The sequence below is a fragment of the Phocoena phocoena genome, chromosome 12 (assembly GCF_963924675.1).
Source record: "Phocoena phocoena chromosome 12, mPhoPho1.1, whole genome shotgun sequence".
Lineage (NCBI taxonomy): Eukaryota > Metazoa > Chordata > Mammalia > Artiodactyla > Phocoenidae > Phocoena > Phocoena phocoena.
The window spans coordinates 74,064,204-74,187,747 of NC_089230.1; the positions used below are offsets into that span (position 1 = coordinate 74,064,204).

General features: G+C 37.1%; 1 protein-coding gene and 1 non-coding gene across 2 annotated transcripts; one reads left to right on the forward strand and one right to left on the reverse strand.

Moving 5' to 3' along the window:
* Positions 1–52: 52 nt before the first annotated feature.
* TRNAE-CUC (transfer RNA glutamic acid (anticodon CUC)) lies at positions 53–125 on the reverse strand. Its single transcript has one exon. It is a non-coding gene; the product is annotated as a tRNA-Glu (tRNA).
* Positions 126–23,710: 23,585 nt separating this feature from the next.
* IBTK (inhibitor of Bruton tyrosine kinase) lies at positions 23,711–115,072 on the forward strand. Its single transcript, XM_065888677.1, is given in 29 exon segments — positions 23,711–23,870; positions 32,788–33,474; positions 38,256–38,352; positions 39,470–39,594; positions 43,206–43,316; positions 44,668–44,838; positions 46,589–46,706; positions 46,796–46,976; positions 49,169–49,292; positions 51,624–51,801; positions 54,592–54,766; positions 55,972–56,571; positions 57,514–57,600; positions 58,434–58,516; positions 58,596–58,633; positions 59,059–59,155; positions 67,271–67,372; positions 69,503–69,620; positions 72,793–72,853; positions 79,916–80,037; positions 82,331–82,443; positions 86,182–86,330; positions 87,724–87,887; positions 88,972–89,064; positions 89,616–89,759; positions 102,677–102,826; positions 113,535–113,630; positions 114,027–114,159; positions 114,941–115,072. Coding segments are annotated over 28 exon segments (4,083 nt in total). The 5' UTR covers positions 23,711–23,870; positions 32,788–33,153.
* Positions 115,073–123,544: the final 8,472 nt, after the last annotated feature.

The following is a 123,544-nucleotide window of genomic DNA, read 5'->3' on the forward strand; positions in this document are numbered from 1 at the left end:
TTAAAAAAAATTTTTTTTTATTTGGCCACGCCGTGCGGCTCGTGGGCTCTTACTTCCCAACCAGGGATTAAACCTGGGCCCTCTGCGATGAGAGCACAGTGTCCTAACCACTGGACCACCAAGGAATTCCCAAACTTTCCATTCTTTTATTTTCCTTCATTTATTTATTTCTTTAATTGAAGTACAGTTGATTTACAATGTGTTAATTTCTGCTTTACAGCAAAGTGACTAAGTTATACACATATATACATTATTTTTTATATTCTTTTCCATTATGTTTTGTCCCAGGATATCAAATATAGTTCCCTGTGCTATACAGTAGGACCTTGTTGTTTATCCATTCTCTATATAATAGTTTGCATCTAGTAACCCCAAACTCCCAATCCATCCCTCCCCTATTCCCCTCCCCCTTGGTAACCACAAGTCTGTTCTCTGTGTCTGAGTCTGTTTCTGTTTTGTAGATAAGTTCATTTGTGCCATATTTTAGATTCCACGTGTAAGTGATATCATATGGTATTTGTCTTTCTTTTTCTGACTTACTTCACTTAGTATGATAATCTCTAGTTGCATCCATGTTGCTGCACATGGCATTATTTCATTCATTTTTGTGGCTGAGTAGTATTCCATTGTATATATGTACCACATCTTCTCTATCCATTCATCTGTGGATAGACATTTAGGTTGTTTCCGTGTCTTGGCTGTTGTGAATAGTGCTGCTATGAACATTGGGATGCAGGTATCTTTTTGAATTACAGTTTTGTCTGGATATATGCCCAGGAATTGGGATTGCTGGATGATATGGTAATTCTATTTTTAGCTTTCTGAAGACCCTCCATACTGTTTTCCACAGTGGCTGCACCAACTTACATTCCCACCAACAGTGTAGGAGGGTTTGCTTTTCTCCACACCCTCTCCAGCATTTGTTACTTGTAGACTTTTTAATGATGCCCATTCTGACCGGTGTGAAGTGGTGCCTCATTGTATAAATTTTCCTTCTTTTTTTTCTTTTTTTAAATTTTTTTCTGGCCATGCTGTGCAACATGTGGGATTATAGTTCCCTGACCAGGGATTGAACCCACGCCACCTGCAGTGGAAGCTTGGCGTCTTAACCACTGGACCGCCAGGGAAGTCCCAAACTTTCTTTTCTTTCAAAGGTCCTTCTTTTCATAAGTGGAATTTCTCCAGGGTTTTGCATTCCAGGTGTGATCTAGACTGGATTTTTTTTCTCCCAAGTCCCTAAAGATCGTATAATCATATTCACTCATATCTATGTCACTAATAGACATAAAAACAAAATCAGGCACAGGTCTGGATACTTGCTTGTCCTCCCTGCAAATCTTGAAATCTAGAGTATTTGAGGAAGTGAGAGCTTTGAGTAAGTCATGTCTAATATCTCATCCAAAGGGAGCTTTGGGGGGTGGTTGGTTCCACAAACTCTTTTAATCACAATGTATACCCTTCTCAGTATGTCCTGTCCACCCCCTCCTCCATCTTTAATATACACTGGGAGCCAGTTTTTCAAACACATGCTTTCTTCAGATGTGGCACTATTACTGTCCACATCAAAAACCTCTATTCCTACATAAAAGGAGGTCAGATGGGGGCTTCCCTGGTGGCGCAGTGGTCGAGAGTCCGCCTGCCGATGCAGGGGACACGGGTTCATACCCCGGTCCGGGAGGATCCCACATGCCGCGGAGCTGCTGGGCCCGTGAGCCATGGCCGCTGAGCCTGCGCGTCCGGAGCCTGTGCTCCGCAACGGGAGAGGCCACAACAGCGAGAGGCCTGCATACCGCAAAAAAAAAAAAAAAAAAAATAGAAAACCCTTGAGTTGCACAAAAGAGGAAAGAGCGGGCAGCTCATGGTGGCTCCTCGGGCCTCTTCCTTATGAAGAGAGATCTCTGGGCTACAGAGATCTGTAAACCCTGCCTTCTTCTGATGGCCCTATTTCTCCGAAAACCCTCTGTAATAGGATTGAAACACAGAAAGGATAGTTTCTCCCCTTCGTGGGGAAAGAAGGAAAATTGTTGTCGTTCCCCCCATATACTTCTCCATTCTTTTGTGCACGCAACAAACATTTGTGGGTATCAATTAAGTACCAGGCACTGTGCTAGATGCTAGGGATACAGAGAGACAAGAAACTTAGTCTAGTGAGAGAGACAAATGAGAGAATCAAAATGACAGTCCGTTTATAAGAGCTCTAACAGGAAGTTTACTCAGGGGGACGAGGGGAGCAGTGATAGAGTGACCAAGTATCCCAGTTTACCTGCTACTGTCCCCGTATTGGCAATGGAAGTCCCACATCCTAAGAAACCACTCAGTCCTGCATGAACTGGGACAACTGGTCAAGCTCCTGGCCACGGAGTAAGCCCCCTAGTGCAGCCTGAGGTAGGGCTGGGATCATAGTCGTGTTAGAATTGATGTCCGGCATAAACTCAATGAAATACTTGGATGAAGACACCGGGAACATTTGTGAAGTGAATGACTAGCACGTGGGAACTAGACGACACTGAATGCTTAGGAAAATCCCAGCAACGTGCCCACGGTTCACGTGGAACTATCCCCAGCCTGTTCATTAACCACACAGGTTATTATTTAAGCTGAATCTGAGTAAATCGACAGCAAAATCCAAGGTTCCTGATTTCTTTTTCCCAGTTGCTGGTGCTCTGAACTCCTTAAATTCAAACCCACTGTTTGTTTATCCTTGTTCCTCTCTCCGCGCCCCTCCTCCAGTTTTTGCTCCCATAAAAAGCAGTGTTCACATCTCATTTCTCAGCAAAATTATGAGACGTGTTGAGTGAATTCACATTAATAATATTTTAGCTAGCAACACGTCGAAGAGTCTACAGACCATTTACCAAGGAAACTAAATTATTTTGAATACTTGTGTCACAATGAATGAACCACGGCTTTTCTGATATAGTAGCCTAATGTTTTATTGTGGGTATAAACACAACTCCCCAGTCTCCAAAATTCAGCAATCCTTATTAGGTTCTTTCTTCATTAGTGAGAGTAAAGAATGTCTTCTTATTGATTTTTCCATAACTTTTTAGTGGTGGAATAGGGCCTCTCTTCCCTAAAATAATTTAAACTAATATGAAACTCTTTTCTAATATAAAAGTGTTTTTAGAATACCTTAGAATTATTGCAAACGATAAGCAGAATTTATTAAGGTTATGAATCAAAGAGAAATTTTGTGTGTTCTCGTTGTCATAAAACATTTTTTTTAGAGGTTAATCTTTTCCCCGTATCTTGGCTTAGCGATGAGTTTGGGGTTTTTTCTCTCCTAATAGGTTCTCTTTGGTTCCAAGGTTTTCCCAGCTGCTGAGAGTCACAAATTCTGCCTGAATAGCAGGGTGACCTTTTCAGAGAGGAGCCAGTGTTTGTAAGCTGAAGTATACAAAGGAAGAAAACCAAGTTTACGGGCTCTGTGCTAGAGGAAGAAAACTCATCAAAGCAGCCCTCCACCACCCTCACTCCCATCCCCACCCAAGTCTTCCAGCTCCTTCATCTCCATCCTCCCCTTACTGGACCAGTAGAACTGACAGCTACAGGGATACGGTTGTCCATTCAGGCTCTTTGATGTCTTTAAAATTCTCCCTCAGCGTCCACTTGACTTTTTCGGGGAAAGAAGCAGCATCTGGCACCTCCGCTCTGTGGAACGTGGCTGACTGCTCCTGGGAAGGAGAATCAAGAAGCAGCCGACCTGGGTTAGGAGGGCAGGTGACCTGGGTTATGCCCACCCACTGCCAGTCACGTAGATTACATTTGGTCTGGATATGACCAGATGTCCTCGATTCCCCGGGCCTGAATACACTTAACCTTGCTTTGCCAAACTGCTTTGCATTCCTTACCCACCCCTGCATCCCCTCCATTCTCAGTTCTTAAAAAAAAAAAAAAAAATCACAGACACTGCAGTTATCACACATCTTCTGACTGTTCATCACAGCTTTGCATACTCCTTTCAAATCATCTCTTCCTTTCGTCCCCTTCTTTTTAACCTCCCAATTTTGCTTTTTGGCAACCAACCAAAGATTTCTCTGTGTGACTTAAAAGAAATATTACAAGACAAACCCTCTCCTGGTACAAGAGCTGCGGGATGATTTGCATATATAATCTCCTCCTGTGCCTCCTGCTAGCACGGGCCTTTTCCTCTCCAATCCCCACGGTGTAACAAAAGAATAAATTATGGTACTACTGATAGAACATTACACTGACAATCTTCTGAGGCACTGGAAGTTTTAATGGAAACCAAAGAAAATTCAACATCAGACATTTTCTTATAAATGTATTTCTTTTTCCTGTCTGCCCTCTCGCATATTATCAATTTTCTTGCCTTCTTATTCACTTTCCTGTCTGCCAAATAACAAATCTAAAGTGGCCTTTGAGCCAATCTCTCATCAATGGAACTGTACCTGCTGATAGAGAATTAAGGTATTGGCAAATCGGTTACACGGTGTCTAGGCTTGTAATTTAAAGATTTAGTTAAATTAATAAACGATAGCAATTTCAAGGACTGAATGGATTCCCTTACCTAATGTTTTGCCGCCTTCCTATTTCTTTGGGAAGATGGGAAAAGTGAAAATAAAAGTGCTTATATGGTGCCATCTAGTGGCACAGATGTTTAAAAGCTCTGTTTCAATCTAGGGATTGTTTAAATGAACCTGGAAAACAACTGCTACTCTTAGGGTCTGGTTTGGAATCTCCAGGCTTAATTCTATTTTTGTTGTACCTCCTATGAGGATATCCAATCCTGGGGGCCCTTTTTGGTGTCACTGAGAACTTTAAGTTTTAATCTGCTTTGTGGAGAGCCAAAAAACATAACTGAAAATCCAGAGTAATTGATGCTGCAATTTTGCTATTTTAACTTCAGGCTTTCTTGCCACTCCTCTTCTAACTAAAATAAAACACTGATTCTGCTCAGAAGAGAAAAATGTTAATAATCTGAGAAAACTGCAGTAATCATGCCACTTAAAATACAAAGGCGCTCTCCTCTTCCAACTCTTCTCACTGAAATCTACTGTATTAAATGTTAAATATATGAATATGTACAAAGTTCCATCCATTATATTTATTAAAGAGATATACTTCTATGTGGACAACACCAGAGTTTTAGAAGTTGGCCCCATGCTAGCAAAGTTCAAAATCAATAAACACTTGCCCCCCACACACATATAGAAAGAAAGCAACAATTAGAAAAATGATAGCCAAATCAGAAACTCTGGTCTAATCTATTTGTTATTTCCCAGGATCAGCGTGCCCTTTCAAAGACTGATCTCTCACTTGGAACTGAGGCTGGCTTGGCTTTGTGAGATACTTCCAGGACCAGGAATCCATCTCGATCTGTAGGTATAAGCTGCTGTTTCGCAAGTACTTCTGCCTTTCATAGCTGGGTTCTTCTCTGGTAGCAGCACTGAGAAGCTGATCAAATCTGCATGTGTCAATCATTACCTGCTTCCTGACTGGTGACAGAGGTGAGTCCTTAACCATGCTTACCTCAGAGACCTCGAATGCCTTTCTCAGGACCTCTTCCAGTTGTGCGTTCTTTCATTCTGTCATGATCTTGTGGATAAACTGATAGACACGAAAGTGAATTGAAATATAAAACATGCTGGGCAAGTCTAAAATACTTCAAATAATAGGAGCTACTTGAATAGATGACTCTTAGACCTCATAGAGTGTCTGCTGAGATACGTATCTGTGGAGTCAGAGGGTGAAATCCCAAATTTCCCAATACAACCCATCGTCTGGAAATTTGTCCTTAAATAAATTTGGTCTTCCTCTCATGGTTCCCTGGTGCTTACAAAAGGATTTCTTTGGTCTTAATCTTTTCTTCTTAAGATATTCATAACTGTGAAAATGAATATGATGAAAATGAATGTTTCAGGAGAGCGGATTTTGGGGCCCAGTACTATCCTTTTACTGTGTTAATTACAATGAGTAACTGAATGAGGTACACCTGTCTAAAGCAGTTTCAATTAAAAAGGGCTCAAAACCTCTGTTCTTAATTTCGGCTAAACTATAGAATTTTCCTTTTCAGAAACAGGATAGTGGTCTCTTGATCTCTATGGTTTTCGAATCCCCCTACTCCCCCAATTCAAAGCCTCCCGTTTGGCTGATGGCATTAGCAGCAATGTCATAATTGGTAGTTAGAATTGACTTGCGGTGAAACAGGCCGGTGAATGATATTGATGATTGTTGTATTATTCTCTATCCTTTCTTAATGCTTGAAAATGGTTATAACTTTGGCTTAAATTCTTCATTATGAAAATAAAAATAATGTCAACAACCTTCATGAAAAATATAAAAGAATTGACATGCGGTGAAGTTGAAGTAGTTGTTGTTAAAGATCTTTAAATTCAATACCAGTTTGGTCTTTTTTTTTTTTGCGGTACGCGGGCCTCTCACTGTCGTGGCCTCTCCTGCTGCGGAGCACAGGCTCCGGACGCGCAGGCTCAGCGGCCATGGCTCACGGGCCCAGCCGCTCCGCGGCATGTGGGATCTTTCCGGACCGGGGCACGAACCCGTGTCCCCTGCATCGGCAGGCGGACTCTCAACCACTGCGCCACCAGGGAAGCCCTCTGGTGTTCTTTGGAAGGGCCACCCTTCCACAGCAGGAATTTTAGTGGAAGGATGCCAAGCCGTGCTCACTTTTTGTCTCACTTCCAACCCTCTGCAGTGGTGCCAAGTTTATTATGGGTTAGGAACTGAGCAGGGTCAAGCGGTTCATTTCTCAAATGTAGTCATTTAATGTTTATATAATTTTATGAGGGCAGTTCAATTATTTCATAATTACATAACCAGAACATGGCATGATGCAAGGTTGTGATGAATGCGCTGTATTGCAACCCTAAATATGCCTCGCCATCCCCCAACCCCCCACCCCTGCTTCAAAAGTCTTAATCAAATCACATACAGAGATTCAATTAAAGTAATACATAGCCTGTGTTGGCATCTCTTTCTCTTCTCTCTGGGTGGGCATTAACTCAGAGTTTTCCTGGGCATACGGTATGAAAAGCCTGCCTTCTGTGTCATTCTGGTTTCTCTTAGTGCTTGAACTTTCTGGTAACCTATTAGACACTATTTTATGCTGCTCTGAAGAGTAGAATCACGAGACTCAATAGTTAAGACCCTCCTCTCAAAATCTCTCTCTTTCTGCTCCACCCTTGTCAATGATGTATGAATAGAGGAGGCATGGATGCTGGGCCGTGGGCTTTGTGCCCTCACTACAAAATAACTTTTTCGGATCCCACTCCTGATGGAAAGCTGTTTGCAGCACAGTACTGGGACACTGGTCAGTTTCTGGTATATAATTCTATTAATGAACAAAATAGCACCTAAAACAAATTCTTGCCTGCAGCAGTAGAAGACATCCACTGAAGAGAGTGGACTGACAGGTTGCTGACTTTAACCAGGAACTAGGGCCATTTTTATCATAATGGACTCAGGACTGGCAGCAACTATAAGGCTGTTCCATTTTTATAAAACTGGAAACAGTGTAGTAATGGTTAATTATTTTTTAAAGCATGTCTGTGATTCCAAAAAGTATTTCTAACATATCTAGGTTTCTTATTAAAATTTCCTGGGTTTCATGGACATAATTAGGAAGCAAAAGAACATTTCATCTTCTGAGACAACTTCCTACTCCGAGAACTTGAAGGTATCAATGACCCCTGTGTAAGAGTTCTCATCCTCAGAGGGAATTTTATGCTTCAGGTACTAAAAGAAGGTGACGGATAGGGATGAACATAAAGAGATATTTGTATCTTCGTGGTCTAGAATCCAGTGTCTGTGGTTGTATCTTCTTAAAGAGACAATTTAACTTGTATATTCCATAAAGGGACAGGGTGATTCCTGTGTGTTAGGGACACAGGAGTGAGAGGTTGGTGTGTGGGCAGGAACTTGGAAGGACAGATATTATGTGTTCCACAGGAAAAGCCATCCAAGCCTGCTTGGACGTCAAGTTCTGCAACAAGAGACCTCAGTGAGAGGCAGTAGAGGTGCTTCTGACAACCTGGGCACTAGGACTCGGGCACCAGGAGTCTACTTGAGGTGTGTGCACTGAATGTATGTAGTGGAGAGGCACCAGGCTGCCCACAGACAGATTGTCTTGTCTGTGAACAGGAGTTATCTGCATTGCTATCACCTATGCACAAACAATAGAGTTGTAAAATAGCTCACAGACAATGGAAGGCCCAGTAACCCAATATTATGAGCCAGTTCACCTAGTTTTTCCATTGAAGTCAGCCAGATCTTTTGGGTACATTTCAAAGTCTTTCACAATTTTCCGCTATGTTGGCAATCATGGAAATAAGAGTTTGCTTTCAGATGCTCCCCCAAATCCTGTCGTCCCTAAATTCCTTTACAAATCACTCCGTTTAGAAGTTTACTCTGATCCTCTCAACTGATTGTGATCTCTCGCTTATAGCCCCACAGTTCCCTTGTCTCTCTTCTATGGCAGTATTTCATTTTACCACCAGTAAATGAAAAAATTGAACATTTAAAGCACGGGGTCTACAATTATTTAAATGAACAGAAGTCCTTCCTGGTCACTCTTATGAGAAGACTTTGCTGTGATTTTCTCCAGTTTAATAAGAAGTTTAGAAAAGTATTCCCATGAAAAGTGTGAACAGAAAATTTTTTTAAGATTTAAAAAACAGAAAGATTTTTAAGGATGCCTTTTATTTTTTGAGGTACAGGTTAGATCATGAACATCAGCTAATATTTTATGGATTGGTATTACATTGAAATCTTTTTTGTCATTGAGTATGTGAATAAATTGAGGGACTTTAAAATACTGCCTTCAAAACTAGAAATAATTGCACTGGGACCCAGAAACAGTTGGCATCCTTGCATAAAAGACTCTTGGTACCAATTATTTATGCACTAAATGGGTCTAGAATCCCAGGTTAAACTATCCACAGTTTTGATTCAATTAGCTTTTGATTCAGTGCCTATGTCTTTAATGACAAAGTTATTCCAGAAAAAGTTTTACCCAGCTGAGATTCCCCTCAAGGGAGGATGTGAGTCACACAGTACTTACATTGGTAATAAAACCACAACGCATGTCTGCTCCCTGGGGATTTTAGTTTGTAGCAACAATAAGCTGCAAGTAATGGGTCTGAGGTTAAATGGTTGGATATAAAGTTTAAATCAGAATTAAGATGTCTTGTCTTGAAAAAGGTGAGGTAAATGTCAGAGGCGAAATAAATGATCCCTCCCCCACCAAGATAGACTGGTTTTATCTCCCCCGACAGATATCTTCATATGAATCTATTCGCTTTAATTAGTTCTTTCAATTCATTTTGCATCTTGCCCTCACAATCCCAGGGGGAAAGAGACAGCAAATATGACCAGGGGAAAATTTTAAGTTGTCAAAGCATGAATTTGCCAATCGATACCTCCCCTTGGGGTACACTTGCATCTCCAAATACAGTGCCCCCTACTTTTCTCCCTCTTCATTTATTCATTAATTTATTCTTTCATTTTTACGTTACTTTACTTATTCGTTCATGTTTATTTAGTCATTCCTTCAACAAACAAATACCTATTGAGAACCTAGGGTGTTGCTTCCTTTTTTTAAAAACATTTTATTGGAGTATAGTTGCCTTACAATGTTGTATTAGTTTCTGCTGTACAGCAGAGTGAATCAGCTGTATGTACACATATATCCCCTCTTTTTTGGATTTCCTTCCCATTTAGGTCACCGCAGAGCATTGAGTAGAGTTCCCTGTGCTATAATGGAGATGCTATTGGCATTTTGGGGGAGATAATTCTTTGTGCCAGATTGTCCCGTAAACTGCAAAACGTTTATCATCTCTGAGCCCCATCCACAAAGCTGTTCTCAATCCCTGAGCACCCTACCCCCATTCCCCACTTTCATTTTCAAACATTGCGGAAGAACCCTGGGTATGATCCCCTGTGGGAGGGTATCAGGAGGAATAAGACAAGGGATGGGCCTTGGGAAGTTGGCAGCCTCATAGAGAAAACAGATGAGTAATTACAGTACATTCTATGAGAGAAATACACACAAACCAATGACTCCCAGAGGTATCTAAGAAGGCTTCTCAGGACAAAATGCTTGAGCCACGTCCTTTTTTTAAAAATAAATTTACTATATTATTTATTTATTTATTTATGGCTGTGTTGGGTCTTCGTTGCTGTGCATGGGCTTTCTCTAGTTGTGGTGAGCAGGGGCTGCTCTTCGTTGCGGTGCGCGGGCTTCTCATTGCGGTGACTTCACTTGTTACAGACCATGGGCTCTAGGCGTGTGGGCTTCAGTAGTTGTGGCGCACGGGCTTAGTTACGCCACAGCATGTGGCATCTTCCCAGACCAGGGCTCAAACCCGTGTCCCCTGCATCGGCAGGCGGATTTTTAACCACTGCGCCACCAAAGCAGTCCTTGAGCCACGTCTTTAAGAAGTAAAAATTAAGCGAAAACTAGCTAGATTCTCTAGGCATCAGAAGAGGTCCAGAGGCCATGCCAGAGTTCAGAAAAATGCTTTGGAAGAGCTGTGAGCAAATTCGTCATGGCTGGTGCGTGGAATTGGAGTTGGGGAGGTGGTGACTAATACGACAGGAGCTGTGACTGTAAGGAGGGTGTCACAGGCTAAGCTAAAATATTTAGACTTCATCCTTCATGGAGGTGACATGATTAGATCTGAGTTTCCGAATAGATTAAATACGACAGAACAGGGAAAACCATTTTTTGAGGATGTTGCAGTAATTCAGAAGAGAACTGAAGGGTACTTAATGGATTTCAGTGACATCAATGGATACAGTAAGGGCTGCCAACACCCTCCAGCCAAAGACCACCAGGTACATACCTTTATTTAAACAAGTTGGTTTTATTACTCACTGCAAGAGGAATGAACGCTCACCATGAGGAACCAAGGGGTGTTTCTATAAGGGGGCCTTAGAAAGAATCTACTTGTTGGATTTGAGCTTTACTGGATTAGTTGGGTAATTTGGGAGAGAGTATAAGGAAATAGGGGTTTACTGACTACCAAAAAGTGAGAGCAATTCTATGATTGGATATCTCAATAAATCTTATCTGCAGGGAGGGCAGACTAGACTGGAAGATTGGTAAAGAAGTAGTAATCACTCCTGGTAGCTGGGAAAGTGTGATGATTGATATCTTATGGGTAGCAGGGATCTTGCTTTTATCTCACTTTATTATGATTTCCACTGTGTGAAGACTTCAAGTGCTTGGCTGCCAGGGGAGATAAACAAGGTAATAGTTAAGTGGCACTGGTTCGAGTTAAGCTTTGTTTGTTTTTGTGAAGAGAGACACTTGATCACTAAGCCAAGGAAGAGCACTTAGTAGAGAGCCAACTATGAAGGAGGGAGAACGATCAATGTAACAAGAATCCTGCAGACATTAGAGATCACAAATTTTCATTTGTGAATTACACAGTTGTTGGATTTCTTCTAGTAACACCCATCAGTTAAGATAAAGGAAAGTGGAGAACGTGTTAGTTATTTCTTTAGTATCTATTTCTCCCTTTCCAGTAGCTACTGATTTCTTTTTGGGATCCATGGGATTCTAGGGAAATTGATTCCCTTTCTAGCTCCAATGTGGAAACACAGAAGAGAGCTTAAAATGATCAGTTTATCTGAATTACCTGCCCAGAGTGACTGGTTCAGTGGTGGGCACTCGACCTAGGACTTTTGCTGTGAATACTGGGACACATATTTGTTTTTCCCTGCTGGATATGAGGAAGAAAGATTATTTCGAAATTTTAGAACCCTAAGGCTTCCAACAGGGAAAAATAGGTCACATACCAAGGGCCAGGAACAAGAATGGCATCAGAATTCTCAGTAGCACTGCTGTACACTAGAAGGCAATGGAGCAATGCCTGGCCTGAGAATAGAGCCAACCCTGAGGAGAGCAGAGTGAAAAGACAAAGAGAAGCTTGGTGTTGCTCCCATCATTTGAGCTGTAAGATCAAGCCGCATTTGAAGGCAGTTTTACCTTCAAGCTTTTCAGTCCAAATACCTTTCATTATTTAAGCAAGTGTGTGTTCGTCTTTCTGTTGCTTGTTATCTTGTTTCTAGGCTAGCCAAGGTAAGGGGTGAAGAAGACTGATGGGTACGTGTAGGTCGATCCAGTGTTTTGATTGAATTGAGGTGGGCGTGTGCACTAAGAAGGTCAGGGAATTAAGCATCTTAGCAAAAGGATGATTTAAATGGTGGTAATAGATTCCATAGGCACAAAAGTACCTGGTATACCTTTATTAAAATTTTCCTTTTCTCTATTTTATCTTCTCAGGGCCAAAGTCTGTATTTTCCATGCTATTTTCTAATTTAGTTAAATTCAAATAAAAATTATTTATAAGCATTGCACTGTGCTAAATTTTGTGAGAATACAGAAGTCTAGGTTCCTGTTTCTAATACTTGTACTATATAATGAGGGGGTTAAAGCATACGCGTACACCACTCACCCATTCACTGATTCAACTCGTAAAAGGAAGACAAGGCAAAGTGTGAGGAAGAGCTCAGGTGAATTTTACAGATGGTAAATGCAATGGGATTTGAGAAGAAGTAGAAGGTAATCTGTGCTATTCAGCTAATGTGGGGTGATTAGAGGAAATTCCCCAGGGCTCTTTTCTCTCATTTAATCAGTTAGCATGAGAGAGGGCAGCAGGCTTACTCTGCTTCCGATCGGAGTGATGAGGAATCGTTTTACTAGCTCTGTGACCTTGAGAAAGTTACTTAACCCCTTTGGGCGTCACCTTTTTAAAATTTTAAACCTTTTGATTATCATGTAAGCCCCTACTTCTTTCTCAAGATTGTTGCTAAGAAGAAAAATCATAATCGGAAACAAAGGATGTTAAAGTAACTTCCAAACTGGAAAGCACCGACGAAAAGTAGGCAATGATACTGATAATTAATGGGGGACCTTGGCCAACCCAAAGCTACCCCCAACTTCCCTGTTTTTTGTTTTGTTTTGGTTTTGGTTTTTGTCAAAAATGTAAATATCTAATGGTGGAAGTTTTAGCAGATATAGAAGGAACAAAGCTGTGAAGAAGAAACTGCTATACACATCACAATGCGTACCTCTGTTGATCCTCGCTTGTCACCTCCATTTGGGGGCAGGTCTGTTGGGCAATTAAGTAAATTTTTAGAAAGTGCGTATTCAGCTACAGTTTACCCCCAAACCTAAAACTGGGATCAAGAAACAAATGTATAATAAAAATGGCCTTTTCTGTTTTGGGACCAAAGAAAACTTCCATTCAAATGCAGTTGTCCATTGGTTCTGCTCTTGTAAACTTTGTAAATTTATTTCTTCACATTAAAAGCTGTACCTGGGCTTCCCTGGTGGCGCAGTGGTTGAGAGTCCGTCTGCCGATGCAGGGGACGCGGGTTCGTGCCCCAGTCCGGGAAGATCCCACATGCCGCGGAGCGGCTGGGCCCGTGAGCCATGGCCGCTGAGCCTGTGCGTCCGGAGCCTGTGCTCCGCAGCGGGAGAGGCCACAACAGTGAGAGGCCCGCATACAGCAAAAAAAAAAAAGCTGTACCTAATTTGTAAATTAGGTGAAACGACCAACACCAGCAAGGATCCAAAACCACATACACATCGAATACAAAGCAGTCATAAAGGTAACAGGGGAAATAATGAGGTCCTTAAAGATGCTGGCTCTCTTCTTCCTGCTTTGACTTAGGCTGAGATAATTTCTCTAAGTCTTATTCCTTTCTTCTGAACTACATGTTTCAGTCTGTTCTCTTGCTTCTGTGGGCCTTTGCCCGTCCTCTTTTCCACTCCCGATCTGCTTACTGTATAGGGCAATGGTACAGCTCTGTTCAGCATCCCCCTTTCAGAGCCCTCACTTACGCTCTCCTTAAAAGCAGGAAGGTTTCCCAGGCATAGTCTTCCTTCCATCTGAAAACCAGGATGAGCCACTCAGGGGGTTTAGGGAGGGCAGTGCTGCGTATCATGAGTAAGCTACAGAAGAAAAATCTATTTTCTGGACACAGAAGTACAGGCTTCTTAGGGATTTCAGAATAACAAAAAACCTCAGAAAGGGAGGGCCACCAATCATTGCAGGGCAGCCTAAGCTCCAGTTCTCTCTGCTTCTAGAGGTAACCAAGCAGCTCTAATCAGGGTCAAAACAAAGAAATTCTTGAGGAATATTGCATATCCTTATTACTTTCTAGCATGATATCAATTTCTCAGTGGCTTCAGTGTGTAGAGATACACTTTAGCTTTGTTTATCACCCCTTCAAATCCCTCAGAAAATTAAGATACGCAGTTGAAACCATCAGAATAAAAACCAGCCAGCATTCAAAGCTGCAAAAAACAGAGCCCGCATTGTCTAGTTAAGCAGAAAAGGAATGTATTAAGATGTTGGGCACCTTACAGTTTCTGAGAGGGCCTTATAATCAGGTTTACACGCTACGGGGCCTGTACTAACTAGCCTACTGGGTTTTCCAGTGAAGACTGTATCCCTTCTGCTTCTGGATAGAGGAATGGAAGCTTGTTCTTTTGCACTGTCAACACTGGATATGGAACTCAAGTGCTAGGGCCTTCACCCTAACTACCTGTGAAATCTGGATGCCCTTTTTTTAAAACTTTATTTACACTTCTTTACTTTTTTAGAAAACCTTTTTTATCTTGCAATAATTATGGATTCCCAGGAAGCTGCAAAAGTAGTTCAGAGAGGTCCGTTATACACTTCACCCAGTTTCCCCCAATAGTTACATTTTATATAACTACAACACAAGCAAAACAAGGAGATTGACGTTGGTACCATCCATAAACCTTATTCAGATTTTGTCCCTTTTACATGAATTCATTTATGTGTATGAGTGAGTTTGAGTGTACAAATCTACGCAGATATATAGATTCCCACTACCAAAAACAAGATACAAAACTGGTCCATCACTGTAAAAATCTCGTTTGTGCTACCCTACCTACTGCGTATTGTCCTTAACTCCTGCAACCATTCATCTGTCTCTGTCTCTATGCTTCTGTCATTTCAAGAATGTTATGTAAATGCAGTCATATATGATCTTGTAAGATTGGCTCTTTTTCTCTCAGCATATTACCCTCCAGATCCTAACTCTTCAGATCTAACTATTCAGATCTTCAGATGTAACTACTGTGTTAGTTAACAATGAAAAGTTAGTTACTTTTCATTGTCAAGTAGTGTTACAAGGTACAGATACCCCATAGCTTGTTTCAGTGTTCACCCACTGAAAGGCATTCTGGTTGTTTCTAGTTTGGAAGTATTACAAATAAATTTGCTGTGAATATTCATATGCACGTTCTCTGATCAACTTTTAAACCAATGTCTTTCTCAGGTGGGTCTGCTTGATAGAGCCCAGGCCAGAGTTTGTGCCCAAGGTTCTTAACAGACCTCCCTTTATCATCATTAGCCCCTGCTGGTCATTTAGTACGATTTCTAACATATACAAAGTAGACAGAAATGTATAGTGAACACCCCTGTCCATCACTGAGCTTCAACAGTATCATGATTCTGCCATTTCTTTCATCCATAACTCCACCTGCTCTCCCTACAAACACTTGATTTTGAAACAGATCCCCCAAATATAATTTTATCTGTGAATATTTCAATATATATCTCCAAAAATGAAGAATTAAAAAAAAAATACTTAAAATGCCATTATCCCAATGTCAGACTTTGGGTGCCTCCAGAAACTAATAACAAAACAAAGACTTGAATGCAAATAGTCTATTTGAGAGGGGGACCCAAGAGGGAAAAGGGGGAAGTGAGACAAAGGGAAGGTTGTAAGTTAGACATCGGCAGAAAGCTGCTCTGGCAAGCATTAACTCCTCAGCATTTACAGACATCCAAGGGCAGGCAAAGGTTTCAGCAGGCAGAGAAAGCCCTCGGCAAAGAGATGCAGTTGCTGACAGCTGAATTCTGGGTAGCATGCTCTTAAGTAGTAAGGGTGTGTGACCATGGGACCTGGGAACTGACAGCATCTCCTACACAGGCATAAAAACAATTAACAAGTAACCAGCCAGCATTCACATTTCCCCTAGTGTCTCATCATTCTTTTTAACAGCTTATGTGTCCAAATTATGATCCAAATAAAGTCCATACATTGTAATTGATTTATATAATTTTTAAGTCTGTTTTCCTCCAACTTTTTATTTTGAAAATTTTAAACATACCACAAATTTGGAAGAATTTCATTGTGAACGACTATATATATCCACCAAGATTATACAGTAAACATTTTTAATATACTTGTTTTATCACATATCTACCATCTATTCATCTTTTTATACAAATTGTATTTCTTGATGCATTACGTAGTAAATTGCAGGTGTCAATTTACACCTAAATGTTTCAGCATAAAAATCATTGCTAAAGTTCATATTGTTTACTGTTTTTTGCAGTCAAATTTAAACAATGAAATGCACAAATTTGAAGTGTATATTTGTTGAGTTTTGACAATGCATACACCTTTGTAACCCACACCCCTGTCAAGATACAAAGGGTTTCTACCACCTCAGAACGTTTTCTCATACCCTATCCCCAACTCCTCAAAGGCAAACCACTCTTCTGATTTTTTAACATAATGTTGTTTCTAATGTCTCTTATTTTTCCTTCTAACATCTGTAGGATCTGTAGTGATGACTGCTCTTTCATTCCTGAACTGGTAATTGGGATTCTTATTGAGAGACTGTTACCCATGGGTTTCTGTTACCTGAAAACTAGGTTTGCCTCTTGGTGACTATTGAGTCAAAAGACACAACCAAGCCAAAGAACGGGAGAAAGAAGGATTTATTGCTTGCAGCAAGTAGGGAGAATACCAGGGATCTTTCCCAAAGCACTGTCTCCCTAAACAGCAGAATTGCTAAGGGTACATGCATATTCAATGAAGGGGGTGGGGCAGTGTATTCATATTCATGAAGGGGCTTGAGCAGAGGAGAATTCAACATAGAATTGGGGCAAATGTTAACAGAGTCCAAGCTTTAGTTGATTGAAGTCACAGGGATCAGAAAACGTCAACATCAACCTCTTCATTCCTTTAGTTCCAGTTGACCTGGTGGTTGAGCGTGGGGGTGGGGGTGGGGGGAGTTTGAATTCTGCAAAAGAGCTCAAGAATGTGCCTCAGGCTGACCTTTATCACTGTAACAGAACTGGGAGTCTTTACAGCTGATTTATTATCTTTGTTATTTTCACTTGTCTTGCCTGATAACAGTTGTTTGTTCCTGCATTCTTTTGTCCCCTTAAAATCTCAATTACTGAGATCTGTTAGGGATAAGCACTGTGCAGGCTTAGATCACAAAATGGCTTAGGTCCAGAATGGCTTCTCTGTGTCAAGAAAGCCATGCCCGGTTCTCTTTCTCCAGGGAACCCCCCCACCCCCAACCCTCTCTGCTTACATGTCTTCATGTTTCTGCACATCTTGTGAGGAGAGCACTTACCTTCTCAAGGATATTGTTGGTATAGCAAATAGCCTTGGTAAATAGTGATAGTGGCTTCCTCCAGACTAGAGGACAGGTTTATTTACTGTCCAGTATAATAAAGATAATTTCTACTTCAGGGGCAAAAAACAGGCAGGTTTGCTTGCAGTATATTTTAAAATATTAAGTTTCCCTAAGCTTGGAATTCCTCAGCTGGCATGCCAACTCACTACATTTGCAACGTCTACTTGGGCAACATCTATATTATTCTTGAGGGATTTGGGGGCCTAAAGGAAGTGATGCAAACATAAAGCTCATTCTGCTTGCTGTGCCGTGAGCAATAAAGTCCTGTCTCTGGCCCAGGAATCTCATTTAGTCCGCCAGCAGCCATGAAACTGTGGCAGGCTAACCTGGTTAGTTTTCCAAGTAGGGTACGATCTCAAACCCTTGAAATTCTTGACAGTTCTCAATTTTTATTTCTTCTTAACAACTGACAAGGAGCTTATCAATTTTGTTGATCTTTTCAAAGAACAACTTCCAGTTTTGCTAATTTTCTCTATTTTTTTCTCTTCGATTTAATTGAATTCTGCTCTTATTGTTATTTTCTTCCTTCTGCCCACTTTGAATTCACTTTGCTTTTCTTTTTCTAGCTTCTTAATGTGGAACCTTAGGTGACTGATTTTTGATCGCTCTTCTTTACTAACATAATATTGAAAGCTATACATTTCTGTATGTGCGTACTACTTTAGCTGCATCATACAAATGTTATGTTGTATTTTTTTTTATTCAGTATGAAATACTATTCAACTTCCTTTCGATTCCAAGTGTTTTAACTCTATTAAGGCTTATTTTAAGATCTAGTATATGGTCTATTTTGCTGAATGGACCATGTTCACTTGAAAAGAATACGTATTCTGCAGTCATTGAATGTGAGAACAGCTAAACATCAAGGAAGTTGTATTAGTCAGTGTTCTCTAGAGAAACAGAACCAACAGAACAGATTATGTATATGGAATTGGGTCAAGTGATCATTGAAGCTGACAAGTCACAACATCTGCAATTGGCAGGCAAGCTGGAGACCAAGGAGAGCCAATGGTGTAGTTCCAGTCCCAGTCTGAAGGCCAGAGATACAGGAAGAGCTGATGTTTCAGTTCAAATCCGAAGGAAGGGAAAAACGGATATCCCAGCTCTAAGGCAGCCAGGAAGGAGGAGCTCCATCTTTATTCACCCTTTTTCTTCTATTCAGGCCTTTAAAGGTTCGGACGAGGCCCACCCACATTAAGGAGGGCAACCAGCTTTACTCAGTTTACCACTTCAAATGTTATTCTCATCCAGAAACACCTTCACAGACACAGCTACAATAATACTTGACCAAATATCTTTGGGCACCTCATGGCCCAGTCAAGCTGACACATAAAATTAACCATCATAGAGGTCACAACCATTACAGAGCTTGACAATCTTGTTCAAATTACCTATGGATTTCCTAATTTTTTTGTTCAATTGTTGTCTTTATCGCTGAGATTATAATTATGGAACTATTTCTTCTTTTAGTTCTGTCAGTTTTTGCTTCATATATTTTGAAGTTCTGTTACCAGGCACATCCATATTCATGGTTAGGTACATACACATTATTTCTTCCAGAGAAATTGATCCTCTGATCATTATTAAATATCCCTCTTTATCTCTGGTAATACTTTTTGTCTCAAAGTCTATTTTTCTGCTATTATAATAGCCATCCATAAGACATGCTATGGTATCTTACGGGTTACTACTTTCTACTGTCCAATCCAGCCTCCTATCCATCTTTCAGTGAATCTTCCTAAGTTCTGGACCATCAATAGCTAAACTTTTGTTTTCCAATGCACTTATTTATGAATTTTAAAATTCAGTTGTAAAGATGTCTTTTCCGCCAGGTCTAGGGATTTGTGGCATGTAGTGTGTGGCTATAGTATGTGTCCAGTCTGCCATTTTAAATCAAACTTGCTTTTCTTCTTAAATCTTTAAATCAAACTCCCTCTTCTTCTTCTTAAGGAAGCAGTGGTGACAACGACCTGATTTAATCATGTAGTTAGATAAAGAAGGAACACGATCAATTCTAAGTAAGATGGGCTGGGGAAAGAGCCCTACGAATTCTCATAGTAAAGGGGAGATAGAGTTTGTTCTGATTATAAAAAGTGTGCTAAGCTTGCCAGATTTATTGGTTTGATTTCTCACAATTTTTGCTTGTCTCATGTAGACTTTGAATTTGTCTTGAATTTCTCCAGTATTTGCCTAGAATTTTTAGATTTATTGGTGGATTCTGCTTTCAAGCTTATATAGTTCTAAAGTTATATTCAAACACTGCCATCTTGTGGGTCATTCCTTGGGTCTCCCAATCCCACCCTTCCAAACTCTCTCATGCAAATATATTCATCCAGAAGAGTTCAGGGATGTCAACTTTTATTAGGTGCTAACAGCTGTAGTAAGAGCTCTACATATATCACATCATTAAACTTCATAAGGCCTTTGTGAAGGAAGTACCGTTAATCCCGTGTTAGAGGTGAGGACGCTGAAGCCTAGATGGGTTATATAACGTGCCTTAGGTCTCACAGCTAGTAAGAATAGGAGTAAACTTTTATATTCAGGCAGTTTGCCTTCAGAACCTTTGCTTTTACTGCACCCACATGTGAAACGAATAAATCTAAAAACAACACAGCGTGACACAGTAATATGAATAAGCTATAGAACTAGCAGAGAAGACGGGATAACTGTTGGGAAAGGGTATCCGGGAAGGCGTCACAGATTTGTGAGGCGGTGGCCTCCTCTACGTGAGAATTGGAAGGATAATCATTACATAGGAAGAACGCAGCTGGGACCATAGCCCCTGGAGCTAATAGCACAGAAACACCCTTTAGCTGTCTCTTTTTCATCTGCTGCGTACCCTGTCTTCTTTTGGGAAACTACTTGTCACTATGCTTCAACCACAGGACTCTAATGAGGGTTGTCAATCATGATACCCTTGAGTCCTCACCTAATCTGAGCCAATATCAGGGTACATCGGGGCACCTGGGAATTTTGTGCTTGAGGCAGAGGGCTCAGTGCTATCTTCCCTAATGGTCACGCTGAGGTGTGTGTCAGAAAGCTGCTTCCAGCCAAGTGTTCTCATGTGGAAGACAGTTTGAAGGAAAAGATAATTAGGCCAAACAATAAGGTTCTAGTCATCTGTAGGCTAGCTGCACTGCTGATCTTCCTGTATTGGTATCCATTCTTGCAGAACCTGAACAGGTCTGGGCTTTGGCCCATTGCAAACATGCAAGTTCTGATATTCTTTCTTCTGTGGCCAGCTGAAGCAGGCACAGCACTGGCATTCCTTATCTCTAAACAACTTCAGTGGTAGCACAATACATTTTCATTATGAAGGACAGCACGATTAATTTATTTGGGAAAACATGGCATTTGGGGAGTGTATTGGAAATGGTGTGGCTTAAACACTTCTGCAGTGCTCTATCTTGGCCTCATCTCAAACTCCATTCCTGATGCCTGGCCTATTCCCCTACTTCTTCTCCTCTAAATCACTGCAGTCTTCTAAAACCGTCCTTAGATTTATTTCTTGATTTAAGCCTACTTTAGAAACTCCAGTCAGTTATTTTTTCTTAACTTTGATTTTTTTAATTAATCAAGTAAGAAAAGTGCAAATAAAAATGACAAATTCAAAATGATAGAAATTAAGAATCACCCATAACGCACTACACAGAGATAATCATTGTTATTGGTATATTTCTATCTCTTCTTTCTTCTATGTGTAAACACAAACAATTATTTTTTAAATGGCTAATTTTGGGGCTTCCCTGGTGGTGCAGTGGTTGAGAGTCTGCCTGCCGATGCAGGGGACATGGGTTCATGCCCCGGTCTGGGAGGATCCCACATGCTGCGGAGCGGCTGGGCCCGTGAGCCATGGCCGCTGAGCCTGCGTGTCCAGAGCCTGTGCTCCGCAATGGGAGAGGCTACAACAGTGAGGGGCCCGCGTACCACACACACAAAAAATAATAAAATAAATAAAAAATAAAATAAATAAATGGCTAATTTTGATCTCTTCCTTCACCAAACACATCTACAATGCATCAAATGAAATTGAATTGTACTTCATTTGTACTATTTCCTAATCATTTCAATATTCTGTCCTGCAAATTACCAGTGTCTTTGAAGGCACCTAATTTTCCAGGAAAATGGGGAGCAATTCCACATCCCTTGGCTTGCGATGTTCTTTCTTTCCCACTTCATCTGGTTATCTCCTACTCATTCTTCCAGTCTTAGTTCAACTTCTTTGGGAAGTTACATTAAATTTATCATAGTATTATTTGCAGTTCTTGTAAAAGTTGCAAATTCTTTTTTATAGATTTATTTATTTTTATTTATCTTTGGCTGCGTTGGGTCTTCGTTGCTGCATGCAGGCTTTCTCTAGTTGCGGCAAGCAGGGGCTACTCTTCGTTGTGGTACGGGGGCTTTTCATTGCGGTGGCTTCTCTTGTTGCGGAGCACGGGCTCTAGGTGCGCGGGCTCAGTACTTATGGCTCGCGGTCTCTAGGCGCGTGGGCTTCAGTAGTTGTGGCGCCTGGGCTTAGTTGCTCCGCGGCATGTGGGATCCTCCCAGGCTAGGGCTCGAACCCTTGTTCCCTGCATTGGCAGGCGGATTCTTAACCACTGCGCCACTAGGGAAATCCCGAAAATTATTATGTGGGGGATTATCTGGGTGTATAAGTGTTTTGTTCACTATTGGATCCCTATGGCTTACCACAAGTGCCTGACACTGGCTATTGTTAAAATGAATGGAATAATTGAAGTGGAATTGGAATAATTCTGCTGCTAAGGAAATACTTATAAAAAGTAACATCTACCATTTAGGAAGTGTTACTATGTGCTAGGCACTCTAAGTGCGATATATCTCTATATAATTACATTTTCACAACCATAAAATGCATTATTGCTCCTGTTTTACAAATGAGGAAACTGAGGCTTCAAAAAAGCAAATTAACTTGTCCAGAGACTGATAAAAAGATTTGACCTTAGGTCAATGCATCCATTTACATTATTGACTTTGCCATTGCTAGCTTCTTTGTGCACGAATATAAAAGTCATCGTACACAGCTTATTTTCAAAATCACTCAATTTTAACATTACAAAATAGTTTTTGTTACACGTCAAAGAAGGAAGTAGGGCACTTAGAATAAGGGCCAAAGAGACAGAACACTGTACTGGGAGGGGCAGCAGCAGAGCTAGTCTCCTTTCCCCTTCACTAACGAGCTGTGTGGCTTTGGGCTTCCGCAAGGCAGGCTCCAGAAAGAGTGAAGCTGAATGGGCAGCCCTTAAGACGACATCTTAGTGCAACTCCGTCGTTCTATAGGTGGAGACTAAGTGACTTGCATAATTGACCACGTGGCAGAGCTGCACAGACACCTCCTGACTCCTAGTGTTGTTTGTTCTGAATTACAGTAACCCTCCCTGAACAAACATTTACTGGGAGCCTACTGTTTCAGGCATTACCAGGCAGGATGTTTCCTTTTCGCTATCCTAGTATCGATTATTGGCTACTTGCTGTCCTCCCTCATTTTTTTCACTCGACCATTTTTAAAACGGCCCTTGGAGGCAGAGTTAAGGGGTAAAAAGCGTAGTACGAGCCTGGCATCAGGCACTGAGTAGCGTGACCTGGTGAGTGGCTTGGCCCGGGTCGGCGGCTGGCCCCCGCACAGTGATCTAAGAAGGCAGTGACGCCTTCTGACCCAGGGAATGACCCCGGAAAAACCGGGGGTGGGAGCGGCCGGGGAGAGGCGAGGCTGAGTCTCTTTGAGACGACGCCCTGGACTTTCCTTTGACCCCACTGGTAGGGCGACGGGAGGAAACTCTCTTAGGTGCAAGATGCCTACGCCTGTGGTTTCTGCTGCGTGGTGACCAAGGCATCCGTCCAGGTCCCCAGAACTCAGTCTCTCCACCAGGGTTTATCCAGGATTCCAAGTCTCTAGTTGCGGGGAGAGGGAGGTTTCTCCTTGGGCGACTGCTGACCCCGTGGTGGAGGGACATTTCCACCACCCCCCGTTGGCCTAGAGTCCTCGGCCGCGGCCTTTCCCTGCCCCCGGCTACTGCTGGCTGCCCCAAGGCCGGAGGAGTCAAGTTCCCTTAGGGTGCCAAGGAAAGACCACAATTTAGGCGCTGCCACGCGAGGCCTTCTGGGCAGACACCAGCCAATCCTCCACAGGCATACACGAACCGCAGCCAATCAGCGCCCGCCTTATTCCTGGGTCCCGCCCGTGCCGGCCCTTCCTCCCTGCCCCTTCTCTAGACGTCTGTAGACGCGGCGGCTGTTGCTGCAGCCGCTTCCGGAGCTGACCCGGGCCTGGGGACCGGCCTCCACTGGCGCCCTTCGTTTTCTTCTGCTGCCTTCACTGAGGATGAGTCCCTGCGCGACCGTGTGCCGACCCCGCGGAGACCACCGGAGCATTTTCATCTAGCGACTGGTGAGGAAGGGCTCGGCGCGGCCCGACCGTGCGGAACGGGCAGAGGCAACGGCGTCCCTTGAGTCGTGGGGCGACGGGACAGTGTTATCTTTCCGGAGGGTGCGGGTGACAGCGGGCGCCGGTGTCCCGGGTGGGCCGCGGGGAGGGGACTCAGCGGCGCCGAGGCTGCCGGGCTCAGCGAGAGGCGGCGCGGGGCCGGCCGCGTGGCCCAGGTTCCGGCGGCCGCCTCCCCGCTGCCGCCCGGAGCTAATGAATGGTCTGTGCGGGCGCCGCCCTACCTTGCGGTCTTGCCTGCCAAGCCCTGCAGCGACGTTGCGCTGCTAGTTTCTGGTAGTCGTCTAGTGTCACTTCCCCTGGAGCCTTGAATTTGAAGCCGTTCCTCGAGGCGCCCACGTCTGTTACCCCATTAGTGGCGTCACAGAAGTTTTAGTTCAGTCTGGGGAGGCTAACGATGAAGTTAAGTGTGAATCTACCTGTTATGTGAAAAGGGACCCGTTCTTTCTTGGGGGGATGGGGGACACAGGATAGAGGCTTTTTGTTCTTGTATCATGTTGCCGATTTCTAAAAAGTTTTAGTTCATCAGCGAAACAAGTAACCCAGGTATCCGTGACTCTGGATTTCCAACGTAGGTAGTAAAACTTAAAGGGTGTTAGCCGGACAGGGTATTTTTCAGGAAGCAGAGGTTGATGTAGCATCTTTTTTTTTTTTTCTTCTCATGCCTGGAAGTAGGGTGTTTGAAAGTCGAGATTTATCATAAGTACTAAAAGAATGCGACTTTTATGAGTGGTAGTGTTTCTCTGCCCATGTTGTGCGAATTCACGTCCTTCCATAGCTCCTTGATCTTTTCACTGCCCTTTTTATTTTAAATTTCTTGATTTTTTTTTATAGGTTTTAGAAACTGATATAGGGCAGATAAGGGCAGAAAGAGATGTTTTCTAAAAAGAATTAGAGTATAGATATTTGCTGAAAGTACAGATATTTAGTCAAAGCGGTTTACTTCAAGGAATTTAAAAAATGGTTTTCCATTTAAAAATTAAAAAAACACTTGTGTCCAGGCAGACATAGAGAATGGACTTGAGGACACGGGGAGGGGGAAAGGTAAGCTGGGACGAAGTGAGAGAGTGACATGGACATATATACACTACCAAATGTAAAATAGATAGCTAGTGGGAAGCAGCCACATAGCACAGTACTTTGCGACCACCTAGAGGGATGGGATAAGGAGGGTGGGAGGGAGAGGCAAGAGGGAGGGCATATGGGGATATACGTATGCACATACGTATGCATATAGCTGATTCACTTTGTTATAGAGCAAAAACTAACACAACATTGTAACGCAATTATAGTCCAACAAAGATGTTTAAAAAAACACAACTTTTGTCCAGGGCTTTCAGTGTGCTAAATTCTACATTATGCTTCGGAACCATAAAGTTCAATAGACCATATTGCATAAGGAACTCAGTGTTACTTGGTTAATTATTATAAATGATGTCAAAGTTAGTTTATTATCTTCTTTCTTTCTTTCTTTCTTTTTTTATCATCTTTTGGCCGTGCCATGTGGCATGCGGTATCTTAGTTCCCCTACCAGGGATCGAACCCATCACCCCTTGCCGTGGAAGTGCAGAGTCTTAACCACTGGACTGCCAGGGAAGTCCCTTTATTATCATTAATAGGGCAGTAATTCTTTGCCACCTCCAGAGATGTGCTTGCCCCCTAGAATTTGGGGAATTATTCAGTTGTGAAGCTGGGTTTTGCACTAATAAAATATTGAAGTTTCTATCCTTTGTACCTAGAGAATAATTGAGAAAACAGAATAAAATAAAATACAGTATCAATAAAGCTAAATTATTTCCTAAAGTAGTAAGTCTTGATGTTTTAAAATTATGTGAACTATTTTTAGGGCTTACAGAAGGAATTTAAAAATTTTTAAATTCATCAATTATGAGTCGCTATAATTTGTAGTTTTGTGACAGTTAATATAGATACAAGTTTTTAAGGAAGGTATTTTGATTTTAGAGAGCTCTTTAAAAATTTAAGCCTACTTGTTGAATACATATTATATTTAGTGACAAATGTGAGTAAGTATGGCATTCTCTTCCCTGCCTTAAGGAGCTTTATGTGTAGTCAAGGTCCACACTTTTACAAGGCATGTTGTTATCACTTTGCAGATGAAGAAATTGAGGATTAGGAAGATTAAGCTACTTGACCAAGGTTTTAGATAATAGGAACCCAATTCCTAGTTAATACATACAGGGCAATACAGGCTGGAAAGAGGATTAAATTAGTTCATTTATGTAAAGCACTACGCTTGTCCATGTGAAAGTTCAAAATATAGTAGATGTAATGTTTGTAAGCCATGGACAAGTTGGCAGCCCTGTAAAGGTTTGGGTAAAAACATTCCAAACAGAAAGGGCTTTGATATCATTATTCTGTTTTTTTGATCAATATATCACTATGTTCCTTTTTCCTTCGTAACATTTCTTGGGTGCTTACGTGTGCATGAATTGTCTCATTTATTTTTCAGAACAATTCAGGAGATAAATAGTTTTTATTCCCTTTTTACAAGTGAGAGAATTGAAGCTTAGGCAGCTGTTATGTGCCCAGGGTCATTTAGTTAGTGGTTACTAGCTCAGTGTTCTGAATTCAGTCTGAACTTTGTGTGCTACGTGGTTGCCAAGTCTAACTGGCATCCTCTTCCTGAGGTCACAAGGCTATTAACACATGAAATATAGATATTGGTTCATTTTGGTCTTGGATATGTGAGAGAATAGCATGATCAGATTTGTGTTTTAGGAAGATAACTGAACTCTTCACCAAGGTTAAATAGGATTGTGAGCCATTGTTGAGTGCTCAACCTCTACTGGCTGGCACCTTTGTGGTGGACCAGTCTGCAAGGTTAACAATCACTGTGTAGCTAGCTACACTCTTCCACCTCAATTTCTCATCAACACTTTGTATTCATCACATATAAAGCAAACATTTTCTCCTTTAATTTCTATTTGTTCCTTTTGTTTTCAGTTTATTTTTCAATTTACGAAGTATTTACCCTTTACTCTTCTTCTTGGCTGCTCTGTCTGTAGTCAAGCCAGAAACCTAGGAGTTGACCACATCTTGTCAACTCAAGGCCCTAAATATGTTTCAGAATTGCTCACTTTCATTATCCCTGAAGAAAGGCACATAAGGCTGCCTATAATCTAGTTCATCCCTGTGTATATATTAGGCTATATGCATTTCTGTCTTCTGAATTACTTAGATTTCAGAATGGACCAAGGTGATTTTAGTGCTTTTATATTTACTGTTACTTCTGCCTCACGTGCCCACTGGCCCTGAATTTACAGGCAAACACATACACCTCATCTCCTTTGAGGAATCTTCCTTTATCCCTCTTGTTGACTCCCCATTCCTGTGAGTCACTTATTATATCTTTATCATAGGTTTTAATCATGATATATTTTTAGTACTTGCTTAAATAAAAATCATTCTCCTCTACCAAACTGTGCCCCACTGATGGTAGAGACTGCGTAATAGATAATAAATCCCGTTCAGCCAATACAGTTGTTAAATGAGCTATATTTTCACTTAAATATTGTCCATGAGTCTGTACTAGAATATCTGGAATATTGAAGTCCTATGTATTTTTGTTTTCGCAGTACCTTGTGACCTGCAGATGCACTGAAGAGGCAGCATAGTGGTGTAGAAATAGCTTGGACTTTACTGTGAGATAGATCTGTGTTTGAATTCTAACTCCTCTTTTACTGATAGTGTGATTTGGGTGGCTTACTTAACCTCTTTGATGTAAAATATCACATCATGTAAAATATCCCATGCTTAAAAGTATTTGCTTTCTTTGGCTTCAATAAGCATTTGTTGAAAGCATGAATAAGATTAATAACGCTAGGCATTGGGCCAGGAATTTAGGAAAGATGTGAGGGCAGGAGACAGATTTGAGGATTATGAGCACAGGTTAAAGTTAACATGAAGAGATTGAAATTACGCAGGGTGAGCAGGAATTAGAGAGGAAAAGAAGACTGAAGGTGGAACATTGAGAGAAGCCTAATTTTTGGAGGTCAGGGGAAGGGAAAATGCCCTTGGAAGAAGTGGTAGGAGAGAGATCCCATGCATAAATGCTTCAGTGGTTCCCTGTGCTTTCAGTACTCCTTTCTAGATTCCTTACGAGAATGTCGTGGTCATGACTCGAAAGCAGAGAAGTCAAGTTAACATTACCAAAAGTATTTGGCAATTTGGAGGTCATTGGTAACCTTAGTATGTGTGGTTTCATAGGAGAAGAATGCTTGGAAACTAGTAGCAGAGACATTGAAGCCCAAACATGAACTTTGGAATAAAAATTTCTTATCTTTCTGTTACTAAAGAAATGATAGTAATAAAAGCTGCTATTTTTTTTTTTTTTTGCGGTACGCGGGCCTCTCACTGTTGTGGCCTCTCCCATTGCGGAGCACAGGCTCCGGACGCGCAGGCTCAACGGCCATGGCTCACGGGCCCAGCCGCTCCGCGGCATGTGGGATCCTCCCGGACCGGGGCATGAACCCGCGTCCCCCACCTTGGCAGGCGGACTCTCAACCACTGCGCCACCAGGGAAGCCCCAAAACTGCTATTTGTTGAATGTACATTTGGTAGCAGGTACCGTGATAAGCAGCTTTATTTATCATTACGGTAACCCTTTGAGGTTGGTGGCATTGTCTCCATTTTCAGAAGAAGAAATGAAGGCTTGGAGAGATTAGGTAATTTGTAGAGTTATGTAATTGGTAACAGCTGGTATTGCTATATTTGAATCCAAGTATGTAGGATTCTAAGAAATGTTAGCTCTTAGTCACTTAGTCCCTTCCTAATTTATGTTCATAGTACTCTGTGCCTCTCTCATTATATATTATAGTATAGTATCACTTTTGTTTATATTTAATATTCTTTTTTCCCTTTTAAGTGTTTAAATTATGTATAGTAACAAATTAGGGAATTCTTTTCTCTTGTATCTTAATTATTTCCTGTCGGGTTTGAGTTATTCACATAAGTAGTTCCTTTCAGGTATTAGGAAGACACTGAAAACACAAAGATGGCAAAAGTTTAGAGCCTCAAAGGGATGAAATTAACTACATGTGACTATTTTGCCATCTGTCATGTTTTCCAGTTTAAACATTTTAAACTACTTGAGGCTTTGGTACTTTTCTCATGTCAACTAACTACCAGACACTTTGCTTATTTATATATAGTCTAGTAGAAACAGAACTGGAGCTAGAAAGGGCTAGGAGTTATCCGCGTCTGTGCTATCATTTCCAGATGGGGAAATCAGAATAGTTAAGAACTAGTTAGGTTTAGGATTTCTGACTTAGTGTGGTTTGAAATGGGAGTGGAAAAAAAGATTTGGAATGTTTATGGCTGGTGCACAGAAATTTTTCCTATACATATATGTAAACTCACTTGTGTCCCTCTAAATAGTTTTATAACCGTTTTTCCTCTGTCATTCAGATAAATACAGTAGTCTCTTGGTATCACCGGGGCATTGGCTCTAGGACCCCAACGGATACCAAAATCTACAGATGCTCAAGTCCCTTATATAAAATGGCATAGTATTTGTATATAACCTACATATATTCTCCAGTATACTTTAAATCATCTCTAGATTACTTAGAATATCTAAATACAGTGTCAGTGCTATGTAAATATGGTTGAACCTTGAACAGCATGGGTCCACTTATACTCGGATTTTCGTCAGTAAATGTGTACTGCAGTACTACAGGATCTGCCTTTGGTTGAGTTGCCCACGTTGAACCGCGAATACCAGGAACCTAGTATAGGGAAAGCCAGCTGTAAGAGGGTCATTGTGTTGTTCAGGGGTCAACTATAGTTGAAAATGCTATGTAAATCGTTGGCCAGCGTGAGGCAAATTCAAGCTTTTCTTTTTGGAACTTTCTGGAATTTTAAAATATTTTCAGTGGAAGCTTGGTTCAGTTCATTGTTGTGGAACATGCAGACATGGAGGACCAACTGTAGTTTTTTAATAAAATGAAAAGTATTTTGTGGAACTTAATTTGACCTTGGAGAAGAGAATTTATGTAGAATTTCTACTATGAAAGCTTTAAAATCTAGGCATTATAGATGGGTTGACTACTAATTTAAAATCCAAAGCACAAAAATATTGAAAGAAGATAATTAGGAGATTATAAATAAAAAGATGATGGAGAAATGCTTAGAGTAAAGTAGTCCACTCTAGATATAAAATTTCCAATATTTTATATTGGTGGTTAGTTTTCTAACAGGAGGTGAAGAAACTGAAGGCTAGTAGCTTTTCAAGTAGTTGACAATGATATTTCATTTCTCCAGATCTGAATGGGCAAAGCAGACATGGTAGCATATTGGAAAAAAGCTAGAGGCTCATGTATGATGGTTGAGTTTTCTGGACTTTCCTGTGTCCTCTCTAATCAATATATTAGCATTTATTTATATTTTTAAGATGTTTATTTTAAAATAGGTATACATATACATATACATGGTAAAGCATTCAGAAGACGTTAGTAGTAGTAAAAAGTAAGCCTGCCTTCCATATCTGTCTCCAACCATTGGTGGTCTTCCTTAGAGCAACCACTATTAACCATTTTCTTGTGTATTCTTCTAAACATCTTTCATGCATATTCAAGCATAAACATATATTTATATGTACATTTTCTCATACGTGGCATTACAGATACATCTAGTTTTAAGAGACATTTCACAATATATCTTGCAGATTATTTCATGTTAGAAAATATATAGCTACTTTATTCTTTTTGATACATGAATAATCTTCTGTTGAATGGACCTGCCACAACTATCTTTTAACTATTTAGGTTTTTTCCATGCAGTGATGCAATGAATGTTCTTGTACTTATGCCATTTCACACATGGATATAGTTTTACGGGATAAATTCTTAGGAGTAAAACTGAGTCAGAAGGAATGTGCATTTTACATTTTAGTAAATATTACTAAATTGCTGTCCATAAAGACTGTACTGATTTATACTCACCAACAATGGAGTAGAGTTTCTATTTCTTCACAACCTTGTCAATACATAGTAATATCAACCTTTTTGATCTTTGTCATTCTGATAGATAAAAATGGAGTCTCATTATAGTTTTAATTTACATTTCTTTTGAATGATGTCTCTTTCTTTTTAAAAATCCATTTAAATCCACCACCACCCCTTTTTTTTGAGAAATGTGGTCATATTCTTTGACTTTTATTCTGTTGGTCTCTTAATGATTTGTAGAGGTGATATATTAAGGAAAAATTTTCTCCTTTTTTGTCTTTAAAATTTTTTATGTATGTTTTAAATACTTGGAGTGTTTGAATACATGTAGTCAAGCATACATCTTGGTAAGAGATTACTGCTAATCACAAAGAACAGATATCTCATGTTAATGATTTTCGTGTTTTCCTGTGTATGGGAAGGTGCAAGAATCTGGTCTTCTTACCTACCTAGGAGCCGGTAGATCCAAAGCATAGAATGCTTCATCCTGTTTTTCCCATCCTGAATTTCCCTCAGGATGTACTGTCAGTGGGCTTCTGCAGTGGGTTGCAACTTAACCTTTTGTGTTACTGGATGATGAGCTACACTCTTCTTTAATGGTTAAAGCAGATGTACAATGTGTGTTTGACAGGCCATAAGACAGGCTGTTTTAGTTAGCATAAAGTTCAAGCCAAATCATGTATAAGCCAGAATGACTTCCCCATATCTCAGTATGTGAAAATTTTTCCTATCGGTGGAAAGTTTGTTTTTAACATGGTTAGTTAAATTTATTGATATTAGCAACAATAACAGCAGATAATGCAAAACTGCGGCCATCTGAAAAACAATATCAGGGTGGCTTTGAAGTGCATTTCTTTTAAAAGTTACCTTTGAAATGGACAGGTGACTACAATTCCAGGGCTTGAAAAGCACTTCAAACACAGGAACAAAGTAATCTCTCTCTCCTTTCCTCCCTTCCCCCACTCCTCCCTCTCTCTCTCCTGTCAAATTAAAACAATTTAGTAACGACTTGGATGTCCTTTGTTCAAGGGGAAACAGCGCATGGATTGTGGGGGGGGGTGGGGGTGGAATCAGTGCTCACTGGCGGTGAAGCAATCTTCCAAGGGATTTTGGGCAAGAGAGACTTACAGAATGTTAGAAGAGGCAACTCTGAAGCAGGGTGCGCTTGGCCAGGAGGTTGGGGATTTCCTAATAAGGCGTGCAGGTCCTGTTTTCTAGAGTGAGGTGAACTCGCTAAAGTGGAGTTGGAGGATTCATTGTTGTTAGGTTTCCTTGACAGGTGTGTCCTGTAGGTGCAGACTGACAGGTTTAGATTTATGCTGTGGGTGAGGCCACTGGGGTGGCCTCCATTTTGGGGGTCCTGATTAAATGCATTAACTTCATCACTCCACATGAACATGTCTACTCGTAATGTCTGGATTCTGAAATAAAGAGTGAGTGAAGTCAAATAACTTAGACATACCTCGGATGTGAGAGTTCTTTGACCCTTCCAGTTATCTGTATGGTAACATTTGTAGAATCCGGGCAGACAGGCCGGAGGGTTGCTGCCAAGTGGATCCACTTCCCTTTCTTCCTCAACTTACTCGGGTGGAGGTGGATGGAGCCACCTTTCAATCAGGCTTGTGGCCTAGTAGAACTAACCTCCCTTATCAGAACTGGGAGAGGAGGTCGAGCTTTTGTCAGTGAAGCTCTAACCTTGCCACACATTCCATAGGGAGAAAATATCACAGGAAGGAGGAGTGACTGTCCTGTCCGTGAGAAGTTGGTAGGCTCATTTGTTTGCTTGTTTGTTTTTGAAATAGGAATTAGGGGCACTTAAATATGGAGGTAATTGTACTGTAAAATACTTGAGCAAGAGGTAGATTGTGTAGTTTTTACTCTTTCTCCTTCTCTTCTAGGTCCCACTTGCAATCATGGATATTTGAAAGGAGTGGACAGTGTGGAGGGGGAGCTCCCCTCCTCCTCCCCGTGGTGCTTGACTCCAGGAATAATTTATAAACTGTGGAAAGCTTTTTTTTAAATAAAGAACTTGTGTTTGATATAAACTTGATAGGGCTATTTATAATTTTTGGATTTAAGTGCCAAAATAAATTGTACAAATCTATATAGTTTTATACTGTTGCCATGAGGATTTAAATTATAATCCTAAACAGGCCATTTATTCTCTATAAATCTTTCTGAATAGCACCTTTGTGTCCTGGCTTTTTCATTTTTTAAAATTATCTGACTGTTCAGAAGAAGTAAGCTGCATTAAAACAATTAGGATGAATTCTTCCATCCCTGACTGCACATCAAAATGTCGATCCCTGAAGCATGCTTTGGATGTCCTTTCTGTGGTAACAAAGGGAAGTGAAAACCAGATTAAGGCCTTTCTCTCCAGTCATTGTTACAATGCTGCAACTATCAAGGATGCGTTTGGCAGAAATGCCCTCCACCTTGTTTCCTCCTGTGGAAAGAAAGGAGTGTTAGATTGGCTTATTGAGAAAGGAGTGGATCCATTGGTGAAAGACAAGGAGTCAGGATGGACAGCTTTGCATAGAAGCGTTTTTTATGGACATATTGATTGTGTTTGGTCTCTGTTGAAGGTAAGTGTCATTTGTTTATTTAAAACTATTTGGTCTGGCATGTGTTTTTCTTAATCTTTTTCCACTTACTTTCCAAAAGAGATTTGAGTTCTTATCAGTTGTTTGATATCTTTTACTATTATAACTCATCTTTAGAATTCAAATCTCATATATCCTTTTAATTTAAACCTTTTATGATGTAAAATTTTAAACATATACCAAAGTTTACAATGTATCATGAACTGTTGGCCAATTTTGTGTTATGTATGTCTCCACTGACTTTCTCCACCCCATATTATTTTGAAGTGAATCCCACTTTGTCATTTACTCAGTACTATATATCTTTTAGTATTTTTAAGAAATACAATTTCCTTTTGTATAACTATGTTATTATCTACTTTAAAAGGGCACTGGTTATTGAAATCACTTAGGGACTATGTTTTGAGTAGTGTGTTTATTTCTTGTTTGGCTAGGATAAAGTTTTTATAGTTCGTTAAAAAAATAATTAGAATCAGGACTTCCCCGGTGGCACAGTGGTTAAGAATCTGCCTGCCAATGCAGGGGACACACGTTCAATCCCTGGTCTGGGAAGATCCCACGTGCCGCGGAGCAGCTAGGCCCATGTGCCACAACTACTGAAGCCCGCGCGCCTAGAGCCCACGTGCCACAACTACTGAAGCCCGCACACCTAGAGCCCGGGCTCCGCAACAGGAGAAGCCACCACAATGAGAAGCCAGCGCACCGCAACGAAGAGTAGCCCCCGCTCGCCGCAACTAGAGAATGCCCACGCGCAGCAACGAAGACCCAATGCAGCCAAAAATAAAATAAATAAAATAACTTTATTAAAAAAAAATCTACCTCTAAAAAAAATAATTAGAATCAGTTTATTTTAAATTTCCCATCAGGTAGATTAAGATTAAATCTAGGTTTGTTGTACTGTTTAGCCAAATAATATGAAGTGTTTTGGTATATACCCCGATGGATGTCATTTCACTAATGAATGCAAATTAAAAACTGTTAGAAGTCATGAGTTTTAAATTGAACAATTAGCTTGTGTATAGGCATTTAGTCATGTTTGTGGAGGACCAGAGAAGAACAAAGCAGTTCCTGTCCTCAAGGCACTTGTGGTCACATTAGGGCATTCGGGTGCTTATCTTCAGTGTCTTTATCTTTGGTGTCTGTTTTTTGTTTTAAATTTTATTTATTGGTTGATTGATTGGCTGCCTTGGGTGTGCGGGCTTTCTCTAGTTGCCGTGAGCGGGGGCTACTCTTCATTGCGGTGCACGGGCTTCTCATTGTGGTGGCTTCTTGTTGTGGATCACAGGCTCTAGGTGTGTGGGCTTCAGTAGTTGTGGCACGTGGGCTCAGTAGTTGTGGCTCACAGGCTCTAGAGTGCAGGCTCAGTAGCTGTGGTGCATGGGCCTAGTTCCTCCGTGGCGTGTGGGATCTTCCCGGACCAGGAGCGCAGGCTCAGTAACTGGCGCACAGACCTAGTTACTCCGTGGCATGTGGGATCTTCCTGGGCCAGGGCTCGAACCCGTGCCCCCTGCATTGGCAGGCAGATTCTTAACCACTGTGCCGCCAGGGAAGTCCTCGTGTCTGTTTTTGACTTCAGAAAAATTGTTTACATAGTGGTCTTTAGGTGGTAACATTTACTGATCAAAATAATTTTCAGTATGTGTTAATAGCAAAATATCCTTTTTTGGAGCTAAACTATCTAGGTTTACTACTTACCGAGTCCTCTTGGATGAGTTACTAAATCTTGAACCTCAGTTTCATCTATAAAAAGAGGATAATAGTGGTACCTTCCTTATTTTTTTCCCCCCGGGGAGTTTTAGTGAAGAAAATCTTTTCTTAAGTTTATTAATAGTACTGTTAATTCCTCTTGTATCTAAAACCTTTGGGTATCAGTTTAATTCCCCTATTGTAATCTCTTTTATAGGAAAAGCTAGGTTAGTAAGAGTTAAAGCATCTATCAGCTCTACTTCTACCCTTTCCCACCAGTTTCTGCTGGAAAATTGGATGACTGCCAATCCTTTCAAGCTTGAGAGTGTCCTTGGATTTTCTGCCGTCCTAGGGGTTGCCATTCCGGTGTTAGGATTTGAAATAGGTTCTGGTCTGAATTTTGGACCTTCCCTCCCTTTGGGTTTCATTTCCCTTTAGAAATCCTCAATCATCCTCGCCACCTTGGCTAGGAGAAGCCAGGAAATGGTGCCTTGGGCCACCTTGCTCTTGGCTCGACTGTCATCATCATCAGAGTCCTTCTGATCCGTGATAGACACTTAGCGGGGATGCTTCCCGCTGATAAAAATATTCCCACAGAAACCTCTTTCATCCATTTAGTATTCGAATGTTGCTGTAAGCCATCTGCATTTTTGTAGCACAGACTTCTTTCCCCTTTTAACGCTCCTTTAATTGGAAGGGCTGCAATGATGGGGTGTTCATGTCAGTTCCACTTCTGGTGATAGCGCTATAGCATTTAAGGTGTTACAGACTAGCAAGAAGAGACTATACAGAAAAAAACACATTTTAAATGAATTACATTTGATAAAAACTTTATAGGTATGAAATTTTAAAATTAAGTGCTAAAATTGTACAATAAATAAACACCCATGCTATCAGTTACTGATTACCAATGAAAAACCTCAGCAGAAACTTCTTGTCTGCCAAAAGCCAGAGTAGAAACAGCATTATCTTACACAGCTTTTCATTACCTTCTTGATTCCGTGACAGGAGGCATGTCTGTGTTTGTAGGGTCCTGCTGTGTCTGTTACCTCTATACCGTTTTTCTTTAATTTTGGTGGTTTACTTATATTACTAACCTGGAAGAACTTGCTTTAATTTTTCCCATTTGTAAATGGAAGAACTCACTGAATCATGAGATTGTGTGGATTAAGTGATAATACTGTTTGTAAAGTATTTGGAATACATTTTTTTTTTTAGTGCCTAATGTGTATTAGGCAACGATCTAAGTGCTAGGAATATTGTAATGGGAAAAAAAAGAATCCTTTGCTTGTTTGTTGGTTTGTTTTTTGGTTATACTTAGATGCTATTTAATAAGGTAATGAATTTACCTACTATTTGGGGGATATGTAAAGAGTTGGTCTTTTAATAAATGGGATAGACTAGACTACACACGGATGCTCCTACCTTTAGAGCTTAAGGTGAGCATATTAGAAAGTGTCAGAGACCACCATATGTAGGGAGCTGTAAAGGCAAAAAAGTGTGGCTAGTCCTTCATGCAGTTGGGGCTGCTTAGGATGATGCAACTGTATGTAGCCTTATTAGGGTCCAGTTGGTATATATATAATAAAGTTTAGGACAGATTTATAAAACTGATAAAGTAAACTCTCCAGGGATCCTATTTGTTAGATCCGTAGCTTGGAACACTCTGCCCTGGAATCTACCCTTCTTACCCTTACGAAGGCCAAGCTCAGGTCTTCCCACATGGATTTATTATATCTAACTTTGAAAGTAGCAGGCAACATACACTTTTAAATTTGTTGAGATCTTAGATCACTTCTGGATTTTGTTGTATTTGTTAGCTCACTAACGAGTATTTTTGTTCATTGACAACTCTTGTGAAATCAAGTGTTATAACCATCTGGAACCATCTTGATTTTAATTTATTAAAATCCATTGTTACGAGGTAAAAGGAGATGCTCTTTCTTAAGTAACCCAAAAAGAGTATTGCAACATGTTGTGGTTAGAGTTTAAAAACTTCATGGTTCATCTCAACCTGTAACTGCCCAGGTAAACTGTGGGTGTAGATGGATAGGCAGTGATCACTCACACGAGTTAAAATTATTGTTGAATGCCTTATTAAACTATCAGCAAATATTAAAAGTTATTTATGAAAAGGAGTACATTTTGTGTTTAAAAAACTGTATGTAGTAATAATATGAATTGAACATTGCTCTATTTCTCCCCTCCTCCAGTTATATTTTAAAAACAGTAAATAATGGTGCTAGGGATAGGGTGTGCTAACTGCCTTAAATAAATGGGACAGAAAATGTTCTGTTTCATGTTTGAATTCTGGAGATATAAAACTACAGGTTACTTTAAATTCATTCTTAAAACACACACGTGCATTCTCAGGGTTTTTTTTTTCGATACAATCTAACTATAAGTGGTAAGAGACAATGCTCTGAAAATTTAAGTAGAAAATTTTAAGTGGAAAAATATAAAAATATATATCACACAAGTAGAAATAAAAGAATATAATTGTCTTCATGTCAGTAATAGACGTAAATGGAATTCAAGGCAAAAAGGTGGAGCATAGGTGATCACATTATATGCAGTAAATCCTAAAAAACATATATATATAAAGTAAGACGTATTCTTTGCCATTGTGTAGAAATCTTTACAACCCTTAGCTGGATGTGGAGTTTGGCTCTTTAAATACGAAAAAAAAAAGGCATGTGTGTGTACATACACACATAGACCCCGACCAAAAGTTAGGGCCTTCTCAGTAACTGACCTGACTTACCACGGAAAACTTTCATATCTATTTCATTTTGATTTGTTTTTCATTTTGATTTTAAATGTTATTTTATTTGTTCACATTTTCTGGTTCTTCTTTATTTACCCAAGAATTGGATATTCGATTTCTCTTAGTTTTCTTTTATGTGAGAAATAAATGTGTATGAGCATAGGAGATAATTGTTATTAAATGTTTATTTTTAATGTATTTATGGGTTTGATCATCTGACTTTGATAAATAAATTACTGATTATAGGTAAATGATTAAAAATACATATATATCTGTATATACACACACATATTTTTTCTTTTTTTTTTAGCATGGTGTTAGTCTGTATATTCAAGATAAAGAAGGCTTGTCAGCTTTGGATCTTGTAATGAAGGATAGACCAGCTCATGTAGTATTCAGAAATACCGGTAAGAAAATTCCACAAATATATTCCATTAAGGTACAGCTTAGAAAATTTTATTGAAATTTTATTGTTATAGAAATACCTGAGGAAATTTGTGTGGATATGTGCAAAGAACTTTTACTCTGGTATATGTTGGTTGATAACCTTGGTTTTCTTTCAGAGCACTTTGGTTTACTTTACATTTTTCAGATTCAATGTTCACTTCTGTGTATAAGAGTAAAAAATACAGCCTAAAAAGGGAAGGCAGCTAGAATTGTAACTACTGTAAAGCCATTGATGTGCATTCAGAAAGTAACAGCATTTGAGCTAGAGGGGGAAAGGAAGTGATTCTTCTACCCACATGTTCCTTCTTCTCATTGCACTTATCTCCAATTTTTTTGCCCTGTGAGCTTTGGTAATGGAAATTGAAAAGGAGGAGAGGTTTAAATGGGGGCACTAGTTAATTTGCATTTTATCTAGTGAGCAAGCTAAGTAAGGACATGGTCTTCATTTTTATTTCTCTCTTGGACACTATATTGCAAGTTACAGTTATAATTCCATTCAAGAACTTTATAAGCCTTCCAAAATAAAAACGAAGATTTATATCATAATTAGCTGTGATTAGGTTTTATCCCAGTTTAATGGATATTGGCCCAACCGCTCGTGTGATTTTGCATCTATCAAGAGCAAACTATTGGAAGATGATGTTTCTCTAGAAATAGGAACTAATATCATGTTTGCTTCATTTAGAACCTTTATATATTAAATGTTTTAATGACATTTTACATTTAAATAATTATATGTATTATTTTCATGGAAACTAGGTGGATATGGCGGGTGGTATTTTAATCATTTGGCAGTTTAACTTCTCAAGAAACAAGGAAAGTGTTAGATTGCTTACATTGGGACAGGCCTGTGCTGAATTGGATTTTCTGATTTCTGTTCTTAGAGTTATGTAGTAAATTATTAGATTCATAATTTAAAAGAGAGGGTTGGTAGTATCTTTCTAAATATGGTAATTCAATTAGTTTTTGTGAAGAATCATGTTTGAGGTAAACTGATTAGTGGAGTGTATCTATAATTAAACTACACTGATACTTGTTTAAAATGTAAAAGAGTATAAAAACTAATTTTCATTTTAGATCCTACAGATGTCTACACTTGGGGAGATAATACAAATTTCACCCTGGGTCATGGAAGCCAGAATAGCAAACATCATCCCGAGTTGGTGGATCTGTTCTCTAGGAGTGGGGTTTATATCAAGCAGGTATATTGAAATACAATCTGAGTACTTTTAGAGATTAAAAAGAACTTTTGTATTTGATAGCTTATCTTTTCATTTGGATTATGTTAACTCTGGTGAAGGTGCAGTAACATATTTGGATGAAGAAACTGATCAACAGAACTTTACTAATTCTTTTTAGATTTTGTTAGTCTTAATCATATTTAGACTATGTAAAATATCATAAAACTGTGAGATGTTTGTGTAAGGCATGTTAGAAGTTAGAAGGCATTATACAGATATTAATTTTAAAAAGGTAGATCTTGTGTTGATTTTCTAGTTTTTCTTTCTACTTAATTAGAGTTCTTCAAATTGTTTCTCAAGTGAATTTGTTGTTGATACTCAAATGAAGTTTGTCATTAGTTTTAGGTAGGTGAACCTGAGTTCTTAAATATAAGTAATTGTAAAATTTTAATTGATAATTGTAAAGGTTTGGTCTTTGGCCTTATTATTCTGGATGATTCCACTTCAGTGGATTTTGCTACTGTTGGCATACTCAGCTTTCTCTGTAACTCTGTGTGTGTGTGTGTGTGTGTGTGTGTGTGTGTGTGTGTGTGTGTGTGTGTAATTTATATCTGTAGCCTCAGCTTTTCTTCCTCTTGAGTTTCATTTCAGTTGTACACCAGACATTCTTTCAAAGTTTTTAAATTTAACTGTCTGAACTGCTAATTTTGCCATTCCTAAACTTTCTCTACTTAATTTTTAAGGCTATAAATCTCAGTTTCTGAATCCTGAAAATTACACCTCAGAATATGTCTTTTGAGTTCATCTCTGCGTGGTTTTTTTTTCCTGATGTAATAGTTAATGTCATTCGCCTTTTATTCCCCCAAATATTTGGATTATATATTATATGGCCACCATATTTAGGGTTCTGTAGAACACTTTTTCACACCAAAAGTCATTAATTAATGTATCACAATTAGCAGTTTAAAAAAAATGAAATAGAAGAGTTAAACTCAAAAGAATATTAAAATTTGAGAGGCCAAGAACAGGAGCCCACATGGGAATGAAGAGTGACTAGAGAAGTAGAGAGTAGAGTGGTGTCCTGAAAGCTAGGATTCTGACTGGCCATCTGCATAGACCTTGAGGGAACTTAGGATATTGAAAGGACTTGGGATGGACCAGAGTCATAAGCCTGGGGTCAGAGTTTCTAGTGAGGGTGAGGAACGCTGTTAGAGCAGGGCTGGCTGCTCTTCCTCACCTAGTTCAGAGCCTTAGGTAGACGTCGCTAATCAGTCACAGCATACTCTTGTTCTCCCTTCGTCCCTCCCTCCCTCCCTCCCTCCCTCCCTTCCTCCCTCCCTCCCTCCCTCCCTTCCTCTGTCTTCTCTCCCCCTCTCTGTTTTAAACTGAACTTGAACAGGTCCTCAGAATTCACCCATCAACAGCCACTAATGATTGATCAGAGTTGAGGCACTTAGAAAGATACCTGTTTTCCTTTTCTGACTTAGTACATGATATAGTCAGATTTCATGAGGTGAGATTTTTCAGGAGCAGAGATTTTTACACAAAAGTGAAGAAATAATAAAGATGTTAAAAAAAAAGTGAAGAAATAATGGTGACATAAGCAAACGGGCTGATTGTACCTTCTGATCCTAAGATATATGTGCTGTAGGAGAATTGAGCATATTCCACTTGGTAGGGTTAAGGATGAAACAGTGTACCCAAAGAGAAAACTACATTTCAGTTAAGGCAAGGATATGAGAGTATTTTGTGAAGAAATTAAGGATGTAAGGGATTTTTTTTTTTTTTTAACTACGAAAAGGAGGATTGAAACACAAGCACAGTGGATAGGTTTGAGAGGAAGGAAAGCAGTGTAAATTTCAGTAAGAAAAATGGAAGCAAGTTAATGGGAATATTTACTGAGCACCATTGAGAGCCCTTTTACTCACTGAAAAAGGGCTGATTCTGTAGTATAGTACCAGATGAATTAACTGCCATGGGACAGAGATGATTATTAGCATAATATATTCCTCAGAATTAAGATGAAAATGCATGTCAGTTACCTCCTTAAAAAATTCAGAGGTTTTAAAGTTGGAGGTCTTACACTCTGGTATCGGTTGTTTTGTAGAAGTCAGAGATTATAGAATGGCATCCTAATACTGAATATAGAATTGAACAAAATGTATTACTTCTGGTTTCATGAAATAATTTTTCCCTTACAGATTGTAACTTTGTATTACACATTTGAGTACAATTTTGGGTTTTATTTTTAGACTTTTCAGGCATTTGTGGTACAGCTAATAAATAAGATAGTGATTTTTGCATTATCATAGGCACATGTATTTACAGAACTCGCCAAGTGGTTTAGGGATATGTGTAAACAGAGCTTGCAATTCAGTTTGTAACTTTTTTTTTTTGGCTGCTTTAGGTCTTTGTTGCTGCGCATGGGCTTTCTCTAGTTACTGTGAACAGGGGCTACTCTTCACTGCGGTGCTTGGGATTCTCATTGCGGTGGCTTCTCTTGTTGCGGAGCACAGGCTCTAGGCGTGCGGGCTTCAGTAGTTGTGGTGTGCAGGCTCAGTAGTTGTGGTGCACGGGCTTAGTTGCTCTGTGGCATGTGGGATCTTCCTGGACCAGAGCTTGAACCCGTGTCCCTTGCATTGGCAGGCAGATTCTTAACCTGCACCACCAGGGAAGTCCATGATTTTCTTATTTTTCCAAAGGACCCTGACTTTCTGGAAAATAATTCTAGGATATTTTATTTCTTAATCCTTTTTTTAATATCCTAAGTTAGAAATATTTATGGGTGGCATAAGAGATGTACATGCAGATTATTTTTAAAGGTAAAAAAGGATTTTTAGATAGTATTAAGGTAAAATAAGTATACTGATGCATTGAAAAATAGCAAAGTGTGGCCTGCAGGTTACGTATGTAAGTGCATGCATATTTAAAACTGCTGTTGGTTTCCTATTGCCTTCTGCTGATGCAGTTCAACCCTTTTAGTAACCTTGTTTTCTGGTAAGAATGTATGAAAATGGAACTGTTTGTCAGAGGGCAAGGAGGGTTCTGGGAAGGAAGTGGGGAAAAGAGAAGAGCTTGAAAATTAGTGTAAAATTATTTAAAGCCATGTAATTATATTAAAGATACATTAGACAAAATCAGAGGTATAAAAAGCATGTACTGTTTACCCCCCCCCCCACTCCCTGTTTATAAGGTGATGTTGAAAAAATACTCTTAAGGCACTTTTATTATTTTCTTTAGTAATAGTCACTATTGGTAATCTTCATGCTTCATATTTTACTCTGTTCAATTCTTGCTATTTGAGATTTTATGAAATTGGAAAACAACTGACTACTACTTTTTGTAGTTGAATACTTAAGATTTGCATTTTCCTTTGTTTAGTCTCTTGTGGAGACTAAGCATTAATCATGTGTTTTTAGACGTAGTTTTAAAAAAGACCACCGTATATTATAAATTATAAATTTTTATTACAGAAAACTTTAAACATGTACAGAGTAGAGAGAACAGTATAATGAATCCTAATGTACCCATTATCTTGCTTAAACAATTAGTAATATTCTGTTATTTCTTTTTTATAAAATAAAGGATGTTTTATTCACAGAAGTTTAATAAATTCTCTTGTTTTCCTGTAGGTGGTGCTTTGTAAATTTCACTCAGTGTTTCTGTCTCAGAAAGGGCAAGTTTATACCTGTGGTCATGGTCCTGGAGGACGATTAGGCCATGGAGATGAACAGACATGCTTGGTAATTGAAATGTCATTATACAGTTTAGGTAACTTTGGTAAAATTGTATAAACTGGAAACTTCAGTTAACTAAAAAATTTTTTTAACCAACTATAAGGAGAAAATAATACACCGACTGATAATAGAGTTAACAAGATCAGTTACTTTCCTGGTGTATTGTGTTCAAAATAAGGATTTAGATATGATGCAAAATTCTAAAGCATCAAAGAAAAATTATATTGTATAGCAAACATTGAGTCAGGAGAGTACATAAATAAGCTTTAAAATATTTCCATAGTTGAAATTTAAAAAATCAGACTAATTGTAAAACTCTTTTCCTGTAGTCCAGGGTCCAAGTTTTTATTCATTTTTAACTTCTCATTAAGGTATTTGTGGTCTGAAAATTGGGCCAATATATTCATTGTATAATCACAAAATTGACTCTTATGCTACTGAAACTTAGTGCTAATTGGAAGAAACCTAATAATCATTACATTCAGGAAAGTTATTTCCTCACTAGGTTACTTTTAAGGTAAGTTTTTTTTGAGGGGACTGCTGGCATGTTCATCAGTTAAGAGGTCTTTAAAAATGAGAGAGAGCTATGGTAGTCTCTTCCATTTTTTCAAGAGAATATTATGTTCTAGGCATTGTTCATGCTTTCCATGCAATATCATTGCCTTGATTTAAGCCTAACAACAGCGCTGTGAGGTTATAGGCCTTATTATCCTCATTTTATACACAATGACAATAATAATAGCATTCATTTATCAGTTGTTTACTCCGAGCCAGAGAGTGTTGTGTTTTATACTTACTAACTCATTTACTCCTTATGCTGATTTTTTATCATCCAAAATACTATTATTGTTTTGTGTTCAGATGAAGAAAATGAGAGAGGATAAGAGGTTTGTTTGAGATCAAATAGCTGGTAAATGACAGAATTAAGATTTGAACCCAGAACAGATGACTTTAAAGGAATATGGTATCGTATGTTTGGTTATGCATTGAAGGGCTGCATTGATTCCTGTATTCTTATTTATTTCTTCACTACACCAATGAATACTTTGGCTGAAGAGCTCCCTTTATTCAAACCAGACACATTTGCACTTGGTGTATGATAAATGATAAGGGCTCAAAAATCATTTATTGAATCAAATTGTTCTATTGAAATGTCTCACTGGGATTTTGTATTTTACTTATAAAGCAATGTCCATTAAACTTATCTCCCCCTTGCTGAATTGTACAGTTTGCCTATGATAGATACAGCCGTATAGCAGTCGTATCATTTGGGATGTGGTATCATAAGATTCTATTTGTATTTTGTACTTTATATAAATGGTTATTGTAATACACTGAAGTTAGGTTTATTTTGTAGGTCCCTAGGCTTGTGGAAGGACTGAGTGGTCATAATTGTTCTCAAGTGGCAGCTGCTAAGGATCATACTGTTGTATTAACTGAAGATGGATGTGTTTATACGTTTGGTCTAAATATTTTTCATCAATTAGGAATCATTCCTCCACCTTCCAGTTGTAATGTACCTAGACAGGTAAACTTTTTTATTTTTATTTTATTTATTTTATTTTTTATTTTTTTGCGGTACGCGGGCCTCTCACTGTTGTGGCCTCTCCCATTGCGGAGCACAGGCTCTGGACGCGCAGGCTCAGCAGCCATGGCTCACGGGCCCAGCCGCTCTGCGGCATGTGGGATCTTCCTGGACCGGGGCACAAACCTGTGTCCCCTGCATCGGCAGGCGGACTCTCAACCACTGCACCACCAGGGAAGCGCAAACTTCTCTTTTTTAAATAATAAGGTGACCATTGGTGTAAAACCTATATGGACAAAAAAATGGAAGGCATTGACAGAGCAACTTATTTTACTTGTATTCAACTGTGTTTCTTCAGTGGTATATATTTTATTTTTCACAGGAGAAATTAAGCATAGTAATGTACAGATTAACATTTGTTTGGAGTGAGAGAGCACTTGGGACATTAGGCAGCAAACTGCCTTAGATTCAACTTGTAAGTGTTCATAAGCATCAGGTAATCCAGATATTTTGGGTTTGAAACTTAAATAATTTTGAGGCCCTCCTTAAGAAAAAAATAGAAATTTTATAAGTAAAAAGTGGGCCATGTAAATGAGGCATCCAGAAACTTAAGCTTATTGGCTTCATGGTAGATCTATCTCTGCGCAGAAATCATACCTGGCAAGTTTACGTGAGGGAACATAGGTCTAAAAGCAACTGTTTTTGTTCTGTTTTCCCCTTCGCATTTGTACAACCACCACCAGAGGGTGGCCTTTCCTCAACTTCAGGGACCTAGTATGCAGGACAGGACTGGTGCTTTAAATTAATATGTTACTAGAATCATCACATATAGCAAATGTGTTTTCAACTCATAAGATTTTGCATTTAGGGTGTTAGACTTCTTCACTGGTTTAATCTTCTGGATTTAAAATGATTGTTAGATATACATTTTTAGTAATAAGCTTTAAAATCCAATGCTTTTCCATCCTGGATGGCTAATGAATCAACAGGAATTACTCCAAAATAATTAGAGGTAGTTTGCAATCTGTGGTACTTCTTAGGCCCATTTTCCCCAACCAACTGTGGAATTTGTAGGTATTTAATCATTTTGCAGACTTTAGAAATGGTAGATTTTACTCCCATTTTTATTCTCATTGTGTGGCTACCGTGGAACTCTGGGTTGATATGGACATAGCCAGTATTAAGTGCGGACAGTTTTGTACCCCAGGAGCCATTTGGCAATGTCTAGAAACATTTTTAGTTGTCACAGCTGGGTGTAGGGGTGGGAGTAGTGCTACCGACATCTAGTGGGCAGAGTCCAGGGATGCTGCTAAACCTCCTACGATGCACAACACAATCCCCGCAACGAAGAATGATCTGGTTCAAACTGTCAGTAGTGTCACTGTTGAGATACGCTGGATATGTCAAATTTAAAAGTATCATAGTTTTTAATAAGAATGAGAATGCCTGTTTTGCATATTGTTTGTTAACAAAAGTTTAATGATTTGGTTTTTATACTGTGACTTTTTTTTTTACATGTTTAAACTGCTGACTTAAGGTGGCTGCATCAAGCTGTCTTGTATTCTGAGAAGAGTTGGGGTGTCAGTATTAGTGCTGAGATCTAATAGTGATCTAATAGTGCCATTAGCACTTGAGGGGGGTACTGGCAGCAAATATGCCATATATTTGCTACCCTGGTCTACTGGATCTTGTGCAAAATTCTGTTAGTTCATAGGTACGTAATAAACTGAAGTCTTGTTTGTTTTTTGAATAGATGCAAGCAAAATATCTGAAAGGGAGGACAGTCACCGGAGTAGCGGCAGGCAGGTTTCATACAGTGCTATGGACCAGAGAAGCGGTTTACACCATGGGACTAAATGGTGGGCAGCTGGGTAAGAAATCCATGATGACAATATCTGAAAAACAAATTGTATTCTTAAAACGGATATTTTGTGATTTGTTTATTTGTATAATTTTTTAGGTTATTTACTAGATCCCAATGGAGAAAAGTGTGTAACTGCCCCTCGTCAAGTCTCTGCCCTTCACCATAAGGACATCACTGTGTCTTTGGTTGCTGCTAGTGATGGGGCAACTGTCTGTGTTACCACAAAGGGAGATATTTACTTACTTGCAGACTATCAGTGCAAGAAGATGGCTTCTAAGTATGTGTATTTTTGTGAAAGAAACATACTTTAATAATAATTCAGCTCTTCCAGCAAATATCTGAGTATCAGCTTTATGCATTCTCTGAAATGTCAAATGGAGAAAATTGAACGGTGGGAAAGTCAGGAGTTTTTGCCTTTGATAATCTTAGTCTTTTGGCAAACATCCAGTAAATATATATAAAAGTTCTTTGTAGGTTGTAAAATAGTATTTCCGAATTATGATAACATATGGTTAAATATGACCTATAAGTTTCCCTTTTTTTATGCTTCAGGTGCACAGAACTAGATGAATCATAATTCTTGGTTTGTGACACTATCATTGGTTCACGTGTAGCCTTTTATATATTATACACTTATTTATTTAAAAAAAAGTCATATTCTGTGGACCCTCAGTCCTTGTATTTATACCTAAGTGGTATATTTTCTTATCTTTGTATCTGTATAGCCAGTTGTTATCTGTTTTAGTAACATGCAGTAAACAAGCAGTTGGCTGTCTAATCAAAAAGTCAGTTTAAGCAGGGAATTATAAAACTAAGATGGGTCTACCAACTGGAGTTCTCTTTTTGTGCATAAACCATACTTAATAATACTTATAATGTGTTACCTGTTACTTCATTTTGAATGATTAAGGAGCAAGTGCTTAAAAACAAGTGTGAAGTAAGTTAAGGGCAGAATCCTATATTTTTTATACATTTTCAGTATTTTATATAGTTGGTTAATCCATATCTGATTTGACAGCCGTTTTTTTTTTTTCTTGCGGTACGCGGGCCTCTCACTGTTGTGGCCTCTCCCGTCGCGGAGCACAGGCTCCGGACACGCAGGCTCAGCGGCCATGGCTCACGGGCCCAGTCGCTGCACGGCATGTGGGATCTTCCCGGACTGGGGCACGAACCCGTGTCCCCTGCATCGGCAGGTGGACTCTCAACCACTACGCCACCAGGGGAGCCCGACAGCCGTTTTTTGCTTGTCATATTTATTGTGTTGTTTTAAAGTATTCAGCTTTTATAGAAAGTGTTCTTTTCAGACTAATATTTCATTGGTTTACATAATGTTTCATTATATTATAACTGTAGTAATAAATGCAAGTAGAGAAATAGATCTTTGAGCAGATAAAATAGCTCAGTTAGTAGAAGCAGGAGTGTGTAGGAATTCTAGAGAGTAGCTATCCAACTTTTAAAGTAATCAGGGATTTGAACTGAAATGCAACAGAATGTGCTTTTGCTAATGTCAATGAGATGGTAACTTCATGAACAGATACCAACTATGAGGTTAGCTCATGAGCAGATGTCAACCATCAATATATACAACTTACCTTTTGTGTGTAACAACTGGAAGGTTATCAATTGTAGGTCATATTTCAGTTATAAAAACATGAAAATGTGAACACACATGTTTCTTAGAACTGACTATGTAGGTTTCTTTCTGAGCATGAGATGCTTTGTGAAATGTTAGGTTTTGTTTTTACTTTACATTTATAAAATCTGCCCTGATAACATTAAATTACATAAATATAAGTCACATCCAAGTTTTCCCTAAGAAAATTCTTCTGTTACAGCTGGTTACAACATAGTAATTTTGAGAAGAAAAACATTAAACAAAAAAAAAGAAAGAAAAACATTTTAAAACGTGGGTAAAATATCTGAAAGGGAGGATAATCATTGGAGTAATAGCAGGCAGGTTTCACACGATGCTATAGGCACATCACGTGTGTAGATCTAATGAAATGTATAATGAATTGGCTAGTGGATGAGTTATTAAATTAGCAATACTAATGATTTTTATGATAGGTATATCTATTTAAAGTTGTCCATATTTGAAATTAAGGATTTCTGATTTGATTTGAGGTTTAAATTTTTTCTGTTAAAATGCAGGTATATATAGGAGCTTTTAGCCTTATCAGTTATTTAATCTAGAGAGAATGTGTGTACATGAGCAAGTGAGGTTTTAGATATTTAATGTGTGTATCTGGGTAGGTAGAGACCTTTGGGGAGGGAAGGACTTGACATAGAAAGAAATGGTCATTGTATAGGGGAAACTCATAAAAGGAGGAACTAAGGATACCAAAGGTCAAATCATCTTACTCCACCTTTCACAATAATCACCCTAAATTAGTGTTTGAATAGTAATTTCTTTAAAATTGATTGTATGTTTTAGAGAACATGTTAATCTAGAATTTTTTTTTCACTCAGACAACTAAATGTGAAAAAGGTTCTTGTATCTGGGGGGCATATGGAATACAAAGTTGATCCTGAACATTTGAAAGAAAATGGGGGTGAAAAAATTTGCATTCTTGCAATGGATGGAGCTGGAAGGGTGAGTATATATTTATAAAAAAGCATTGTAATCTTGTTCTTAGTTGACAGCTGTAGGAGACCTGATAATGTAAAACTGTATTGCTGTTGTTTCCCTACTTATTGTTTTTTTTTTTTTTTTTTTGCGGTACGTGGGCCTCTCACCTTTGTGGCCTCTCCCTTTGCAGAGCACAGGCTCCGGACGTGCAGGCTCAGCGGCCATGGCTCACGGGCCTAGCCGCTCCGCAGCATGTGGGATCTTCCCGGACCGGGGCACGAACCTGTGTCCCCTGCATCGGCAGGCGGACTCTCAACCACTGCACCACCAGGGAAGCCCTCCCTACTTGTTTTTGATGTCCAGTGCTAATTATTGAGAGTTGGGAGCTGGTATTTCAAAGAAAGTATGATGACATTTAACTGATGTTGCATAGTACTGCCTTGTTAAACCGTAGTTTAAAGTTTCACTTATTGTGCTTAAAATGGAAGTAAGAGGTTTTGATAGCTTATTTGATATATACACTGAGTACTGAAAAATGGTTTTGAATTGCATAGATATGAGATATATAACTATTCTTAAAAAATAAAAAGCTAAGCTGGCAATATTAAAAATACATAATTGGAAATTTTCTCTCAAATTTGGTTTTAAACAAATGTACACATAATATATATGCAGAGATCATAACTATCATATAGAAAATGTAATGTATTCCTAGATCACTATATAAAGAATCTCTGGGACGTCCCTGGCGGTCCAGGGGTTAAGACTCCACACTCCCAGTGCAGGGGGCACGGGTTCAATCCCTGGTCAGGAAACTAAGATTCCGCATGCCGCACAGTGCAGCCAAACAAAAAAGACTCTCTTACCTCTTTTCATTTAAGTAGATAGAGTTCTAATTTTTATTCCTCTGATAAAATTGTCAAGTAAAAAATATGTATTATACATTAGAAACACTGAAAAAATTTTACACTGTGACTGGAAAAACACAGATTGCTTTCTGCTTTTTGTTTATAAAATAACATGCAAGTGTTTTCTGAGGTTTTATAAAGTGCTATACAAATTGACATTTTAGAAATTGAAGAATTAATCATAAAGCTCCACCTGCTGGTACATTACAGGCATAAATCTACTGTGGTTGATGATTTTATTTGAGGGAACTATATTTAAGAATTAGAGATCTAATTTGTGTTAAAAGCAGGAAGCAGAGGCATGGAATTGCATTTAAAAGGTTGAATATAAAAACACTTGACTTTGGGGGCTTCCCTGGTGGCGCAGTGGTTGAGAGTCTGCTTGCCGATGCAGGGCACAGGGGTTCGTGCCCCGGTCCGGGAAGATCCCACATGCCGCGCAGCGGCTGGGCCCATGAGCCATGGCCGCTGAGCCTGCGCGTCCAGAGCCTGTGCTCCGCAACGGGAGAGGCCTCAACAGTGAGAGGCCCTCGTACTGCAAAACAAACAAACAAACAAAAAAACATTTGACTTTGCGATTTATTTCATTTACATTAATAGGGATCTAGCTTGTTTATACACGTGGATATTTAATTCCTGTAAAATTAATTACTTTGCTGTAAAAATGACAACCAAGTTCTGACGGAATCAGTTAATCAATATAGTCAACTTTTTGTGTACGTAACTTTTGAGTGACCTTGGCAGATAACCATTCTGTGCTTCAGGTGTCTTAATTATGAGGGGATTGAGCTTTTAAAGATCAGCAGTATTACTTGCTCAAATGAAATCATACTTGGAATACCAATCTGTGAAGCACATAAAAGGGTTGCTGCTCTGGATAGAGCTGGATTGGGAAGCTCAGCACCCTGCCTCTCATCGTTCTCCATCCCTGAGCAGCAGCCCCTGAGCCATTTCTCAGGAACACTAAGGTTTGCAGAACCACGTGGAAGCCATTGAATTCTATGATTTTTTTTGTCTGTAAGACTTTGTTTTACCTGAGTTATGCAGACATCTCTTTTTTTTCCCCCTTGAGAGTAAAGTTTGGATTTTCATAGGGTGGTTTACATTCTTGTAAATACTACACCAAGTCTGACATTCCAAGTTTTAGCGTTAAGATTCTTGTTTTTCTTTCCGTTGTATCTGTTTGCCCCAAACAAGTAACAGTGAAAATTACTTCATAAGAGGAGTGTCTTTAAAGCATTTTTAATGCTTCATGTTAGCTTGATGTATTTTCTGAAAGACACACCATCTTGACTTTTATAGTGTTTATCTTTTACTATGAAAGAATGAACATTGAAACATACTCATCAGAGCTTTTATTTTTAGAGATAATATCTCTTGATTTCATTTTTTGGTTGTTCAGATGCTATATTGCTTTCTATTCCACTGAAATTTGGTTTTATCTTAGGTATTTTGCTGGAGATCAGTCAACAGTTCTCTGAAGCAGTGTCGATGGGCCTATCCACGCCAAGTCTTCATTTCTGATATTGCTTTAAGTAGAAATGAAATTCTTTTTGTCACAAGAGATGGAGAGGGATTTAGAGGGAAATGGTTTGAAGAAAAAAGGAAGAGTTCTGAAAAGAAAGGTTAGTTCATATATGTGAATGGCATACTTTTAGCTAACGTTTAATTTTATAAGTATTTATCATTAGGTTTAACTGACAAGTGTTATTAGGTTTTATCCCTATATCGCTTCTTTTGATTTTGGTTGTGTGTATGCAGGTAAACAAAGAGAATTCAGTCCACTTAAATCTGGAGTTTTCAACCTTTTAGTATGCCCTGAGGTCATGGTACATTCCCATCAGTAACAGGGGCACATTAGTCTCTAGCCTTGGTTCTAGGGGCGGGGATATATAAAGTTTAAAAAAAAAAAAACTTCCCAGATGGATTTGAACCATCTTCCAAGCTCCTTTTTTTTCTCTCCCCAAACTGAGAATTGAGTGGCTTATGCTATGGGTTTTTTTGTTTTTGTTTTTTTACATGTTTGAATATATAAAATTAAACTTTTATAAAGTATCTTAGGACTTAGAGGAAAATTATAGGAAGAATAAGGTTTTTATGTTGATTGAGAATTTTTAAAAGTACAGGTGGTTTTAGTAAACAGTTGCTGAATAATTGGAGATAAGTTTTATTCATTCCTTGATGAATATAAAGGAGAGCTTTAATTAAGATGCTACCATTGAAAATAGAAGTCATTCATTACATTATGTAGTTCATTCTTAATTATCTGATTATAAATTTACAAACCTGTGGGTTATTTAACATTGGTTTTTAAGTTAGGTTAGCAGCTTTTTTCTTTCATCCGTAATTAGTAATCTGTTGACTTTTTTTTTTCCTTCCAGAAAAATTTGAATTCATTTACCTCTTTACATCTCATTGCTCCCACTCTAGCCCAAGTCATCACATGATCGACTGCAAAAAATAAGTTTTCTTATTTCCACTCTTGCTTCTTTTTATTCTCTTACCAGAGTGAGCTTTTAAGCTCTGATCCTAATATTCCTGTGTTTAAAAACTGATAGTTTCCTCACTTCCTGAACATGGCCTACAAGGCTCCTGCTCTGACTCTTGTCTGCATCTCTGAACTCCTCTTGAATTCTCTCCCTCTCACTTACCACTCTTCAGACACACTGACCTTCAGGTATTCAGTCTTGTCCAGCTATGATTAGTCCCAGGGCCTTTCCTAATTTTTCACATCTCAGCTTAATTTTTACTTCATCAGAGATGTTTTCACTGATTCCTTAATCTAAACTTAGTAACCCTGTTTTACTTTTAATACTCTCTTTGTATTTTCATCATATAACTTATTTTTACTTGCTTTTATGTATTTATCTTTGTGATTAATTTTTCTAATGCTGGTCTCCTATCAGATTATAAGATGGCAAGGACCATGATATAAGGTCTGTATATCCTTATAGAGGAATCAAAGGTTCCTCTATATTACTTAGCATTCAGCATATTTCCTGACACATAATAGTCCCTCATTAAGTCATCTGTTGAATAAATAAATCAAATTATTATATGCTAAAAGATATATAAAGAACATTTATAATTACTCAGGAAGTTATAAACATATTCTTCAAAATTATAAAGCCACAAAGGAATGATTTTTGGATAGGTTATTGAGTTGTCATATTTTATTTCTTTATAGATTACACAAGTCTGTAAACATTTAAGGTATATTTACTATGTGCCAGATATAGGGCTAGGTTTTAATGATACAAAAATATATGACAGGCCCCTGTTCTCAGACACTTAGAGTTTGTAGGGGCAATAGACATGTATATAAATATTTGCAGTTCATGGAGACAAATACTAATGTGCACATAATAAGTTTTTTGACAGCATAGAAATTAGAATAACTGAGTGTCAGGGGAAGATTAGGAAAGCCCTGTGAGGCTGAAATAGAGTGAATTTTTGAGGCTGAAATAGAGTGAATTTTTGAGAGAGTAACTAGAATGCACATTTGACTTGTAAGTGTTGGAAGTCCTCAGAATTGTGTCTTAGTCATATTTAGTGGTCTAAAACTGAATTCTGATCTCATGCTCATGCATCTGCTTTTCATTGTTTCTAAGTAAATGGGTATCTTTCACAGCCCATATTCACTCACCCTCTACATCCCATTGGTCACCAAGTTTTGTCACTTCCATTTTAAATATTTTTGAAATCTTCACTTTCTCTAGTTTCATTGCTACAACCTCAGTCTATAGTGTTCATTCTTTTTCTGGACTCTTAGTTTCCTAAATGATCTTTTTGTCTTTATTTTTGTTTACTTTAAACATTTTTCATACTACAGTCAGAATCATTTCTTTGCATGCACATTTCATATTTTTTTTAAATAGCCTTGATCTGACTTTTAATGAAAAAATCATTTGTTTAATGTCTGCCTTCTCTGCTACATTGTGTACTTCAGGATGGTAGGGACATGGCTATCTTATAGGTTCACTACTGTATTACTAGGAATACACTGAAAAGCACTTTACCACAGTAGCACAGTGTGGTCACTCAGATATTTGCTGAATAAATGGAAGGAAGGGGGAGAAGAAGGGAGGGAGCAAATAAAATTTTTAATGGAAGCTGAGGAATTTTAAAAGGTAGTATAACATTGTATTTGCCTTTTAGATAGCTTTGGTTGCAATGTGGAGGATAATATCATGAATAATTGAGAATTGACCCACCAAAATTTCCTTTATAAGCCAACCAATATATAGGGTGTAAATTATGTTGAAGAGAGAGATGTAGTTCTTCAGAACGACTTAATACAGACAAAAGATATTTCCATATTCTCCTAATTGTTTTTCTATTCTGTTTACTCCTAAATCATTTTAAGTTTCAACAGAGCCTTGATTAATGGAAGTTTATTTTTTTCTTTTTAGCAGAGATTTTATCAAACCTTCATAATTCCTCACCAGATGTGTCTTGTGTCTCTGATATAAATAGTGCATATGAAAGAATTCGACTTGAGAAACTTACTTTTGCCCATAGAGCTGTTAGTGTCAGCACAGATCCAAGTGGATGCAACTTTGCAATCTTGCAGTCAGATCCTAAAACAAGGTAGGTACTCTTGTATGTATTAAATTTCATTTTTAGAAGGAACAATCACTGGGTTTTTTGTTTTCGATAGCTCTTGGAACAAATTTAATTGAAGAGCTGTTGTCAAGTCTTGTAGAGACTTCAGACATATTGATACAGTCATGTTACCAGGTTAACGCAGGGGTGGAATTTGTTACGTTGGAAATGTTGAATGTTCCTTTTAGTTTGTAAACTGATAATTATTGAAAATATTGAAGATAATGTGTACATATACACACAAAATTTATTCATATCTTTAGTACTTTGTGATGTACTGTAGGTTCTCAGATTCTGAGAAATAGATTATAAATATTATGTAGTTTATAAAAATTTCTGACCCTTGAATACAATGAGAAATGACAAAGGAAGAGGTAGTATAGAGTCATCTGGAGGGCATTGTGAATCTCAGTGCAAATCTTCTGTCACATTAGTACAGAGATGACAGGTTAAGATAAATATCAAGGGTCTTATTGAAGAGAGAAAAAGTCCTAGAGACAGGGTTATCATTCCTGTTGCTTTGCCCAGGTCAGTCCCATATTTAGCACTGAAAGTCTATCTCCTGGGAAACCCCCTCAGTCCCAGGCTGACCAGGGGGGTTGGTCACCCTACCTAGAAGGGCAAAATGGAGATTGGAAAGGTATGATTTCATGTTTACAGTACTGAAAGAACCAGTGTTGTGGACTGATGTATGTCTGTGTGTGTATTTATCTTTACTTCCTTAAGTTTCTAACCTATTCTGGGATCTGGGACCTGAAGGGTTTACTCGTTTTTCTGTATATGTTTTTCTCCACTTGTGAAATAAAAGGATATAAAAGAGGAAAAAGTTGAAAACTGTACTCTTTTTGAATGTTTTTAGTGATACTTTTAATCATTTAAAAGACTTCTGTGAAACAGTCGTTCAAATTTATATTCTAGTGTTTCCTCGTAGAAAGAAAACAATGCTTTCAAAAGAACACCTAATTCTTGTCATTTTAGTTTAGGGGAAAAAATACGTAAAGGAATAGAAAATATTTAAAGGGTGATACAGTATCAAAGACTGTGAGCAATATTCTTATGTTATTGGAAATGCTAAATTTAAAATTTTCTAAGTTTAATAAATAAAAAATTACACTTTAAAAGGAGAGTTGGCTAGGGATGCTTTCTTTTTTTCATTTTCTGGAAAGTAAAAATTTTTGTTTCATTTCTAGCCTTTATGAAATTCCAGCTGTGTCCTCATCATCCTTTTTTGAAGAGTTTGGCAAACTGTTGAGGGAGACGGATGAAATGGACAACATCCATGATGTGACATTTCAAGTTGGCAGTAGAATCTTCCCTGCACATAAATATATTTTGGCAGTGCGTTCTGACTTTTTCCAGAAATTGTTTCTTTCAGATGGTACTACTTTAGACTTTATAGATGTTTACCGGAAAGATGAAGATTCTGCAGGGTGCCATCTCTTTGTGGTAGAGAAGGTTCATCCTGACTTGTTTGAATACCTTTTACAATTTATATACACAGATACTTGTGACTTTTTAACTCATGGCTTCAAACCAAGAATAAATTTAAACAAAAAACCAGAAGAATATCAGAGCACTCCGAATTGTCATTTGAATAAAATGAATTCCCATGAAGATAATCAGAAGTCACCATTTGAAGTTTACAAAAGTAATCAAGCTCATACAATTAGTGAAAAGCAGAAAAGCAAAAACAAATCTTTCAAAAAAGTAAAAAGTGTTGGGGAAGATGATCCTGTAAAAATGTTGCAAAATGTTGCAAAGAAATTTGGTTTCAGTAATTTGAGTAGTAGGTATGACTCCTCCTTAATATCTGTTCATGTACCTCGTATGTCCTCCTTTTAGAAATTGTTGTTTTTTTTTTTGTTTTTTTGCTTTGATTTACTGCTGCTGCTGCTCTTGCTTCTGTTCTTGGACCTGCATCTCCTCCTCCCCTCCCTTCCCCCCATTCCCTCCTCATCTTCCTTCTCTTATTTTCTCTTTCCCTCAGTCTCCGTCTCCATCTCCTTTTCTCTCCACCTCCCCTTTATTTTTTGGATTTGTATCTTTCTTTTCATGGACCTCTTTCTCCATTTTCTGCGAAAGCTATCTCTGGGATTCCCTGGATTAAAGCATTAAAGGATAGGAAGGCTGTTAGTCGGTTTGAACTCTCAATGGTGTTTGTATAACAGGGATCTGGAGTGGCAGACAGTGTGGTATTCTGGAAAGAGTACTGTCTTTGGAGTTATAAAGAACTATACATGCCTCTTAGCTCTACTGTGACTAGCTAGGGCAAATTTCTTATTTCCTTGAACCTCAGTTTCTCAGTATATAAAAGGGGACGGATAATATTGACCTAATATTGTTGGTGTAGTTGGTCATATAGCATGTATAAAGTGCCTAATACAGTATTTGTCGTCTTATATTATATACCAGATTTTTTGGAATTCTCTGTTTTTAAGGTATTTATATTGCCTGTGGCAGTATAGCCTTAATTGTGGGTCAGGAGCAAGGGAGGGTAGTATATCATGTTTTCTAATTGCAAACAGTGAAGGGCTTTATGCATAATGATGTTTAATATATTTTTAATATTAAGTATGATATTTCTTTATCACAGAATGGGGGTTAGTTGAGATACTCTTCCAGGTGATACAGATTATATAATTATGTTCAGATGTGGGCCAACTGGTTGGATTTTTGTTGTTCGTTTTGGTAGGGGAATATATTCACCAGTTGTTAATTTTTATCCTTGATAGGTTAGATGGAGTCCGATTTGAGAATGAAGAAATTAATGTCATTGCCAAGAAAATTGGTAATAAACCAAAGCTAAGTCAGAGAAAATGGTAAGTTAGGAAATGAAGATAAACTTTTCATCCCTAGATTTTGAGACCTAAGTGTGGAAGTAGAGCTCTTTTTACTCATATGTGAGGCAAAATGTGTATGTGAATACCTCTTACCTTTATTAGTCTTCTTTATTTCTGGAAATGTTGGAGAGCTGTTGAGGCAAATGGATGAAAGTATTAACTGCTCAATAAGACGTTGATACAGTTCATTTTTTTCTGATTACTTTCTAATGAAGAAAGAAATTTAAAAAAATTTTTGGCCTGAATTTTGTATTGTTTTATAAGTAGGTAATGATGTTAACCCAAAAACCAATATAATTATGACTCGTCAGCATTATGAAGATTATTTCCTTTACTATAATCTTTTTCCGCAATAGATATGCTATTCTAAATATGTTTATTATTAAAAGTTTTTGTTTTTAGGTATGTGTACTTGGTAGGTGAAAAGTCTTGGAGAAAAAAAACTGTGGCGGTGTCTAGACTGTGCTTAGTACAGAATGGGTTGTACAAATAAGTGAATTAAAGACCCTTGACTGTGATGTTACTTATTACACCGGGCCTGTACTGAAAAAGGAAAATAAAAAGCAAGACTTCTTTCAATATTTACCTGTATTCAGTTCCCTTTACAAATATTATCTTTATTGTAAGGCCTTATTATCTTCCCTAAAGTGGAAGGAAATGAAGTACTTTATATGTATACCCTCAAGTTGTATATTCTCTGCCACCTTTAATTAGGAGAAAATCAAATGTTAAATCCTATAATGGATTTTCTTATTTCTTATTTGCTGAATATTAAAGAAATTGCTCTTCAATTAAACTTTTTCTTTTTCCAGTTCTTATTTATGTGATGTGACCATGAAATCAGTGGATGGAAAGGAATTTCCTTGTCATAAATGCGTTCTTTGTGCTAGACTTGGTAGGTACACTTTTGTTAGTTGCTAATTTATTTGTTTTGGTATTGTTTCACTATTCTTACTCAATTTTTTTTCTTTCAGAATATTTTCATAGTATGCTGAGTAGCTCATGGATTGAGGTAAGATTTAAATAGAACACATAGACTGGTAGTTATACTTTTGGGAAATTATATGCTAAAGAAATTAAAAAATATTTTAACTCAGTTTTTGCTTTGTATTCGACTTTATTTATGCATAAGTCTGCTGGAAAATAGCAACATTCCAAAATGAAAATTGTTGCAAAAAAGTTACTTAAATAAATTCTCCACTATTATTTGGACTTGTATTTGGAATACCAGTTTGTTTCTTTTTTTCTCAATTTTTCTTGATTCTTTTTCATGTTACAAGGCATTTAAAAATTAAACGTATCTCATTCTAGGTTTGCGTTTTATAGATGTTATGTTGTTTTGCATTTGATGTGATTCCTGTTAAAAGTTTTTCATACCAGTAACCTTAGATTGTAGTAGTATTTTGTAGTTTAATTATTTTATTTTATTTTGTTTAGGCTTCCAGTTGTGCAGCTCTGGAAATGCCAATACATTCTGACATACTGAAAGTTATTTTGGACTACCTCTATACTGATGAAGCTGTGGTGATAAAAGGTATTAATAAGAGCTAAGACATTTCAGATATTTAAGATATAGTTAAAAATTATAAAGTCACATGAATCTTAATTTCTACTCTAATTGAAATAAGCCATCAACAGAGGCTTAAATTTAAAATAAGCAAATAGGGATGATTACTAATAGTAAAGGAATGGAAAAGAAAATTTTCATTACCTATGTGGATATATAAGACTTATTAATATTGGTTGAGATTAGATTTAACATTTCCATACCCAGCTACTTATATGATTAAGATGAGGACTTGACAGCAGGGAGTATAGTTTTGACAGTCTACAAAAGTTCTTTCTTGCCTGTTTTTCCCCTGTGTGAACATACCTGAAGTAAAATAAATAGACTAATAATTGAACCGAAATTTATAAAGACAGTTCATTTGTATACTTTGTCAGGCAACACACCCATGTTTTATTTACCAGGTGTCTTTAGTCATAGAGTGGTATGCTTTTGTGTTCTGTGTATGTCGATACCACATTTTCTTTATCCATTTGTCGATGGACATTTAGGCTGTTTCTATATTTTAACTATTGTGAATGATGCTGCAGTGAACTTGGAAATGCATGTATATCTTCAAAATCCTGATTTCAGTTCCTTTGGCTAAATACTCAGAAGTGGGATTGCTGTATCATATGGTAGTCCTATTTTTAATTTTTTGAGGAGCCTCCATACTGTTCTCCATAGCGGCTACACCAATTTACACTCCCACCAACACTGCACAAGGGTTCCCTTTTCTCCCCATCTTCATCAACACCTGTTATCTTGGTTTTTTTTGATAATAGCCTTCCGAACAGGTATAAGGTGACATCTCACTGTGGTTTTGATTTTCATTTCCCTGATAAATAGTGACATTGAGCACCTTCTCATTTACCTGTTGGCCATTTGTATGTCTTATTTGGGCAAATGTCTATTAAGGTCTTTTGCCCATTAAAAAAATTTTTTTTATGTTTCTTTTTTAAAAATTTTTGTTTCAGGTGTACAGCAAAGTGAATCAGTTATACATATACATGTATCTATTCTTTTTCAAATTCTTTTCCCATTTAGGTTATTACAGAATATTGAGCAGAGTTCCCTGTGCTATATGTAGGTCCTTGTTTGTTATCTATTTTAAATATAGTAGTGTGTATATGTTAATCCTAAACTCCCAGTTTATCCCTCCACACACCTTTCCCCTTTGGTAACCATAAGTTTGTTTTCTAAGTCTGTAATTTTTTTTTTTTTTTTGCTATTGTATTTTTAGGAGTTCCTTATATATTCTGGATGTTAATCTCTTATCAGTTATGGTTTGCAAATATTTTCTCCCATTCCAAATTTGCCTTTTTATTTTGTTGACTGCTTTGCTGTGCTTTTGGTTTCATGTAATACCACTTGTTTATTTTTGCTTTTGTTTCATGTGGTTTGGTGTCACATCTAAAAAATCATTGCTAAGACCAATGTTTGGGAGCTTTTCCCCTTTTTTCTTCTAGGAGTTTTATAGTTTCAGGTCTTAGATTCAAATCTTTAATCCACTTTGAGTTGATTTTTGTGTTATGGTGTAAGATGTGGGTCCAGTTTCATTGTTTTGCATGTGGATATTAAGTTTTTCTAATACCCTTTATTGAAGTGACTGTCCTTTCCCCATTTTGTATTCTTGACACCCTTGTCAAAGATTAATTGGCTATATATATGAGGGTTTATTTCTGGGCTCTGTATTCTGTCTCATTGGTCTACATGTCTATTTTTATGGCAGTACGTTACACTGTTGATTACTGTAGCTTTGTAATAGGATTTGGAAATCAGGAAATGTGATGCCCCCAGCTTTGTTGTACTTTTTCAATAGTGCTTTGGCTATTTACGGTCTTTTATGGTTCCGTATGAATTTTAGGATTACTTTTGCTACTTCTGTGAAAGATGCCATTGGAATTTTTACAGGATTTCATTGAATATGTAGATTGCTTTGGGTAGAATGGGCATTTTAACAATATCAATTCTTCCAGTCCATGAACATGGGATATCTTTTCATTTATTTGTACCTTCTTTAATTTCTTGTCTCAGTGTTTCATAGCTTTTGGTGTGTAGATCTTTCACCTCCTTGGTTCAGTTTATTCCTGAGTCTTTTATTCTTTGTGATGGGATTGTGCATGGGATTGTTTCCTTAATTTCTCTTTCTGTTAGCTCATTGTTAGCATATAGAAATGCAACAGGTTTTTGTGTATTGATTTTGTACCCTGCAACTTTATTCTTTCTTTATTTTAAAGAGTATTTTGGTGGCGTCTTCAGGGTTTTCTATGTATACTGTCATGTCATCTGCAAACAATGACAGTTTACTTCTTCTTATTCAATTTGGGTTCCTTCTATTTCTTGTCTCATTGCTGTGGCTAGGACTTCCAGTACTGTGTTGAATAAACATGGCGAGGGTGTGCATCCTTGTCTTCTTCCTGATCTTAGGTGAAAGCTTTCAGGTTTTTACTGTTGAATATGATGTTAGCTTTCGGCTTGTCATATATGGCCTTTATTGTGTTGAGGTACATTCCTTATATACCTAATTTCTTAAGAGTTTTTATTATGAATGTATGTTGAATTTTGTCATATTCATTTTTTGCAGCTATTGAGATGATCATATGATTTTTAGCCTATGTTCTGTTAACGTGGTGTATCGTGTTTATTGATTTGTACATGTTGAACTATCCTTGCATCACAGGTGTAAATCCCACTCGATCATTGTGTATGATCCTTTTAATATGTTATTTAATTTGGTTTACTGGTATTTTATTGAGGATATTTATATGTATGTTAATCAGGGATATTCTGTAATTTTCTTTTATTGTAGCGAACTTGTCTGCCTTTGGTATCAGGATAATGCTGGCCTCATAAAATGAGTTTGGAAGTTTTCCCTCCTATTCAATTTTTGGGATGAGTTTAAGAAGGATTGAGGTTAATGTTTCTTTAAATATTTGGTAGAATTCACCTGTGAAGCTTTCTAGTTTTGGGCTTTACTTATTTTGGAGACTTCTAATTATTGATTCAATCTGCTTACTGTGTTATTGGTCTATTCACATTTTCTATCTCTTCATGATTCAGTTTTGGTATGTTTCTAGGAACTGACCCATTTCTTCTAGATTATCCAGTTCATTAGCATATAGTTCATAGTAGTCTCTTATGATCGTTTGTATTTCTGCGATATCACTGGTAATGTTTCCTCTTTCATTTACAATTATTTATTTGAGTCTTCTTTTTCCTTAGTCTACTTAAGGGTGTGTTAATTTTGTTTATCTTTTCAAGTAACCAACTCTTAGTTTAATTGGTCCTTTCTATTGTTTTACTAGTGTCTGGTTCATTGATTCCTGCTCTATATTATTTCCTTTCTTCTCCTAACTTTGGGCTCTGTTTTTCTTTTTATAGTTCTTTGTTGTGTAAAAACCTTAAGGTTGTTCTTTTGCGATCTTTCTTTTTAAGGCATTTATCAGTATAAACGTGTTTCTTAGAACTTCTTTTGTTTAATCCTATAAGTTTTGATACGTTGTGTTTCCCATTTTCCTTTGTCTCAAGATATTTTTTTGCTTTCTCTTTGATTTCTTCTTTGACATATTGGTTGTTCAGGACTGTATTGTTTAATTTCTACATATTTGTGAATTTTCCAGTTTTCCTCCTGTTTTTCTGATTTTATACCATTGTGGTTGGTAGAGAAGATACTTGGTGTGATTTCAGTCTTCTTAAATTGTTAAAGACTTGTTTTGTGGCCTCACATATCGTCTGTTTTGTAGAATGTTTTACGTACACTTGAGAAGAATGTGTATTTTGCTGTTGTTGGATGGAATGTTCTCTATATGCCTGTTAGGGCCATTTGGCGTATATTGTTGGACAGGTCTGCTGTTTCCTTATTGATTTTCTGTGTGGATTATCTATTCCTATTGAATATGGAGTATTGAAGTCCTCTATTGTTTTACTGATGTCTATTTCTGCCTTCAGCTCTTTTACTGTTTGCTTTATATATTTAGGTGCTTCAACTGTATGCCTGTAACAATTGTTATATCTTATTGATGTATTGACCCCTTTGTCATTATATACTGACCTCTTTGTCTCATGTGACTGTTTTTGACTTAAAGCCTATTTTGTGTGATACAAGTATGCCCCCCCCCCCCGTTACCATTTGCATTGAGTATATGTTTTCATCCTGTCACTTTCAGCCTATGTGTGTCCTTAAAGGTAAAATAATTTTCTCATAGGCAGCATATAGTTGTACCTTGTTTTTTAATCTATTCAACTACTTTGCTTTTGATTGGAGAATTTAATCCATTTACATTTAAAGTAATTATTGGTAGGTAAGGATGTACTTCTGGAATTTTGTCAGTTGTCTTCTGACTGTTTTGCAGTTTCTTTGTTCCCTTTTTCCTCCTGTGTGTGCTGTCTTCCTTTGTAATTTAATGATTTTTTGGTAGCAGTATGCTTTGGTTCCTTTCTCATTTTTGTGTTTCTACTGTAGGTTTTTGCTTTGTGATTACCATGAGGCTTACATGTAATAATATTTTATAATTACAACAGTCTGTTTTAAACTAACCACAACTTTTTTTCTTTTTCTTTAAATTGATGTTTGGTTGATTTACAATATTAGTTTCAGATGTATAGCATAGTGACTGAATATTTTTATTGATTATACTCCACTTAAAGTTGTTACAAAATAATGTCTGTATTTCTGTGTGCTGTACACTACATATATCCTTGTTGCTTATTTATTTTATAAATAGTAGTTTCTAACTCTTAATCCCATAAACCTATCTTGCCCCTTCCCCCTCCCCTCTCTCCACTGGTAACAACTGCTTTTGCTCTCTGTATCTGTGCATCTGTTTTTGTTTTGTTATATACATCTGTGTTATTTTTTTTTAGATTCCAGGATTCCACATATAATTAATAACATGAAGTATTTATCTCTCTCTGACTTATTTTATTAAGCACAATACTCTCTAGGTCCATTGATGCAAATGGCAGAATTTCATTCATTTTTTGTGGCTGAGTAATATTCCACTGTATGTGAGATACACACACACACACACACCACACATCTTTATCCATTTGTGTATTGATGGATACTGGGGTTGCTCCCTATCTTGGTTGTTATTCACAGCTGAACTTTGATTCCATACAAATCCTCTTCACTTTTAGTTTTCTTCTCCTGTGCATTATTTCTTCAGATATTCTTTATGTCTGTTCTTTTTTCCTTCTGGGACTCCCATAAGTATCTATCTAGGCTGGATAGTGTTCCATAGGTCTCTTATACTCAGTGTATTTTTTATTCATTCTTGTTTTTCTTTCTGTTCCTCTGATTGGATAATCTCAATTGATGTACAGTTTCTGTCCTCGTTGATAGTCTTAATTTCATGAGATATTATTCTTATACTTTTTTAGATTTTTAGGCATGATTTTCTTAGTTCTTTGAGCATAATCAAAATAATTGATTTAAAGTCTGTAATATGTAATAGCTCAGCATCTTAGCATTCTCAGGGACAGATTCTCTTGGCCGCTTTTTTTCTGTATATAGACCATATATTTACATCCCTCTTTTCATTTTTTATAATTTTCTGTTGAGAACTGGACATATCTAAATAATATCATGTAGCAACTCTTGAACTCAGATTTCCCTCCTTCCCCAGGGATTGTTGTGTTTGCTGTTTGTTTAGTGACTTATTGGAACTAATTCTGTAAAATTGGTATTCTTTGTCATATATGACCATTGAGGTCTCTGCTTGGTCAGCTTAGTGGTCAGCTACTAATCAGACAATTTTCCTTAAATGCCTAAGCCAGTAAATCTCCCAGCCTGTGCCTAGGGGCTCTTTGTGTGTATGGCGGCCTGGCTTCAATTCTTAGCTGGGCAGTTTAGAACTGTGCCTTAGATTCATTTCCTGCTTTTGCAGTCTCAAGGTCAGCCAGAAGTAAGAGTTTTGGGCCTTCTTAAATTTTTTCTGGGCATGTGCACAGCCCTCGACATATGTATGACCTTCTAGATTCATAGGAATATGTTAAAACTTTTCAAAACCCCTTATGGACACAGCTCACACTGCCATAACAGAATAACAGAGACTGAAATTTATTGTTCACAGTTCTGGAGGCTAACGTCTCAGGTCAAGGTCCAGCAGGGTTGGTTTCTGGTGAGGATTCTCTTCCTGGCTTGTACATGGCTGCCTTCTTGTTATGTCCTTACTTGACCTTTCCTCAGTGCTTGTGTGTGAGTGTGAGTGGAGAAAGAGAGTGAGAGAGTATACACACACACACACACACACACACACACACACACACACACACACACACACATACACATATGAAGGGGATTAGTGGGGGGAGATGATGGGTCTGTGATGTCTCTTCTTAGAAAGACACTAATCCTGTCAGATCAGGGCCCTACCTTATGACTGCATTTAACCTTAATTAGTTCCTTAGAGGCCCTGTCTCCAGATACAACCACACTGGAAATTATACCTTCAACATGCGAATTTTCAGGGGACATAATCATTCAGTCACAACAATATCTCTTTCCCTAGCTATTCTTTTTAAGTTTTTTTAACCTGCTTCTTGTTTGCTCTATCCCTTATTTATTGTCTTGGGCAGCTTCAATGTTAAGTAATTGCTACTTGTTTTGAATAAATGCCCTCTTCTGAGGCTGTTCACACTGGACAAGCTTTAAGGTCAAATAAACCCCTGCTAGCTGGGTTTCCAGGAAACTGCCAGACAGGTCAAATAATGACAGTTTCTTGATAATGTTGCTCCACAACTGTTCTGTCTCCTCCAGTGGATGTAGCTTCTCGTACCTGCCTGTGATTGAAGGATTGATGGTTTTCAAGACTACTGAGGAGGAGAGGTGAGGAGAGGAGAGGAGGATCTAAGCAGGAGCAGCTAGTGTCCCAAAGCTTACTATTCTTAAGATTCCGCCAAGTGTTTTGAGTCAGTGCTCCCTAGATTATTGCAAGCCTTTGGCTAATTTCTAGAATTCTGAAAAAGTTGATTTTTGATAATTTTTTGTAATATTCTCATTGCTTTTGTGGAGAAGAATTTTTGAAGTAGTTCTTAGTCTGCCATTTGCAGTGACTTCACCTCTCCCTCATCTTTTAAAATGTTTTTTCTACTTTCATTTTTTTCTTTTTTTTTTTTAATGCATATATTTCATCTTCATTTTGAGGGCTTTTTGCTTTTTATTTATTTATGCTGGGCCTTAGCTGCAGCACGCAGGATCTTTTAGTTGTTGGCATGTGGACTTCTTAGTTGTGGCATACAGACTTCTCAGTTGCGGTGTGTGGACTTTTAGTTGTGGCGTGTGAACTCTCAGTTGTGGCATGCATGTGGGATCTAGTTCCCCCACTGGGGATTGAACCTGGGCCCCCTGCACTGGGAGCACAGAGTCTTACCCACTGGACCACCAGGAAAGTCCCTCAGTTTTTCTTTTTAAGCATTTTTTTTTCTTCCTATGGTGGTGGTATTGTTTTTGTTTTTCCCTATTTATATTACTATTCTGGCAGTGATTCTAGCATTGCTTAAGGTCATTAATAGTGCACTGGATCAAGTTTATGTTAAATTAAGGAACTTCTATAATTTTTTTTTAAAAGTACTCTTAGATGACCAATTTTGTTTTAAATAAGGAAGCCTAAGAGCATTATTCACCTCTCCCTTCGTCCTTCCCTGCCCCCTCTACCCCCCCGTATGTATATATATGTTTTAACATATGTGTATCTATTTAACATATACCTGTATATTACCTTTAAGGATGAGATTTGACTTTCCCCTCTATTAATTTGAGAAATGTTTGTCCAACAGCAATGGGAGATTTTAAACAAGTCAGGCATTCTAGTGGTTCTTTAGACTAAAAAAGATCTACTCAAGTTGCCCATTTTATGGTCCTAGTGTGAACCAGGGCATTTTGGGTGTGTTTTATTTTACAGCTTTCTACTGAAAAGACAGAACTATTTTGATGTTATTACTGTTTATCATACTTGCCATTTCAGCATTTAGAAAATAATCATCATAATTATCTCGTTTGTAGTGTCTTAATTACTTGAACTTTTTCCCCTTAGGTATAATGTTTACAAAGTAATAATAAAGAGTGACGCTTCTTTTTCTTTTCTTTTTTTTTTTTAGAATCTCAAAATTTGGATTTTGTTTGTAGTGTTCTTGTGGTGGCTGATCAGCTTCTCATATCTCGATTGAAAGAGATTTGTGAAGTGGCATTAAGTGAAAAACGTGAGTTTTTGAATTGGAATCTTAGTGTGTTTTCAGGTTGATCCAGGATTTACTGTATTTTATTGACTTTCTGATGTAGTTTATGATAAAATGCATGTTTTTGTATCATTAAAAATTCAAGACATTTAAACTATTTCGTGTCATCATTTGTAAGCACATCCTTATTTTAGAGATGTTAATATGTGAAAACATGAACATCTTAGAATTGAAATACGTTAATTTTTTGGAAATGCCATAAAAGCTTGAATAATAAGGATGGCATGGAACTTATTTTGGAATCTGAAAGATGAGAGTTTGAAAGCAGAAATTTTTTACCCTTGCCCTGGTCTGTAAGTCTACACTTAGCTACCCTGCTATTTGCTGGAATTTTTATGTAACCATCCCATTAATATATTTATCAAAAACTTCTCTTTTCTCTCAAACTCTTTATTTTTCTCTCTCTGTTCATTTCTGTTAATTGCATGGCTGTCATCCTAACACTCAACTTTGGAACCCAAAGTTATTTTTTGTTATTTTGTTTTTATACCCAAATTGCAGCTGTCAAAATTGATTAATGTTAACTGTGTTGATCACATTTCCCCTACCTTTTTTTTTTTTTTTTTTTTTGCGGTACATGGGCTTCTCACTGTTGTGGCCTCTCCCGTTGTGGAGCACAGGCTCCAGACATGCATGCTCAGCGGCCATGGCTCACGGGCCCAGCTGCTCTGCGGCATGTGGGATCTTCCCGGACCCGGGCACGAACCCATGTCCCCTGCATCGGCAGGCGGACTCTCAACCACTGCGCCACCAGGGAAGCCCTCCACTACCTTTTTATTCTCACTGTCACTATACTAGTTGAGATCACTGTTATCCCTCCCTCCTGTGTAGTGTCATAGTAGTCTTTTAAGTCCTGTTTCTCTTTTCTAACTTCTTTAATCTTTCTGTAGGAAGGAGTTAATGTCTTCCCTTGTTCATATATTTTTAATCGCTTACTCTGGGATAAAGGTTAAATTTCCTCACCCTGATATAAAAGTTTCTTGGCTTTCTATTCTTATCTTTGTTCTTTTTCTTTGCCTCTTCAGGAAGTGTGAAGGGATTTCCTGTCAAATTTTTCTAATTTGTACTTCTAATAGTTTGTCTTAGCTCTAGAGTCTTATTTACTCACTTTTCTTGAGCTCTGTGGAGTATCTTCTCCTTGAACAACTCTAAAGTTTTTGTATGATGCAGTTTTATTTCTGTGAAATGGGAGAATTTGGGTTCATCATTAGCTGAAACTTTAGGTTAGTCAAGAGTGAGGCAGCGATCATTATTGTCTGCATATTGTCTGCATATAACTTTTGACTGAGTTATAAGGGAGAAAGAACAAAGAAGTGGAGGAAGCCAGGTGTAGAAAATAGTTGTGTTCCTCTGTTGGCTGGGACTCAGAGTAAGTAAGAAAAAAAATGGAGGGGTTTGGGAAGCCAAAGTTACATGCTAGGTAAATAGAATATTCTGGGACAGTCTCTAGCAAAACACACTTCATATATAAAGTTAACAAGGATTGTAACAAAATCTAGCATGTTTTGTACAGTATGCCAGATTCTGCACTGGCATGAACTATAATATGGTAAGATTTAAATGTACTTATTTTCTAAATATATAGTATTTGTATGTGTTTATATATGTAAATATACCCATGTAAAGTCTGATAGATGACTCAACATATTTTGTAGAATGATTTCAGCAGTTTCTCCTACTCCTAAGTATACTTTGTTAGTTTTATAGGAGAATGACTATTCTGTGCTATATAAATGAAAAAGAGTGTTGTTTATCCGTGAAAGTTAAAAATATTCTGAAAAGGTTAGGTAGAAGGTTGTCAATTCTTATATGTTTGCTTTTAGATGACACTGTAATGCACCTTCTGTATTTTCTTTTGCTTAAAATTTTACGTGTGCTTATACTTCCTCTGAACAAGTCATTTAAAATTACTTTGGCATATTGGGATGGAAAATGAGTTGTATATTTGCCCTAGTATAACTTATTTTTGGCAAGACACTACTTTCAATTTTCCTTCTTCTAAATGTTCAAACCTGACAACTTGAGAAATAAGTATATTTCATTTGCTGTAGTAACATGCCTTTCATCTCATTTCGCATATCTTTTCCTTTGTAGTTACCCTTAAGAATGCTGCTATGCTACTGGAATTCGCAGCAATGTATAATGCTGAACAGTTGAAACTATCTTGTTTACAATTTATAGGACTGAATATGGCAGCTTTACTTGAAGCAAGGTAGGTTAGATATATACAGACTGTTGCAAAAGCACTTATTTATATATAATAACAAATAGTAATTTAAAAGTGAATAACGATAAATCCCAGCTTTGTAGAAAAAGTGAAAATGTAAGGGGATTTAATCATTCCATCAGTATTTGGATGCTTAATATATGCCAGCCATTGCTAAGATACTACCGGGAACAAATAAAGACAATATCCTTGCCCTCAGTGGTGCTTACATGCTGGTTGGAAGGTTGTGGGACAATATTATCACAAGTATATTTGTATATGTTTTCATATCTCTTTGCTTGTTTAGGCTAATTTGTAACTATGTAGTTTTTACCTTGGCTTTTAGAAACTATCTGTAATAGTAATTAAGCCAGCACTTAATTACTTCACATATATGCATGCATACAGTTTGTTACTGGTTGATTTCTGTTTTCTCTTTGTATTTATTCCCTTTTAAGATATTTCCTATACTACATATTGATTCTTTGGTCAAACTTAGGCTGCAGCAGATGGCCTGAAAAAATTTAGTTGGTCTAGTTTATGGCAAACTGATTTGTGTGTTGAAGCTTTCATGGTAATGAAATTTTTCTTATGAAAAATGACACACTTTACATGAAAAAAATCAGCTAAGTATATGTATTCTGTTTTATAAGCTAATATTTCATGCTATATTGATGTTTACCTGGATGGAAAGAATTTGATAAATGCTAATGATTTAGGAGTCACAGACATTTTAGAATTAGAGGAATCTTGGGAAATTTAATCCCATTGTTTTCAACTATTTTAGCAGTGGAATTTTTTTTTTTTTTTTTTTTTTTTTTTTTTTTTGCGGTACGTGGGCCTCTCACTGTTGTGGCCTCTCCCGTTGTGGAGCACCGGCTCCGGACGCGCAGGCTTAGCGGCCATGGCTTACGGGCCTAGCCGCTTTGCGGCATGTGGGATCTTCCCGGACCGGGGCACGAACCTGTGTCCCCTGCATTGGCAGGCGGACTCTCAACCGCAGTGGAATTTTTTTAATGAAATAAATGTTACAGATTTATTTTTTAGCATAAGGTCACAATTTTACTATATTTACTCACTGTAAAGTCAGTGATGAGAAAAGTAAGTCTTTTTGGTCAGCACGGGAATTTCAGATTAGATTTCTTGGTGTCAGTTGCATTTTTAAAGTCGGTGTCTAGTGTAATGCTGTATTTTGTTTTAATTGTAATAATAGCTAACACTGCCATAATAATAGCTATTAATAGTAATAACTAATAATAGTACTATAATAAGTTACATAGTAATAATGATAATGGTATGTGCCAGGTGGCATTCTAAAAGTGTTGTATAGATTCACTTAATTTTCATGAAAACCTTACGAAGTAGATTCTGTTTATATCCTCACATGAGGATGAGAAAACCCGTGAAACTTTTTGGCAAATAATCAAGAAAACCTTGATCCATATAATTAATTATAAATGGTAACAGTTTTTTGATAACTCACCTTTCAAAGTCAGGATGATGCTTAATGAAACTAATTCGAAAACATGTTTGAAATAAAAGTTTTCTACCATTTTTAAAAGGTGAATCACTAACAGATTCCTTAATTGCCATTTAGGGTTCAATTTAGAGAAAATTCTTTTGGCTATTTAATGCTTTGTTATTTTGTGGAAAATGCTTTCCAAATGCAAATTAATATTATGGGATATTAGACAGTGTCATTTTAAAATGCCTCTGGTATTTCATTGTCAGAACCTGGCAGAGGTTTCAGAATACATTTTTTTTTTTGCTGACATTACATTAGTCATTCTAATCATAGCAATTTTTTCCCCTTGCATTGCCAAATTAACTCATTTAATTTGTCAGAAAAGAATCAACCACAGTGTGAAACAAGCCAAATCTATCTAAAATACGATATTGGAGGATGATGTGTCACATTACTATTGTTCCATTATTATGTTGTGACAAGTTTGTCAGCTGAACTATTAAGGGAGGCACATGTGCTGCGGTGAATAATTTTACATGAGTAGGCATTATAGCTTGCATTAAAGCAAAGATTTGTGTAAATGTAACCATTCCTAGTCAAATATGTGTTTGCCAGAAGTGTAAATAAATACGCACAGAGATGTTAAGAAAACAGCTGCGTCAAAATTGACGGAGCATTACAAGTTAATTGTCTTCAAAATGTTAAAAAACTAGTATGGTACAGATTTGAATATGGTTGCTTTGTATTAGTTTTAAAAATAGTTTGAAGTACATTTTAGAGTGTAAACTTTGATTTAAATTTTACTGATGCCTCAAAGTACCTCTTTGGAACCTGAGAGTTCCTTAAAATCTCCTTTGACTGCAATTGAACTAGTCCAAATGTTTTATTTTTTTAATTTTTAAATTTATTTTTATTTTGGGCTGCGTTGGGTCTTTGTTGCTGTGTGCAGGCTTTCTCTAGTTGCGGTGAGCAGGGGCTACTCCTTGTTGCAGTGTGCGGGCTTCTCATTGCAGAGCATGGGCTCTAGGCTTGTGGGCTTCAGTAGTTGTGGCTTGTGGGCTCAGAAGTTGCAGCACGTGGGCCCTAGACTGTGCGGGCTTCAGTAGTTGTGGCTCGCGGGCTCTAGAGCGCAGGCTCAGTAGTTGTGGCGCACAGGCTTAGTTGCTCCATGGCATGTGGGGTCTTCCCAGATCAGGGATCGAACCTGTGTCCCCTGCATTGGCAGGCGGATTCTTTACCACTGCGCCACCAGGGAAGTCCCCAAATGTCATTTTACATATGAAGATATTAAGGACTAGGGAGGGAAAGTGAGTTGCTCAAGGTCATGCAGGTAATTGGGAGCAGTGATAATTCTAGATAGAATTCAGGTACCTGATAGGCCATTGTTCTGTCAATATAGTACTCCTTCTGTAGTAAAGATTATATTTGTGGAAAATGAAAGTTGAATACTTGCTATTATGATAGAAAATATTTTTCTATCACTTATTTGTAAGAGTTGCTTGAGTTTTATTCAGTAAGTTTGTCTAATATGTTTGCTGTTTATATGAAATATATAACTATACATACTTCCAAAAAGAATTTGTTGCAGCTGGCATAGTAATTCTTTAAAAAAAAATTCCTTACTCAACAATATAAAATGTCTCTGCATATTTGAAAGTCTTAATAGGTATTAAACTTGAATGTTAAGATAGAATTTTATATCTTATTATTTAGGTCTCTTGATGTTTTAAGTGACGGTGTTTTGAAGGATCTTTCTGTGTTTTACCGAAAAATGGTAAGGTTTATGTTTTTGTCAATTATAATATCAACTAAAGCAGTATATTTGGTCAGACTTCTCAACGGAACAATTTCCTAATGAATTCTGATTCATTAGGATCTTTTAAAAATGAGGACATAAGATTTCTTTACAAGCTCTACAGGTAAACGATAATAAAAATTGAAGATATTTAATGATAAAATTAATATCTATTTATATTGCTTTATCAATGAAAGTTATTGAATGCTTTGTGGTCTTTCGTTATTTATTTACTAAAGATCAGGACAGTGTAAAAATATGGATTTTAATGATTTTATTATTTTTATTGAGGTAACATTGATTTATAACACTATGTAAGTTTCATGTGTACATTGTTATATTTCTACTTCTGTATACCCTACACCTTGCTCCCCACCAAAAATTTAACTTCCATCTGTCAGCATATAGTTGATCCCCTTTATCTATTTCACTCCCCCACTCCTCTTCTCCCTCTGGTAACTACTACTCTATTCTCTGTATCCACGTGTTTGGGTTTTTTGTTTGTTTAGTTCATTTATTTTGTTTTTGTTTGTTTATTAGTGTTTTATGTTCCATCTGTGAGTGAAATCATACAGTATTTGTCTTTCTCCATCTGACTTACTTCACTTAGCATAACATCCTCATGGTCCATCTATGTTGTTGGAAATGGCAAAAAAGATTTCATCTTTTTTTCATGGCTGAGTAGTATTCCATTTTGTGTGTGTGTGTGTGTGCGTGCATTTATATACATACACATATACTACATTTTCTTTATCCATTCATCCCTTGATGGGCACTTAGGTTGTTTCCATATATTGGCTATTGCAAATAATGCTGCAGTGAACATAGGGGAGCATATATCTTTTCAAATAAGTGTTTTTGTATTCTTTGGATGAATACCCAGAAATGGGATAGCTGGGTATCTTATGGTAGTCTATTCTTAATTTTTTTAGGAATCTCCATACTGTCTTCTGTAGTGACTGCACCAATTCACAATCTCACCAACAGTGTATGAGGGTTCTCTTTTCTCCACATCCTTGCCAACACATGGTATTTCTTGTCATTTTGACCCTAGCCATTCTGACAGGTGTACAGTGATAACTATCTCAGTGTGGTTTTGATTTGCATTTCCCTAATAATTAGTGATGCTGAACATCTTTTCATCTGTCTGTTTGCCATCTATATGTCTTCTTTGAAAAATATGTATTCAACTCCTCCGTTTTTTAATCAGGTAATTTTGTTGTTGCTGTTGAGTTGTATGAGTTATTTTAGGGCATATGATTTACAAATATCTCCTCCCATTTGGTAGGTTGTCTTTTTGTTTTATTGATGGTTTCCTTTGCTGTGCAGAAGCTTTTTAGTTTGGTGTAATCCCATTTATTTTTGCTTTTGTTTTCATTGCTGAGGAGGCATATTTTAAAAGATACTGCTATGACTGATATCAAAGAGCATACCACCTGTGTTTTCTTTCAGGAGTTTTATGGTTTCAGGTCTTACACTCAAGCCTTTAATCTACTTTGACTTAATTTTTGTGTATATTGTGAAATAATGGTCTAATTTGCTTTTTGGCATATGGCTGTCCAGTTTTCCCAGCACTATTTATTGAAGAGACTGTCCCTTCTCCATTGTGTATTCTTTGCTCCTTTGTTGTAAATTAATTGTCCATGTATGCAAGTGTTTATTCCTGGGCTTTCAATTCTGTTTAGAGATCTTTGCATCTGTTTTTCTGCCAATACCATGCTGTTTTGACTACTGTGGCTTTGTAATATAGTTTGAAATCAGGAAATATGATACCTCCAGCTTTGTTCTTTTTTCTCAGCATCGCTTGGACTATTCAGGGTCGTTTGTGGTTCCATATAAATTTTAGAATTTTTTGTTCTATTTCTGTGAAAAATGTTTTTGGGATTTTGATAGGGATTGTATTGAATTAGATTGCTTTAGGTAATATGGACATTTTGATAATGTTAAATCTTCTAATCCTTGAGCCTGGCATATCTTTCCATTTATTTGTGTCAGATTTCTGGTAGAATCTTTAGGGGATTTTTATGTATATAAAAATCATGCCATCTGCAGGTAGTGACAGTTTTACGTCTTCTTTTCCAATTTGGATGTCTTTTATTTATTTTTTCTTGACTAATTGCTCTGGCTAACACTTCCAATACTATGTTGAATAAGAGTGGTGAGATTGAGCATCCTTGTCTTATTCCTGATCTTAGAGGGATAGCTTTTACTACTTAACCATTGAGTATGTTAGCTGTGGGTTTGTCACATATCATCCCTTCTACACCATTCTGTTGAGAGTTTTTATCATAAATGGGTGTTGAATGTTGTCAAATGTTTTTTCTGCATCTATTGAGATGATCGCATGATTTTTGTTCATTTTGTGGATGTGTTGTATCATGTTGATCAATTTGAGGATGTTGAACCATCCTTAGATACCTGGTATAAATCCTACTTGATCATGTTGTATGATCCTTTTGATGTATTTTTTAATTTGTTTTGCTAATATGTTGTTGAGGATTTTTGCAACTGGCAGCCATCAGAGATACTGGCCTGTGATTTTCCTTCTTTGTGTTGTCTTTGTCTGGTTTTGGTATCAGGGTGATATTGGCCTTGTAAAATGAGTTAGGAAGCATTCCCTCCTTTTCAGTTTTTTGGAATAGTTTTAGTATAGTTATTAAATCTTCTTTGAATATCGGTAGAATTCACCTGTGAAGCAGTCTGGTCCTGGACCTGTGTTTTTTGGGAGCTTTTTGATTACTGTTTCAATCTCTGTACTAGTGATTGGTCTATTCAGATTTTCTATTCATGATTCAGCTCTGGAAGGTTGTATGATTCTAAGAATTTGTCCATTTTTTCTAGGTTGTCTAGTTTTTGTATTCTCTTATAATCCTTTATATTTCTGTAAGTATCTATTTTTTTTTCTCTTTCATTTTTTATTTTATCAGGGCTTCTCTCTTTTTTTTCTTAGTGAATCTAGCTAATGGCTTGTCAGTTTTGTTTATCTTTTCAAAGAACTGACTCATAGTTTCGTTTGTCTTTTCGAAAAACCAGTTCTTAGTTTCATTCGTCTTTTCTTCTGTCTTCTCTGATCTTTGTATTTCCTTCTTTCTGCTGACTTCGGGCTTTGTTCTTCTTTTTCTAGTACCTTTAGGTGTAAGTTTTTCTTGTTTCTTGAGGTAAGCCTTTATTGCTACAAACTCTTAATACTGCTTTTGCTGTTTCCCCTAGATTTTGGTATATTGTATTTTCATTTCCATTTGTCTTCAGGTAATTTTTTGTTTCTCCTTTGATTTCTTCAGTGACCCAATTGTTGTTCTGTAGCATATTGTTCATCTTTACGTGTCTGTCATTTTTCCAGTGTTCTTGTTCTTGATTTCTAGTTTTTCATACCATTGTGATCGGAAAAGATGTTTGATCGAATTTCAGTCTTCTTAAATCTATATTGAGACTTCTTTTGTGTCCCGATGTATGGCCTGTCCTTGAGAAGGTTCCATGAGCGTTTGAGAAGAATGTGTGTTTTGCTGCACTGTTCTCTTTAAATCTGTTAAATATATCTGATCTAACGTTTCAGTTAGGGCCACTGTTTCCTTGTTGACTTTCTGTCTGGATGATCTATCTGTTGATGTAAGTGGGGTGTTAAATGTCCCCTACAATTATTTTGTTGCTGTCAGTTCCCTCGCTTTGGGTATGTTAGTAATTGTTGTATATATTTTGGTGCTCTTATGTTAGGTACATATACATTAGTCACTTTTATGTCTTCTTGATGAGTTGTCCTCTTTATAATTATATGCTGACCATTTTTTGTCTCTTGTTACCTTTTTGGCTTGAAGTCTAATTTGTCTGGTATAAGGATGGCTACACTTGCTTTCTTTTGGCAGCCATTTGCTTAGAGTATCATCTTCCATCTCTTCACATTTAGCCTGTGTTTGTCTTCAGAGCTGAGGTGTGTCTTCTGGAGCAGCATTTGGTTGAGTCTTGTGTTTTAATGCATCCAGCCACTCTGTCTTTTGATTGATGAATTCAGTCCATTTACATTCAGGGGGATTAGTGATAGATGAGGATGTAGTCCTGAAATTTTGTGTTTTGTTTTTTGGTTGCTTGATACATCTATTGTTTCTTTTTCCTGTGTTTCTGTCTGTTATTTTGGTTTGGAGGTGTTCTGTGGTATTTTTCTTAGTTTCTTCTTTTATTATGTTTCATGTCTCTGTAACAAAGTTTTGTGGTTGCCCTGAGCTTTGTATAAAACAGATAAACAGATAGTCTCACAGATAAAATAGTCTTTTTTCTGCTGATAGTATGTTATCTTCATTTACCTGTATGAATTTTTCCATCCCCTTTTATGTTTTTGTTTTCTCACATTATCCCTTTTTTTTTTAACATCTTTATTGGGGTATATAGTTGCTTTACAATGGTGTGTTAGTTTCTGCTTTATAACAAAGTGAATCAGTTATACATGTACATATGTTCCCATATCTCTTCCCTCTTGTGTCTCCCTCCCTTCCACTCTCCCTATCCCACCCCTCCAGGTGGTCACAAAGCACTGAGCTGATCTCCCTGTGCTATGCGGCTGCTTCCCACTAGCTATCTACCTTACGTTTGGTAGTGTATATATGTCCATGCCTCTCTCTCGTTTTGTCACAGCTCACCCTTCCCCCTCCCCATATCCTCAAGTCTGTTCTCTAGTAGGTCTGTGTTTTTATTCCTGTCTTACCCCTAAGTTCTTCGTGACATTTTTTTTCTTAAATTCCATATATAAAATGAATCTTTTTTTCCTTTGGTTTTTTTTTTTTTTTTTTTTTTTTTTTTGCGGTACGCGGGCCTCTCACTGTTGTGGCCTCTCCCGTTGCGGAGCACAGGCTCCGGACGTGCAGGCTCAGCGGCCATGGCTCACGGGCCCAGCCGCTCCGCGGCATGTGAGATATTCCCGGACCGGGGCACGAACCTGTGTCCCCTGCATCGGCAGGCAGATTCTCAACCACTGCGCCACCAGGGAAGCCCTCACATTATCCCTTTTGATGTGAGTTTGCTACCAAACAGAAATAGCTTATAGTTATTTTTCTGCTTTCTTTTTTTCTCCCTTTAACCTTTATGCTCTCATAGAGTTGCAATTTTCTGGTTCTGTTTTATCATCTTGCTCAAAGTTTTGTGTCCCCTTTGTCTTTTTTGTTTCTTTTAGAAGTGCTGCTTTCAGCATGTCTTGTTAGGCAGGTCTTGTGTTGACGAACTCCCTCAGCTTCTGTTTGAGAAAGTCTTTATCTCTCCATATTTGAACGATGTCTTTGCTGGATAGAGTATTCTAGGCTGATGGTTTTTATCTTTTAGTATTCTGAGATTGTCATTTCACTCCCTCCTGGCCTGTTGGGTTTCTGCTGAGACATCTGCTGCTAGCCTAGTGGAGGTTCCTTTGTAGGCCACCAGCCTTTTCTTTTTTTTTTTCTTTTTTTTAACTCTTTGGCCATGCCACGTGGCTTGCAGGATCTTTGTTCCCCGATCAGGAATCAAACCTGGGCCCTGGCAGTGAAAACACTGAGTCCTAACCACTGAACCACCAGGGAATTCCCAGCTACCATCCTTTTTCTTGGCTGCCTTTAAAAATCTTTGTCATTGACTTTTGACAATTTAAATATTTATTACACATCTTGGAGAAGGTTGTTTTGCATTGAGGTAATTAGGTGTTCTTTTAATTTCATGGACTTGTGTATCCAGTTCCTTTTCTAGCTTTGGGATGTTCTCAGATATTATTTCTTTAAATAAACTCTTTTGCCTTCTCACTCTCTTCTCCTTCTGGGTTACTCATTACCCTAATATTTTTCTTCCTAAATGAGTTGGATAGGTCTTGTGAAATTTCCTCACTTTTTTATATTCTGTTTCTCTTCTACTTGTATCATTTCAAGATACCTACCTTTGAGTTTGCTAATTCTCTCTTCCATATGATCTGCTCCATTTCCGTTTCTAATTCATTCTTCATCTCATTTGAGTTCTTCAACTCCAGCGTTTGGTTGGTTCTTTTTTAGAGTTTCAGTCTCTTTGGTAAAGTATTTCTTCTGTTCATTAATTTTATTCCTGAGCTCATTAAACCGCCTTTCTGACTTCTTACAGCTTATTGAGTTCTTCATGACAGCTATTTGAATTCTCTATCCGTTAGACTGAAATATTCTGTGACTTAGTTTGGTTTCTGGAGAACTGTTATTTTCTCTTTGTGATCGAGTGTTATTGTGGTTGTATATGGTACTTGAATTAAATTGTTCCTCTGCAGCTGCATCTGAAGTTAATGACAGGTTAGAAGTTAGAGTCTTTTCTTTTGCTTTCCAGTAGGTGGCACTATAACACAGGTCTGTTTTCTCTTACCTGAGCTGGCTCTGATTATATTTGCTAGTTGGCACTTTCCAGCCTCCACCGGCTCTGTAAGAGGTGTGCTTCTGTGCCTTCACTGTTGCTTCTTGTGCCTCCCAGGTCCTTACTGCCTTTCTTCTGCCAGAGCTACTGTCATCATCGGAATGTTGGGCTCTTCCCCAGTCGGTGGGGTTCCTTGAGTTACAGTCTTTGCATGGTGGGAGGAGGATCATGGGGGTGTTGGGAGCCAGGGTTGCACAGGTGCCTGTACTGTATCTGATATTGTATAAGGTTCGTGGGCTTCTGCCACTGTTGATGGTGGGTGATGGCGGCTGGGTTCCAGGGCCCACTTCCACTGCTACCAAGCTACCTGTGGTTGTGAGCACCCCTCCATTCAGGATGCCATAGTTGTAAGTGCACCACCTCACATGCTGGTACTGGGTTCCCTGAAGCTGTGGGCTCAGCTACCATGGTTAGAGGCCCCGGATTTCAGGCACAGACTCCACTCTTTCGTCTGTTCTGCCTCTCTCCTGTATGTGTTCCAGCCTCCCACCTTTAGATGTACAAATGTGTGGAATTCTCTGGTGACCTAGTGTGTTGGGCAGAGGCAACTTTGTTGAGCTCTGGATGTTTTACTGGTTGTACATTGAAGGGGAGACAGAAAGGTAGCTGATGTCTTTCCTCTACAAATTTTGTATTTAAAAAGTGACATCTTTTTTTCTATAGATTCCAGCAATGGATAGAAGAGTCATTACACCATATCAAGATGGACCAGATATTAGCTACTTGGATGTAGAAGATGGAGATATCTTTTTGAAAGAAGAAATAAATATGGAACAAAATTATTCGTAAGCTCTGTTTTTTTCCCCCCCTTTCTTTTCTCCTTCCCCCATCCCCAATCTTGGACACTGTTGACACTTTTATATTAAGATGGAAAGAAAAACTGAGAAACCTAACATAAAAAATAGGTATTTATGTTCATTTTTAGCCTGATACAATACAAAGTAAATGCATAATTAATATTTGCAGATATAACAAAGTTAAGTATAAACACAAAAGGAATGTAGCCTTCTGGTTAAATATGTTGGGTTGAGTAAGTGCAATTATCTTAACTACCTTTCCAAATCCTGCTGAGATTATAGTAAAGAAACAAAAAAGGCATATTGCACTAGAGCAGAGAGAACAGGAAACGAGTAAATGGCAGTCAGGAGATGTTAACAGTTTTGGAAGTTGGAAAGTGGTTGCCAAGCAGTAATGACTTAGAAAAAACTAAAACAGAATTCTGGAAAGGCTTAAGAATTACAGGTACTAGGTTTATGAAGACCAGTGTAAGTGGTTGGATTTGGAAAAGAGCATTTTTTTTTTTTTTTTGAGAATTTTTCAAGGAGCATTGATGTATTCCTGAACCAAGTGATTGATTGCCCCTCCTCCATCTTAGCAGAAGACGAGAGGTTTGCCTTCTGGAGAGGGTGAACCAAGGGGAGTTCATCAGCCATTCTTCTAGATCCCTCTCTGTAGAGAACCCTACTCATTCAAGAGATATGACCCACAGTGACTGGCATTTGGGAGTCCTGCAATAAAACATCCCAGGTTCTACACAGTCTCCCTGTTGACCATTTAATAAGTCCTGCTTAGAATTTCCAGTTGGCATTTTGGCTAATTTTTCAGGTGGCTATAGAATTACTTTCCTTCTGCTTGGTAAATGACCTGTTAAAATAAAATCTTCGGACGTTCAAGTCATTTACTACATACATGTGTGAGTGTATATATATGTATGAGTATAATTGTAGCTCACTGAAAAGCTGCTCTTGGTTCCAGAAATCTTTTTTTTTTTTTTTTTTTTTTTTTTTATAAATTTATTTATTTATTTTTGGCTGTGTTGGGTCTTCGTTTCTGTGCGAGGGCTTTCTCTAGCTGCGGCGAGCGGACGCCACTCTTCATCGCGGTGCGTGGGCCTCTCACTATAGCGGCCTCTTGTTGCAGAGCACAGGCTCCAGACGCGCAGGCTCAGTAGTTGTGGCTCATGGGCCCAGTTACTCCGCAGCATGTGGGATCTTCCCAGACCAGGGTTCGAACCCATGTCCCCTGCATTGGCAGGCAGATTCTCAACCACTGCACCGTCAGGGAAGCCCCAGAAATCTTTTTTAACCTCTTTTTCTAGAGTTTGGTGGTAGCCACTGGAATACTTAAGGTTTATAAATATCTGACTTGGATGGATGACATGTTATTACGTTAAAAATTATAATAAAATGATTAACATTGACATAAATACATTATCCTTAACAAAATAATAGTATTCACAGCTGACCTGTGTTACTGTGGATGAATTATGTAATGAGATCTATAATTTTTAGGTGAAATAAGACTGTTGTAGTCCTTACAGATAATGTTATTTTCTCTTTCCTGATTAATAATAATTCAAGGAATTAAGCAGCCCCTGAAATACTTTAAAAATTATCACCAAATATTTCTAGTTCCAGATCATAGATTATAATAGCTTGCGTGTGAACATGTACAGTATTTTACTTTTCAAAGTATTTTCTTATATACCATCTTGTTTTTAATTTTCACAGAAGTGCTAGGGTTAGAACAAGTGATAGTATCACACTGAAGTTTGGTGGAATTAACTAACGTGCTCTGGGCCACTTAGATAAATGGGACTAGAACATATATATCCTTTTGTGTTTTCTGTTTGACCAAAATGCTGTATTCCATTGCTCAAAATGCATAGTTCTTCTCCTGTTTCATCTGTAACTTAATTTTTTAAAAAAACTTTTAAATTTATTTATTTTTGGCTGCGTTGGGGTCTTTGTTGCTGCATGCGGGCTTTCTCTAGTTGCAGTGAGTGGGGGCTACTCTTCGTTGTGGTGCTCGGGCTTCTCATTGCGGTGGCTTCTCTTGTTGCGGAGCACGGGCTCTAGGCGCGCAGGCTCAGTAGTTGTGGCTCGCGGGCTCTAGAGCGCAGGCTCAGTAGTTGTGGCGCACGGGCTTAGTTGCTCTGTGGCATGTGGGATCTTCCTGGACCAGGGATCGAACCCGTGTCCCTTGCATTGGCAGGCGGATTCTTAACCACTGTGCCACAAGGGAAGCCCTGTAACTTTAGTTTCTTTTAAATGATTTTTATGTTTGCTTTTTTCCTAGGGAAAGTGTGTTCAAGAAGACAAAAACAAAAGCAAAAAAGAAGCCACGTAAGCGGTCAGATAGTTCTGGAGGTTATAACCTTTCAGATATTATTCAGAGTCCACCATCTACAGGTTAGTGGAAAATATTTTAGGGTATATTTTCTGATCTAATCTTTCTTGTCTCTGTTCCTTATCTAATTCATTTAACATGTATTAAATACTATTATATGCCATCTGCTGGGGCTACAGAAATAGAAAATAGTCCTTGTCTTAGGGAGGCCACAGAAAATGATAATGTATTGTGATAAGTACTCTGATTGACATTTGCTCTGTGATCACAGAAGGGGCACCCAAACTAGTCTGAGAAGATCGGGGCACATCTGTTAGAGTAAAGTGATACCTGAGCTGGATCTTGAAGAGTGAAGAGAATTTAGCCAAGAAAAGGAGGCAGATTGACATGCTAAGAGAATGGGGCAGTGTGTTTCAAGCCTAGAGGCAGTAGAAAGACTGCACGTTTGTTGTGCGTAGCTAGGCCATATCCGGTAGGTGCAGATAGGAGATAGGTTGGAGAGCGTCAGATTTTGGAGGGTGTTATATGCCAAACTAAGGAATTTGGACTTTAATCTGAAGGCTACGGGTAGCTGTTGATGGATTTTTTAAGGCAGGGTGTGACTGGATAAGGTTTATGTTTTTAGAAAGACCACTCTGTCTAGTGGCATAGAGGGTTAGAGGTGGGCAAAACATGACAGAGATTCTAGGAACACGTGCATTCAGTTTATATATATCAGTGCTTCAAGTGAGATGCCACGTGGGATTCCATTCATGCGTGTTAAGGAGGTTATAATCCAGTAGTAAAATGCAACACGTTTTATACCTAGGCATTATGTGAGCCTGTTTGAAAGTAAGGTTATATAGTTTTTCTAAAATTTTTTTTCCCAGTTTTTAATTTTGAAAATCTTTAAGTTACTAAAAAGGCGAAAGAAAAATACCATGAACATCTGTATACCCATTATCCGGATCTGTTGTTCACCTCTTACCACATTTGCTTTTTCTTGCAGGCTTTGTCTTGCATGCTCTGTTCCCTCATCCTCCAAACATTCTACGCACACACTTTTTTTTTTTAACCTGATCCACTTGGAACTAAGTTGTAGACATGACATTTTCCCCCCAAGGTTAATATGAATCTCCTAAGCATAAGGGAGATACAACCCTTATCCTATACAACCACAATACCATTATCACATTGAAAGACAGTTAACATTAATTCATATTATCTAGTGCTGTAGTCTATGCCCATATTTCCCTAATTGTCCAAACATGTTTTTATAGCCTTTTCTGTTTTAACATGAAGAAAAAAAAAATCTAATGTCGTATCAGGGTTGACATTGCCTTTGCTTATTAATGTCTTTTTAGTCTCTTAAGTAGAACAGCACCGCCACACCTTTCTGTTTTGTTTTGTTTTGTTTTCAGAAGTTGAGGCCAGTGGTATTGTAGACTTTCCCTTGAGGCCAGTGGTATTGTAGACTATCCCACATTCTGGATTCATCTGAATAGATCCAGATTAAATGACCTACATTTTAACAGTTTCTTTAGATAAAAATTTGAAGTGTAACCAAAAAAGAATGGCAGTACAGCATGGCTTTCAGAAATAGGTGGTGTGTCTATAGCCATAAGACAAACTGGTGCAGTTTCTATCAGCAGTGTTTTCACAGTCAATCAGCCTTATACAGGCAACTTTGAAAAGTACAAATGAGGTATTCGACATGTTTGATAAATAACGTGAAGAATAGTCATTTTAGGTAACACACGAGATATTAAAAAAGAAAGATGATATACCTAAATTGATTGATGAAGTACTGAAGATAGGTCTATAGGTCTTTCTCATTTGCTGCATCTCCTGATTCCTATTTTAGGACCTTTTTAAAGTTTAAATTCTGTGATTTTGCATCCTCTGTGTTATATGAATTACCTGTAGTACTTAGAAGGAGGCATAGGTGGATTGATGGCAGGATGAATAAATGGATAGACAGTCGTGGAGCTAGTGATTTTCCAAATACCTAAAAGATTTATGGAAAAAGCAGATATTTGGTTTGTTTTAAAGGATGTTATTGATAGCACATGTGTTAAGAGTCTTAGCATTTCAGAGCCGGAAGAGACCTTAATAATGAATTAATTTACACCCCTTCCTTTAAACTTGAGGAAACAAGCTCAGAAAACTTTGAAGTGATTTCAGGTCGTAGCAGCCAGAGGTAGAATTTATTTTCTTGATTCCTGTTCGGTATTCTTCCTGCTATACTACTCCTTCTGTGGCCAAAGCCAATAATGATTGAAAGGTTAAATTTAACTGGGGGCCAAAGTAACCTATTCTGGGAGAAATTCTGAGTATGAAGCTAATTTCATCAAGGACAGTTGTATGAAGGCTTAACGTTTGTTTGTGTTGGTCCTTAAAGTTGGAAGTCATTCTGTGAAAATATTTTTTTATCAAAGATAATTGTTGGCCACTTTAATCATCTTCTTTATTAGATTTGTTTCCAGTTGACTTTTGGGAGCATCCCAGTATTAAATATACTCCCTTATATAAAAATTTGCTACTCTTAAAAATATTTAAAACATTGTGGGGGAGAAAAGTTTGAATGTTCTTCCAAATTGTATTTTAGCAATAACAGCAAAAAGGCACATATCTTGTCAGAGTGATTTACTTTTTTTTTTTTTAATTAATTAATTTATTTTTGGCTGCGTTGGGTCTTCATTGCTGCATGCAGGCTTTCTCTAGTTGCAGTGAGCGGGGGCTACTCTTCCTTGAAGTGTGCTGGCTTCTCACTGCGATGGCTTCTCTTGTTGCGGAGCACGGGTTCTAGGCGCCTGGGCTTCAGTAGTTGTGGCTTGCGGGCTCTAGAGCGCAGGCTCAGTAGTTGTGGCGCACGGGCTTAGTTGCTCCGCGGCATGTGGGATCTTCCCAGACCAGGGATTGAACTCGTGTCCCCTGCATTGGCAGGTGGATTCTTAACCAGTGCACCACCAGGGAAGCCCAGGGTGATTTACTTTTAAAGAAAACAACACTTACTGAATTTATGATACATGTTTTATAATGTATTTATTTTGCCACTTCATTTAGATTGTACTGCATTTTAAATATGTGGAAATAAACACATGAACCTAAGCAAAAGTTGTTTTTTTTTTTACTCTGTTTATACTTGAAATGACTGATTTGCTAATGAGTCAGGATACCAGATGTAGCAGGGAGACAGGTATTGAGCTTGACTAAGAGAACAAATGGTATATACATTTCATAACAATTTATGCTTTAGGTGATAAGCTAATTGAAAATAGCTCTCAATTCACAGATATTTTGCTGAAGGGAAAACCCTCAAACAGGCCACAGTAGGCTTCAGCAAAGCCTCTGCTACCTGGCCAGTCTGCTGGCTTAGATGAGTGGCAGAAAGGTTATAATGCTTCTCCCACACAGACTGGGACTAATCCCCCTTTGCATAGGTGCAGAGACAGATGAGAAGGGGAAAGGGGAGGGGTCTAGAGTTTATTAATTTTGTCTTGCTGTCTTTATGGGGAAAAAATGTTCTGAGTCACTTTTTAAATTAGATACCAAATAACTATTTTCCTCAGGTTTATTGCTTAATTGGTGTGTAATTAAAATGAATAAAACTGTTGTTTTAAAATTCTCCATTTCAGTTTTTCACTTCAACTGATTTCTTTCTTCAGTTAGCTTGAATTACAAGACTTTAGTACAGTGACTATAATTTAAATGTTACTAAATCTGGATAAATGGACGCTTTTAGCTCTCCTTGGTTCATTAAATGTAATACATATGTTTATGTATATGTGTTTAAATATGAAAAAATTTTTACCTTTTAGGATTACTAAAGTCTGGTAAGACCAATTCTGTGGAATCTCTTCCAGAACTGTTGACATCAGACTCTGAAGGAAGCTATGCAGGAGTGGGTAGTCCTAGAGATTTACAGTCTCCTGATTTCACAACAGGATTTCATTCAGATAAGATTGAGGTTTGTCTTTATTTATTAATGCACTATTTTTTTCAAATTTTAATCTATAGACAGTTTAGTTTTCCATTATTTTTACTCTAACTTTAAAACACTCTTCTGGCTGGTTTATAAGAAAATACAATTAATGACATAATATATGTAGTGTTAGTTTTCTCAAGTTTGCCTAATATTTCTAGTTTTAAAGATTTTAATTGCAGTCTTGAGCCCTTTATGATGTTGTATTTCTAATCTTTCTGCAATAAAAGTAATGTTGATGTAAAGTATAGCAATACTGTATAGGCATATTGAAATATATATTCATAGCTAAATTACTTGAAATATATTTTGTGAAATGTCAGTTAACACCAGCTAAAAATTGTCAAAGGAAAGTGATTTTGAAAGTAAGCTTAATACCAAAATCTGTTTAGTGTCTTTCTGCCACGGTGTGAACTGGAGCAATGCAGTCTGGAATGGCGTTCTTCTCCTAGTCTAGCATAATTGACACTAAGCTGCTGAATTCCTCGGCTGGTCAATCCTGGGGGAGGCCATGTTTCAGACACCGCTTAACATTTAATTCCATAATTGTTAATCTACAGGGAAGGAGAATGTCAAACTTACCAGATAGAGTAATTTTTTTCTAACCTCTATACATCCACAAAATATATTAGAACATCTAGAAATTTGTGAGACAATAGAAAATTTACCCTTTATTAAGAGTCTTCTAGGCCTCAAGGATTGATATAAAATAAATTTTTATCAAAAAAATTTTTTAATGTAAGGTAGAAGTTTGGGGGAAATTCGTATTACACTTAGGTTGGCCTGGAAGACAGTTGAGGTTTAAAAGAAGGTTGAAGGCATACTGTGAATTTTTGGCAATAGGAGAAGAATCTATCCTGGCAGTGGAAATACCATTTCAATAACTTCCTTGACCTATTGTAATAGCAATAGTTTTAGGATCCCTTTTGAAGTGTCAGTATTATTTGGCTTTAATTTTATTCAGAGTCCTTTAATTATATTCAGAGTGAATTGTATGAAATTTATACCAGACTTTCATTTTGTTTTATTTTAAAGTCATGGATGTTAATTTTAAAGTTACTGCTTCATATCTTATTTGAACAACTTATATTTATTAACATTTTTGTTTAATGCTCAGGTAAATAAAAACTTGATATGCAAACTTACGTCCCTAAAAATTATTCCCAAAGCTTTTAATAATTGGGTTATAGCCACTGATATGGTTTGAGAATTGATCAAGATACTAGAAGAACTGAATTGAAAATACTAGATAATTATTGTTGTAAGGTTTTACTCTTTAATATAGTTTAACCAGTATTTACTGAGTACCAACTATGTGTTAGCTACTGTGCTAGGGGTACCTGCTATTACTCACTTTTTAATTTTTTTTTACCTCCAGGGGAAAATTAAATCCTATGTTAATGGTACACCTCCTACACATTTTAGGGAAGATTTAAAGCCATGGGAAAAATCACCAGTACTTAAAATATCTGCTCCACAGCCCATTCCCAGTAACAGAATTGATACTACAAGCTCTTTCAGTTGGGTTTCTGGCTCTTTCAGGTAGGATTTTTATTTTGTTCTGTACTTGTTAGTCTGAGAAATATCATTTATTTTTGGTCAAGTGAAACTTTTTAATGAAGCACATTTAAAAAATTAATATAAATTTCTAATATACAGAAAATTACCTAAATGCATACAAATTAGCAGCTAAAGTGCATACAAATTACTAACCGGCTAAAATAGGCTTTTTTTTCCAGACAGAATTTAGTTGCCTTTGCAGTGTCATCAGGGAATACTTAGTAAAATACTCTATAACACACACACACACACACACACACACACACACACACACACACACACACAATGACTTGATATCAGCTTTTCTTTTTTAATGGATAGTGTATATTAGTAAAAACTCCCACTCAGGAAGACCATTTTGCCATTTGTAGGCTTCCTTTATCTTTTTTTTCTGCACATTAAAGTGTATTTAAGATCTCACAGAGTGTGTTGTTACAGTTAATTTTTAGAGGCTATTCACTTAATGTTATGCTGTAATTTTAACTTAACCTATATTCTATCCATATTTTTTTTTACTTAGAAAAGCCAGGTTTTAAAACTGAAGGAATAAGTATAATTAACATACGGTATTCTTTCAAAGAGCTAATTGAGCTTATGCTTCATCTTTATTACCTAGTATGGTTTATAATAGGCTAAGACTGTTAATTGACTTACCAATTATTTTGAAATATGCTGTATTTTGCACAGTTGGAATAAAGATGATGATGTCCCGGTTTATGCTGCTTCATGGTCTAAAGATAGTTCAGAAAGTAGACACCTTTTTTCCTAAGTAAACATATTTGTGGGAACACCTGGAAGCATCTTCTAATCACTAATGTTAGACTATTTTATTAAACATGTAATCTCTTAACATTATGACTTCTCATGCATTTTATTATTATGTATGTATATATAAAAGTAGCTTTCATTCAAAATATCCTTTTTGAAGTTGCCCGCAGCTGACAAAATAGACCTAAATTATCCTCTCATTAATGATGTTATATATAATTTACAGTTTCAGTAATGTTTGGGTTGGACTTCATGGATAAATGAATGGGTTGTAAAGTAACTTTTATATGTCTTTTAGTCCTGTAAGCCCTCCTGTCGTGGATCTCAGAACCATCATGCAAATAGAAGAAAGTAGACAAAGATGTGGAGCTACACCAAAGACAAATTTGGGGTTGGTTACAAAATCATAAAGAAAGGGAAAGACCATGTTGTATTATAGTTCTGCCCTAAAGAAAGAACTGGAAAGACCTACTGGACCTTTCCTATTATTTTTCTGCATTTGATGTTAAAGTTAGTTGTAAGCTCTTTTCTAGGTAATTTAGTCTCCATAACATTATTTCTTAAATATATGCTGAAGACTGAGTTGGGTTGATAGTCTAGCTCTTGTGGAGTACAGTATTACATGCCGGAAATTTGCCTCTAAAATGATCTATTTCTGTTACAAGTGTGATGCAAGTGTATTAGGAGGGCTCCCATGTAGCTATTACTTGATCCTTAATAGTATAAACTAATTATATATATTGCCACTGTTGAAACTTGTGGTCATTTTGATCTAGTAATAGTAAAATCCCATCAAATAAACACAGAGCAATATAATTACCAGTAACCTTTGTTGAGCAGAAATTAATGTTAATTGGTTTAATTTATAGCAAAATTATTTCTTATGGAATTAAACTTTCTCAGAAGCGGTGAAACTGATTGGTTTAATTTAACAATTTCTAGAAAAATGATTTCTCATGGAGTTAAACTGTCTCAGAAGCAACGAAAAATGATTGCAATGACTACCAAAGATAATAATTCAGGAGTGAATAGCATGGAAACAGCATTAAGTGCTCCTTCAAAAACCCCCAAACCAGCGAATGCATGGTATGCTCTAATTTTTATTAAAATAAGCTTTGTACATTAGCTTTTAAGGTACTTCTTGGCTTTGGGTGGGTTTTTTTTTTCCTTCCTGTCTTTTAAAATATTTCATTCCCCTCTTTGCTTTCAAGTTAAAAATTGGACCTTGGGAAATATTTTATTTTCTTGTTTGTTTTGAGAAGTGCATCATGATTTTTGAATTTTTTTCATATGTGTAGATAAAATTTCCTCTTGGTATTTTAATTAATGTTTATTGCTAAGGCAGTTTAAGGGAACATTCTTATTTTTTCATTTTTTATAAAAAATAATGTATATCATAGAGAAGATTGATAAAAGCAAAGTTTTCTTTTAGCACCCTAATTTCTTTGTATATTCCCTGTATGCATCATGAATATCTTAAAATTTTTATAATCATAGCTTGTCATTGTCACTTTTAAGCAGGGCTGTTTACTTAACATTGTGTTATATAACTTTTCTCAATTAGAATTTACCCATAATGCAACATTAATAGGAATAATCTCCAAAGAGGTCAGATAGCAATTTTGACATATGAAAAATAGGTTGTACTTCTGCTCCCCTCCCATCCTCCCTTTTTTTGGTAACTAATAATAATTGGAAACCAATTTTAGAAGAAAAATACATGGATAGTATGATGGGCAGGAAAGATCAGTAGAACCCTGTTGTTCTCACAAGCATTGAAGAGGGTATTAGAGACTACTCTTGGTTTGGGGGAATCCCTTCATTACTCTAATGCCACTTTTTTCTATTTGTAAGAGGGAATATTTTTCCCATTAAAATGTAAATTGTTTTGAAGAGAGTGGCAACTCATTTTATTTTGATTGCCACCAGTAGGACTAAATATCAGACCTACTAGTAAATCTAAAACATGATCACAGAAAAAGAAAACAAGAGGTGAGAACACCCAAGTGAAAAAGAAAAGAGAGTAAAACTTGAGGGATTGGGTTTAGTAGAATTTTTTTTTAATTAATTAATTTATTTATCTTTGGCTGTTTTGGGTCTTCATTTCTGTGCGAGGGCTTTCTCCAGTTGCAGCGAGCAGGGGCCACCCTTCATCGCGGTGCACGGGCCTCTCACTGTCGCGGCCTCTCCTGTTGCGGAGCACAGGCTCCAGACGCGCAGGCTCATTAGTTGTGGCTCACGGGCTTAGCTGCTCCGCAGCATGTGGGATCTTCCTGGACCAGGGCTCGAACCCGTGTCCCCTGCATTGGCAGGCAGATTCTTAACCACCGCGCCACCAGGGAAGCCCAAGTAGAATGTTTTAATTCATTGGTATTTGTTGTGCGCCTTCTACATGCAAGGCACTGTTCTAGTTTCTGATGATAAGGCAATATATACAAAACTGATTTAATCACTGCCTCTGTAGGGTTATGGAGTAGCTGTTATATATTTTTTTAATATAAATCTATTTTATTTATTTACTTTAAAAAATTTTTTGGCTGTGTTGGGTCCTCATCGCTGCGCCCGGGCTTTCTCTAGTTGTGGTGAGCAGGGGTTACTCTTTGTTGCAGTGTGTGGGCTTCTCATTGCGGTGGCTTCTCTTGTTGCGGAGCTCGGGCTCTAGGTGCACGGGCTTCAGTAGTTGTGGCATGCGGGCTCAGTAGTTGTGCCTCTTGGGCTCTAGAGCGCAGGCTCAGTAGTTGTGGTGCACGGGCTTAGTTGTTCTGCGGCATGTGGGATCCTCCCGGACCAGGGCTTGAACCCGTGTCCTCTGCCTTGGCAGGCAGATTCTTAACCACTGTACCACCAGGGAAGTCCCCTGTTAAAATACTGAGTTATGTTTTCCCTAAACAAAAGTATGGAAAAGACAAAAAAAAAAAGTTCTTTGACTAGCTCTCAAGATACTAAATATATCGCAATATGAGAGAATTAGCTAAGCACATGAGGAAGCTTTGGGCTTATTAGTAAATACAGTTTTAGCCTTGCCATCAACCAGTTTCCTTATTTAAAAACAAAAAGTAAATGAACAAAAGAAGGAACAAAACAATGATGACTCAAGTTAGGAAATCCAACTACTGGACAAATACTCTTGGTTTAGCATCTATTTCAAACATACGAGTTCTTTCCAGCCCCAATAAAATAATTTTTTAAATCAAAACACATAGTTTAAAAAATTTAATAGTATGGTAATACTTCAAGGCTTCTTATCATGGAAGATAGCAGTTGCCTGCCCTGCCCCAAACGTTCTTTTTTATGACTGGTTAATTAAGATTCACAACAGAGTCATATTGTGAGGATGATTTTATTTCCTTTTTTTACACTATTCTATTTTTTCCCTGGAATAACTAATTCTCTCAGTTTTCCTGTACTGCCTATGTACTCATCACCAATTTTCCCCCCAAAACTCTCTAAAACATACCTCTCTCTCTCCATTATGATGAAACATACCAGGTAACTTATTACTTTTGTTTTTTATTGAAGGCATCTTTTTTTTTTTTTTTTTTTGCGGTACGCAGGCCTCTCACTGTTGTGGCCTCTCCCGTTGCGGAGCACAGGCTCCGGACGCGCAGGCTCAGCGGCCATGGCTCATGGGCCCAGCCTCTCTGCAGCATGTGGGATCCTCCCGGACTGGGGCACGAACCCGTGTCCCCTGCATCGGCAGGCGGACTCTCAACCACTGCGCCACCAGGGAAGCCCTGGAGGCATCTTCATTAGAACTCTTGAGTTCTCTGGTCTGAACTAGGCCTTTTCCAGGCCTGCTTAGTATCTGTGATCTTGAGACTTCTCTTAACTGTCATCCTAGGAATTTCTTTTTCTTCCCTCCAGTGTTTGATCCCCAGTTTCCTAAATCCTGTTTTTCTATTTCTTGGTTTACTCTGTTTTGATGTAGCACAATCTACATCAAAACCAGTGGTTTTCTGATAAAAGATGTATAGGACATACATTTTTGGAGCTCTTATATCTTTGAAAATGTTTCTATTCTCACCATTCTTGACTGATAGATTGGAACACAATTCTGAGTTGGAAATCATTTGTAGAGTTCCTTTTTCTTATTGCTGTTGTGAAGTCTAATGCCATTCCAATTCCTTACTCTTGCTATGTTTACCAGTTTCCTCCCTCTCCCCCTCCTCCCTTTTTCTTTTTTTTTTTTAAATTAATTTGGCTGCATTGTGTCTTAGTTGCAGCATGCAGGCTCCTCCTTGAGGTGCGTGGGCTCTCTAGCTGTGGCACAGGCTCCAGGGCACGTGGGCTCAGTTGCCCCGGGGCATGTGGAAATCTTAGTTACCCAACCAGGGATCCAACCCGCGTTCCCTGCATTGGAAGGAGGACTCTTAAACCACTGGACCACCAAGGAAGTCGTCGTCCCCCCCCCCACCTCCGCTTCCCTTTTTCTTTATCTCTAGCATTCTAAAATTTCAGAGTGATGTGCCTTGACGTGGGTTCTCTGTTTATAGATTATGCTGGGTACTTGATGGGCTCTTTTAATTGGGAAAAGCATGTCTTTAAGTTCTAGGAACATCTTGTACTCTATTTGATACTTTCTTCTGTACTGTTTTCTCTAGAAATCACATTAGTTGGATATGGCTCTTCCTGGATTTCCCTAATTTTCTTACTTTTGCTCTTCTAATGTTCATATAATTATTTTCCTATTCTAAATACTTTCTGGAACATTTCCCAGACTTTATCTTACAACCCTTCTACTGAATGTTTTAATTTAACTATTAAAATCTTTAATTGCCAAGAGCTTTCTTATTTGCCGATAGTGCCCTTTTATTAGTATCCTCTTCAGTATTCAACTGTTAAAGATACCTGTACTCTATAAACTTTTTCACTCTTTAATATATATCCAACAGAAGTATATGTACGTGTGCACCAGGCAACACGTATCAGAATGTTTGTATCATCCTTACTTGTAAAAGCCAAAAACTGTAAACCTAAATGTCTATAGCAGTAAATGGATAAATTATAGTTTATTAGTATAGTAGAGTACTACACAATGATGAAAATGAATTATGACTAAATACAACTGTGTGAATGAATCTCATCAATGTAATATTGAGCAAAAGAAGCCAATCAGAAAAAAAAACCTATATGATTCCATTTATAAAAGTTAAAAAATAGTCATTGATTTACATTGATGTGTATTCACTCTTTTTTCATGTATGTTTTAGTTACGTTTTGTTTTATTTGGTGGATTGTTTAAGTTCTGGTTGGAATCTGTGTGCCTGTGTGGGACAGGTTGACTGATGGGTGCGACTGTAGGGTGACCCAGCGGTACCCTTAGAGGACCCCCCGCACCATTGTCTCCTTGTTTTTTCTCCTTGGTCTGTCAGTTTCTCTAAGGAGAAGCCTTTTAATTTTTGTATTTGGTTGCCAGCCTTCTGGAAGCTGATCAGGGTGAGGCAGTTAGGCCTGGGACTGAGGTTCTCACAATTTGGTCTTGGTTCTCACATATCTCATCATTTAGTATATAGATTTTAAACACAGCAGTTTAGTCCTACCTGCCTCTATATACTGATGATTTTCAATCAAATCCTCCTCCTACCAAGGTGAAGGAAGTACAGTCATCTGATCACGTGGAGACAGGGAGGGCATCTGGCATTCTCTGCCACTCCACAAGTAAACCTTGAGCCAGTATTCCCGTTTTCATCTGCATGACTACTTCAGGATTTGATACTTAAGATGACTCCAACGTAGGAGACTTTTCAGGGTTCTGGGGTTCCGAGCTTCACACTCTACCCCCACTCCACTTGACGACAGGTTTTCTTTATTTCTACTACATGAAGGTTCATTCTGGCCCTGTTCTATCCTCCAATAGCGTATTATTACTTTTAGTCTGCCATTGTCTTAATGCCTTATTCTTTTGCCTGTGTGAGTTTATGCCTTTCTGATTATTCTCTTGTTCACTTAACATGGGATTTTAGAGGAAAGGATTGGAGTAATCATTTATCTGAAACTTCAGACTTTGATTTTCAAGTTTAGGAAAAAATTTTCCCTAGTCATTATTAGGAATATGAACTCAGACTCCTACATTGAAGAGACTGTCTAAATTTCAAAAGAAATATATTATGGCATATTAAGGAGAATTCTAGGAATGTGGGAGGAAGAATGCCATAAAATTTGGCCAAAAATATAATCAGGGTATTTTTCTTTGAAAAGTAATTTGGTAACTGAATTATAAGTGATGTTTATTATATATTTAGTTGATGAAAATGCGACTGGAAAATCTAAATACAAACAAATAAATAATGGATCTTATGTATTTTACGGAACCAAAGAAATTTATCTAACTGACCAAGTTATAGGTAATTTATTCTGAATTTTTATGAAAGTGAGAGATATCTGAATTGTCATAAAATCAATCATTTATACCCTTTTTATGACTTTATGAGACCAAATTTTTGGTATCTGAAGGATCTTTTAAAGTTCATTTCTGCTAAATTCTTTTGAATTTATGTACTGCTTAAGTTATTAAATAGTGGGCTGAGTTAACTTAGTAGAATATATGTATGTAAGATATATATGTCAATAAATGTACATAATTACACATATATAAGTATATATGTATATAATATATGCATATAAATTAATGACAGGGATCAGAAAACATTTGTTAGAACGTTTTTTTAAAAAAGATTTATATTTATTTGGCTGTGCCAGGTCTTAGTTGTGGCTCGCGGGCTGCTTAGTTGTGGCATGCGAACTCTTAGTTGTGGCGTGCATGCATGTGGGATCCCTGACCAGGGATTGAACCCGGGCTCCCTGCATTGGGAGCATGGAGTCTTAACCACTGCACCACCAGGGAAGTCCCTTGTTAAAACTTTTAAGAACATATTTATATAAAATGGTTGATGTTTGGTATTCTTGAATTATGATGTATATTTAGTATAAATGGAAATAGTCATTTTTAGGTTGTTGAATTTTCTTTCTTGAAATCTTAGAAGGCTGCAGGTTTAGTATATCACTTCATTTTTAATCAGTACACATAGGTTGTAAATACATGTGGTATATGCTTAAAGAAATAAAATAGTAATAGATTTGTTTTCCTGAGAATATCTCTTGTAAATATTGGCTTATAGAAAGTTGGTAGAATTTAAACTTTGCCCAGCTTTGAAAAAAGTAGAAAATTAATCTGAAATTAGCATTTTAATCTAATTTACAGATTGTATTTATGGAATATATTCATTGCTGTAGTGATTTATCTTTTTTTAAATACTTCTCAAAGGGACATCTTCATCATCCTGATGAATCATCTAATGCGATTTTATTTATTTATTTATTAGAAGGTGTTTTTATATTGTGTTTATCTTAATAATGAGGTTAATGTGCTGTTCATTAGCAAATCACACACTAGCCCTCTAAGTCTGCTCCTGGTGGTGGTAAGGAATTTTACTTAGTTCACACAATAACTGGTTTTTGCATTACAATGAAGTTCTAACCAGTTGACTTTTAAATCTAATGTGAAAACGCCAAGTGTACATGAGAGTTGGTCACTTTTCATTATCCTTTATTTTACTTGGAGAAATAATACATTTCTCACCAGTCAACTTGAGTGGAAGAATGCACAATCTTTGTGGCCTGGCTTGATTTATGAATGTAAATTCTCCAAATTCCATTTAGAGCTAACCTATAAATTATAAACTAATTTCAATTTTTGGAGCTAGAAATTTTATTCATTAAAGCAAAAGTTTCACGGCTGCTTTAGTTGAGGAACAAAATCTTGATTAATTTTTTATGTGGCTACAGATGCTTCTTCATTAAGTTTCTCTGGCTGCTAAAATGGAAAAGAGCCAGAACCTTTGAGTTAGTTAGGAAAGTAAAATCGTTGGAAATCAGACACTGTTTCAAAGTATGGCATGATCAGTGGAAAGAATAACAGAACTCATTTAAAGAAGTCTGCATAAGACGTTTTATAGGTAACCACTATGCATGGTTAATGAACATGTGAGTTTAAGGTATCTTGTAAGCATTGTTACCTATATTTATTCTTAAGGAGATGTTATCCTAAGTAGCCATTAAAGAAATAAAAATTTTTAGTGTGTATTATTTACCACATCTAGAAGTTCCCAAATTACCACGAAGATGAATCTGACACCGTGTGGTTCTTACACAGATCATTGTGAAGCTTCTGTATTTAGAGACATGAATTACTTACAAAAGACATTCAGCGGATTTTTTTGGCAGAGTATTCGCCAGCAGTGTTCCCTAATGAGACACTGTACTTTCCACCATAGATACGTTGTTTGCCAGTAGAAACCTTCAGGTATGTGTGTTTTCAGCAGGAGCAGAAAGGAGTTGGTAAGGAAACGGAGAGTGGTTCTTTGTATTTAATTTTTCAGTGTTCTGCATATGTATGTGCTTTGGAGAAAATTTTGTGGTAAAGTCAGGTAAGCTCCTTTTGAAGAAATACCTTTTATGTGAATATTTTAGTAGGTCATGTTTCTGATAAATCTGTAAAGAAAATTTCCTTTCTATGATTTAAGATTTTACATAGGGTAAATGATTTTTAAATGTGGACACAGTAGTAGAGTATAGTGATCTTATAGTGATCTCCTGGGTTCTGGAGTGAGCCTTGCCTGACCTTGACATTGTGAATCTGTTAACTTGGTAGCAGTGTGAATTCAGATAAGTTATTAGAAGGCCTTGCTAATTTTTTATGGGGAACCCCAAATAGTTTATGAATTTAACCTGAGTTTGGATTTTATGGTTTCTTCAAAGTATGAATTTAACTTTTTGGGGAATTAACTGGTTAGCATTGTGTTCACTTTGTTTTCTGAGTAAATAAAATAGAAATTAATATTAGAATAGGAAATGCTTATGTTGTTATTCATAATTTTGACTTATTAAGGATTTCTGAAAATGATGCTAAGGTTACAGTGTAGTTCTAGTATACAAAATCATAGCTAAAGGTTACATTTCTGAATCAGTTTTTCTAAGTTAGACTTTAGGAAGGAAAGACATTATGCCTATGAACTGACTAGATTTCTTCATGTCAGAATTTCTGTGTTCTCATTGTCGTCTTTTTCTCTTAAAATAAGTTAGTTTTGTTAAATGCTGTGAAAATTGTGACAGACTTAACATAGCATTTTTATGTATCAGGTACTGTTTAAGTATTTTACCATAGGTTAACATTTGATCCTCACAACAACCATTATAAGGAAGGAGATGGTATCAGTATCTCCATGTTACTGATGAGGAAACTGAAGCTCAGAGGTTAGTATCTCCCCAAGGTCAAAGCTGGTATGTGACAGAGCCAAGATTTGAATCTACAACAGTAGCAGCCGCAGAGCCTGTGTGCCTGACCCTGACTACTACCCTGCAAATCCTTTTGGATTGCAGTAAAACACTGTTGAAATACCATAGCAATCTGAGCATGAAATCTTTGGAAGCTAAATTAATCTGTAAAGGTGTGATTTTTATTTTAATTTGTATACTGTTTTTTGGTAGATATTCTAAAGTGCATTCCACTCAACTAATTCTCAAAGTACTACACCTATACTGGGTGTGATTAGTTTTGTGTATTTTTGATTATTTAGATCAACTTAATTCCTCTATGTTCTCCATGTAAAATTAGATTTAAATTTTAAATTACTTTTTATTGAAACATAATGTATACACTTCGGAGTGCAGTTATCATAAGTGTGTAGGTTGTTGTATTTTCACAAACTGAACACGTCTTGTGCAACCAGCACTCAAATCAAGAAATAACACTACCAGCAAGTCCCCTCCCCCAGTCCACTATCCTGACTTCTACTTCCATAGAGTAATCTCTCCCTTTTTAATACACACACACACACACACACACACACACACACACAGAATCATTATTGTTTCTAGCTTCTTATGCTCAACATCATATTTATGAAATTCATATTTTGATGAGTACTAATATTCCATTGTATAAATATACCTCAATTTATTTTACTCATTGAGTTCTTGCTGGCATTTTAGTAGCTTTGTTGTTTTACTGTTGTTAGGGTTAGTGCTGCTGTAGATATTCCAGTTCACATCTTTGTTGAACATACTTGCATTTTTGTTGCATATATAACTAGGAATAGAATTACCGGGTTGTAGGATATGCATATATTCATTTCTAGTAGAGACCACTGAACACTCTCACTAGTGGTATGTGAGTTGACCTTTTTCCACTTCCTTTCCATAAAAAATTGTTTTATTCAGAAGGAGTGCAGTAGATTTCATTGTGTATTGTTTTTTTGAAATAACTTTACCGAGGTATAATTTACATAAAGTAAAATGCAGTAATTTCAAGTGTATAGTGGGAGTTTTGACAAATGTATCACCTGTGTAATCACCACTCCAATTAAGAAAAATATTTCCACCATCCCACTATCTTTTCTCAACCAACCCTCACCCTCTACCCATGCCCCTGGCTACCACTGATGAAATTTCTATCACTATAGCTTAGTTTTTACCTGTTCTGGAACTTCTTATAAATGGCATCTAAGTACAGAATGCTCTCTTTTGTGTCTTGGCTTCCTTCATTCAACATAAAGGAGCTTCATCCGTGTTGTTCCATGCATCAGTAAATTTCTTCCTTTCTTATTGTTGAGAAATACTGAGTTTATTTTTATGAAAAAAGTTATTTATGTACAAATCTTATATTATTTCTCTTGAGTAAATGCTTAGGATTGGAATTGCTGGTTTGTATGTTAAGTGAATGTTTGACTCCCTAGGAACAGTACCAAACAGTTTTCCAAAATGGTCATGCCATTGGACATTCCTACTAGTAGCATGTAAGAGTTCCCATTATTCCACATCCTTTCCAACACTTTGTATATTTAATCTTTTTAATTTTAGGTCTTCTAGTAGGTGTGGTTTATTTTGTATTTCTCAGGGGCTTATTGGCTATTTTCATATCTCTGAAATGTCTTTTCAGATCTTTTGCCTTTTATTGGGCTATTTTGTTAATCTAGAATTCTGAGAGTCTATATTCTGAAAATAAGGATGTTTTTGGGTATGTTTTGTGGATATTATCTCCCAGTCTGTGTTTTGGTTTTTCATTTCTTAATAACATTGTTTTTGTAGGAACAGAAGTTTTTAATTTTGGTAAAACCCATTACATCCATTTTTTTGTTTGTTTTCATTGAAAGTTAGGGCTTTTTATATCTTTGACTACTCTAAGGTTACAAAAATTTTTTGTTTTGATCTAGATGTTTCTGAAGTTTAGCTTTTGTGATTTTTCTTTTTATACGTGGGTAAGGTAGAGATCAAGGTTTTTGTTTATTCTTTTTTTTTCTCATACAGCTATCTAGTTGTTCCAGCACAATTTGTTGAAAAGATTGTTCTTGCTCCATTTTATTACTTGGCACTTTTGCTGAAAGTCAGTTGACCATTATGTGTGTGGGGGTCTAATTCTGGACTCTACTCAGTTCCGTTTGACCTATATGTATGTGCTTTTGATGATAGCTTTTATAAGTGTTGAAATCAGGTAGTATAATTTCTCTGATTTTGTTTTTTTCAAAATTATTTTTTCTCTTTTTAGTTTTGACCATGTTTAAAAAATCTTAGATTTGGCTTGTCAAAAAAAAAATGCCTACTGGGATTTTGTTGGGTGTTGCTTTGACTCTGTAGATAAATTGAAGAGTATTGACAGGTTACCGATATTGGGCCATTGAGTCCCCTAAGAATGAACATGGTATCCTTTAGATTCTCTTTAAAATCTCTCAGCAGTCTTTTATAGTTTTAAATATATGTATCATGTCCATCCATGTTTTGTTAATTGTATCCCTAAGTATTTAATTTTTTTGATGCGTCCATTGACTGGATCATAGAACTTTTCCGTAGAATTTTTCTCCTTTATCCTGTTAATGTGATGAATTATATTAATTTTTTTTTGAGTGTTAGAACGCTGTTTGTTAGAACCACTTTGCATTAAATAAAGCCCACTTGGTCATTGTTTATTACCTTTTTAGTAAATCGATGAGCATTACCATTATCCCAGAAAATTTCCTTCAAAAATTCTTTATCTTTGCCCCCCTCTCACCCCAGTGTCAACCATTGTTGTGGTTTTTCTTTTTTGACTGTAGTTGAGTTTTGCCTGTTGTAGAAGTTTTGCCTGTTCTAGAAGTTTATGTAATTAGAATGAAACATAATATGCTTTTGTGTCTGGCTTCTTTCACTCAGCATGTTTTTCAGATTTATTTGGATTGTGTATACCAGTAGTTTATTCCTTTTTATTACTCAGTAGTATTCCAAGGTATGAATATACTTGTGTTTACTCCTGTTGATGGACACCTGGGCTCTTTCCAGTTTTTGGCTCTTGAGAATAAAGCTGCTCTGACCATTCTTGTTTAGTCCTTTTTGTAGACATATATTTTAACTTCTCTTGGGTAAACACTAGGGAGTAGAATTGCTGGATTTTACAGAAAATGCATGTTTACTTTTTTAAAAAAACTGCCAGATCTTTTCCACAGCATTTGTGTCATTTTATCCTCCCAGTAAAATGTATGAGACTGTTGGCTGTTTCACATCCTTGCCAACATTTGGTATTGTCAATTAATTTTACCTGTTTGGGTGGGCGTGTAGTGGTTTCTCCTTGCAGTTTTGTGTTTCCCTCATGAGTAATGAGCACACTTTTTCAAAGTGTCTATTCAGATCCTTTCTGCATGCCTTTTGAAATTGCCTTGTCTTCTGTATTTGTCTTTTTTTTAGTTCTAGGATTTCGTGGGGTTTTTTTTTGGCTGCGTTTGGTCTTCATCTAGTTGTGGCGAGCAGGGCCTACTCTTCGTTGCGGTGCGTGGGCTTTGCATTGCGGTGGCTTCTGTTGTGGAGCACGGCCTCTAGGTGCGTGGGCTTCAGTAGTTGCAGCCCACCTTCCCTGGAGCATGCGGGCTTCAGTAGTTGTGGTGTGTGGGCTCAGTAGTTGCGGCATGCGGGCTCTAGTGTGCACGGGCTTCACTGTTGTGGTGAGCAGGCTCAGAGTTGTGGCGCACGGGCTTAGTTGCTCCGAGGCACGTGGGATCTGCCCAGACCAGGGCTTGAACCCATGTCCCCTGTGTTGGTAGGTGGATTCTTAACCACTGCACCACCAGGGAAGTCCTTAGGATTTCTTTTTAGAGTCTGGGTAGAAGTCCTTTGCCAGATGTATGTTTGTTTTACAAATATTTTCTGTTTTCTTAATGATATCTTCTGATGAACAAGTTTTTAATTAAGTCTGATTTATCATTTCTTGATTTGACGGTTATTGCTGTTTATGTCCTAAGAAACCTTTGCTTACCACTGAGTTATGAAGATAGTCTTCTGTTTTCTTCCAGGATATTTAGCTTTTATGTTCTATAATTCATCTTGAAATAATTTTGGGGTATGGTGTGAAGTAAAGGTCAAGGTTTTTTTTCCTTCTATAAACCATTTGTTTATTAACATCCTTCCCACTGGGTTGCTTTGGCAGTTCTGTTATTGAAAGTAAAATGACTGTCTACATGAGGGTCTAGTACTGGGTTATCTAATCTGTTCCATTGATCAGTTAATCCTTAATACCCCACTGTCTTGATTACTGTACCTTGTTTTATCTTCTTCCAGTTTTGTATCTCTTTTTTACGACAACGTTGGCTAATCTAGGTTTTTGTATTTCCATATAAATTATAGAATCACTTTGTTAATTTCTACAATTAAAAAGCTGGTGGGATTAAATTTTTTAAAAGAGGTATATAGGTCTATACAGATTTTCTTATTAATTTATTCTGACCATATTTTTTGTTGTTACCTGAGGCATAGTTATAATAGCTGTTTTTACTTCACCATCTGGGTTATCACCAGTGTTGGTCTCCATTGTTTTTTCTTATCACACAGTTTTGATTAGTCTACAATTGACAGCAAAAATCCAACATCACATTGAACTGTAATTATATCATTGTAAAATTTTTGGTATATATTCTCTCCATTATCCCCTTGTCACTTCCAGCAAAAATGAGTGTTTTTACATGGTGTCTATTGTTTTTTTATAGGGCATCTTCTCTACATTCAGTTTCATCCAAGTCATTCCGGGATTTCTTACTAGAAGAAAAAAAATCTGTTACTGGCCAAAGCTCAGGAGATCATGTCAAAAAAGTTTGTTTTAAAGGAATTGAAAGTTCCCAGGCTGCAAAAGTTGTAAGGTAATAATCATTTTCCTACCTTAAAATGTGCTATGGTGGTTCTGTATCCTTAAATAATCTTTAAAGGTAGATTTTTATACATTCTTTTACATTCAAAATTAACGTATTTTTTTTAAGATAGATAATTTTGGTATAATTGGCTTGCAGTAAATTGTATATATTTAAAGTATACAGTTTGAAGTTTGTCATACGCATACCCTCGTGCAACCATCATCACCAGCTATTCAAGTCAGTGCATAGATCCATCATTCTCAGAAGTTTCTTCATGCCCCTCTGTAGTCCTTCCTTCTCTGTCCTGTCTCCTTGCAGCTACTAACCTGTTTCTGTTATTATAGACTAGCACTGATATTCTGTAGTTTTATATCAATAGAATCATTTAGCATGTGCTTTTATAAAAATCTTTTACTTAGCATACATTTTGAGATTCATCCAAGTTGTTATGTGTATCAGTAGTTCATTCTATTTTATTGCTGAATAGTATATTTCTTTGTTTGGCTATGAACCCACCTGTTTATTTGCATCTGTTGAGCGACTTGGGCATTTCCAGCTTTTTCTCTCGCTATTTTTGATACTAATTTCAAAATACATTGGACTTCAACAAAGATGTTTCATATTATAAATGCCTACATGAACCATGAAAATCTAAACACAGTTTCACCATGATCCGTAAATTCTCTTAATTATTATTCAAAAAGGAACCAAACATTCTCGGGGCGTCAGATAGTTAGTTTTTTCTTCCAACATTGACCTATGTTTCAAGTTGGTTAACTAAATGGAGGTTTTTTTTTCCTATTTCTGCTAATATGACATCTCCCAAATAATATACTCCCTAGAGTGTTTCAGGGAGTGTTTGTTTAATTACAAAAATGTGATTAAAAATGTTAGTTGTGACCAGATTAATAATTTTGTTTTTCATAATGATAATTTTTCACTGTCAAACCTCTTTTTTTCGTCCCTAAACGCTTTTTAAAAATCAAATCTCATGTCCAATTATTTTATCAAACAAACAGGTAATATAAACTTCTCTGATTGAAGTGAGGAGAGGGGTCTGGGAATCAAACTCATTTAACCTCACCTTACCTACCTGTCCTGTAAGCAGCTCCTGAGGAACTGTCAGAGTCTTCCAAGAACCTTGGAAACTGCTGGTTTAGATGAACTGTTTAAACATAGTTTGATTTTTGATTTTGTGACTGGCTTTCCTATGTACATTTACAGCCAAGTTCTTGAGCCACATACTTACAGTACAGAAAATCAGAGAGAGATACAAAGGACCTGAAGAAGTCATCTGGTCTATCTTCCTAACTTTTCAAATACTTTTTAGCAGTGTAATGCTATTTTAAAATAAAAATCTTAAATGGAACCCTAACATACAAAACAGATAGATAAACCTTTTTACATAATGTTTACTTATGATATTAAGGCTCTTTTGATAGGCTCATAAATACAAATTGGGTTCAATGTAAGACGCTGTCTTAATGTTGACAAATATTTATTAGCTTCTCTGTATCAGACATTACACTAGGTACTAGAGTTACAGTGGTGAACTGTAACATAGCCCCTGCTCATGTAGAACTTAGTCCAAAAGAGAAGAGCAACCTTATTACAGAAATGATTAATTAAAAGAGTACAAGGCATTATGAAGAGGAAGTTTATCAGCCTCAACGTTCAATCTGTTTCTAATTTTGTCTAGTATTTATTTCAGTTAGGATTTTCTTAATAAGTCATTATAAATGATGAGAACAAATCAGCTCCTTGGCATTCCATGTCCAAACTACATTCGAGTGCTCCTTGTATACATACACACACTTATACATATATATTTTTTATATATTTACTTCATTAAATGTAGCATTACATATGTATACACATCTCATGAGGTTTTTCTATTCAAAATTTTAATTAGAAAAACATTTTAATTGGTTATTTATCATCCTCTGTAATGACCCTACATCTATTATGTTAAAAAAAATGAACAGTCTTCTGATAGAAGAAAAAACGTTAAGTTATATGATAAGTTATATGATGAATGTTGTCCTGTAGACCATGTTTTTAAATAGAAAGACATAACTTCTTTATTTTTTCTACTTCAAGACACACAAATTTGTATTCATCTTATCTTCCTTTCTTGTTTTACAGTAGAAGAGTTATCCTTCCCATCTAAGGCTAGGATTTATACCTGTACCTTGTATCTTAACCCCTTTCCACTTCTGAAGGCTTCAACTATTTAAGTAGATTTTTACCCGTCTGGTTTTGAACATGCGCAGGTCTCTCACATGTGGAATGGGTGGGGTAATCGATCCCCCACTTATCCCCGACACGTTTTCTAGCAATTGTCCTATTGTTACCAATTTCCTGTTTCCTTCACAGCCAGATTTCTCAAAAGAGCTGTCAGCACCTGCTCACTTCTCAATCCATTCTAGCTTCCGATCCCATTACTAAACTGAAACAGTTCAGGGTAGTAAGTTCAGCAGTGACCTCCATATTGCCAACACCACGGACTTTTTACATGACTCGTAGTACTTGAAGTTCACTTATAGGTCGTCTTGTCATTTCACTTATAGTCTTCTATGCTGAGTTATCAGCTATACCCTAAAGACTCAAAGTCAAACTGCCTGTCCACCTCTGTTATCTGAGCTTCACACTTAATTCTCCACCTGCCGCCTTGATGTCGCCATCTTATTTGGATGTTCAGAAAGACCTTAAACTTTATGTCCAAAACCAAACTTAATGTTTTCCTCATAGCCTTATCATAAAACCAAAATCAAACACAGACAAAACATAAAACCAGCCTATTCTTGATTTCTCTTCCTCGGTAAATGTCATTTGCAAGTCTCTGACATGTCCATCTTCTTCAGCAATTTCCATTCTTTCAGCAGGACGTGACAGTTTTATCTCTTAAGTATTTCTCAGATCGATGTATTAACCTCACCTCCACTGCCGTCACCCTCATTCAGACTACTGTGATCTTTCACCTGGGCCATCTGAGTAAGCCTCCTAACTGGTCTTGCCATAGCCTTTCTTCCTTCTCTACAATATATTGAGCTAGTGTGTGTGGGTTTTTTTTTTTTTTTTTTTTAATGCAAATCTTAACCTCGTAGGATAAAAGCTAGTATATGGCCTTCAAGGCCCACATAGTCTAGCCCCTGCCAGCCTCTTTAGCTTTATCTTTTAAATAAGATCTCTTTATTTTAGCCACCTTGGCCTTCTCTTAGTTTCTCAAATACCAGTTACTTCTTCCCACTTACTTACCCTTTGAATAGTCGACTCTCCTCCAATCTCTGTTCAGTCATATTTTAAGAAGTCTGACTTCTCTTATTCTCTTACCGGGTCAGTTTCCTGTTCTATGTCTTCATAGCGCTTCTCACTCATCACACTTAGCACAGTTAGAGTACTCCCTCCTTATCTGCGGTTTTCCTTTCCGTGGTTCTGGTTACCCGTTGTCAACTGTAGTCTGAAAATATTAAATGGAAAATTCCAGAAATAAACAATTTTTAAATTGTATGCTGTCTTAAGTAGTGTGATGAAATCTCTCGCCATCCTGCTCCATCTTACCTGGGACGTGAATCATCCCTTTGTCCAGCATATCCTGCCCGTTAGTCACTTAGTAACCATCTGCGTTATCAGATCGATTGTCAGGGTATCCCAGTGTTTGTTCAGGTAACCTGTACTGTACTTAATAATGGCCCCAAAGCACAAGAGTAGTGATGTTGACAATTCAGATACGCCAAAGAGAAGCCATAAAGTGCTTCCTTTAAGTGAAAAAATTGAAAGTTCTCCACCTAATAAGGAGAGGAAAAAAACTGTATCCTTAGGTTGCTAAGATCTATGATACAAGTGAATCTTCTATCCATGACATTATCTTCTATCCATGACATTATGAAGAAGGAAAAAGAAAATCATGCCAGTTTTGCTATCATACCTCAGAATGCAGAAGTTACGGCCACAGTGCGTAAGTTCCTAGTTAAGATGGAAAAGGCATATTTGTACAAGATATTTTGAAAGAGCGAGAGACCACATTCATATAACTTTTATTACAGTATGTTGTTATAATTGTTCTATTATTGTTGTAACTTTCTTACTGTGCCTAATTTATAAATGAAACTTTATCATAGGTATGTATGTATAGGAAAAACATGGTATGTACAGGGTTCAGTACTATCCGCAGTTTCAGGCATCCACTAGAGGACTTGGAATGTATTCCTGTGGATAAGGGCGGAATTACTGTAAACTTACTATTGCTGTGATTCTTTGTTTAATGTTTTCAAATACAAGTATTTTAATGTCTCTAGTTTTAGCTGTATGTTCAGTGAGAGCGAGGAAGATTGATCTTTGCTCATCACTGATTAGAATGTTTCCTAGCATGTGCTCAGTGAGCATCTGGTGAATGAGAAGAAGAAATGAAACACAATTTTAGCTGTTTCAAGTACCGTTTACTTCTAATGTAATGAGTTATTGTATGCCTTAGATGTATAAATGTTAAGGTATGAATGTTACGATTGTTTTTGTAATTTTTTACATTTTAAATACTGAATGTATTTTTTAAAATTTATTTTCTTTGGATATTTTTATTTGTCGTGGAACTTTAAAAATTTTAAGGATATGTGGTTTCATAGTTGATCGCTAGGGTGTGCTATAACATCAGGCTCTTAATTGTGAAAACTGGTATGTGCTGTTAGACTGCTTTGCAAATTTTAGTTAAAGGAGTGTGTGATAGTATCATGCTCTCTGATATATCATGCTCTCCATAGCTTGGGTGTTTGGCAAGTGGAAGTTAATGTTTTAAATAGCTGTTTGTTATCATCTGATAACTGAGAAAGAAAACAGCTTGGGTTTCACTTTTAATTTCATCATAGAAAATATGTTATCATAGGAGAGCTTTTTTTAAAGGAAATAATAAAACGTAACAGATAAAGTAAAATATTAACTCAGCAAATTATGGGACACTAGATATACATACAGTATTCTGCTGGCCTCTTGGGTATATATGAAAGTATAATACACAGGCGCATCCTTAAGTATGTTTGAAATCAAGTTGGTAAGTCTATGCACACACGGAATTTAACTGACAGAGCAAGAATAAAATTGCAGTATAATATAACAGTGTTAGAGAAGTCCCAAAGCAATATATGACTAAGTGCTGTATGAGTGGTTCAGAGAAGGAAAAATGACAGTGGGCTAGAGTTGTCTGGAAAAACTTCATTGAGGAGGAAAGGCTTGAGTATACGTTCATAAACACTTTTCCTATTCAGTCGCAAATATTTGATTGTTATATTTATGGCCATATGAATAGTGTTAGAAAAATATCGAACTATTTCATTGCTACTAGCTTTTGAACATAGGATGGGATTTTTAAAAGAAGAGGAGAAAGGGCAGTATAAACAGAGGAAATGGTGGGAATTAAAGCAAGAAGACAAGAATGCTTATGATTCTTTAGGGAATCAGGGTGGCAGGGATGGAGGGCTCATCCTAGGAAATTCCACAAATAATAAATTCGTCTTTTAATTGTAGGAAATGTGATATTTTTCCCCCCAGGGCTAGGGAACTAGAAGAATGGCAGTGTTGTTACTTACTGATGTGAAAAGAAGGATAATGCAGTTTCTGTTTGTTTATGTTACTTCTGTATTCTTTTTCATTTTAATGTGTTTTCTTTCATTTTCCTTTCACTTAAATACCTCGTGTAATTCTAGGCAGAAAATGTGATCTTGTGTTTCTAATTAGTAAGAAAAACTATGTGTGAGACAAAATCATTATATCACTCTAATTTTATATAAAATCTTTGTAAGTGGGATAATACAAAATTCTTTTTAAAAACGGTCAACTATGGGAGCAAAAAGTAATTTAGTTTTTCTCTTGAAGTCTAAATTTGGCAAGATTAATATTCTTCAGTTTGAACAAAAATCTTAAGATTTTAGCCAGCCCTTTTATGATGGTTTTATTTTCAGAAGGCTAAATTTTATATGGATTATCTATTGGGATGTCTGTTTGTGTTGCAAATACCTAAGGCTTAATAATCCTGTTATTTATTGTTGGAAAGCTTATACTGTTTTTATATTTGTTTAGTCATAGCTCTGTTTTATTTAGCAATTTTGCTTCATTGTAAGATGAAATTTTGACAGACTTATAGCTGTTTAAGTAAATTTATAATTAATGAGATTATCCATAGGAAAATCATTTATGGAAAGAATTCTAACATCTTATGAAAGCAGATTTAAGTCTAATGCTTACAGCAACCCTCTGTGAACCTTTCTGAAACGAGAACAGTAATACCTATCGTATGTGAAAGTACTTTATGAATTATAGAATGTTACATAGATAAAGCTGTTATGCTTAAGCTCTGACTGTGTGGCTTCGATTTAACAAGGCCTATACAAGATACTTTAGTCCTTATATTCAGTTCTGTTTGCCAGTGACATCATTTTCAAAGATAGGGCTTCTAGTTGCTGCTTCTTACTTAACAATTAAAAAATACTGGTTCTACATGATTTTTGCATTTCTTTGAACGTGTCAAAACACTTTACTGACCCCTAGACACCAGGATGATTTTTGAGCACCAGTTTATCATCTGTTATGCTATGTTATAATTTATTGTCCTAGAAGGCCTCTAATCTCCAGCCCTGACTTAAGGACCTTTCAAGGAATTTAACCAAGGGGATTTGCATTTAGCCTGTCCAAGGTTTATCTATTCCATTAGAACATAGAATTTTCCCATTTATTTTATAGTCATTTTAGTTTAGATTCTCATCATCTCCTAACAGGTTTATCCCAACAGCTTTCTAGTTATCGCCTTGGCTTCATTTTTCTTCTGGCTGGAAGTCTTTTACTTCATCCTGGAGATTCTCTTATTTTTTTGGATGTCATAGGTCAGGTATCCGGCAGGATTCAAGTCACAGAACTTCATTAAAACTAAGAACCTAATAAGTACCCATTTTCATTTCATTTTGTATTTCAGTACCCACATCTGGAAGGAAGAAGTTATTAGTAATTCGAAAGAATAAGGAATTTTTAAAAGAGAAACTCTGCTTTTATTCTGTCCCATATTTAAAATCCTTTGGCTTTCTGCTTCAGTTATTTATTCTCTAATTATTATTATTTTTTTTTTACAACTATGTTCCAGGTGTTTTGCTGGACACTGAGATACAAAGATGAAAGAAACAGAGTCCTGTACCTTGAGAGACTAGTCTAGCAGTTAAGACAGATGTGTGTGTGTGAAGTTTTAAGAACTGAAGTGCTCTGAAAAGAGGAAAGGTGATATTTGAACCAGTCCTTAAAGAATGAGAAGACGTTTTTAATGGACTGTATTCTACACTACAGTGTATAGAAAATACACTGTATTCTGAGTGAAAAAGGCCTGGATTTGAGTCCTGTCCTTACCATTTCCCCAATTTGCGAGTCAGGCAAATTGTCGAATATTCTTTGAGTATTAGTTTCCTAATCAGTATAATGGAAATAATGCATGCTTTCTTCATGGAGTATTACAAAGATTAAATGAGATAATGTATATGAAAATACTGTCAGTAAATCTGCCCACTCACATCAGATTTAAACATTTTAGTTCTTACTGTATTTGTACTCTGACCCTACTATTTCATTTTAACTTATTTCCCTCCTAATCTCTTAATCCAATCATTCAGTTTATTGAAGAGAACAACCTACCTTTACTTAAGCCAACAAAATCTTTTACTGTTCCATGTATTTGTATGACCAAAACCGTATCTCAATGCCACTCCTCTCAGCTTTAATGTCATTTCCTCAGTGAAGCCAACAGTTTATACCCTCCTCCATATTGTTAATTTCTCCTGTGAATCCATAGTACTTGGTACATTTGGTATAAATATTAATTATATACTCTCACATTGCTTTGTCATTCTTAAATACCTTTTAAAAATCGCTTTTACCAGAGTTTTTTTAGTGGAGGGGACTGAGTTTTAATCAGCCTGATTTTCAGTACCATAGTGCTGAAACAAACCCAATAAATGTGCATAAATGAATCAGGAAGTCAGTATTTTAGGCCCTGTTTGTTCACTTGCTGTTTGACTTTCTGTTTGTTGTTAAACCCAGCTAGACCTAAATTTGCTTATTGCTGAAAAGAGGGCATTGGATTAATCTAAGTAATTTCTAGGTATCTTTCTAAGCATAGAATTCCACATTTAGGCCAGGCTCTGTAGCTCCTTTGTTAATTTTTCTCCTTACAGGAATGCTTCTTACCCCCCCTCATTCTATAGCCCTTTTATTGTCTTCTCCATGGTTTTTATAGTCCTTATAGTCAGTCAGAAGACCTTTACGTTTGTTTTCTTAAATTCTTTTCTGTTGTGTTATGTCGTTTTATTGTTTCCTGATACAGTTTGTGAGTTCTTAGAAGGCAGATTGTGTCTTAAGTTTCTGTCCTATCAGCCACATGTAACTCATGAAGTTAGAACACACCCTCTCACCATATACAAAAATAAACTCAAAATGGTTTAAAGACTTAAATATAAGACATGACAATAAAACCTCCTAGAAGAGAACATAGGCAAAACATTCTCTGACATAAATTGTACCAGTGTTTCCTTAGGTCAGTCTCCCAAGGCAATAGAAATAAAAACAAAAATAAACAAATGGGACCTAATCAAACTTACAAGCTTTTGCATAGCACAGGAAACCATTAAAAAAAATAAAAGACAGCCCACAGAGTGGGAAAAAATATTTGCAAACTATGAGACTGACAGGGCTTAATTTCCAAAATATACAAACAGCTCATACAACTCAACAACAAAACGACCCTATCCAAAAATGGGCGGAAGACCTAAATAGACATTTCTCCAAAAAAGACATACAGATGGCCAATCGGTACATGAAAAGATGCTCAACATCACTAATTATTAGGGAAATGCAAATCAAAACTACAATGAGGTACCACCGTACACCAGTCAGAATGGCCATCATTAAAAGGTCTACACATAAATGCTGGAGAGGATGTGGGGAAAAAAAGGGACCCTACTACACTGTGGGTAGGAATGTTAACTGGTGCAGCCACTGGAAAACAGTATGGACGTTCCTCAGAAAACTAAAAATAGAATTACATATGATCCAGCAATCCCACTCCTGGGCATATATCCAGACAAAACTATAATTCAGAAAGATACATGCACCCCCTAGTTTCATAGCAGTACTACTGTTCACAATGGCCAGCAACCTAAATGTCCATCAACAGATGAATGGATAAAGATGTGGAATATATAAACAATGGACTATTACTCAGCCATAAAAAAGAATGAAATAATGCCATTTACAACAACATGGATGGACCTAGAGATTATCATACCAAGTGAAGTAAGCCCGAAAGACAAATACCATATGATATCACTTATATGTGGACTCTAAATTATGACACGAATGAACCTATCAAATAGGATCACTGACACAGAGAACAGACTGGTGGTTGCCGAGGGGGTTGGGGAAAGGATGGAGTGGGAGGTTGGGTTTAGCAGATGTAAGCTATTGTAATATGGAATGGATAAACAACAAGCTCCTACAGTATAGCCCAGGGAACTATATTCAATGTCCTATGATAAACCATAATGGAAAAGAATATTTTAAAAAAAGGAATGTGTGTGTGTGTGTATATATACACAAATGTGTATAACTGAATGACTTTGCTGTACAGCAGTAATTAACACAACATTGTAAATCAACTATACTTCAATAAAATAATTTTCTGTCCTATCTATAATCCTTAGAGTATCAGAGTATTTACTGTATTTTTCTTTTTTTTTTTTTTTTTTTTCTTGTGGTACGCGGGCCTCTCACTGTTGTGGCCTCTCCCGTTGCGGAGCACAGGCTCCGGATGCGCAGGCTCAGTGGCCATGGCTCACGGGCCCAGCCGCTCCGCGGCATGTGGGATCTTCCCGGACCGGGGCACGAACCCGTGTCCCCTGCATCGGCAGGCGGACTCTCAACCACTGCGCCACCAGGGAAGCCCTGTATTTTTCTTGCTTACAAAATTTAGATTATATATTATAGTCACAAAATTTGGCTGCTAATTATCTTGTTTCTTTATATTTTGAAGCTCAGTGCTAATTTGTCACTCTTATTCATAAATGTTACCAATATAAAACATTCTTCACAAAGTTGTCTGTATTTCCTAACATATGTTTGATTACAGTAAATTGGGTATATGAATATTATTAGAAAAAACAGACCATATTTTTTTGGGGGGGGAATATAGTTGATTTACAGTGTTGTGTTAGTTTCAGGTGTACAGCAAAGGGAATCAGTTATACATATATCTACTCTTTCTTAGATTCTTTTTCCACATAGGCCATTACAGAGTACTGAGTAGAGTTCCCTGTGCTATACAGTAGGTCCTTATTAATTATCTATTTTCTATATAGTAGTGTGTACATGTCAATCCCAGTCTCCCAATTTATTCCTCTGCCACCCCGTTTCCCCCTTGGTAACCGTAAGTTTGTTTTCTACATCTGTGTCTGTTTCTGAAAAACAGACCATTTCTTGCAAGATCTTTCCCCATGGTATTTTATACACAAGAATTTATAACTACCTACAGATTTTTTTGTTGTTCTTTACTTACAATTTCACAGGTAAGTCTGATTGCATATATTAATTTGTCTTCTGAGTCAAGGCCTTGCAATTCCTCCTCTGTATTTCTATTAATAAGCAATTTTACCAATGGTACTAGAAGCTTTAATCTTCAGTTTTTGTTGTTCTGCAGATGTTCTACTCATGGTTCCCCAGGACCAGAAGGCAACCATAGGTGTACCACTTCTAGATAGGTAATCATAGGGGTACCACTTCTAGATAGTCCCAAGTAAGGTTAATTGATTAGCTTTGGGACCTCAAAGCTAGACTGCTTTTTAGCACTGAGAGAGAATATTAAGAAATTGGGAATAGTAGAATGTCTTATCTGAATACTTTCTGCTCCACAGTTTGAGTTACCTTTCTGTTTAGTTATATAGCTTAGCTCCATTCCAGTTTTTGGTGTTTCCAAAGTTTTCTCTACAGCACCAATCCAAAGAAAATATTAGTTCTCCTTGTTTCTGTTTGTCACTTTGTCATTCTGTAAGTTGAATGCAAAAGCTTCCAGGTCCCCTTATATTATAGGTCACAAGGAAAAAAACGTAACACTGTTAGATTTATTTCAGAGGAGATTTTGTGTGCAAAATTTGGCAAGATGAATGAAAACTCATAATTCCTGTTCTTTCAGTCCCTGGCTGTGTTCTTCATTGCTTGCTCCTTCTGTGCTAGCGCCAGTCACTTTTGCATCTATTGTAGAAGAAGAGCTACAGCAGGAAGCAGCTCTTATCAGAAGTCGAGAAAAACCCTTGGCTTTGATTCAGGTAAATAACATGCTTATTTGGGTTTAATTTAGGGTAAGAACTATACTACATTTCATTCTTAGGTCTTAAGAAAATTCTCTTTGTTTGCTTTGCAGAGGTGCATGTATTTATCACGTTAAAATGTGAGTGCAATGTAAAACAAAACTGAAGCATTCAGCAAGTATTAATTGAAGGTATTCAGGACAATTAATTTACAACTAATAAATTGTGCTAAAGCTAATATTTTTAGCACTGGTGATGCTCTGGACTGTTTTTGAAAGTGACCAGTAGAGAACTTGGCATTATCTAGCTCTACACCTGGATTCTGTATCAGTAAGAGTTCTTAGGTTGTAAGCCACAGACACCAAGTCAGGCTAACTTAAGGAGAAGAGAACTTTTTTGAGAGACACTGAGATTCCACAGACTTAGCTGAAAACCAGAGAGCCAGGCTTAGGAAACAGACAAGACTCACAGTTGTCCTAAAGAGCTTAAAGAACTAGACTTGTACAACAACAGAAAGTATCTCACAGGATGAGCAATTGGAATGAATGGATTCCAACAGCCATCTTCAGTTTCTTTTTCCTTGCTCTAGATTAAAATCAAGGGAAGGTGGGTATCTGATTATTCTAACTCAGGCCTCAACCCTTCTCCTTTCGAAGGGGATAACAGGATACCTATTCCACTGTCTTGTATGCACAGAAAGTGGTAGTTCCACAAAAGGAAATTGGAAAGCTAATAGGATCCTGCTTAGTTTATAATTGAAGGAGTAAAGCAACTTCTCTTTTTTCCTTCCTCCTTTCAGATTGAGGAGCGTGCGATACAAGATTTATTGGTTTTCTATGAAGCATTTGGCAACCCTGATGAGTTTGTCATTGTTGAAAGGACACCGCAGGGACCACTGGCAGTACCTATGTGGAATAAGCATGGATGCTAGTTCACCATGGAGTTGAGATACGATTTTCATAAGTTGTGACTGTTATAAATAAAAGCTATGGGAAAAGAGTTCTTACAAATTTGGTAACAGATCATTCTAGATAGAATAAGAAAGGATTTAATTTCTTTACTGAACTTTAAGCATATACTGTTTGTATGATTAAAATGAAATCCCTCAGAATTGTGATTTTAGTAACCTTTTGTGTAAAAATGTGTGAGAGGAAAAACTTATTTAAATAGAACTATTTTTCTGAATAGTCTTAAAAGGAAAACATGAGTGATTGAAGTGTAAAATAATTTAAGAGTGATGCATTAAAAATAACTTTCCATTTGAGAATTTGGGATAAATAATTTAGAAGATTTTTGCCAAATATCATGTTTTTTTTAGTGTGACATTGATGAGCTTAAAGTAGGAGCGTCAGCCATTACTTTTGATCTATTAATGGCCAAAATTTTATGTTTGCTATAGTAGTTATGCCTCCATTCTTGTGTCTTTTTCATTAGGCTTTGAACGTTCTGGCCTGATTTTTAAAGCCTGAGCTGCTTGAATGCCATTTTATTTCGGTTTCAACAGCACATTCTCCATTTTGCATTGAACTGTGGAGTATGGTGGAAAGGAAATAAGAATACTATTCTGAGCAGCTTAGTCTAAAATAATAGTTTCTTACAAGATTTGGAGTCATTGTGGGGATTGTTTTTGGATGGGGAGAGGAGGCCTTATTGTGACAGAATCCATTTCTGAAAGTGTTACAGTTTTCTAAAATCAATGCTTAATTATACATATAAGAATTGAATAGTTTGGAAGAAGGTTGGTTTACAGTTACCTTTACAATGTTACATAATCAGAAATTCTCTGAGCCTGGGTTATATGAATAGACATAAACATTGTTTTCTTTACAGTATGCTGTTTGGGTTGTTTTTGAGTGGTTAAATTTTAAAAAAAAGTTAAATCTGTGCTTCAGCACCTAGACAAATTGGGAAAGTTAATGTTTCTGAGAAATAATGAGCCAAGGGGAACATAACAGGCAAATCACTGCTATAATTAGGTTGACGAAAATACGGCTGAGATTAACTCAACACTTGAGCTTTAGCTCCACCCAAAGCAGCAAACTTGTAAGCAAATGTGCAATAAAAAATACTCTTGACCCATTTCGCTGTCACTGTGTGTTTGATACCTTATGCTATACTGACATCTATTATAGGAGGAATTAATAATGGTGCCTAATATTGTAGCCAGTATTTGTCTGTGTGTTTGATATCTTATGCTATATTGACATCTATTATAGGAGGAATTAATAATGATGCCTAATATCATATATTGTAGCCAGTATTTGTTGAAGTTGATGCTGTATCCATTCCTTAACTACTTAAAAAAGGGCAGTTTTCCTAAAGTGCACCTGTATGTTTGAGTAAATTGAGAAGCAATGTATTTTATAATGTTTTATGGATGTTGCTGTAAGAGATCTTCTGAAGTAATTGATTTATTTCATTTGAACCTTTGATTCTTCCATACTTCTTGGCATCTTTAAAGATGCCATGAAGTGATGATCTTCGTGTACTCCATGCTGCCTGGGAAGCACCCTAAGGGCCTTTGGTGAGTGGGATGTGAAGAAGGGGCCGGGGTTGACCAAGTCTCCGGGGTTTTAGGTCTTCACCAACCTCATTCAGAGCAATTGCACTTTACGACCTGTTTTATATAGTGGGGTATTATATAAAACTTCATTTGGGAGAAAAAAGTTCTTTTGCTAGTAAAATGAAAGGTGGTAAGCACTGCTATAAACTACATGAAGATAGCAACCTGATACGTTGTGACCAAAAAGCCCAGGAAAGGGATGGGTTTTTTCCTTAACATTATTCTGCCTACAACAATTAACTCATCTTTAATCCCATGACTTTAAGAAAGTCTTAAGACTCTAGAAATGGGCAATTTAAGGGATCAGTGGGACGAAGACGTTTTTAAGATTGCATAGAACTCCTTAGCCCAGAAAGGTGTTGATTGGATGGGGAATTGGGATTGGGGGTAGAGGTGTCAGAGCAGAATATGCTTAACATTTGCAAAATCAAGACCAGTCAGGTAAAGTCGTATTTGTTGACAAAATACTAGGATTCAGGACTTCTCGTAAAGTCTAAACAGGTGGCTTTCAAGATAAATTGTAGACAATCTTTATAGAGGAACAACAACAGATAGTTGAGAAAGGTATTGCTAGTTAGTATCTTGGTTGGTTCTATACTCTTTTGGAGGCTGGGTTGTATTTTTTAGTTCATGATAAGGGGGTTGATAGCCGATTCATAAAACTTTATTTTTTTGGCTGCGTTGGGTCTTCGTTGCTGTGCGCCAGCTTTCTCTAGTTGTGGCGAGCAGGGGCTACTGTTCATTGTGGTGCACGGGCTTCTTATTGAGGTGGCTTCTCTTGTTATGGAGCACAGGCTTCAGTAGTTGTGGCACATGGGCTCAGCAGTCGTGGCTTGCGGGCTCTAGAGCGCAGGCTCAGTAGTCGTGGCGCGCAGGCTTAGTTGCTCCACTGCGTGTGGGATTTTCCCGGACCAGGGATTGAACCCATGTCCCCTGCATTGGCCGGCAGATTCTTATGAATCAGGACTGCACCACCAGGGAAGTCCTGATTCATAAAATTTTAGATCTGAAGAAACCTTGTAGATTAACCCTGTATATTCGCTTTATTATATAAATTGAAGAGCATGAACTCCAGAGAAAGTGACTAATGAGATTGAAATCTTCTGTCTTTTCAGTCTGGTCCACCTACAACCACACCAGACTGCCTCTTAGAAATTACTAATTGTAGCATTTAGCCAAGACTAAGAAAATATTAAAAAGCACTTAGTAAAAATACATATAACCCAGAAGCTTCCAGAATTATCAATTTAAGAGCTATTTTCAGAAGAAACTGCAGCAACCTCCCACCAGGGAACTGGGAACAAGTGATCCAAGATATTCATGGTAATGTTGATGTGTATCTTTTTTGCTTGAGGTGATGTTCAATCATGTAAGATGCCAAAACAACCTGGTCTTTCCTATACACATGACCATCAAACTATATTTTAGGCCCTATATGTATTTCATTTTCTTGTATGTCTCTACTTGGCTATTTGTGTCAAAACTGAATTCTTGCCTTTTCCAAACTCTCTGATCTTTTTTTATTTCCTTATCTCTTAGTCTGTCATTCTCCTAAGTCATTAAGACTAAACTTTTGGTTTCTTTGTCTCTTTCCCCATTTTGTCCCCACATTTATTGTCCAACTCCTGTCAGTTCTGTCTCTGCAATGTCTTTTACCTAATTTTTTTCATTTCATTCACATTACTACTACTCTTTTAGGTCCTGAAGTTTTTCTGAAAGTTCTCAAACCTTTTGGTGTCAGGATCCCTTTATACTGATTAAAATTATGGAGGACCCCAAAGAGCTTTTGTTTATATTCATTACATATCTATCATATATAATGTATTGCAGATTAGAATAAACTTTAAAATTTAGTTCATTTAAAAATAAGCCAACACATACTAACAAAATTTTTAATGAAAATGTAACTGTTTTACAAAACAAAATTAGAAGAGTGAGCTTGTTTTATGTTTTCATATATATGAAAATATGTTATTCAGTATTTCAGGTTTAGGCCTTTACTGTCTGGTTTAATAGAGGACTCCTACGTTCTCATATCTGCTTCCACATTTAATCTGTGGTGAAAACAAATGTCATAGTGTCTGGAAACTTGTAAGACTGAGATTGAAAAAGGCAGGTAACATGTTATGAAAATAGTTTTGACCTCGCCAGCTCCTGAAAGGTCGAGAAAGTGGTCCACTTAACTGCTTAAGTCCCTTAGTTGCTGAGTCCCTTAACTGCCACCCCATTCTCTGTTTCCTGGTCCAAGACATTAAATTCTTTAACTCTCAAACTAATACCCCCAAAGCATATCTTCCTGCTCTGAAAACTTAAGTTACTCCCTCTACACTTTTAAGTTCATATTTCCTCACCTTGGGCTTCCAGTGATTTCTTTTTCTTGTTTTTTTCATCTATACACATAGTGGTGGAGCCAAACCTGACCTGATGTTTCTCCCAAATAGGCTTCAAGCTTTGCTCCTGTAAATCTCTACCTACATTTTTCTTTCTCTTCACCTATTGAAATTCTACCCATCCATGATAAAGGCAACCCCAATTTTATTTTCCTTATAAACTTTTTGTTTTTTCCTTCTCATACCTCCTCAGAAGTAAACCGAAATAAAGTATTAGTATACATGGATCAATTATGTTCCCATTTCCTCTTAACACTTTATATCTTTTAGGGAACTTGTCAAATTCTTGTTTTTCTGTTTGTCGTTTACTATTACTTATAGTTTGAAGGCATAGGCTAGGCACTTTTTTCTTTCTTGTATTTGTGTGTATTTAAATCTTCAAAATCTTGAACCGTAACACAAGACAAAAAGGTTTACTTCAGTGATTTACCAGTAAGTCAAGCTATGGACCATTAACAGCCTCTTGGAAAGAGGTGCTGGATTTGATTCGCTGGTATTTCATGGAGGATTTCTGTTTCTATAATTCATGACATTGGTCTGTGGTTTTTCTTTTGCTCTCTTTTTCTAGCTTTAGAATTAGTTTAATAATGGCCTTATGGAGTGATTTAAGAAGTAGTTCCTTTTCCTCTGTGTTCTGGATGTTGATAAATGATTGGTATTATTTAAATATTTGATAGAATGAACCAGTGAAGCCATCTGGTTATGGACTTTTCTTTGTGGAACGGTTTTAAATTATTAATTCAGTTTCTTTCTCTTTACATGTTATATGTAAGTCTATTGAGATTTTCTGTCTTCTTGAGTCAGTTTCAGTAATTTGTGTGTCTAGGAATTTTTCCAGTTCTTCTAAATTGTCTAGTTTGTTGGCATAAAGTTGTTCACAGCATTTACTTCTAATCCTTTTAATTCGTGTAGAGTTGGTGGTGAGGTCCCCCCTTTCATTCTTGATTTTGGTAGTCCATTTCTCTTTTTTTCTTTGATCATATCAATTTTATTCTGTTCAAAGAACCAACGTTGTGGATCCTTTTGATCTTTCCCTAGTTTGCCTGCATCCCCCTTGTTTCAACCCTGATCTTTATTATTTCCTTTTTTCCTGCTTGCTTTAGCTTTAATTTGCTTTTCTTTTTCTAGCTGTTTAAGCTTAGATTATTGATTTAAGGTCTTTCTTCTTTCCAAAACATAGGCATTTAAAGCTGTACATTTGCTGGTAAGCACTGCTTTAGCTGCATTACATAAATTTGTATATGTTGTGTTTTCATTTTCATTCAGTTCAAAATACTTTCTAATTTCCTCTTGATTTCTTCTTTGAACCATGGATTATCTAAAAAGTATATTGTTTAATTTCAAAATATTTGTGAATTTCCCCCAATATCCTTTTGTTGTTGATTTCTAATTTCATTTTGTTAAATTTGGAATACTTATTTTTTACTGTTTCAGTCCTTTAAATTTGAGACATATCTTATCATCTAACATATGAAAGTTCCATTGTGTTCATGAGGAGAGTATGACTGAATTGACATCAACCTCTTATGAAACGGTAGCTTCCAGGACTCTGTTCGCTACGTTGCAGACATACGTTTGTTGCCTAAATAAAGGACAAGAATAGATGCTAGAAGCAAAGGAGTGGACTGTGCTGGATATATTCTGTTTGCACCTCAGATCCATTCTCTGTACTTCTCCCCTCTACTGTGTCTTGTGGAGTTGAACTCTTAAGACTTTACCAGTCAGCTTATTTACCAGCCAGGGTCAGGCACCAGTTTGGTACACTAGCAGAATACTGGCATATTGACCGGAGGAAAGATAAAGCTTTTTTTTTGTTTTCTGCCCTTTACCTCCATGGTGTTGCTATGGGCCACACGTCTCACAGGCTCCTATCAGGTAGCTCACTCTCCACACAGCACTTTTCTCTCCAGATTCTGTTTCCCTTCACCCATTCAGTTCTAGGAATGGCAAAAGATCTCCCATTATTTCTAGCTCAGGTTACTGCAGTATTCATTGTAGTTTCCCTGTATCCTGCCCACATTATAAAGAGTCCTTCAGTAATTTACCCAAGTTGAGAGTGCTGTTTCCTGCTAGGACTCTAATTGATTAGAGATCAATTACATCTGAGTAATGGAGAAAAGTAAGAGAAAAGTAAGAGAATGTAGAGGTTTTGATTCAAAGATATTTCATTTAGAAACTTGGCAGTGAACAGGTAGATGCATGAGACACAAATGATAGATGGGTCACTTGTTTTGTGTTTTAAAAATGGAAGTCTATGCATCAAGAAAGCAGAAGGTGAGAAGTCGATGCATAGAGAAAGAGATTGGAGGTGCTGGGAATACAGTAAATAATTGCAGAATGGGGATGAAGATGGAATCAAGAGTGCAATGTGAAACTTGTGGGAAAGGAGAGAAGTACTGCATGTTTCTCCTAAACTGCAGGGAAGAAACTGAGGATAATCGTTGATCAGTGGTGCTCAGTTTGGTCTCCACGTTAGCAACCAACATCACTGGGAACTTAAGAGAAATACAGATTACAGGGCTCCACTCCAGTTCTGTGGAACCCAAAATGTGTAGAGTGGATCCCCACAATCAATGTCTTAGCAAGGCCTCCAGGTGATTCTGATGCATGCCACGTTACTCTGATACTAAAACCAGGCAAAGATGCCACAGAGAAAGAGAAACTACGGGCCAATATCCCTGATGAACATAAACCAAAAAAATCCTCAACAAAATATTATCAAAATGAATTCAACAATACATTAAAAGGCTAATAATACACCATGATGAAGTGGAATTCACTTCAGGAATGCAAGGGTGATTCAATATCTGCAAATGAAAATGAAGGATAGAAATCATAGCATCTCAATAGATGGAGAAAAAGCATTTGACAAAATCCAACATTCATTTGTGATGACTCTTAACAAAGTGGGTTTAGAGGGAATAAAGGCCACATACGACAAGCTCAGAGCCAACACCATACTCAGTGGTTGAAAGCTAAAAGCTTTTCCTCCAAGATCAGGAACAAAAGATGCCAACTCTTACCACTTTTATTCAGCATAGTATTGGAAGCCCTAGAGCAATTAGGCTAAATAAATAAATAAAAGGCATCCAAATTGCAAAGGAAAAAAGTAAAACTTCACTATTTGCAGGTAACACACTATTTACAGAAAACCCTAAAGACTCCACCAAAAATCTTAGAATAAATGAATTCAGTAAAGTTGCAGTATACAAATCAACATATAAAAATCTGTTGTGAATCTATACCTTAAGAAAGAACTATGAGAAAGAGGAATTAAGGAAATCCCTTTTATAACTGCATCAAAAGGAATAAAATACTTTGGGATAAATATAACCAAGGAGGTGAAAGACCTATTAAAACTATAAAATACTGATGAAAGAAACTGAAGAAGACACAAATAAATGGGAAGATGTTCTGTGCACATGGATAGGAAGAATTAATATTGTTAAAATGTTCACATTACTCAAAGCAATCTATGGATTCAATGCAATTCCTATCAAAATTCCCATGGCATTTTTCACAAAAATAAAACAGACCTAAAATTTGTATGGAACCACAAAGAACTCAAATAGCCAAAGAAATACTGAGAAAGAACAAAGCTGGAGGCATCACACTTCCTGATTTTAAGCCTATAGTAATTAAAACAGAATGGTATTGGCATAAAAATAGACACGTAGATCAAAGGAACAGAACAGAAACCCACAAATATATGGCCAATTTATGACAAAGGAGCCAAGATTATACAATGGGGAAGGGATAGTGTCTTCAATAAACAGTGTTGGGAAAACTGGACAGCTGCAGGGAAAAGAATGAAACGACTACTATCTTACATCATATAAAAAATTAAAATGGATTAGATTTGAGTGAAATACCTGAGACCATAAAACCAGGGGGGAAAAAAGGGGGTAAGCTCCTTGACATCGGTTTTGGCGATGGCTTTTTGGATTTGTCACCAAGAGCAACAAAAGCAAAAACAAAGTGGGACTACATCAAACTAAAAAGATGCACAGCAAAGTAAACCATCAACAAAATGGAAAGGCAACCTACTAGATTGGAGAAAATATTTCCAACTTGTATTTCTGATAAGGGAATAATCCAAAATGTAAAAAGAACTCGTACAACTCAGTAGCAAAAAACAAACAAAAAAACAACAAAAATTGATTAAAAAATGGACAGAGGACCTGAAGAGACATTTTTCCAAAGACTACATAGAGATGGCCATGAAAAGATGCTCAACATCACTAATCATCAGGGAAATGCAAATCAAGACCGTAATGAGATATCACACACCTGTTAGAATGGCTATTATCAAATAAACAAGAAATAACACGTTTTGGTGAGAATGTGGAGACAGGAACCCTTGTGCACCGTTGGTAGAAGTGAAATTGGTGCAGCCACTATGGAAAACAGTATGGAGGTTCCTCAAAAAATTAACAATAGAACTAGTGTA